Genomic DNA, 144179 nt, shown 5'->3' on the forward strand with positions numbered 1-144179 from the left:
GTACAAGGTGTTCGTAGTTAGAATGGAAGATCAATAACGAAGAGTTCGGATTAAGAACGGTGTATGACAGAGATGTAGCCTTTCGCCTCAAAAATCCATACTTCGAAGAAACAATTACAGAAATCAAAGAAAGGTTCAAGACTGGGATTAAAATTGAAAAAAAAAATGGCTCTGAGCACTATGGGACTCAACTGCTTTGGTCATAAGTCCCCTAGAACTTAGAACTACTTAAACCTAACTAACCTAAGGACAGCACACAACACCCAGCCATCACGAGGCAGAGAAAATCCCTGACCCCGCCGGGAATCGAACCCAGGAACCCGGGCGTGAGAAGCGAGAACGCTACCGAACATCCACGAGATGCGGGCATTTAAAATTGGAGATGAAACGACATTCTCAGTGAAAGAAAAGAAGACTTACTGGACGTGTTGAGTGAAACGAACAGTGTAACGAGTAAAGAATATGGATTGAGAGTAAAGCGAAGAAAGACTACAGCCGGCCGGTGGGGCCGAGCGGTTCTGGACCCCTACGGCCTACGGTCGCAGGTTCGAATCCTGCCTCGGGCATGGATGCGTGTGATGTCCTTAGGTTAGTTAGGTTTAAGTAGTTCTAAGTTCTAGGGGACTGATGACCTCAGATGTTAAGTCCCATAGTGCTCAGAGTCATTTGAACCATTTTTTGAAAGGCTGTAGTAATAAGGAGTAGCAGAAATGAGGTTACTGGTAACCGTAACATAAAACCTGGGGACCACGAAGTAAACGACGTTAAATAATTCTGCGAATTGGAAACATAATAGTACAAGAGGGTTGAAAGTAGGAAGACGTAAAAAGCAGATTAGAGCATGCTAGGTGTGTATTCATTGCCAAGAGATGTCTGCTGCTATCAAACATCATCTTTAATCTGAGGAAGAAATTTTTGAGAATGCACGTTTGAAGCACAACATTGTATAGTGGAAAATCTGGGACTGTGGGGACATCGGAAAAGAAGAGAATCTAAGTCGTTGAAATGTTGTGCGACGGAAGAATGTTGAAAATTGGGTGGACTGATAAGGTAAGTAATGAGGGGATTTTCCTAAGAGTCAACGCAGAATGGTACGTACGACAAATAATGACAAGGAAAACGGACAAACGTTAGGACATCAGGAAATAGCTTCCATGATACTAGAGGGAGTTGTAGGGAGCAAATCTCTAGGGGAAGAAAGAGACTGGAACATATCCAATAAACAATTGAGGACGTAGAGTGCAAGTGGTATTATTTGATGAAGAGGTGGCGCGTGGTGGAGCGTTTCGAACCAATCAAATACTGAATACCTCCCTCTCCCACCCCATGCAAAAAAAAGCCTCCCTCATCCACTGCAGTTTCATATTTCCTCATTTCTTCGGTTCAGTTCAATATCTCCTGAGTTTTTGTAGGATATCTACTGGGCTTTTTGTTTTTTAATTATTGGTCCACTGCTGTCTTCACTTTTTTAATCACACGAAGCTACCCATTCGTCTTCTGTGGTATTCCGTTCCGCGGTTTCATTTAATCGTTGCCTTACACTCCCTTTGAAACTCTCAACAACCTCGGATTCTTTTAATCTCCCCAGGTCTCATTTCCTTAATTTTGTACCTTTTTGTAACTTGTACCGTTTTAATCCACAACTCATAACCAATAAATTATGGCCAGAGTCAACGTCTTCCTGTAGAAATATTCTGTACTGTAAAATCCGCTTTCGAAATACCTGTTTTATCATTATATAATCTACCTATACATACAAGTCAAGTTATGTATTCACTGATAGGAAACTATGTCAGCAAGGTGTATCTGAATTTTCATTTACGCTCATTGGTTAAACGTTGTGCAAGTAGGTGATTCCTGTGCCATGTTGTTCTTAAAGTGAATCCAGATAGTGTTAAAACTGTCACGATTCAGTATTCTCAGTTTATAAGTGGGTAATTTGGTCAGAGCAGATTTTATAGTCGTTCTTATATGTACTCAGAATTTAAAAACTAGAGGCCTTACAAATTCTGTGCAACAAGTTATGCTGCACCAGTACCTGAGAACAGGTTCCGGTTTTTTATGGATGTTGCTTTACCGGCTGTGGTCACGACTACGACACACACACAAACACACACACACACACACACACATACACACAAACACACACGGATCTTCTGTTTCTTAAACCGTGTTTCATAGAAGTAGATATTACTGGCTTATTGCGCCTCCATAGAACTGTCATTCTCTTCGTTTAGTTGGCAAATAAGCTCATAATAGACAAATTTTCAAGAGTTGTTAAGGCTTTCGTGGCCACTTGTTGACAAACTGCCTATTGGCTTCTGTCTCGGGTTCTTCGGCCGACGTTCATCTAAAGATTTTTCTGACGTTTCGCCAGCACGAGTGGCTGGCATTGTCAAAGCCTCACCCTCCATTGCCGGTGGTGAACTCCACCGGCAATGGAGGGTGAAGCTTTGACAATGCCAGCCACTCGTGCTGGCGAAACGTCAGAAAAATCTTTAGATGAACGTCGGCCGAAGAACCCGAGACAGAAGCCAATAGGCAGTTTGTCAGTTTTCAAGAGCTAATTTGCGTTTTTCAGTTTGAACAAGGTAACAGCTCCTCGAGGGTGATTCTGAAATTCAAACACGAGCGTAAACTCTGACCATTTTATTTTATTAATTTGCTCCCAGATATTTTAATTTGCATTCGATGTAATCACTATTGCGGAAAGGGTTACATTGTTCTATTCAGTGTATTCCGCCCATTCGTTGTTCGACATACAGACGGTAGAGCCCTGTTAAATTATCTGGAGTAAGGCTGTGCAATGATTAAAGTAATAATTCTGTAAGGAAAGAACCACAGAAGTGTACGATCATCAGTAGAAATACGACACTATCTGAGTCTGTGATTGTAGTTTAACTGTGACGTACGATATTGAAGCACTACTCAAACAGCGTTCCGTGCCTACAGCACTTCCAAACCGGTGTCTGGTGGCGATGACGATTGCAGTGGTGCCAACGGAGGGAGTAGTATCTCAAATACGTACTTGGTGATGTATTCAAAATAGCTTTTGGTAGACAATATAATGGTAGCTGTTGTTACTAAGGACTCATAACGCTTTCAGTTGTCCAGATGATAGATATGATTATTCTGAGAGAGCTGGCATTGTCTCCAAAGTCGATCTTAGTAAACATTGTAGACGGTGGCGCTACGGACGGCGATGCTTCGTCGGTCCTGGAGTGAACCCTCCAGATCAGCGGTCAGTGGCGATACCGAGGCTGTGCATCTCGGCTGCATCAGGTAGGTACGCAGACCGCGACATCTGGCCGGACCGACGCAGGCTCCTGAAGTGCTTCTTTATCAGATCGATCAACTCCCTCAGAGACATTTTTAGCATCTTCTCATAAGTCTTCTCCGCCATTTCCTGGAACCATACATATTATCATAATTAGTACGAACACTTTGTTATTCACTACACTCAGGTGCAGATCCAGGGTTCGGTTCCGGGGGAACGACCACAATTTGTTACTGTCTCCCCCAATAACCGCCTCCCCCATGCACCCCCACTCCCTGCAAATATTACTTGGGGTAAGACACAATTTTAATGTCCCACAGATGGATATATTAGTAATAACAATAAAACATACAAAATATTTTAATATAGCGATAATAATAGTAGTAACTGTTTACCTCTGTATTTCGTATATTGCTTTAGAGTAAAACTCGAGAAACTGCTTTCCGAGAAATGTTGTATTTGAAAAGCATTTATTCAGAATTTAAGAACATAGTTTTTGCAGTTAATTTGAGGACTACACTGCTCTACAAAACTTAAGGACAAGTTAGATAAAGTAACACAACATAATAACTACTTGGAGAAAATGAATGAAATTGTGGGAGAATGTGGCCAAGGGTCTCTCAGTCGTGCACAGAACGTTGTGCGCCAAATGGCGTGATATCAGCGTCTCTGTAGCTCCAAATGGGGCTGACCACACAACACTAGACAGTTGAGTACACGGAAAAAGGCAACTTGTGTGAATCAAGGAGCAGTTGCGTACACTGCAGTGATGTTTTTTCATTACAACATGGCCTGCAGACAACGTTTAGATGACTTTCCTGCAGACAACGTTTGGGTGACTTCACGCAGGGAAGAAACATCGGGAAAACGGAAGAAGGATGGAGTGTGACGAGTGTAGCCGAGGATTTCAGCGTTCTTCACAGCACTGTTTCATGTGCATGGGGAGCCTTCTGAACCACAGGCATTGCTGCACGAAGAAGAGGAGGTGATCGACCACGGTCAATTACAGATACATTGTGCAAGAGGTGAGAAGGGACGCCCTCAAACAGCTGATGTAATTGCAACCAAGTGTAACAGGTCAACAAGACACACAATATGACGGTCCATAGTTGCTCGGCGACTGTTTGGTAAGGGTCTCTTTGCCCAACTGGGAACATGTAGCCCACCCAGACACATTGTCGAATATGATCGTTTTTTAGTCCAGACGTTATGCTGTGGGGTGGCATGAAGTTACATGGGTGTACTGACCTGCAAATATTTGAACATGGTACACTGACCACTCTGTGTCACTATGACACTGTACTCCTTTCGCTGATGAATGTTTTCAGGGGCACATTCAGCCAGTACTTCCTTTTCATGGATGAAAGTGTGTGGCCGCCTCAAACATCGCAGGTGGAAGATATTAATCGAATACACTGGTCTGCCAATTCACACAGCTTACATCCCAATGAGCATGCGTGGGATGCGTTGGGTAGACGTACTACAGCATGTATGCACTGGCAACAGTTGAACAGTTGTCAGTCGTGCTGGTGGAGACATGGAATGCTCTACCACAAGAACTCTTTACCACATTGTGGCCAGCATTGGAGCACATTGCAGACCATGCCCTGCTGTCTGTGGTGATCACACGCAATATTAAAAACCAGGACTCGTCTTTCGAAACGTTGAGAGGACCATCAGATGTCACAGTGGCTTCAGTGTAATTATTGTCTTCGAATAACAGTCTCATTTCTGTTCATCTCATGGGTGTTTGCTTGTATTACCTTCTGCACTATTCTGTAGCAGTCCATTCTACGTAAAGTGCAGGTTTCATCGAGCTCTGTCACTTCACAGTGACACATCAGACGAAAGTTAGTACCGTCCTTAAGTTCTGGACACCAGTGTATAATAGTAACAAGCACTAACAACTTTGATGTTATAATATACACAACATAAAATCGAAACGCAGTTTCATTAGTATGATCACTACACCTTGCGCTATAAGTCCAAATACGTGGCTCTATGCCTGGAGACAATAGCTGTACGAGTGTGTAAATAAATCGAATCCTGTTTTCTACCGCCTAATATTGGGAGGACATGAAAGAGAAGCAGTGGTTGGGAAGGGAGTGAGACAGGGTTGTAGCCTATCCCCGATGTTATTCAATCTGTATACTGAGCAAGCAGTAAAGGAAACAAATGAAAAAATCGGAGTAGGTATTAAAATCCATGGAGAAGAAATAAAAACTTGAAGGTTCGCCGATGAGATTGTAATTCTGTCAGAGACAGCAAAGCACTTGGAAGAGCAGTTGAACGGAATGGACAGTGTCTTGAAAGGAGGATATAAGATGAACATCAACAAAAGCAAAACGAGGATAATGGAATGTAGTCGAGTTAACTCGGGCGATGCTGAGGGAATTAGATTAGGAAATGAGACACTTAAAGTAGTAAAGGAGTTTTGTTATTTGGGGAGCCAAATAACTGATGATGGTCGAAGTAGAGAGGATATAAAATGTAGCCTGGCAATGGAAAGGAAAGCGTTTCTGAAGAAGAGACATTTGTTAACATCGAGTATAGATTTAAGTGTCAGGAAGTATTGTATGGAGTGTAGCCATGTATGAAAGTGAAACAAAGACGATAAATAGTTTGGACAAGAAGAGAATAGCTTTTGAAATGTGGTGCTACAGAAGAATGCTGAAGATTAGATGGGTAGGTCACATAATTAATGAGGAGGTATTGAATAGAATTAGGGAGAAGAGGAGTTTGTAGCACAACTTGACTAGAAGAAGGGATCGTTTGGTAGGACATGTTCTGAGGCATCAAGGGATCACCAGTTTAGTATTGGAGTGCAGCATGGAGGGTAAAAATCGTAGAGGGAGACCAAGAGATGAATACACTAAGAAGATTCAGAAGTACATACTGGGAGGTGAAGCAGCTTGTACAGGACAGAGTAGCACGGAGAGCTGCATCAGACCAGTCTCAGGACTGAAGACCACATCAACAACAATATTGGGAAAGTAATCTTCCAGTTTTTTTCATTTGCCCTGGTGTAAAATTTGTTTCTCTCATGCCTCCTTTAATCTGCACATTCACATGCTGACCAGTCTACCAACACCCTTCCAATGAGAGGGTTGCCGACTCATCTTACTTTGTGTGGGCATATTGTGACTTCAAGTTGGACACTGTTTGTGCCCAGTCATGTGGCAGCTTTCACCATGCCAAAACAGATAGGAAAAGGATGTAGTGTGGGGTGGCAGGTAATGGTTGGGACTAGCAGGTAGCAGTGCATCAGAGGACAGACACACCTAGACCATGGACCCAACTGCTATAAAATTGTGCAGACAAAAGCCACCCATTCACAGGCTGGTCAGTCCAGTAGTACCCCCCTCCAATGAGCAGATCTACCAAGACATGTTTGTCTTTGTGTGGGAAATTTTATAGTGGCTAGGTCCATGATCTGAGTGCATTGGTTCCACTGGTGCACCTTTTACCCTTCTATTTTGACATGGTAAAAGCTGCATGCCACACTACTGGGCGCAGGTAAGGTCCACTGCGCAATTGCAGTGTGCCCATACACAGTCAGAGGAAGAAGGGGGGTGGGGGAGGGGGAAGGCTGTTGACAGACTGATCAGCCTGTGAGTGGGCAGCTAAAGGCAAACATGTTGTGGCATACTGCATGAGGTGACTGGTTGGCCAGTGTGAATGGGCAGCTTAAACTCAGCTCCCTGTGATTTATCAGTACTACCTGGGGGTTTACACACTGTGTCAGACTGGTTGTTAATAACAGATGTGGTCAGCCTGGTAATATGCATGTTTAACTGGGTAGGATGTTACCTGTCAGGGTGTAAACCCATGCACATGAACAACCTCTCAGACTAACATTTGAAATGTGTGTTAAACAAAGGATGGAATTTTTTTCTATTTCTGAAGTTCAAAGCTTCCATGCTGCTTTACTCTCCAAAAGCTGGTTGAAAAATTTAGCAAATCATATACAGAAAAAATGTAAGTGCTTGTTCTGCAATGTGTTTCGGGATCCCTCCCTCTCCTTCTTGGCTCCATGCCCGATAATGCTAGTGGCTATATACTTCTCACACTTAAAGAAAAAGATGCAACTTATTAATGTTTAGTATGAATCCATATTTATAAATTAATTATTGTGAATATTAAATGACTCGTTCCACATCATTACGATTTACTGTGTAAATTATCCAAGGAACTTGAAAGTAACTAACAAGTTTGCAGTAAATGCTATGATTCAATGCACCATTTTCTCTCAATGCCGCTAATTTTTATAAGCGTATCACTAGTGATTTTTTTAGCCCCCCTAAGGCCTATCACATTAAAAATTAAAGAAAGAAAGAGGAAGTACAAGTTACGCAAGTAAAACTGTTTTACATTTATTATGCTGTCGTCCGACAAACGAGGTCCCATGTCAAAATTGGTACCTCATGACAGTACCAAAAGTAAGAACATTCGCTGCCAGATGCAGCAATGAATGAGACACACCACACGCTGCCACTGCTGAAAGAGTACATACTTAAGTCAAAGTGCAGTGCCACATAGCCCAGTCTGCAGACAGTGCTTATGACGACAGCGTCGACTTAGTTGGAACCAACAACGGAAGTTGTTTTATAAAGCACAAGTCTATATCGAACTATATAGTCAAGTGTACTTGGCTTCAGCCTTTCCCATATAGTGAGTATTGTTGCCATATAGTGATTATTGTTCGAATTTGGAGGACAGGCGACTGCGCATAGTAGAACTGTCGAAGGAACAATTCCTGTCTCGAGGTACGTTATGTTAGGGAAATTACAATTCTATGATGTAAATGGAACAGCCTATGAGTGGTTAAAGTCATATCTACAGAACAGGAAGCAAAACGTCTCTTCATATGCTTCAAGTGATTCAAAGGAGTTTGCCACTTCATCTAACTTAGATGAAATTATGTTAGGTGTTCCACAAGGTTCGATCATGGATCCCCTCCTGTTCTTAATATATGTGAATGACCTCCCTTCCTATGTGAAACAAGATGCTGAAATGACACTGTTTGCTGATGATACAAGCATAATTATCAATCCAGTAAAAGAAGGTCCGATAGAAAATGATGCAAATAAGATCTTTGGAAAAGTTATTAATTGGTTTTCTACGAATGGGCTTGCTCTGAACCTTGAAAAACATAGTACATCCAATTTTCTGCTACAAAAAGTATAATTCCTTCAATAAACATATCACATCAAAAGAAGCCAGTAGCCGCGGTAGAGCATACTAAGTTTTTGGGTGTACGTATAGATGAGAATCTTAATTGGAAAAGTCATATTTTGGATCTCCTAAGACGACTGGGTTCAGCAACTTTTGCAATCTGAATAATTGCCAATTTTTAGGATGTAGAAAATAGTAAGCTAACATACTTTGCATACTTCCACTCTCTGAGTGGAATAATATTCTGGGGCAAGTTAACACTTAGGCAAATGGTATTCACTGCTGAAAAGAAAGAAGTTAGAAAAATGTGTGGGGTTCACAGAAGCACATCTTGTAGGCATCTGTTTAAAAGGTTACTACTTCACAGTACATTTACTCAGTAATGAAATTTTTTCTCAACAACATGGACCAGTTTAAAATCAACAGTGACATTCATGATTACAATACTAGAAAAAAGAAAGACCTTCACGATACTTTACTTAACCTATCTTTGGCACAGAAAGGGGTAAATATGCTGTTATAAAACTTTTTGATAAATTACCAGATGAAATAAAATGTTTGACAGACAGCAGTAATAGATTCGAAAGCATATTGAAATCATACCTCCATGACAACTCCTTCAATACGATAGATGAATTCTTGAATATAAATAAATGTGGAGATATAATATATGCATTTTGTGCCATTTAAGGGACTGGGATAGATAATAGCAATATTTAGGTATAACACTATAATGTAAAAAAATGAAAACTTGTTTCCTGTGCGCATTTCTTGTGAATTTGACACGTTCCACATCATAACGGTTTTTCCGTGCTATTGATCAATGGACCACGTAACCAACTAACTAACTCTTATCAGTGAGGGTAGGTTTCAGATCAGTGATAGTTCTGCACAGTTCTCTGAGAGCATCATCGCGTTGCTTGGCGTGTGCAGATTTGTACCAGACGGAAGACAGATATCCACAAGTGTAACAGAGAACTGTCTATACCATTATTGAAGAATTAATTAAATGTTTGGTGTATGTTCTTTCGGACATATAATTACGACAAGTATCGCCAATGGTCACTTCAGTGCAGATGCACACCACACTCGAAATCTTAGGGGAATAGGCGAAATACCACGAGTAGTGAGGGTGGTGGGCAAGACGCACAACGTCAGTAGTGTGTGGATAAGCTGAGAGTTTGGGTCTGACAGGACGCATGCTAGGGCCGTCCGTGCAGTTGCGGTGATCACTCCGTCTGGATGGCGCAATGATCAACGCATCTGCTGAGTAAGCAGGAGGCCTGGATTTGAATCCCGGCCTGGCACAAATTTCAAACTTTCCTTATTGATTTAAATAAATGCCCACTATCAGCTAATGTCATTAATTCCTTTGTGGCTTAGTTTATAGTGGCTGTATGATGAATGTGGTGTGCGTTCTTTCATATTCAATTTCTCAATTTAACATCAGCACCTTCTGTGCTCGCGATGGCCTATGCCATTTAATTTACAGAGAAACGCTACACTTTGTGCGTGGGGCTGGGTAGAATGGCTGCTGCACCCTGGAAAAGTTCGGAGCGCGAATTGTGAATTTTTAAAGTTGTATTCCCACTACGGCTGCCAGGCAGTAGAGGCTAGCCCCGTCGATGTGCTAATCGAGTAAGCCACTGGACGGTAATGTCGACATGACAAAACACTCCGGGGAGACGGGAGTTTGCGACACTGGTCAATGGTTAAGCGAATGGAACAGCTAACACAGCGTGACCAAGAGTGAAGTAATATTTTGTAACTCGAGCATTTCTGTGCTCCTGCTACATGTTGCAAATTTAGCTGGTCCTAGCAACCAGTGCTCGGGGGTAGAGCGTGCTATTTAAAGCAGAGAGAACAAGTAAAAGGAAAAAAACATCCTCGTCCCCATCCAGTAGGACTGCACAGAAGTATAGTCACAAGGATATAAATAAACGAGCTTAGGGTTCAAGGCATTCAGTCGAGTAGCTATTCAGTCTGCATCTAAAACTGGAGAGAATGAAGGGCCTTTGAGTCTCCCAGAAACCACGACCCACCATTGGTGATGAAGATTGACTGACTACCTGCCCACTGCTTCTCTCATCGAGCTCCGACGATGTGTGCCTATCTGTGACGACTTGAAAAACTGGAATGCTCCCAGCATCCGCCCTCTGGGGGACTTTCACAGACGGACTGCAAGCTGTCTACAGTCTGGCTGGGGGAGGCGTGCCCTCGCATCCTACTAACCACATAGGCGTCATTGGCCGTTAGTCCTAGTCGACTACTGGCTGGCTGCGGGGACGGGTGGTGGCAGAGGGGGTGACCAGGGAAAATGCTGCTGGGCAACGGACAACTGTTGTCGGCTACTGCATCCAAGCACACGACATGTGGACAACGAGTACGCAGAGGGGAGCCTAGCTGGCAAGACTTCGGAGGACCTGGCCGGGCCACGCTCGTCCTACACAGCTGGCGACAAGCATGGCGCCGCGCCTGTTTTTGGGCTGCTCGGCGTCGCGGTAGCTGCCGCCCGTGACCCAGGGCAACGGACGTCAGTGCGTTCCACAAGTGGGTGAGCTTGCGAACGCATAATACGGCCCTGTGGACAGCCGGAGTACTATATAAGGCTGCTTGAATAAACACATGTCAATATTACCACTAACTGTACGCCAGGGCATAAATCTGCCCTTTCCCTCACCACTTCTCACCCAACGTGAAATATAGCAGCCCGGAATAGCCCGGATCGTCACATAGCGTAAACAAACTTCGTGTGACCCAGATCAGTCATTCCTCACATTTGATCTATTACCTTATCGGGGATAAAATGAAATTCTTTGAGTTGTAAAAGCAGGATTGGTACTATCATGGTGCTCTGTGTAAATAAAGTTAATTCCAAACTCTTCTCTCTCATCACAGTTTAATCCAATTGTAGTCTAAAATTTTCACGTACAAGCACTGACGACTATAATAATGCCACAAAAACCAGATCTTGTATTGATTACCAAACTCATACATATTGTGGCTCTATATTGAGAAATAAATAAGCTTAATCTCGGCTTGCAATGAGTAAGGCCTAATATTTTAAAAGAACAAGGTAATTATTCCAGTTTTCTTCACAAATTACAGGACACAACCGCAGGGGTGAAGTTCAGGATGTTTCTATGTTACTAGGACCGAAGTAGCATCCCTACATGTAGACTTCACAGCCCATGGCCGAGGCTTTAAGCAAGCAATTAAGATTCTCATTCACAGACGAACCGGTCTGCAGTTACAACATCAATATTAAACTATATTAGCAACTCATTTCACAATTTGTACAATTGACAAGTAAATGCCTGGGCTCTAAGACTATGGTTCAAATGGCTCTGAGCACTATGGGACTTAACTGCTGAGCTCATCAGTCCCCTAGAACTTAGAACTACTTAAAACTAACTAACCTAAGGACATCACACACATCCATGCCCGAGGCAGGATTCGAACTGCGACCGTAGCGGTCGCGCGGTTCCAGACTGTAGCCCCTAGAGCCGCTCGGCCACGCCGGCCCGCTGGGCTCTAAGACTGTTTTTCAGTGAATGAAGAAATTATCTTCAGACTGTAAAAATCAGCCAACGCACTGGGAACGCGTTTTAACACAAAAAAGTCGCAGCTTGGGTACTTGAGCAGTCAAACTGTTGCTTCGTAAAGGCACTTCTCACCATTAATCTCTGCCTTGCTGAAATCTGTCTTTATTTCATCCCCTAGCAGTCAAGACACCGTCCTGTGTAGCCTCTTTCACCACCGATCACTGCCCCGCGGGACTCAACCTCAATTTGCATCGAGCAGCTAAGCCGACGTCAGGTGCAGCCTCAGCTCGCCACAGACTACTGCCTTGCGGGACTCGGCATTCATAAACAGTAATTCCCCAGATGGCCTTTCTCTCAGAACGAACATTCCAGTATTTAACGTCACTGAGTAACTTTCAGCCTAAATTACAGTTTCAGTGATATATTAGCAGTCTTCTGATAACATCTTGGATATTCGGGAATCCAGCCGGATGTTCGCGTCGTTCTCGCACGATATTTCAACAGCGTGCCTCACTGTCTTCTTCAGGAGCTACCTGAGACTGGTCCTTGGGTCGATCGAGTCCAGTATTTATGCCTGGGAGGAGCTGGGCGTTCCCTAATCGGTCCGCGCCGGGTCGAGTGTTCCATCTGAGGTCCGCGCCCGCCAGACTCGGCTTCAACGCACCCCTCCAGTCGCAGATGTTCCGCCTGCCGTCGGCGCCCGTTGTGGCCGTCCTCAACGGATGTGGTTATCATCTGAGGTGTGTCAGACCCGGTCTGAGATGTTGGGTACTCTATCTCCTGACTGTTACTATGATTTCCACTTCTGTTTCGTGCTGGGCGTTCCCTAATCGGTCCGCGCCGCGTCGTGTGTTCCGTTTGAGGTCCGCGCCCGCCAGACGCGGTTACATTGTCCCTCTCTGATCGCTGGTGTTCCCTCCGCCGTTCGCGCCCGGCCTGGCCGTCTTCTGAAGTCGAGTTCATGATCTGGGGTGTGTCACATCTGGTCCCCAATGTCAGACACCTTGTCTCACGGCTGTTCTCTCGGTCTCCACTTCTATTTCTTGTAGAATCCCGGAGTGTCCTGCGTTGAGTTTTCACAAGCTCAAGCGCTGGATTCGAGGCAGTGCTGATTTGGTATCCCGAGTCACGGTTGATTAGATTGTCTGTAACCTTAAACTCAATGGCTTCTTTAGTGACACTGTCTCAAAATCTTGAGGTCTGTGTCACAATCTTGGTGTCATTGTAAACCATTGAATGACCAAGTGCCAGACAATGCTCTGCTATGGCTGATTTAGTTGCCTGCTTGAGTCTGGTATGTCTCTGGTGTTCTTTACACCTGATGTTCACAGTTCTGGTGGTCTGGCCAATGTATGACATCCCACACTGGCATGGTATGTTGTAAATACCTGGCTTGCGTAGCCCCAGGTCATCTTTTACATTCCCCAGCATAGCCCCAATTTTGGTGGGTGGGCAAAATATGCTCTTGATGTCATATTTATGGAGAATCCTGCTGATCTTGGCAGAGATAGGCCCGGCATATGGCAGGTATGCCATCTTCTTTGCCTCTTCTGGTTCTTCTTCTGGATCCTTTGGCCAGTTAGCAGGTTGAAGTGCCTTCTGGATATCTCTAGAGGAGTACCGATTGCTGCTGAACACTGATTGTAAGTGTTCTATTTCTGTGGCCAGACTATCAGGACCTGACAGAGTTTGTGCTCTGTGGACCAGTGTTTTGAGCACTCCATTCTTCTGTGCCGGATGGTGGCAACTGCTGGCTTGTACGTATAAGTCAGTTTGCGGTACACACTGTGTCCAAATGTGCCGATGCCTTTCTCTTCACCAGAACATCCAAGAACGGAAGTAGTCCATCCTTCTCCATTTCCATTGTGAACTGAATGTTCGCATGGCAAGAGTTCAGATGTAGCAGGAACTCATCTAACTTCTCTCTACCATGGGGCCATATGACAAAGGTATCATCCACATAGCGAAAAAAACACTTGGGCTGATATGTGGCTGAAGAGAGTGCCTCCACTTCAAACCTTTCCATAAATAGGTTGGCCATCACTGGTGATAGAGGGCTGCCCATAGCCACCCCTTCTGTTTGTTCGTAAAATTGACCCCCATATAGGAAGTACATCGAGGTGAGTACGTGCCTGAATAGGTCAAGGAGAGCCCCATCGAACTTGACCTATTCAGGCACGTACTCACCTCGACGTACTTCCTATATGGGGATCAATTTTACGAACAAACAGAAGGGGTGGCTATGGGCAGCCCTCTATCACCAGTGATGGCCAACCTATTTATGGAAAGGTTTGAAGTGGAGGCACTCTCTTCAGCCACATATCAGCCCAAGTGTTTTTTTCGCTATGTGGATGATACCTTTGTCATATGGCCCCATGGTAGAGAGAAGTTAGATGAGTTCCTGCTACATCTGAACTCTTGCCATGCGAACATTCAGTTCACAATGGAAATGGAGAAGGATGGACTACTTCCGTTCTTGGATGTTCTGGTGAAGAGAAAGGCATCGGCACATTTGGACACAGTGTGTACCGCAAACTGACTTATACGTACAAGCCAGCAGTTGCCACCATCCGGCACAGAAGAATGGAGTGCTCAAAACACTGGTCCACAGAGCACAAACTCTGTCAGGTCCTGATAGTCTGGCCACAGAAATAGAACACTTACAATCAGTGTTCAGCAGCAATCGGTACTCCTCTAGAGATATCCAGAAGGCACTTCAACCTGCTAACTGGCCAAAGGATCCAGAAGAAGAACCAGAAGAGGCAAAGAAGATGGCATACCTGCCATATGCCGGGCCTATCTCTGCCAAGATCAGCAGGATTCTCCATAAATATGACATCAAGAGCATATTTTGCCCACCCACCAAAATTGGGGCTATGCTGGGGAATGTAAAAGATGACCTGGGGCTACGCAAGCCAGGTATTTACAACATACCATGCCAGTGTGGGATGTCATACATTGGCCAGACCACCAGAACTGTGAACATCAGGTGTAAAGAACACCAGAGACATACCAGACTCAAGCAGGCAACTAAATCAGCCATAGCAGAGCATTGTCTGGCACTTGGTCATTCAATGGTTTACAATGACACCAAGATTGTGACACAGACCTCAAGATTTTGAGACAGTGTCACTAAAGAAGCCATTGAGTTTAAGGTTACAGACAATCTAATCAACCGTGACTCGGGATACCAAATCAGCACTGCCTCGAATCCAGCGCTTGAGCTTGTGAAAACTCAACGCAGGACACTCCGGGATTCTACAAGAAATAGAAGTGGAGACCGAGAGAACAGCCGTGAGACAAGGTGTCTGACATTGGGGACCAGATGTGACACACCCCAGATCATGAACTCGACTTCAGAAGACGGCCAGGCCGGGCGCGAACGGCGAAGGGAACACCAGCGATCAGAGAGGGACAATGTAACCGCGTCTGGCGGGCGCGGACCTCAAACGGAACACACGACGCGGCGCGGACCGATTAGGGAACGCCCAGCACGAAACAGAAGTGGAAATCATAGTAACAGTCAGGAGATAGAGTACCCAACATCTCAGACCGGGTCTGACACACCTCAGATGATAACCACATCCGTTGAGGACGGCCACAACGGGCGCCGACGGCAGGCGGAACATCTGCGACTGGAGGGGTGCGTTGAAGCCGAGTCTGGCGGGCGCAGACCACAGATGGAACACTCGACCCGGCGCGGACCGATTAGGGAACGCCCAGCTCCTCCCAGGCAAAAATACTGGACTCGATCGACCCAAGGACCAGTCTCAGGTAGCACCTGAAGAAGACAGCGAGGTACGCTGTTGAAATATCGTGAGAGAACGACGCGAACATCCGGCTGGATTCCCGAATATCCAAGATGTCAACAGATCGCCGGGAAAGCATGAAGAATTACAGTCTGATACTTAATGCAAGTGATATTGTTCTTTGCTATCTGGGCATATCAATTAAACTGTGCTGCTCCCTATGGTTACAACACATAATAATGACTCGGACTGAATCAGAAGGGTCGTCGCAGCGACTGGAATGTCAACACTTTTGGTATTTCGTGTTTGCCGACTGTAACTCTCCCACACCAATACACTGCTTGGAACTGTTTCTAATCTTTAGTGTGTTTATCACTACATTAGTGTGTTATAATTGTCCTCTATCTCATTTCATCATGGCGCTGCAGGAATTGGACAGCTCAGTATAGATAATACTTTAGAAACGAAAATTCGACAATTACAGCTTCTTTGGAAAACGTTGTCCAACCTGGATAATGCCGTTACCCCATGCTGCCTCCACTGTTGTCAGGCTTCAATGAGGAACTGAAACCAACGTTAGCCTACCTCACAAGGATGGAATAGCAGTTTGTGACCTCCAACATTCACGGTCAGACTCAACGTGAAGATCTCCTACTTGCATACTCTGGTGCTAAAGTGTATCAACCTCACCAGCTGTGTAGACCAGGTGTGGATCCTAGTAAATTAACATAAGACGGGTGTTCAATAAGTAACGCAACACATTTTTTTCTCGGACAGTTTCGGTTGAAAAAGTGCAGAATTTTCTGTGGGAATTCATGTAATACTTCAGCTTCAGCTCTTATAGTTTCGTGCCGTTCCGATTGGTGGCGGCGCTACTTACAGCCGTGTGTAACGGAAGTGTGTTCCAGGCAGAGAGCTGACATTGAGTTTATTTTGGCTGAAAACCAGAGCAGCGCTATGCAGGATGTCTACGAAGACTTGGCAGTGAACAAAAGCACGGCGAGTCGTTGGGCGAGGCGTTTGTCATCATCGTAGCAAGTTCGCGCAAACCTGACGGATCTCCCTCGTGCCTGCCGGCAGCACAAATTTGTGACTCCTGCAGTGTTGGAACGTGTGACATTCTCACTCAACGTGATTAAAGAATCACAATCAAACAGCCCGCTGTACAGCTGGACGTCTCTGTTGGTTATACAGAAACACTGGTCCACAAGTTGAAGTACTCAAATGTGTGTGCCCGCTAGGTTCTTCACCACATATCAGAAGACCATAAGGAGCAATGAAGAACCATTTATGCGTAATCACTTGCGCGTTACGAGGCTGATCGTAACATTTTTTTCTGGAATATCGTCACAGGCGCTGAGACATGGGTCCATCATCTCGAACCGTAAACAAAACGGCAATCCATGGAGTGGCGCCTCCTCCCCTGCTCAGAAGGAGTTCGAAGTCGCCCCCTCACTCAGCCGGTAACGTCAAGGCGACACTGTTCTCGGACTATGAAGGGATTATTCTGTTTTATGTTCTCTCTCATAGTGCAATGATCAACTCTGAAGTGAACTGTGCTACCTCCAGGAGACTGAAGAGACGATTGCAGCGTGTTCATCGCCACAAAAGTGAAAACGAAGTTCATCTTCTTCACGACAACCCAAGACCCCACACAAGTCTGAGAACTCGAGGGGAGCTCACAAAACGTCATTGGACTCTTCCTCCTCATCCATACTACAGCCCCGATCTCGCATCTTCCGACTTCCATCTGTTTGGCACAATGAAGGATGCACTCCGTGGGAAGCAGTCGTGGATGATGGGGAGATTATCGATGCAGCAAGACGTTGGCTCTAACGTCGACCAGTAGAGTGGTAGAATGTAGGCATACTGGTCCTCGCAGTTAGGTGACGTAAAGCCATCGCATAGAACGGAGACTATGTTGAAAGATAGGGTGCACTCGAATCCTGAACAAAACCAGCTTGCTTTCAGAAAGAAATTGTTGCTTTGCTTATGGAAATCACATCGTACATTCAGTTGAAGAACCAGCTAAACGTCTACTGTGCTACACTTCATGTCATCAGTGCAACTACATACTTTAAACAATTCTTGACGTCATTCACTACATTGCAGACGCTCTGCCAGTCCTTCAGACTTGTAAAAGAAATAGAGCCTGCACCACTTCCATCGCCACAAGGCTATTATCCACCATATAGGCACAACCACTCTAAAGATTCCCAATTGCATACGCATTTCTTGTCGATAATATTACGTTTCCATTGTGGCATCAGTTCAGGAAACCAATTCCTTACAGAAAGCATTATCTGACAATTGTAATGATTAATTTTCTGTACCAGTTAACAATTTGCGTGCAGTAACATTTGGAATACAAGATGATTTCTTACCTGATGCACACAGAGGCTCCGTGGAATCTTCCAATCCGCTAAATGTCAGTATCGCTCCATTATCTGAAGGGTTAGCTAACTGTTTGTCACACATCAGTGAACTTGTACCCCAAGAGTTTTCGACTGCAGAAATAACACCATTAGTAGTGCCGTTGTTTCCATCTCTGGGTGACGTTCTGCCCACATCTCCGATTGAGGTATCCCAATCAGCAGTCTGTTTGGACTTTTCATTTCGGGAAGTGGACCAGTCAACATCCAAGTGTTGCACATTGGACTCTCTTAGGTGCAAAAACTGAAGAGCGTCGAAGTGTTGGACATTCCTCAGAACTATTCTGTATTACCAATGGTGAAGACACTACGTTCACAGACAGGACCAGTGGCGCAGATTCAAGTCGTGATACAATAATGCGCTATGTCATTCAGGGACCAGAGTAGGCGATTCATTGTATTCTTGTATCTTGTATACCCGTGGTCTAGGGGTAGCGTCTTTGATTCATAATCAAAACGTCTTCCGTCCTGTGTTCGAACCCGCCACTGCTTAAATGTTGATTAATAATCAGCATTGGCGACCGAAGACTTCCGGCATAAGAAGTCAGCCTCATTCTGCCAACGGCCTTGTCAAAGAGGGCGGAGGAGCGGATAGAGGTTCAGGGCACTCTCTTGTCCTAGGGGTGGGAAATTGCCCCTAAAGGCGGAAGAATCAGCAATGATCAACGACATGAGGATGCAGAAGACAATGGAAACCACTGCATTAAAGACACGTAACGTGTATCCACAGGACATGTGGCCTGTAATTGAAGAAGTGTCATGATGATCTCTCCATTGGCAAAAGATTCCGGAATAGTCCCCCATCCGGATCTCCGGGAGGGGACTGCCAAGGGGGAGGTTACCATGAGAAAAAGATTGAATAATCGGCGAAAGGATAACGTTCTACGAGTCGGGGCGTGGAATGTCAGAAGCCTGAACGTGGTAGGGAAACTAGAAAATCTGAAAAGGGAAATGCAAAGGCTCAGTCTAGATATAGTCGGGGTCAGTGAAGTGAAGTGGAAGGAAGACAAGGATTTCTGGTCAGATGAGTATCGGGTAATATCAACAGCAGCAGAAAATGGTATAACAGGTGTAGGATTCGTTATGAATAGGAAGATAGGGCAGAGGGTGTGTTACTGTGAACAGTTCAGTGACCGGGTTGTTCTAATCAGAATCGACAGCAGACCAACACTGACAACGATAGTTCAGGTATACATGCCGACGTCGCAAGCTGAAGATGAACAGATAGAGAAAGTGTATGAGGATATTGAAAGGGTAATGCAGTATGTAAAGGGGGACGAAAATCTAATAGTCATGGGCGACTGGAATGCAGTTGTAGGGGAAGGAGTAGAAGAAAAGGTTACAGGAGAATATGGGCTTGGGACAAGGAATGAAAGAGGAGAAAGACTAATTGAGTTCTGTAACAAGTTTCATCTGGTAACAGCGCATACCCTGTTCAAGAATCGCAAGAGGAGGGGGTATACTAGGAAAAGGCCGGGAGATACGGGAAGACTTCAATTAGATTACATCATGGTCAGACAGAGATTCCGAAATCAGATACTAGATTGTAAGGCGTACCCAGGAGCAGATATAGACTCAGATCACAATATAGTAATGATGAAGAGTAGGCTGAAGTTCAAGACATTAGTCAGGAAGAATAAATACGCAAAGAAGTGGGATAGGGAAGTACTAAGGAATGACGAGATACGTTTGAAGTTCTCTAACGCTATAGATACAGCAATAAGGAATAGCACAGTAGGCAGTACAGTTGAAGACGAATGGAAATCCCTAAAAATGGCCATTACAGAACTTGGGAAGGAAAACATAGGTACAAAGAAGGTAGCTGCGAAGAAACCATAGGTAACAGAAGAAATACTTCAGTTGATTGATGAAAGGAGGAAGTACAAACATGTTCCGGGAAAATCAGGAATACAGAAATACAAGGCGCTGAGGAATAAAATAAATAGGAAGTGCAGGGAAGCTAAGACGAAATGGCTGCAGGAAAAATGTGAAGACATCGAAAAAGACATGATTGTCGGAAGGACAGACTCAGCATACAGGAAAGTCAAAACAACCTTTGGTGACATTAAAAGCGACGGTGGTAACATTAAGAGTGCAACGGGAATTCAACTGTTAAATGCAGAGGAGAGAGCAGATAGATGGAAAGAATACATTAAAAGCCTCTATGAGGGTGAAGATTTGTCTGATGTGATAGAAGAAGAAACAGTAGTCGATTTAGAAGAGATAGGGGATCCAGTATTAGAATTGGAATTTAAAAGAGCTTTGGAGGACTTACGGTCCAATAAGGCAGAAGGGATAGATAACATTCCATCAGAATTTCTAAAATCATTGGGTGAAGTGGCAACAAAACGGCTATTCACGTTGGTGTGTAGAATATATGAGTCTGGCGATATACCATCTGACTTTCGGAAAAGTATCATCCACACAATTCCAAAGACGGCAAGAGCTGACAATGAAGTTAAGGAATTCTGCTACCTAGGCAGTAAAATAACCAATGACGGACGGAGCAATGAGGACATCGAAAGCAGACTCGCTATGGCAAAAAAGGCATTTCTGGCCAAGAGAAGTCTACTAATATCAAATACCGGCCTTAATTTGAGGAAGAAATTTCTCAGGATGTACGTCTGGAGTACAGCATTGTATGGTAGTGAAACAAGGACTGTGGGAAAACCGGAACAGAAGAGAATCGAAGCATTTGAGATGTGGTGCTATAGACGAATGTTGAAAATTAGGTGGACTGATAAGGTAAGGAATGAGGAGGTTCTACGGAGAACCGGAGAGGAAAGGAATATGTGGAAAACACTGATAAGGAGAAGGGACAGGATGGTAGGACATCTGCTAAGACAAGAGGGAATGACTTCCATGGTACTAGAGGGAGCTGTAGAGGGCCAAAACTGTAGAGGAAGACAGAGATTGGAATACGTCAAGCAAATAATTGAGGACGTAGGTTGCAAGTGCTACTCTGAGATGAAGAGGTTAGAACAGGAAAGGAATTCGTGGCGGGCCGCATCAAACCAATCAGTAGACCGATGAAAAAAAAAAAAAAAAAAAGACCTCTGTGGACGCTACTTCTTCTATAATGGTTCCCAGCCATCCTGAAACATGATTAAGACGGGACCACCCACCGGCATCGCAACACTGGCTGGCGTACGTCGCTTGTAAGCTAATACAGTGGTCAGTGTACACACACCGACAGGACAAATCGCTTAAATGTAACCTGGGATCGCTCCACGGAACTCGCAGCACTAGCATCACCGCTCACGGCGTCTGTATCGTCGCCAGAGGCACTACAATGGCGGAACTAGCTACTTCTGCAGGCATCTGCTGTCTTTCGTCCTTACCAAATGCACCTAACTCCATTGTTGCAAACGCGCTATTTTGAACAAGCTCTGCAGTCTGTGCTGCTAACTGTGAGCAATTACCTGCTCCATACCAAATGGTTCATATGGCTCTGAGCACTATGGTACTTAACATCTGAGGTCATCAGTCCCCTAGAACTTAGAACTAATTAATCCTAACCAACCTAAGGGCATTACACACATCGTTGCCCGAGGCAGGATTTGAACCTGCGACCGTAGCGGTCGCGCGGTTCCGGACTGAAGCGCCTACAACCGTTCGGCCACATCGACTGGCTGCACCATATCCAAACGACTTGCTTGTCCAAGGCGGTTTCAATAATTCTCCAGTGGCACCCTTACCAACGGCTAGACTCATCACAGTAGCTGCCGTCGACCTTTGACAGATCGGAGGCCACTGCAGTCCGTAGTCAATATTCTCCTATTGTTGAGTTGGGTCAGCCAGATCACGACTATGTCACTCTGATATGCACACCCTTCCATCCAAGGCAATTTCAAGACGTTTCACAAACTTCTGCAACTCTTCTTGTTGCCAAAATCATTAATCCCAAGGACTCTGACACGCAACTTGGTCTGACGTCTTTGAATGGTGTCCCTTGCTGCCACAATTACACATCCTACGGACATGCAATGTTTTCAGGGAGCAGTATCTGCACAAAGCAAGACTCCACCCCGCAGCACACGTAACGATCGGCCTCTCAAGACTCCTCGGGTTCATAACACCACGGCCACCAACAGGGACCGCTGCATACCGGCACGAACTCCATGGCCTACTGACACGACTTTCCCGGTTCTTCACTTGCTCCGTCTTGAAAATTCAAAGGAAACGACTCCCTCACCAATGCCATTGTTTAGCATTGGCCTTCAATGACACATATTCTGCAGTTGTTCTCTTTTCAGTTCTGCTCTGAACAGTCCCCATCGACACTAGACCCAGCATTCGTGGCTCGTGGACAGCTGCAGCGAACCAACGGGCTCTAGGCGACCTTGAGACCACGACCAGAGGGACAGATACACAGCCCCTGAGGGCACCTACACTGATGCTTTCAACTGAATTGGCTCCAGAGCAACACATCCATTGGAAACTCCCCAGTGACACCAGTCTCTACATCAGTGGGACGGCTATTGCATCGCATTACAATCAATGCGGAACAGATTCCATACTGAGAGGCATCCACCGCCTGCATCGCAACACTACATGGTGTACGTCGCTTGTAAATAAATACAGTAGTAAGTGTATACACGCAAAAATGACGTTTCGTAATAAGTGGTACAGAATTTTATATGTTGAAGTATTTAATTTGTGAGTTCATTGTGCGTGAGAAATGTGGTACAAAAATGAAACTAAGAATGGTCACAAGTGTTGCTTGGCCTATAAATTGTATGTGAGTGTTGCTGGCGTATTTTAGATGTGGAAATACTGCAGCGTACATCATAAATTTTTTAGTTAAATCTTTTTGAACATGACACAAAAATTCAGATATTTTCGATAGTTCTGATGACAGCCAAAATAATTGCTATTAGTATACTAAGATGGTGTCTGTTCTTTCGAACATGTCCGAAAGAACAGATACCATCTTAGTATAGATACAGTTAAGGCTCACCAGCCACTTGACCATCTTCTTCTTCTGTGCGAATGCACAAACAGTGCCCGAAGTCTTACGGGAATCGGCAACGCGCCGCGAGTAATGAGTATAATGGGCGGGGGCACTACGAATGTAGTGCGGGACAATATGTTGAGAATGTGGGTTTCGCGGGAGGCGTGTCAGAGATAAATCCCTGCAGTCGCGCTATCCTATGTGTCCTCGGTGGCTCAGATGGATCGCCGGCACGGCAGCTCAGCGTGTTTGGTCAGAGAGCTGGTTGGCCTCTGTAATAAAAAAAAAACTGAGTGAAACGATCAACAAACGAACTTCACCGGATGTCATGTGATGTCCGAAACGAACAAACACAACGATCAACAACGAACAAAATGAAAAAAAGGATGGATAGAGCGTCTGCCATGTAAGCAGGAGATCCCGGGTTCGAGTCCCGGCCGGGGCACACAGTTTTGTCTGTCCCCGTTGACGTATGTCAACGCCTGTAAGCAGCTAACGGTGTTCATTTCATTGTAATTGCTATGGGGTTACATTGCGACTGGCTGTTTCATTTTAATGGCTGCTAAAATACTAAACTGTAGTTGCAGAACGGGGGAGGATATGGACAGGGACCGGGAATGCGAGGAAGAGAGCGTGGCTTGACACGTGATGATGATGATATTGATGGGAGTCATGATGTCATTTGTAAAGGTGATGACTCCACTGTTAAGAGGACAGGGCTTGTGATGTCACAATTGTAAGCAAAGTGAGTTAGATCCGGCAAAGTTACACTACTACCGTACAGATATTTTCAGGAGTGTCCGCGACAGAATCGTAAAGATCTGATGTAATACAATCAAGTGGTTTCAATTCCGTCACTAACTCAGCTTGAAGGTAGCTTGTAAAGTTACCAGCCAAAATTTTGGAACAAGAAATATTGCTGTGCCGGATGCACACACGATAGGTGATGGAATAAGTACACTACTGGCCATTGAAATTGCTACACTACGAAGATGACTAGCTGCAGACGCGAAATTTAACCGACAGGAAGAAGATGCTGTGATATGCAAATGATTAGTTTTTAAGAGCATTCGCACCAGGCTGGCGCCGGTGGCGACACCTAGAACGTGCAGACATTAGGAAACTCTCCAACCGATATCGCATACACAAACAAGAGTTGACCGGCGTTGCCTGGTGAAACGTTGTTGTGATGCCTCGTGTAAGGGGGAGAAATGCGTACCAACACGTTTCCGATTTTGATAAAGGTCGCATACTAGCCTATCGCGATTGTGGTTTATCGTATCGCGACATTGCTGCTCACGTTCGACGAGATCCAATGACTGTTAGCAGAATATGGAATCGGTGGGTTCAGGAGGGTAATACGGAACGCCGTGCTGGATCCCAACGGCCTCGTATCACTAGCAGTCGAGATGACAGGCATCTTATCCTCATGGCTGTAACGGATCGTGTAGCCACGTATCGATCCCTGAGTCAACAGATGGGGACGTTTTCAAGACAACAACCATCTGCACGGACAGTTGATCGACGTTTGCAGCAGCATGGACTATCAGCTCGGAGACCATGGCTGCGGTTACCCTTGACGCTGCATCACAGGCACAACGACGAATCTGGCTGCACGAATGGCAAAACGTCATTTTTTCGAATGAGTCCAGGTTCTGTTTACAGCATCATGATGGTCGCATCCGTGTTTGGCGACATCGCACTGAACGCACATTGGAAGCATGTATTCGTCATCGCCATACTGGCGTATCACCCGGCGTGATGGTATGGGGTGCCATTGGTTACATGTCTCGGTCACCTCTTGCTCGCATTGACGGCACTTTGAACAGTGGACGTTACATGTCAGATGTGTTACGACCCGTGGCTCTACCCTTCATTCGATCCCTACGAAACCCTACATTTCAGCAGGATAATGCACGACCGCATGTTGCAGGTCCTGTACGGGCCTTTCTGGATACAAAAAATGTTCGACTGCTGCCCTGGCCAGCACATTCTCCAGATCTCTCACCAATTAAAAACGTCTGGTCAATGGTGGCCGAGCAACTGGCTCGTCCCAATACACCAGTCACTACTCTTGATGAACTGTGGTATCGTGTTGAAGTTTTATTGGCAGCTGTACCTGTACATGCCATCCAAGCTCTGTTTGACTCAATGCCCAGGCGTATCAAGGCCGTTATTACGGCCAGAGGTGGTTGTTCTGGGTACTGATTTCTCAGGATCTATGCACCCAAATTGCGTGTAAATGTAATCAAATGTCAGTTCTAGTATAATGTATTTGTCCAATAAATACCCGTTTATCATCTGCGTTTCTTCTTGGTGTAGCAGTTTTAATGGTCAGTAGTGTAGTAACCTTACAACCTAATCACGAATCAAACGTGGTGAAGCACTTGCAAGAAATGGACAGCGATTGTAGTAGCCAGAAACGCTCTCCCGGAACCAATACTGGAATCTTTACTTGATGAACCAAAAGCGGAATTAGGAAATCTGTCTGCTGACAAGGGAACCTCCCCATCGCACCCCCCTCAGATTTAGTTATAATTTGGCACAGTGGATAGGCCTTGAAAAACTGTACACAGATCAGTCGAGAAAACAGGAAGAAGTTGTGTGGATCTATGAAAAAATAAGCAAAATATACAAACTGAGTAGTCCACTGGCAACATATGCAACATCAAGGCATATCTGGGCACAGGAACGCCGTGGTCCCGTGGTTAGCGTGAGCATCTGCGGAGTGAAAGGTCCTTGGTTCAAGTCAACCCTGGAGCGAAAAGTTGACGTACTTTGTTTTTGCAAGTAATGATCTGTCCGTTCGTTCATTGACGTCTCTATTCACTGTAATAAGTTTAGGGCCTGTGTTTTGCGACCGCGCCGCAAAACCGTGCGATTAGTAGACGAAAGGACGTGCCTCTCCAATGGGAACCGAAAACATTTTATCCAGGAAAACACGTCTGATATATTCTATACAGCACTGGCGACGGCATGTGCGTCACATGACAGGAATATATTGTCGATCCACCTAACTTGCACACTTGGCGAATGGGTAAAAAGATTCTTCTACCTTGCCCGATTTAGGTTTTTCTTGTGGATGTGATAATCACTCCCAAAAAAGTGATGAAAACATAAGAGTAAGTTACATAAACTGCAACAAATGAATGCAACAGTTTCACAGTCGCACAGTTTTCTCTGTGCTCTGTCAAAACATATGTTTTTAACGTTTGCAATTTTTTACCTGTGTAGACCGTCAAATCCTGCATATGTCCAAGCAAATGTGAACACGTCCTGGAATTTTGGAGAGCGAAATTGATTATATGTGAGTGCCTGAACTCTGATAATTGTCTGAAAATAAAAATTAAAACTTTTTACTGAAGGGAAGACTTGAACCAAAGACCTCTCTTTCCGCAGCTGCTTACGCTAACCACGGGACCACGGCGCTCCTACGGTGATACTATCCTTGTTGTTGCTTATCCTGCGCATGGACTACTCAGTTTGTATATTTTGATTATTTTTTCATAGTGCCACACAACTTCTTCCTGTTTTCTCGATTGATCTGTGTTCAGTTTTTCAAGGCCTAACCACTGTGCCAACTTATAATTAAATCTGAGGGGGGTGCGATGGGAAGGTTCCCTTGTGAGAACCGCATCTAGGAGTGCAGTGTAAACGTAGCAGCTGTGAGGCAGTCCCACCTTCCCCGCAGTCCTCAGCCAGGTGGCGAGCAGCCTTTTCCTCAGGCCGCGACCGGTGGCAGGGTCGGAGGAGGGCTGCGCCGCCGCGGCGCTGGTCCCCAGCGCCACGTCCACCACGGCGTTCACCATCTGCGACACAGCGCCCCTCCGCGCCGTCCTGGCTGGCGGAAAAGACTCCGTCCCGTCCGCTGCAACACCGCGGGAGACAGCGTGTACAAAAATGGAACTGCCGCCGCACAGGGAGGTAGGTTAAGGGGAGCTGGAACGCCCTATCCCTACAATGCCGAATTTAGTGCCTTGGCTTCCCTGTATTTCAAGAACCACTGTAGCCATTGACATGAAAATTTTACAGGACATTAACTGTATATTCTGAATATACTGAACAACAGTAATTGCATGTCAGCCAGTGCTTTCGCAAATGCAATTTTTTAACTACACAGTTAAAATATTGTGTACTTTTTTGTACATTACCCTAAATAATTTTTATTATACATAACATAATGTTCATATGTATGTTATTACTCCCTGAAAATTTGAATACTCCACTCGAAGTCGTTTCTGAGATTTAGGGAGTAATGCAACAGAAAATGTAAATTTTCAGAATGGCTTCTAAAGTTTCAAAAGACTGTAACTCACTTAATATTCGCTAAATTTCTTATTTTTAGTCACTCAGAAGCACCTTGCTCCGTACTGTATATCATCGTCTTCATCTTTTTCGAAGTTTTTTCTTCTTTTCTTCTTCCTGGACTCCTTAGTGGCCACTGCATACTCTGCTTTACCAATGTGAATATTTTCCATCCGTTCAAGTTCTCTGATGCAGTTTGCGTCAGGATTAATTCGCATATGCTGTAGCACTTTAACTCACCAGTGTTGCCATCATTGAAAGGAATAACAGCATCACTGACCCCTCATTTTAGTGTCTTCATTCCAACAAAACCTTTTTTGGTAAGTGAGTCCATATAAGATTACTGAACGACTCATTTTGAGTCTGACCATGCAGACACTTCTTCAGTAAATCAGGATTTGCCAGGTCTCCATAAACAGGTTTTATGACATCCATGACTGCTGCTGGGATGGAATGTTTATGGCCGTATGAACTGTTTGAGTACTGGGCATTGCGGTAATTGCACCTTGAATCATGTCCAGGAGGGCAAAGTTGGTTATTGGTTTTTCATCAGTTGACAGTCTGTGGAAGAAGGTAGCCCATACTGCCTGCTTCATTTGCAACATCCTCACTATTATTTCTAATGGTCATTCCATAATACTGCTGTAGTTCATCAATCATTTTGTCTGTCAGCCTACCTTTTATGGTTTTACCATCAGAAAGTTTCTTGTCTCTCAAATTTTGTTTCAACTTCCCCAACCTGGTGCCCATTCTCTTCTAGACATGACCTTTATAGCACAGCAATCCACAGACTTCTATATAAAAAATTACCGATTTTATTAGATCTGGAAAGAATGCACGTAAAAATTTTATCACATTTTAAAAAAAATTACCCACGTGAGTTTATAAGTGATATATATACCATTGTATTCGGAAAACTGCGAATTTCATAACGAGATAAAAATGCGCAATAAAAATGGATGTGTGTGATGTCCTTAGGTTAGTTAGTTTTAAGTAGTTCTAAGTTCTAGGGGACTGATGACCTAATATATTAAGTCCCATAGTGCTCAGAGCCATTTGAACAATTTTTTGACACAGCAAGCAGTATTGTTCCGAGTTTAGAAGTGAACAGTGCTTGAAACATTCATTCTAGGGTACAACAACGCCCCCCTGATGAGAACATACTCCTGATGGACAGCTGTGTGGGTATATGCGAAGCTTGATGGATGTATGAATGTATTGCTGTACATGTGGGATAGAATGTATCGGTGGGGTGTCGCTCCTTTCAGCAGTGGTCTGTGGAACATTCCCATACCCCCAGACCTGGTTCTGGTCATCTGCATAATACAGATGCACGTCAGCATCGACATGATATACGAGCAGTAGTGCCCAACGGAACATCATCCATGGAAGAAATCTGGACACTTGCTGCAGCTGATGTATCTCTAATAACAACTTAGAACCGCCCGCTTATAGTAGGACTAAGATCACGTCTGCCATTTGTCAGGCTACCAATGACAGCACAAGACCCCCGAGCAAGGCTATTCTGATGTCACGAAAGAATCGACTGAGGAGTGGAAATTTTCTCTGTTGTCTTCATTGATGAGAGTTGGTTCTGTCTGTATGTGAGCGATAGACGGACATGTGTGCGGCATAGACCTGATGAATGGCCTATTCTGGAGTGCATTTGCCCACAACACACCCATGTCCAATCCCAGGCTTAATGGTCTGGGCAGCTGTCAGTTACAACTTGCGATCACATTTGGAGTTTCTGTATGCTCAAGCAACCAGTGCCAATTACAATGCACAATTTCTTATCGCCGTGATACTGCCTTCAGCAAAAGGGTGATGTACTTTTACAGGAGAACAGTACACATCCACATATAGCTGCTGTGATGCAACGTGCTCTCCGAGGTGTACAACAACTGCCCTGACCAGCATGATCACCATCTCTCGCCAATTGAACAGATGTGGAAAGTAATGAAGTGGGAACTTATTCATTCTCCATTGCCAAAATGTGACAAAAGGTACAAGACGCTTGGGACAATGTATCGAGGGTGCCATTTGGCATCTTTATGATTATTTACACGCGAGAGTACACGCCTGCGTTGCAGCCAGAGAGCGGTACACTATGTACTGATGTGATTGTTTGGGCATCCTATACTGTGACACAGCCGGCCGCTGTGGGCGAGCGGTTCTAGGCGCTTCAGTCCGGAACCGCTCTGCTGTTACCGTCGCAGGTTCGAATCCTGCCTCGGGCATGGATGTGTGTGATGTCCTTAGGTTAGATAGGTTTAAGTGGTTCTAAGTCTATGGGACTGATGACCTCGGATATTAAGTCCCATAGTGCTTAGAGCCATTTGAACCATTTTACTGTGACATATATACTTCATTTGGTCGGAATTTGTTGTCATATACTCCTACGATGATGAACTACCTATCAGATCACCTGCCAATAAAATGACCCTCTCCTTGAAGGTGCTGCATTGTTCTTTCCGGCCTTATAGTTTGAGATTGATTCTGTTTACATCACCTTCACTGGTATGTAGTCTTGCTTCTGGTGATCATTGTTTGTTATTTTCTCTCCACCCACCTCCGCAATTTAATAAGTTTCTGTCGTTCTGCTTTTATCATACCGTAAATGCTTAGGATCATAATGACAGTAACAATAAAATACTCTGCCTTACCAAAAGGATAAACAACCCAGAAGACATGGCAGGATGTCAATGTAGCTTGATAAATGTGCATTTCATCAGTGATTACTTTCCTGATTGGAGTTTCATCTCTATGTAACAATCGTGCTGCTCATTTTTAGAGATGTTGCCAGGCCTGGCGGAGGTTGTAAGGGATGTAAAAAGCGGTGCTGTGAAAGACACGGAGAACCTGCATATTCGTGTGAGACAGCGCTATCGGCAACTTATTTTAAAAAGAGTCTCATTGTGGATCTCGGTTTGGCCGGCTGATCGAATCGTACAGTATCCAGATTTGTGGGGCATTTGTCTGTGACAGTGGCCAGATGTTGGGCTGCGTGCAGAGGTGAGCGCAGGCATATTCGCCATCAAGGTTCCAGTCGATCACGCCTGACCACCACAAACGAGGATGACAATGCTGTACAGCAAGAACGTCGTAGCCCTTCCATACTGCACCTGTTACCAGAGAACAACTAATGGACTCCCGGCAACGCTCTGTGCCGTCGCAGAATGGCAACAGACGGTGATATACTGTCCCCTGAGAAGGCTGGTGTTAGCACTTCAATATAAACGGCTGCATTTGGAATGGTGTTGTGACTGGAAAGCAAGGACTGACGATGATTGCCATTTCATTGTGTTCAGCAGCGAATCATGGTTCCACACTAACCAGGACGGCCATCGGGGGGACTATGGCGGCGATCTGGGGAGAGGGCCCATCTTCCAATGTGTGGAGAGACACAGCAATGTTACTCGTTCCTTAATGATGTGGGGTGCCATTTTTCAACAGGTAATTACTCGTACATATATAGCATGTTTATCTATGATGTGTTTGCTTGATGTTGAGGCTACTACTAACAGCACGATCCCGTGATCTGGCCCCAACAGAACAGGTATGGGTCCCAACATGTCTGCATCTAGCTCGGACCTCAACACTGTCTCAAGGCCAATATCCAGGATATGAAGGACCAGACACAATGGGCCGGCCGAAGTGGCCGTGCGGTTCTAGGCGCTGCAGCCTGGAACCGCGAGACCGCTACGGTCGCAGGTTCGAATCCTGCCTCGGGCATGGATGTGTGTGATGTCCTTAGGTTAGTTAGGTTTAACTAGTTCTAAGTTCTAGGGGACTAATGACCTCAGAAGTTGAGTCCCATAGTCCTCAGAGCCATTTGAACCATTTTTTTGAACCAGACACAATGTCTTGCCATATTACCTTCTTGACATCGTAGTCACAGAAATTATATATCTTCTCAATCCGTGATGTTCCATTTCGTTCCCTCCATTCCTTCTGGATGTTTATTTTTTTGAACTGTGTATGTAAATTATTCGAGTATAATAATAGTAAAGATAATTTATTTCCATTCGAGGTTAGGACATACCTATAGTACAACTTGCAACAAACTGCTGTTCATAAAAAAAAATCAAGTTTATGTGCCATGCAACTGATTTAAGAACTGTAATAACAACGAACTATCATAACCTTGTCATCATAATTTACACTTATAAAATAGCACTGTACAGTCACTTTTACTAGTATTCTGCTTATCTTTACAACTGCGAGCACAGGCCCAACAAAACGTGTTTATCTCTCTCAGTCGTTTCTCTTTGCGAGAGCTAGTATTTTCTTTGTAGAGGATCAGTCTCTTTCTGTCTTCTGTACTCAACTCCCTGAAATGAACGGGGCCAGCCTATAGATAGCTGTGCCGGATTTATTTTTACAGCAGGAATGATCTGGTACTGATAGTCTGCAAATGGGTGCCTTTTTCTGACTGGAATGATTTTTACAGCCCCCCCCCCCCCCAACCCCCAAATGATGCTGGTAGTACATTCACTTTAGTAAGCAGGAACTATCATAGATTAAAACCGGCTCGCAATTTTATCAAACGCCTTGCGATTTTCATGACAATTTTCATTCTTCAAACGTTACCTGAGAAAATTGGAAATTGAGTAATATATTAAACAATTTTAGGAGAGTGACCTGCACTGGTGAGGAGAGGGGGAAGGGAGGTGGGAGGGTATGCAGAGGCATACTGCCGTTGCTGTCGACGTGGTGCTAAGCGTGAGAAATGCAAATGAGAAGAGCGCCCATCGTTTTTCAGATATATTTACACAGGAGAGATCCACGTTTAACTATGGTAGCCCACTGTCTGTTGAAGCATTGAAGATTCTGGAACTGAAGTGAGAGAAAATTTCACCTATGTAAGCATTGATAGTGGTGTCGTCCGCTGCGTGCTTCAAGGCGAATATTTGTGCATGCAACTGCATCTGCGATCGAAAACTACTTCTGAACCTTCAGACGTTCCAAAGTAGATGCAGAGTGCAGCACTGCGTCACTCAAACGTAAGTGTTCTGTCTCAGGAATCTACACCGTCTGCGCCTACCTCTATACTGTCTCTATTCCTTTGAACGGCAGAAAAAATGCTGTCAGGTCAAGCTTAAGAATAGCACGATAAAAGTACCATATTTAGAAGCTGACTGCTGCTGAAGATAGTATTACGGGTTGTAGATATCTCCTTTGATGTATAAAATGCCTTTAAACCGCTCTAGATAATGTCTAGTACACATCATCGAAGTGGAGAATGAAATCCCTATACCCAGAATGAGATAGGACAAGGAAAGCATGGAAGGGCGAACCCAGAATAGCAGTGTCATTTGTCGTTTGGTTGGTTACATTTATTTAACCACCACATAATAGATTGAATAAATAAACACAATAATCAAAAATATATATGAGCGACAATGTAAGGCTAATTAGTTGCTTGCAGCAATAATCGGCTTTAGCAAATGATTTTGCCTTATCAAGCCTCAAAACACACTGCCAGAACAAATATAAAACAACAGTTTTTTAACTTCTTTCCTTATGATACAGAAGCTGCTCAAAGGGCAACGGCAATAATATCTTTCAAACAATTTAAGAAAATATTACTTAATGCTTTCAAAGGATTTTCGGAAAACTAACTAATTTTTTTAAAAATCAAACAGGCCCTTTATACACAAAAGGACAAACACACTGCTAAAATCAACATAAAATCTTCCGAAAATATCATAAATTACCAAAACGGATTAAGGTTGTCCACACGTGAGGCACGTACAATCCCAACTTAGGCACAACTCAGTAATTATGGTTAAATGATTTTGAAGTATTCGCGAAAATAATAATCGAGACAATACCTTGCGCTTAAGCAAGTTTAGAAAAAACTTAGCTACACGAAAACCGTAATAGGCAATACAAGCATATCCCGAAGGACATCTATAACTTAAAGAAAAACTTTAAATAAGGTTCCATAGATCATAACATTAAGTAATAAAGCCACTACTTTACTTAAAATTCATTAGCAGGCATCGCAAATCAGAGCGCTAAGATAATCGCGGATGCGCCCCAGAGGCGGCCAATGGACACCAAAGCGATGAGTAAAAGCAACAAGCCCCAGTGGCCACCAGCAGCTGAAAAACCGGCTGCGAAGCTCACCTCTTATGTGAAACAAAGGCCAAATACATAAGTTCAGCAAATACGGATGGCCACCTTCTCGAAAAATGGCTAGTGTAACGCCTGCAGAATGAGACTTTCACTCTGCAGTGGAGTGCAGATTAAAACTGTGTGCCGGACCGTGACTCGAACTCGGGACCTGGGAGAATTGAAGCTGAGAGGACGGGTCCTGAATAGTGCTTGGGTAGCTCAGATAGTAGAGCACTTGCCCGCGAAAGGTAAAGATCCCGGGTTCGCGTCATGGTCTGGCACGCAGTTTTAATCTACCAGGAAGTTTTAGTATAAGGCTTCTTAGTATGCCACCATATTTCAAAAATTTATCTTTGACCAAATTTATAAAATATCAAGAATGAATAATAATGGAGAAGGAAAGTCTCTTAAACCATTTAGCTGAATAAAACTTGATACAAGAAAATTTAATAAACGCCCAGAGTGTAAGATCTGACAGTAATTAGGCAACCAACACGGAAGGAATCTTGAGTGAACCAAACAGTTACGTAAGGAAACCGACAAGTTTACCTTTACGAGGCGGTACTTAATAGTTAGATCTTACAAGCAGTGCTTTTCTCCGTGGTATATAGACCTGCAAATCTACAACACAATTTTAACACATATATTAAATACAGGAAATTTCTGCTAAAGCAAAAAAAATATGAATTTAACCTGCAAACTTTTGCCACAGCTTATTGCCATAACACTCTCCAAGGATACTACAGCACAAAAAAGCTGACGGCCGTGTCAGCTGGAAAATCTAACATTAAGGTTAACCAATGAATTTAGTCGTTCACGCTGAGTATAGCCAACCAAATATACTACAGTGAAGCTCTCAGTGGTAAACAGAAATCTCCAATACAGGCGTATGCAGCCAAACATTCGACTCATCAGAAATATAAATAATCTGAAACAACAGAGTCTTAACCCAGATAATTGCGCTCAAAGAAATATTTCAGTTATCCACCGAGCGCAGGCAATATAAGTTGGCGTATCGTAGCGTCAAAAATACAGACCATAAACGTACAGTGTCGCAGATATTTGATAATCCTCGAAATATCCAGTGTGACACCCAGTCCCACAGAGCATGGAGTATCGAAGGCGGAGAAATCAGCGGGCGTGGACAGAAGGACGCCTTAATCAGCTCAGTGTTGTGCTCGTAGTTCCGTTTCACCAGTTACACCGACCCATGACATAAACAGAACTCAGCCATCTGTCGCTGCTGCCTGGTTCTTACTGCCCCACCAACGCTGCTCAACGCCTACTTGAGGAATCGCTCTGCCAGAGATAATCTGCGACAAGCTACAATCGATTCGCGCTGCCAATAGTAACGCCAGTGAACTATGGCCGAAATCAAGGCACACGAAATCGATTGCGAGGCCCCAAGGCTCAGGGAGAAAGGGAGGAGAAAATTCTCACTAATATGTCAAAGCGGTAGGTGGATCAAAACAAAATGTCCAGACACTCTGTGACCAAAATGGTACTGAAACAGAGGATGACACACTAAAAGCCGAAATACTAAATGTCTTTTTCCAAAGCTGTTTCACAGAGGAAAACTGCACTTTGGTTCCTTCTCTAGATTGTCGCACAGATGACAAAATGGTAGATATCGAAATAGACGACAGAGGGATAGAGAAACAATTAAAATCGCTCAAAAGAGGAGAGGCCGCTGGACCTGATGGGATACCAGTTCGATTTTACACAGAGTACGCGAAGGAACTTGCCCCCCTTCTTTCAGCGGTGTACCGTAGGTTTCTAGAAGAGCGTAGCGTTCCAAAGGATTGGAAAAGGGCACAGGTCATCCCCGTTTTCAAGAAGGGACGTCGAACAGATGTGCACAACTAAAGGTCTATATCTCTAACGTCGGTTAGTTGTAGAATTTTGGACACGTATTGTGTTCGAGTATAATGACTTTTCTGGAGACTAGATCTCTACTCTGTAGGAATCAGCATGGGTTTCGAAAAAGACGGTCGTGTGAAACCCAGCTCGCGCTATTCGTCCACGAGACTCAGATGGCCATAGACACGGGTTCACAGATAGATGCCGTGTTTCTTGACTTCCGCAAGGCGTTCGATACAGTTCCCCACAGTCGTTTAATGAACAAAGTAAGAGCATATGGACTGTCAGACCAATTGTGTGACTGGATTGAGGAGTTCCTAGATAACAGAACGCAGCATGTCATTCTCAATGGAGAGAAGTCTTCCGAAGTGAGAGTGATTTCAGGTGTGCCGCAGGGGAGTGTCATAGGACCGTTGCTATTCACAATATACATAAATGACCTGGTGGATGACATCGGAAGTTCACTGAGGCTTTTTGCAGATGATGCTGTGGTGTATCGAGAGGTTGTAACAATGTAAAATTGTACTGAAATGCAGGAGGATCTGCAGCGAATTGACGCATGGTGCAGGGAATGGCAATTCAATCTCAATGTAGACAAGTGTAATGTGCTGCGAATACCTAGAAAGATAGATCCCTTATCATTTAGCTACAAAATAGCAGGTCAGCAACTGGAAGCAGTTAATTCCATAAATTATCTGGGAGTACGCATTAGGAGTGATTTAAAATGGAATGACCATATAAAATTGATCGTCGGTAAAGCAGATGCCAAACTGAGATTCATTGGAAGAATCCTAAGGAAATGCAATCCGAAAACAAAGGAAGTAGGTTACAGTACGCTTGTTCGCCGACTGCATGAATACTGCTCAGCAGTGTGGGATCCGTACCATATAGGGTTGATAGAAGAGATAGAGAAGATCCAACGGAGAGCAGCGTGCTTCGTTACAGGATCATTTAGTAATCGCGAAAGCGTTACGGAGATAGATAAACTCCAGTGGAAGACTCTGCAGGAGTGACGCTCAGTAGCTCGGTGCGGGCTTTTGTTGAAGTTTCGAGAACATACCTTCACCGAAGAGTCAACCAGTATATTGCTCCCTCCTACGTATATCTCCTACGTATATCTCACAAAGAGACCATGAAGATAAAATCAGAGAGATTAGAGCCCACACAGAGGCATACCGACAATCCTTCTTTCCACGAACAATACGAGACTGGAATAGAAGGGAGATCCGATAGAGGTACTCAGGGTACCCTCCGCCACACACCGTCAGGTGGCTTGCGGAGTATGGATGTAGATGTAGATGTAGATGTAAATGATTCCCATTGCACAGTAAACCGTAAGTGGGTAACGAATTCACGCAGAGGAGTTGAAACGTATAGTGCAAGAAAAACCATTGGGACTGTAATTGCAGTAAAGACTTCATTTCCTCTTCAGTCTGGAACCGCGCGACCGCTACGATCGCAGGTTCGAATCCTGCCTCGGTCATGGATGTGTTTGATGTCCTTAGGTTAGTTAGGTTTAAGTAGTTCTAAGTTGTCCGCCCCGGTAGCTGAGTGGTCAGCGTGACGGATTGCCGTCCTCCGGGCCCGGGTTCGATTCCCGGCTGGGTCGGAGATTTTCTCCGCTCAGGGACTGGGTGTTGTGTTGTGTTCATCATCATTTCATCCCCATCCGGCGTGCAGGTCGCCCAATGTGGCGCCGAATGTAATAAGACCTGCGCCAAGGCGGCCGGACCTGCCCCGCGAGGGGCCTCCCGGCCAATGACGCCAAACGCTCATTTCCAGTTCTAAGTTCTAGGGGACTGATGACCTCAGATGTTAAGTCCCATAGTGCTCTGAGCCATTTGAACGCTTTTTCATTTCCTCCTCTTCAGTTGCATTGGAACTAAAATAATGCGTCTCGTCGATATTCACTAGCAGATGTATCACACCTCAGCATACTACCAGCTTAGGTGAACAATCTCATGCGCCCTGTGTATTTCACCCGTTTAGAGAACGAAACTCAGTGTCGGAGATACATACATCTCTATGTCATTTCACACCTATTGCGTACGTGAAGCATGGTCGCAAGAACATAGAAATTTCAATTAATAACACTTGGAAATGAATTTTACAGAATTATTCATAAAAGTGGTTCAAATGGCACTAAGCACTATGGGACTTAACATCTGAGGTCATCAGTCCCCTACACTTAGAACTATTAAACCTAACTGACCTAATGACATCACACACATCCATGCCCGAGGCAGGATTTTAACCTACGACAGTAGCAGCAGCGCGGTTCCGGACTGAAGCGGCTAGAACCGCTTGGTCATAGCTGCCAGCACACAGAATTATTAAAATGTCATATACATAGAACAGAGCAGATACAATTTAATTACAATGTTGCGACAAAATTCATAGGATACCTCGTAATATCGTGTCGGACTTCATTTCGCCCGGCATACAGCAGTAACTCGACGTCGCATGGACTGAACAAGTCTGAACTCCCCTGCAGAAATATTGCGCCATGATGCCTCTGTAAATGTCCATAATTGCGGAAGTGTTGCCAATGCAGGATTTTGTGCACGAAATGACCTCTCGATTATGTGCCATAATTGTCGGATGGAATTCATGCCGGGCGATGTGGGTGGCAAAATCATTCTCTCAAACTGTCCGCAATGTTCTTTAAACCAATCGTGAACAGCTGTTGCCCTGCGACATGGCGCATTGTCATCCATAAAATTTCCGTCATTGTTTGGGAACTGGTAGCAGAACACAATCAGTTTCAGTAAATGATCAGTTCATTTGGTGAAGAGGACCCTGTCCATTCCATGTAAATACAGCCCGAACCATTACGCAGCCAACACCAGCTTCCACAGTGCCTTGTTGACAACTTGAGCCCATGGCTTCGTAGGGTTTGCACCACACTCGAAGCCTATCGTCAATTCTTAGCAACTGAAATCAGAACTGATCTGACCACGCCACGTCACCTAACGTGCAACCCGTACAGTCACGGTCCCAGAAGAGGCGCTGCAAGCGATGTCGTGCTGCAAGCAAAGGCATTCGCGTCGGTTGTCTGCTGCCATAGCAGCCCATTAACACCAAAGTTCGCCGACTCTGTCCCAACGGATACGTTAGCTGTACGTCCCACATTGATTTCTGCAATTATTTCACAGAGTGTTGTTTGTCTGTTAGCACTGAAAACTCTACGCAAACATTGCTTCTCTGGGTCATTAAGTGAAGGCCGTCGGCCACTGCGTTGTCCGTGGTGAGAAGTAATGCCTGAAATTTTGTATTCTCAGCACATTGTTGACCCTATGGATAGAATTCATTAACGATTTCCGAACTGGAATGTCCCATGCGTCTAGCTCCAACACCTATTCCGCGTTCGAACTTTGTTTATTTCCATTGTGCGGCCATAACCACGCCGGAAAGCTTTTCGCATGAATCACCCGAGTATAAATGACAGCTCTGCCAATGCACTGCCTTTTATACCTTGTGTATGCCATACCACTGCCATCTGTAATGAGCATAACGCTATCTCATGACTGCTGTCACCTAAGTGTATACTAACATAAATTTAATTTCCAATTTATTCTTGACTTACTTGTGATACACTTACCGACTAACATGCTACCAAAAGCCACGTACGTGTGGTTAACTAATACATTTACGTAACACAGCTGGTTAGCATCACCACCTAGAGTGCGACCGAAATTTTTAAGTATTTTAATTGCGTTATACCCGAAGAAAGACGCAACAGAATTAGAAACGTATTTCGTGGTAGAAATGATGAATGCTCCTCAGTATCCTACGAAACTTTCCCTTTGAATTCACTTTGATGAAATCAGGCAAACAACAGCTCGCGCTTCTGTCATTCTTACCACGCTCCACTCGTAAATGCAACGGTAAGAAACCTTAATAGATGGTAAAAGAAAATGCACCCTCCACAGCGATTCGCAGAGAGCAGCTGTTGATCAAGGATCAAGAGCGACGGTGTCACAGTGCCAGTCTGCTACTTGCTAGCAGTTACAATGAAACAAGATTGTTCACGTATTCTACAGCCGCTACTGCAGTACATAATCTTATCAAATAACTCAGCTGCAGAAAGTCTTCCAGTGTGTATGTAAAATTTAGTTTATCTTGTTTTGTAATTTAGTTGCAAAGTTAGGGAAGGCTGCTAGTAGCTGTTGCGCACCTCATCTCTCAATATTACTCTAATCCTCTTCAGAAGTTTTATCTTACTGGAAATAAAAGGGATAAGTGAAATTCGACACGAACTGACGTGAGTGTCACTGTATCAACGCAGGCCACCGATGCAGGAACTTGAAAAAGCAAATAAGCAAATAAATGCTTGGATCCTTAAAAGTAATACTTTGAGTTTCAATTATACTGTTTATCTCAAAGAAGAAATGCTTACCACCTTCCAGCAAATATTAAAACCTACCTAATGGCCATCGAGGGAAGGTGTGGTTATTAATAAAACCTAATATCTACCAGAAAAATTCCACACATCATGTGCAACAATGTGAGGGAGAAGAAGCGCGAAAACGTCTGAGTACTGCATTAATGAAAAATCCGCTAAGAAATGTAAAGCACTTCAGAGATGGTCTGATACTTGGTTCTATTGATAGCGAAGCTGCGATCCTGACTGCTCTGCTTCTGGCAAATATGGTAGAAAATTAGAGGAAAAAGAATGTATCTAATGTCGTTATGACTTACGTGTATCTGACAAGAAAGACCGTATGAAAAGTCTAGTCAATGGAGCTTGACTTAATTTCAGGATTGAATTCAGAGTAAGGAAAAAGACACTACGAAATTCCCTGTAGGCAAAATGTGAAGTGTGTGGAGGTCGCTTATTAGAATTAAACCTTTCATTTAAATACTTGTAACGTGTCAAAATGTTAGGTCCTCAATTTTTATTTAATTAAATGCATTTTCAGTCTTAATTTTATGATAATTGATTTGTGGCACCGGGACGTAGAACGCTATATTTTCGTTGCTTATTCTATGTTTTTCTCATTCATAGTTTATCCAAGGTTGTCCATTCCTGGATACTTGAAAGTAGTCTAATCCAGTATCTTTTGGTGATGGTGTGATCATCATGACAGGTATTCAGCAACAGCCACATGTTCTGCGGGTACCCGTGACGAGTTTCAACACAGCGGTTTCGATTGCTTTATGTATGCTGATGCCGTTGATCATTGCTGATTCTTCCGCCTTTCAGATGTAGATTCCCACCCAAAGGGCAAAACTTCTCCGTGAAACTTCTCCGCTCTCTTTTAATAAAATTTTTTGCAGAACGAGAGTGACTCTTTACCTCGGAAGACTTGATGACTTTCATTGAGAATTTAGGTAGTGACTGGATTCGAACCCTGGACATAGAACGTTAAAATTACCTCTCTAAAGCGCTGCCACTAGACCACGGGTGAACCTGAGAAAGTCAAATTATGCTACAGGCCCTCGGGCACCCACTTTCACAGAGTTTTCTGTTTCACTACTAAATACAGGGTATATCAAAAAAATCATCCGATTTCCCACGTCTATATTTCTGAAACGAATAAACATATACAATGAATTTCGTTTTTTTTAAGAACGGGAGACTCAAAAAAAAATTTTTCTTTGTTTTTTATTGGCGTTCAATATGCCCCCCCCCCCCCCCCCCCCGCTCCTGAATTGCACGGCATATGTCGCTGCGATATTCAATTTGTTCCCAAAGTGCAGCGAGCATATCTTGAGTTACAGCTTCCACAGCTGCTGTTATGCAATGCCTCAGCTCATTCATCTCATTCATTATTGTTCGTATCGGAGGCACATAAACAGAGGTTTTTATAACACCCCCCCCCCCACCCCCGCGTCCGCAGCTCGTGGTCGTGCGGTAGCGTTCTCGCTTCCCGCACCCGGGTTGCCGGGTTCGATTCCCGGCGGGGTCAGGACTTTCTCTGCCTCGTGATGACTGGGTGTTGTGTGCTGTCCTTACGTTAGTTAGGTTTAAGTAGTTCTAAGATCTAGGGGACTGATGACGATAGATGTTAAGTCCCATAGTGCTCAGAGCCATTTGAATCATTTTATTAACCCCCCCCCCCCCAAGAAATAATTACATACAGTTAGGTCTAGTGACCTTGGAGTCAGTAACGTTAAGGCTGAACCATTTGGTCCATTGGGCCGGTCCATCGTTCAGTAATCCTTTGATTTGAAAATTCCCACACTTCCAGATGCCAGTGTGGCGGTGTCCCATCCTGTTGGTAAATGAAGTTGTTCAGTTTTCAGCTGTGAGAAAAGAAAGTTCTCGAGCATATCGAGAAATGTGCTTCCTATGACAGGGTTATCAGCAAAGAAAACTGGACCATACATATTTTCCTGTGAAACTGCACAATACACATTAAATTTTGGAAAGTCCCTCTCATGTTGTACAACTTCATGTTGTTGTTCCGTATCCCATATGCTCACATTTTGACGGTTCATCTAACCATTTAAAAGGAATGTTACCTCGTCACGAAGCATCAAGTTTGGAAGAAAACTGTCATCCTCCATCTTGCCAAGAACGAAATTACAGAACTCCACACGTTGTTGTTTGTCACCTTCACGAAGAGCTTCCAGTAGCTGAATTTTGTCTGGTTTCATGTGTAAACGTCGACGTAACACACACTACACGGACATCGGGGGCATGTTGAGCAGTCGAGCTGCAAGGCGATCGGATTTCTGCGGACTCCTTGTGAAACTATGGCGGATGCGTTCGACGTCTGTGTCAGACACTCGGGTACGGCGCAGAGATTTGCCTTTACACAAACAATCTGTTTCTCGGAATTGCACATGCCATCGCCTAGTGCTCTGTGCTGTAGTAGGATCCGCACCATACCTAGCACGAAGTCACGCTGTACAGTTATTACTGACCCGCACTGCTCAAAAACGTAGAACGCAAAACGGTTTCTGTTATCCCGACACCATTTTTACTAGAACTGAAGTGGGTGCACATTGCTGCTACCTAGCGGGAACCATGTGAAACTCGAGAGTTTGCTCCTTCCAACAGTACGTTGTTCATGCACATCTCTCAAATAACATAACAGTTATGATTTTCTTTAAAAATCGGTTGATTCTTTTTGACACACCCTGTGGTACGACCTACATTTCAGATGAAAATTCCTTCGTAATCCATGCTGTTTCCCTCTACAGCACTCATTGCCTTCAGAAAAGCATAACCATAAAATATATTCTACACTTTCTGAATAAAAGGACATAGTTACAAGCATACTTAATTAAAGACATATGCAGTTTAATCTAAAAGCTCGCAATGGCTTGTGTTTGTAATCTGCAGTGACAGCGAGTTTAAAATACGTGAAGCGGATGCTGATCCCAAGTAAAATGCATCGAAAGCTCATGGGTTACTTAAAGGAAGAAGTGAAAGTGCTGATATGCACTGAATATCCCCAGTGTGTTGATCTCTTATCCGGTGTAAAGCTCACATATAAGCTACTTAAGAGCCTGAACCGACGATAAAAACAGAAGGAGTAAAGACTTAATCAGCGGCATTTAGCATGCGGTCACTCGAGAACCCTAACAGCCTGTAGGGACACGGACTTGTAATTTTGTTGCTGTTAATCTGCGTATGAATAAAGATTACCTGTTTCAACGAACGCAAAAACAGGATGGAGCTGTGCGTAGCTGTGCATATTAACGACGCCGAGAGGTGCGGCCTGTAAAATTCTGCTGCTGCTTAGGCAAATGAACTGGAGTACGTGGATTTGCATAGTAATTAATTCAAAGTGTGTCCCTTTCCAGGTGGCGCCTAAGCCGACGCAACGGACACAGGTACGTATTTTGCGGTTGGATGGATCTTTCGTGTTCACTAAAAGTCGATTGTGACATCAGTCATAACATTACACATCATACCGTTTCACTTTGTTATGTTCCAGCACATATTGTGAATGAACTATGTAACTGAAGACAGGTAGCTACCAGGTATTTATTCCTGTTTTACTTCTTTGAAATTCATGTACAATTACTGCTACATTCTACTATATCTACATCTGTACTGCGCAAGTGACTTTACGGTCTGTGACGGCACAACTATCTTTTCCCGCTTCCCTGTTCTGTTCGCAAATGGAACGTGGGAAGAATGATTATTGGTAGACCTCCGTATCAGCTAATTTATTAAGTTTTCTCGTTCTACTCAATAAGCAAGACGCGGTTGTAATTTTTTGTCCGACTCTTCTGGAACATACTATTGGAATTTCAGTATTAAACGTACAAGATGTGGCAAATAGAAGGTTCCCAGACGAGTGGATACAATTGGATGTGAATTTGTGGCAGCATTAACGCAGAAGGAAAAGACCTTCGGTTCCTCCGAACAGGATGGAGCAACTGTCTATACGGCTAGCCGAACCTTGGATCGCTGGCCAGTGTGGCCAAGCGGTTCTAGGCGCTTCAGTCTGGAACCGCGCGACCGCTACGGTCGCAGGTTCGAATCCTGCATCGGGCATGGATGTGTGTGATGTCCTTAGGTTAGTTAGGTTTAAGTAGTTCTAAGTTCTAGGGGACTTATGACCTCAGATGTTAAGTCCCATAGTGCTCAGAGCCATTTGAACTATTTTTTGAACCTTGGATCACATTTACACAATGTTAGCAGAGATTAGTCTGATCGCGGCTCTGACTGGCCACTCAAGTTACCTGATCTGTCAGTGTTGCGATTACTTTGTGTGGGGAGCCCTGAAATCTACTGTGTATCGCAACAGTCCTCATAGTCTTCAAGAAGTGCAGAAGAACATCTCGGATGAGATTGCAGCAATTCCAGCAGTCTAGCTTCGATTCGCCTTCAGTAAATAGGTGACCAGGGCAAAAATGTGTAAAGAAAAGGAAGGTGGTCACTTTCAACATCTGCTACAGTCACGTTAGTACTGTATTTTCTTTCCTCTGCTGTGTTACTTTGTACCACGGAACTCTGTTTTCCGGGCGACTTTTGTATTCCACATCCTCTATCTGTGACGCACAGTGCTTCTTTCGAAGCGCCTGCAACGTAACGTTCTCACGTTGATTCAGCGATCCCGTGACGAAACGCTACGCTCTCTTTTGTTAACCCAACATGGTAACCGTTCCAAACACGACAAATGTTATAAAAGGCACTTCTTTCGTGAATGAATTACATTTCGATGAGATACTTGCACTGTATTTCGTAATGGCTTTTGCTTTACTTACAACTTTTATGTAGGCGTTCCACTTCAAGTCGTTCCGAATCGCTGCTCCTAGGTATTTTGCGGTAATTACTTTTTCCAGCGATTTGTCGCTAATAGTGTAATCGAACAGTAGTGTCTACCTTCGCCTTTTACTGCGCGACACTTTGCACTGACGTACGTTCAGGTTCAACTACCGACCACTGCGGTGGTCATCGATTGTCCGCAGGTTTCCCTCCAACTCACTGCCTCCTTATAGATAAGTGCATCTTCTACGAACAGACCCGCGTAATTTCCGACGTTATCCACTAGATTCTTTAAATATATTGTGAAGATCCTATTGCATTTCTTTTGGGTACTTCTCAATTACACATACGCTTGTCGATTTTTTTCTGTTCGTAGGCAACGCCCTGAATTTCACCTGTAACAAGTCCTGAACCCAATCACAATTATGGTTCCAAACCCGGTATGCACATACATCGCACACGAAAAGACAGCGAAGAACTGTATTAAATGCATTCTTGAAGTAAAGGGAGATGGTGTTAGCCTGTAACCTGATGTCTACGGCGACTGTGGATCCCATGGACAGAACAGAGTGAGCTCGGTTTCGCTAGATCTCTTGTTTGTGGAACACGTGTTGATTTTTGTAGAGGTGACTTGGTTGTCAGAGAACGTAATGATATGTGATCATAAAAGAAGTCTGATAATTCTACAATATCTTGACGTCAGTAATAAAGGCCTACAATTATGTGCACCTCCTATACGTCCTTTCTTGAAAACAAGAATGATCAGTATTTTTTTACAGTGATTAGGTATTCATTGTTGTTTCAGAGTCCTATGATAACTACCAGAAGAGAATCAAGTTAGTAGGAAGCAAATGGGCATTAGAAAACGAATTTACATTTAAATGACTTTGAAAAGTGCAAAAGGACTAGAAAATCCGTAACTTTGCAACTCATGTTGTCACATGCCACGTCCCCTTATGGATGAGATTGCCACCATCATCTGACAAGCCACACCTCGCTTACCTATGACGTCATTCGTATTCTAAGAAACTACTCATCATTTCTTGGAATAGTGGTGGTCGTTAAAACGTAACAGCCAGTTACAGTGCAACGTACTTAGTGACTATTAAGACGAAACAGGCAGTCTAATATACTCCCAGAGCAGCCCACTTGCCTATAATCAAAGTACCCGACCGATCGGAATTTTTTGCACCATTTTTACAAGTATTTATCCAAAAATGACTTCGGTCTCCGTGCCATACTTGTTGTAAGGCACAATGGAAATTCAGATTAAATATTTTTCACATCAAAATTGTTCTATGATGCTTGTCCATTTTGTCAATGTTAACTAACAGTCAAAAACTTATATAAAAATACTACGACAACACAATGATTGTGTAAATATATCATTTCCATGTCTTGTAAAAAAAAAAATCAGCAACACACATACACACAAGTTTACGAGTGTGTCAAGTGTGGCATCTCCGTGTCTGTAACACATTAAGGCTTTGGCTACTTTATCTGAGACTGTTATTAGTGGCTCTTACATCAAACTGACATCACCTGACAAATTTTCAGCTTTTTTAACAAGCAGAAATTTACAATGGAAGAAGGTAATGTATGATATTCTACACTATAATCACATAATCGATGATACTGATTGATATAGCTTTTTATTACAAACTAGCTGAGGTACTCGGGTTCACTCAGGGAGTTGATACGAGATTGTGTAGTAGCTGGAACAAAAGGATAAACTTTAAAGTATAAGAGGCAAAAAATTTTTCTTGAAAACATATTCTAACTACTTATAATACTTGTAAAAGTATAAGAGGTAAAATGTTTTTATTGAAAACATATTATACTTGTCTACACTTTTCTATAAACAACGTTTTTCATTTTGTTATCCGGGCTACATATGTACAAATTTTTCGAATTTCCTACTCAACAGCAAGCTGTGCACAGCTTATCTTGAGAGAAGCAGGGATCTTTGAGGTTGATGCTGTCCCTGCGCTTTGTCAGTTGCAAAACTGAAGGCTAATTTGATTGGAAATTGCAGTCTTTAAATTGGCATGGCAGTTCAATAGAGATCAGTGGCATTCTGTGGACAAATAGTGTGTCCTTCGTGCTTTTCAGTCATAATTTCCGCTTCGATAATGATATTCGATAGGTATTTGATGATCATCACTGTTCTATTACTTAGTTTTGGTGAGTTGAGATTTCTGAGATCGGAGATCCAGTTTTAAGTCGAAAGCAGTGTAATTGCATTCCTGGTACTCGCAGAGAATTTAGAAATTCTGTAGGCAATTCATATATTCTCACTTCACCGGGCATTTTCTTTAGAATATTAAAGTTCATATCGTCGACATTATTATTTTTAGTTGCCAAAATTGCCATTTCAAATATCCGATCAGGATTGGTACGATTGTGAACAATGTTTGGACAAATTTGGGTGATGATTTCGTTTTCAGCAGTGGCTATGTTGCAGAAATCACTGTCGAGTTGAATTAACCTAATCGTCTGGTTAGAAGGTTATCTGCATTCGCCTGTTTGTAAAAGTTGTTGAGCAAAATATGCTGTTGTTTCAGCTTTCGGTAGTTCTACTCTCATAAGTCTTCGTTTGTCACAGTATTTGTGTGTGTGGCCAGAGATGTGATTTTTAAAGCATGCATTTATCTCGTCTGCTGGTGTTGACTTGTGGATAACTGGAAGTGTTTGTCGAAATCTCCTAAGTGTATGAGTAGAGCTCCTCCCATTACTTCAGACCGTCCTCGCAAGTCTTGTATTGTTATGTCAATGGCTTCGCGTGATTTTTCGTGTGCCACTGTGCATCAGTCCCAGACAATAATTTTAGCTTGCTTTAGAAGTTCATCCGACCCAGACGTTCTTGAAATTTTACATAATGGGAATTGTTCTTTGGCTATATTCAACGGTGGTTGTAGGGCGGAATGGGCAGTTCGTCCTCCTTCCATAAGTAGGGCTGCAACGCCAAATGATGTCAGTGTAAGTGCGATGTGTTGTTCAGCATGTATTTACGCCAGCAAAAGATGTATTAGAAACGCTTTCCCGGTGTGTCCGTGTAAATAATTCCGCCAATGTTGTTCTCAGTCCGGTCCGTGATAACGTTGTAAATTGTCTTTTGATTGTCACTGATGAGTGGTTTGTTGAGAGCAATGTATTGAAGTAGTTGTTGATGTTGCAGCTTTTTTCCTTTGTAATTTCAAAGTTTAGGACACTGATAGCATCTTTCCGTGGTACTTGCATACAAAGTTGTACTAAGGTCTGGATGTTCATTGTTAAACAATTGTCCTCTAGTGAATAAGCGTTTCATTGAAGATGTCACCGTTGCATTCGATGGTCAATTCAGGATGAGCTTGTCGGGTTTGGTGCAGTATGTCATCACTCATACTCTCTTTGAAGGAGTCCCGTAGCTGTCTTGCATTCGATGGGTTGGGTTACATGTTCTTAGAATTATGGCAAATTCAGTCTTATACAAAGCATCCGTTCCGCTTTTACTCTTACATACAACCAGGAATTGACGGAATAAACAGTGAGTGTTGAGAATGTGATCGTATGTTTCATTGTCTCTGATCACTAAGAAGTAAGCATAGAACTCCTTGGAAGTGAGTTTATTTGTTTGTTTCTACCCCTGTTTCACATCAAAATGATATCCGACCTCTCTGTGCAGAAATTTTGATGGATGTCGGAGGGCATCATAGGGATGGTGTGCTTCTGCAATGCATTGTAGTATTCGCTGACAGTTATGTAACGAATTGCGTTTTCATTGCCCCAGATTACGATAGCAACTTAGTCTATCTGGGTCCATTAAATCGCCGTTACTGTTCTCCATGTGGTCTTCTGTCGACTCGAATTATAAAGTCATGGTCACCAGAAATTATTCGATCTAGTGCTGTTTTGAATATGAGAACCAGTTGATTGTATTCGTGTAGGGTCCTCTGTACATCTCATACTACTTCTCGTCTCAGTCCACTGATATTTGTCCATCGTTGATCAATTTCTGCTTCTTCATTTTCGATGAAATGTACCTATAAAAATGTATGGTATTCGTTGGGTAGTGATAGTAATGATCCCATGTTGAGACAAATTTGTCCTTGGATAGAAAAAATATAATCGAAATGACACCGAAAGAAGTCATTTGGAATCAGGCTTCGTACGCTTCTGTATTTTGGACAAAATGTTTTGACTCTGGAGTTTGCCTGGTTAAGTATGGTCAAAATTCCCTTGTAGGTGCATGTTGCAATTCTTGAGGTTTTAACCGGTTCATTTAGTTGTTCTTCTGTTTCTCGGCTTCTCACAGTGTTCACTCTCGTTCGTTGGGAAGTGAAGCTTGCTTCGCGCTCTTCATCTGTTTAGTTTCTTCGCTATTGTTTAGAACTGGCGATATTGCTTCCTCTTTTACAATGGACACTGCCTAAAATGTAAATCAAATCAACTTTTTATTAACAAATACAATAAGTACACTTTATTCATCTTTCACACTTTTTTTTAGATTTATATTCAGTCACTGTATCACTTTGAGTACTAACACTTTTTATTCGCTCGCCGCTCTACTTTATCGGTTCCTCCCTCCGTCACTGAAAAGAAACTGATGTTCGAACACACGACGGGTTTTGTTTTATATTCCCCTATCAATTGATTGCCCGACCAGTGGCGAATTCCAGATCGTACCAGAACGGCTTCGAATGGTCCACTATGTTCCAGAACATTCCACAACTTTCGAGAGCATTCTGGAACATTCCACAATGATCTTGGATGTTACAGACTGTTCTTGAATGTTCTGGGACGTTCTAGAAATTTCTAGAGGACGAAACTTCATATCTTCAAAAGTACTACCTTCAAGTAAAAACGGGAACCTTCTTCAAGGATGGGGGATAGACAGCTATCACAATATAAGACGGTCATTCAGTAATTAAAGGGACAAATTGGTCTGGCGAAGAACTGTTAGTAGGGAAACTTTGGTATTTTTATGGCACAGCTATGGCATTCTTTTCTGGGGAACAAATGCTCAAAATATGAACACAATTTTCAAACTCCAACTAAGACTTTTCTAACTTAAAAAAAACCTTGGTGCATCTATTCACCCACAGGGACAGCTGAATAGGAACAGCTGTGTTAATCTCATTTTTTTCTGTTTATTAAACTTGGGAGTAAATAGGGATATTTCAAAATCTGGTTCCGCTCTGGGAGATAGGATTTTGAAGCTTTCAACTACTGTAAAACAGGGTGAATAGAAACTGTCTTCAGAAATTTGTCTAGCCCAAATACCTTATGCAATACAAAAACTAAAAATATTGCAAAAATTGTGGGTTTTTACATTGTTTGGAAATAAAAATCGTTGTATCTATAATTGTTTTATTTTAGCATTGAATTGATTAACACTGTTTGTTTGTTAATATATTAAGTCACTGAGATAAGTTTAAAAATAATATATCTGAATGCAGAAGTAGTACCCCAGAAGTAAGAAAGAGTTTTTGAACAACATTTCCTTGACTGAACAATGACTAGTCACGTATTAAAATAAACTTGGGTATTATTAGCCTTGTTGTTTAAAAAGATGTATACATTACCTTTGATCATAAATGATACGTTTTACATACAAACATTCTTCAGGACTGCTTACTTTTTCCATGTACTTTCATCACAGCATACGTCTGGGTTGAGAACAGTGCCAGGCGGTTCTTCATTTCCGTCAAATTCTTGGTCTTCTTCCCAAGAAACAATCAATATTATTGTTTCCATAGTTCCCATAAATTCCTCAGGCGCAGGCCGACATTTTCAGTGTGCCGAAACACAAGTCACATCGAAGTATATCTTAAAACTCAACTTTAGGTTAATGAAGCGGAATTGCAAATTTGCTTACTATATATTTAAATTACAGTACAATTTGGATTGATACTTACAAACAAAGCTTGAGATGAGGAAATATAAATATGTGGTGTGAGATGAGAACACATAAAGCACCCAAGAACATCAATGAACGTTATCGTTTGTGTGGTCCCGGTGTTATGGGATGGGACAGCACAAAGTTGCATAGGTGTACAGAACTTGAAATATTTGAACACCATACATAATATCCTTATAATAACATTCTCTGCCTTTCTGGTGTGTGTAAATTCTAAAAGTTTAGCCATATTAATTTTATTAGTTATTTGAATTTACATTAATAAAAATTGTGTAATGTTTTAAATGTTTTAAATCTGTATAAATAAAAGATCATCTGATATAGGTGTTTGTGACAATACTAATTGGTGATTGTAGGAGCAAAGCAATGAAACATTTAAATGATTATGGTTACTTAAATGTTCAGGTTGATACATAACTTACTAAAAAAAATTGTATTTAGATGAGCATTAACGAATTTCAGGACATACGCAAGCTTGAAATAAATGTTGAGTTAAGAGAAGGAAACTTCAATTTTTATAAATAGATGTAGATGTGGTGTAAGAGATATAAATACTCTCTATAGAACAAGTGTTAGAAATGGAATAAGAAAAACATAAAATGGCGTTATAAAGGCGCAACTAAAAATATATTTCAAGTACAAAGTTTGCATTACATTTCTGGCATAAATATATTGACATTGAGTTTCATCAAAATAAAAATAATCCTGTTATTTTCATTAGAAATAAAAGTATATCATTGTGAAATATATGGTCACGACAGTCCAAAGGATCTAGATGAAAATGATAATGTGTAATGTCATGCATTTTTTTCAACTGTGAATAATGATCCAGTGGAAATACATATTTGGATGGGATTCGGTTAATGTAAAATTTAAGGTTTATTTCCCCAAAACAATTAATTAATTGTAATAAATTACACTGTGGCTTACAAATTACAGTGACACAAACAAATCAAGCTGCTTACAATATGAGGTAATAAAAATGTTATATGCCACAGGTGAACAGAAAAACTTATTTGTATCATTTGAATCACTGCCAAAGAAAACTATTTACCATTTGATACATTAAGAAATAATCATTGTTCATTAAACTACATACTTTCACCTAATACAGTAAAATTTTATAATGTGAAGCACAATTGTATAATAATTAAATTTTCTGTCGAAGTTACTCCTTTCTCAACCTTCTTTAAAAGAGTGATAAAATTTCCAAAATGTATATCAATTAAAAATGCCCTAAAACCCTTAACAATACAACATGTACATGAATAGCTCAAATAATAGATATATGTATGGCAAACCCCAACATTTGCCTCCTTACAGAAAGTTTTCTGATTTCAACAGCGCACACTACATTCAAACTCTAGCCAACATGGGGCGCTTGCTGGTCAAAACATGTTATGACTGCGGCAGCAGGGAAACTTACATAGGTAATAAAAGAACACAGGCCACGTAGCAATCTTACAAAAATCAGTTTACACGAAGGAAGAAGAGGGGGGGGGGGGGACATAATAAATACCATATGTAAGTGTACTTGCCAAACCTAATACTAAAAATACAGCATAAAAGGATCTCAATTAATGACAAAATCCGGGATAGGCCTGGTAATATTGCACCTGAGCGCTAGTAGCCAAAATAAGGTTGACAGATACCAAGGTCTGACATCATCTTAGGGCTAACTGGCACAACAAATAAATAAGAGTAAAAGAACAAGCAAATAGCAATGCCCAAGAATTTCAATAGGATTAAGTACACACGAGGCTAAAATCAATTGCTAGCACCTTGGACATCATCTTAGGCTTAATTGACACTACAAATAAATAAAGGTAAAAGAACAGGCAAATGACAATTTAAATAAAAATTACTAAGCACAAGGCTAAAAGCAATTGCTAGTAACTTAACAAGCACACATAAAAATATCAGACTGCTGCCACATCACAAAACTGAACAGGTGCGCGTGCAGTCCCCAGCAAGCCAGAAAACCAATAACACACACTCCAGCAACTGAGCCAGCCTGACCACAGTAATTTCAACTCAGAATCAGGGCGCGTGAGGACACCGGGTCCACGCAAAACACACACTGTCAAATAATTCCCACCACTAGATACGGCTGCCCCCTGGGCGGGAAAACGGGGGCGGCGACCGGGTGCACACCAGCATAAAACTCGACCCCTAGACTCGGGCCAAAACGGAATCACGCAGAAAATATAAACAACAGCTGAAGTAAGGTGAAACGAACCCCACCACGCAGAGCGGACAGGGCAAACACACAGAAAGCCTGCCCTGCAGTCCTTACAACTCCTGGGTGTGGAAACCCAAGCGATATCGTGGCACCCTTTCAGAGGCGGAGAAACTCGAGCGATCACGTGAGGGGATCCATCAGTTGTCCACTACAGCACATCACCAACACGCCACACCGCCCAACGGCCAAGTCAACGAGGCCCGCCAACAACGAGAACACACCTCCGTGCCGGGGCAAAATACCACCAGCTCGGTGAGAAGTCAACTGCAGAGCCGACAGTGCGCAGCCCCCCCGCGAAAAACGCTCCAGAGCGCAGCAGCCGCCTCAGCGCCTGCACAGGCCGAACCAGACGGAAACAGAAATGCAAGTCGCTATCGACAGTGCTGGATACGCAATCCGCCAGAGAAATGGCACACTTGGAGGCTGCTGGGAATTCGCAATAAGATAAAAAAAACATATTTGAAGTTTTGGTTCATGAAGTTGGACATGCATTAGGTTCAGAACACAAAGATGCCGATGAAGCATTAATGTATCCAAACTACAATGATTCACATTTAGAATTATCTCAAGATGGTATCGATGCTATTCAAAGTTTGTGTGGTAGAAACTGTTGACAACAACACAGCTATCCAGACCAAGCAGAATTCCAGTTGTTTCATCTGGACAAGCTGAACTTTATATCAAATTAAGAAGTTCGATCACTTATTATTTTTGAATGGAATTTTTATACACTTTATACAAAGTTGGTATGGATAGCTACTGATATCAAATCAAAGCTAACAGTTAGTTTGTTATCATTTTTACACAAGATTTAAAGAAATATATGGAATATATCAAAGATCAGATAGTGAAATTGTTTTATTTGTTAACAACATGTCGTATATGATAAAGCTGTGTACATTACAATTAATACTAGGATGCAATAAGCCAACATCTAGTATGGGATTACATCAAGATTTTAAATTGAATTCTAAAGTAAACTAGTACACAGAAAAACATTTTTAGTCAGTAATGAACTTTTATATGTGGAGATGAATACTATTTTAAATGTCGTAGAAATAGAATTTCCAGGAGTGAATACTGGAATAAATTCTGCATTTAGATATGACAGTGGATTCATATTTTTTTTCATGCATAGCACATTCTATGAATTTAATGAATCCACAAAAATAGCTAGATCAGGTACAACTGATTTATCTTTATTTATTATTGATTGCAATAAATCATCAGCATTATCTCCTGAGGTCATGTGTACCAAAAGATACACTGGAAAAAAATGGAATTGTTTTACTTTTTTCCAATAAAATTTTTTCTATATAAATGGAACACTTACAATCTAAACTGAGATGTGAATTGATAATTTTACATCACAGAAATTCACAAAAAATGGTTGTAGGACAACGTGTAGACAATGTATAAATGAATATCACATATGATTATAGAACAGTAAACGAATTTCTTGTGTGTGTAGAATAAAAATATCTATATGTTCTTATAAAAATCATTTACAATGAATACCAGTGAAGAACATTCGAGGACATAGTTGTTGATGAAAAATGATGAATAGACTGAGAGCAATAACACACATAAAAATGTTGATTGTCAGAAGACTACATAAATAGAATGTTTTTATCCAGATCTGTTGGGTAAAGACAATCATATAAGTAGATGTAAGAAATTTACTCGCGAATATATCAAATATAAAAATTCTGGCTGAAGTTGATTTAAAATCCCTTGATAAAAATTTTCATATTAACTAAGGAACTAAAATAGAGCGTCACGATTTCCCAACTTTCTGATTATTATAGAAGAAATAATATAACTGATTACAACATATTAAGAAAAGAGGCTACAGTAAGTTTAAAAAATCAGAATTAATTATTTTAATTTTTTGTAAGATTTTTCATTTCATTAAGAATTTTCCAAAACATTAAAACAAGGCCAAAATGTGTACATAATGTAAACTATTTTTACAGGCTGAGAAAAAGACCACCAAGACAAGAAAAAATAATAAGACCCACTAATAAATAAACCATTTGGGAAAGAAATAGAGAAAGAACTGTCGAAAAAATATTTATTTGAGACTAAACTAAAAGAATCAAAATGAAACGAAAAAATTGAATCTTGGTCTGTTGACCAAGACTTTATCTCTAATTGTGTTAATATTAGTAAACACAATACTGTTAGTGAGGAAACGACTATATAATGAAACCACCTAATTCTATGGTAGAGGTAGATAAAAGGAGAAATAACTCTAAGAAAGGAGGTAAGTTCAATACAAAAACAGTAAATCAAAAATGTTTTTTCCCCAATTCCTACAGAATACAAAGCATCAAATAATACTAAATAATCTGTTCAAGTTTTATGCAATAAAAGCAGAGATATATTAAGGGGACCTGACCCTGGCTCAGGTCGAAAAAATCGATTTTCGGTTTTCATCATATTTCGTTAGATTATGGTTTTATTTAAGTACTCTGAAAAGGATTTTGCTGCAAAAACTTTTTATGAGAATTTCAAGAGCATTTTCCTACCATGTGTGTTTATGTGCCATGCCCACTTTTTTGTCACCCACTTTTCTGTATATTTTTTGATTTTTATATGCCCTACATTGCACGTTATTGTTTTTTTTTTTTTACTCCTGATTGTGTTGGCTATCCTTGGTATGTAACGTTCAGTACTCATTTTGTTTCTGCTGTTTGTAAACAACAAGTGGTAAGTTTTGTTCAAGTGTGATTGCGAGTAGCTATTATACTTACGACTGCAGTGCTCGTTTACATGTGTTTTGTTGTGTTTATTGAAGTGGACGAAACGTAAAGGCATTTTGAAAAAACGACCATTTGGAGAAAACGAGTTTAGAAAGCTTTCTGTACAAGACGTTATGTCAGCTGGCAACGATGTTTCTAATTGTAATTCTTCAACAAGTGCATCATTGAAGAAGCTCTCACCATTTCATAAGAGTTACAACGAATTTTCTGTAAGTGACAAGGGGTGCAGTAACATTTTTATAAATTTCAGAATATTATCAGCTGTAAATTCTAAATTTGTACAATGTAGACAGTGTGGTGAGTCACAGGGTGTGAAAATTTGTGGGAGTGCCAGTAGGAGAAAAGGCCTAGCAATTGCTTTGGATTTAATTTTCACTAAATGCTCAGATGTGATTTCATTTATGAGTTCTTCAAAACCAGATTCAAGTGGCCCTTATAAAATCAACACTAGACTAGTTTATGTCTTATGATCCATTGGCAAGGGCATGGCTGCAGGGAGAACGTTTTGTTCAGTAAAGAAATTACATCAACCACCAAATAAATTTGAAAAACTCACTGTAATATTAGAGAAAGCTGTATGTGAGGTCAGTGAGAAAAGCATGAAACTGGCTGCTAGTGAAGCAGTGGAAGAAAATGATGGACGTAAAGATATCGCAGTTGCACTTGATGGAAGTTGGCAGGAAAGAGGACATACTTCACTGAATGGAGTAGTGACTGCCATGAGTGTAGACACCGGTAATGTGCTAGATGTGGAAATAATGTCTAAATATTGGAAATGTTGTAAAGTCAATGAATTTAAAGAACACAACTGTGTGGCTAATTTTAGAGGGAACAAGTGGTAGTGTGGAAGTTCATGGAGTACAACAAATATTTCATCGCTCCATAGAAAGAAGAGGTATATGGTACACCAAATATTTCGGCGATGGTGACAGTAAGACATGCACCAATGTGGCGAACTCTAAGCCATTGGAGATGCCATTATTAGCAAAATAGAACAAGGGAACAAGGCTGAGAAAACTAACTGTTGATATGAGAGGAAAAACTTAGAAGATGGAAACTTGTCGACTGGACAGGGTCAGTTAGCTAAAACTGAAATAGAAAACTTGCAGGTATAGTATGGGCAGGCAATTAGGAGAAAGAAAGAAAATCTGGAGGCAAGGAAGAGAGACCTTTGGGCCATATTCTTCGGTAAGTCCTCTACTGATGATAAGCCATGTCATGGATTGTGTCTATTGGGAGAAAATTCGTGGTGCAAATACAATAGAGCTCAAGCAACTGGAGAATCTTATTCCCACCAGCATTCTCTTCCTGCTGCTGTCATTACAGCAATTAAACCTATTTCATAGACTTAGCTCATCCTTACTTTCTAAGGAAATGTCTGCATGGGCAGACACAGAAACCAAATGAATTTTTCAACAGCATAATTTGAAACCGCCTTCCTAAAACTGTATTTGTAGGCATGCATAGAATGAAACTAGGTGTTCAAGATGCTGTTAGTACATTCAGTTGTGGTAATATTGGAAAGTGTTGGGTGAAAAATCTGGGAATTAATCCTGCAACATTGTAATAAAATGTGGATAGCTGATGCAGACAGGTCTGCATCTAATATGGCCAAGAAAGCAAGACAAATATCCAGGAAGGTGAAAAAGAAGCTAGAAGACCTGCTAGAGGCCAAAGAAGGGCCATCATATGCAGCAGGACAGTATTAATTAACTGTAAGTAACAAATTTCAAAAGTTTTTTCCTTGAAGTCAATTTCCCACAAACTAATTTTCAGTACATATGCCACATTACCTCAGAAACTATCATAGCTAAATGAATGAAATTTTTAGACTCTGCAAAGCATAAAAAGCCACCTCTGGTACTACATTCACTAATATTCCCCCATTAGGAAGTTCACAAATAATAGTTTCTGCCAAAAAACCTTAATATTTTTGTGAATAAGTTTTAAAAAAATAATTCTTAAAAACTATAAATTGAATAAAGTAGATTTTAGTACAGTTGACTCTATTAGCATCATGTAACATACAGCAAAAATATTAAGTTCCTGTATCAAATAGTTTTTTACACAAATGGGTCCAATACTTGCTTAAATTAACATCGGTTAGATAGGCAGGGTTTGGTCCCATTAACATCTGATGAGTCTATTGATATTGCAAATACTACATTTAATATTCAAAGGTTAGCAATTCCAAGAAGTAGCGAAGGTAATAAAGTCATAAATTTAGCTGATGATGAACAGACTAAAAGATAATTATTAGAATAAATAATAGTGGTAACCTGTGTTGCCCTAGAGTAATAATGGTAACATTAATATATCACCCAAATTTAATCTTAGACAGAGAACTAATTACTGGCAAAATCAAGAAAATTACAGAAGGAGATAATACAGATTACAAAAAGAGTAAACCAGAATATTATTTAAGCAATTAGGCAAATACAGCGAAGAAGGATTTGCTCTAGATGATATTACAAATGTTGAGCAACTATTATATACTGTGAAAATACTAATTCAGTCATCTATTGTGGTCCTGAGAAAGCAATGAGAGTATATCTGCATAAAAATCGCAACCATTCTCATGTGATTAACACTATATCAGCATTCTAATAATCATCATATTTTTGTGATAAATGTAGCAAAACAATTAACAAGAACGAACATAAATGCAAGATAGAAGGAAAATATGTTTATTACGCAATGCTGCAGCGCACAACACTGAGGAAAATAGGATATTTTGTGAAAAATATCATACATGCTGTGATAATGAAGAATTTTTAAACAATTACCAAGAAGTTTGTGATACAGCTTATAAACGTGAAGAATGTAAAAGGATTTGTTTGAGATCTAAAGTACATAACTGTGACTGTTAAAGATGTAGAAACTGTGGTTTAGAAGTCGAAATTTAAAATCAAAAAATGTTACATGCAATAGAAAATAAAAAGAGATGGTGAATTAAAAGAAGTTAGTGAAGAATATATAGTCAAAGTCTGTCAAAAATCTAGTAAAAATGGTTGTATGGTAATGGCAAACTAAAAAATTATTATATTTTTGAATGTTCAAGGTACAACAATATAGTCACAGGAAAAGAAGAGGGTTGTAAAAACCGATCTCCAAAGAGAAGGTATTGTACCTATACTGAAAAATACAAATGGTCTGATTATGAAACTCAACAAGAAACAACAATACACATTCCAAATATCATAATATTTCACAGTTTATATTGTGACACTGTTTATTAATTTAAGTCAAATGATGAATTCTGTAGGTGGATGATATGTAATGAAACATTATACTTTTATAGCTCACTCTGAAAAAAGGATATGATTCACAATTTATTCTGAAGTATTGTTCTGAAAATACAATAATGCCATATACTATCTACACAGGAATTAAATTAATGTTTTTGGAGATAAAACAGTTGGGTTTAAAGAACGATAGATGGTAGCAGGTTTGTACAAAAACCACTTAGTACTTTTCCAAAATCATTTAGAGCTTAAGAAAAGGATACTCCCATATTTGTTCAGCAGAAACGAAAACGAAAATTATGTAGAGGCAGTTGCTGATATTGAATATTATTGTGCTGATACTATAAAACCGAAGCAGGAAATATTTCTCAAATGATGTAGTCAAAAACTTAAAGAAAATTATATGTTCAGCATGAAGAAAGAAATTACTGAATACTGCAATTCTCATGTAGGTATGTTACAGACATGTTGTTTAGAACTAAGCAAACAGGTCCTAGACATAACTAATATAGATCCATTCGATTATTTAACAATTTCTGGAGTTTGTATGGCTGTATACAGATCTAAATATTTACCTAATAGAAGAATTCTTGTATAGGATAGAGAACAAAACGAAAATTATAGTAATGAATCTGTAGCTTGGTTAAATAGGTTAGACAATAAAGATATTGAAGATGCTCTAGATAGTGATGAAATAAATATGCCTTTGATAGGGAAACAAATACTGCTATCAACACCATGGATGTTTTTGGCATGGTTGTAAAAAGCGTTTTAAAACTGAAATAATTAACAGCAAAAATCTAGAAACAATGGCTGATTAATATAAAGAGACACTAACAAAAAGTACAGAAATACGAAATTCAGGATACAATTCAGTAGAGATGTGGAAATGTAATTGTATTTACTCAGCAGTGTATAAAACATTTAATAAATGAAAACAGATATATGAAGTAGTCAAACTACTGAATCCAAGAGATGCTTGTTTATGGTGGTCATAAAAATACAATGAAAAGAAGAGCTAAAGCAGATAGTGTTAACACAAAAATAAGGTATACTGACATGTGCAGTCTCCAGCCAACTGCACAGTATCTTGATTATTATCATATAGGTCATCCAACATAAATATTTAATGCAAGATGTTGTTCTAAACATTTTTATGGGCTTATAAAACATAAAATAGATGCACCTAGAGGATTGCATCATCCTGTTTAACCTGTACAAGTCAAGCTTGAAAAAAAACTAAAAACTGTTGTTTCCTTTATGTGTAGAATATGCAGAAGACAGAAAAATGTAATCACAATGACGATGAAAGAAGTTTTATTGGAATTTGGAAAACTGACGACTTAAATAAGCTATAGAAAAAGGATTTAAGATTTTAGATATCTATGAGGTGTGCAATTTTAGAAATAAAAGCAACATGTTTTTCAAAAATTATGTGAAAACTTTATGACAATGATATTAGAAACCAGCCGCCATAAGTTTGAAACAAACGAGATGTATATCAAAAAAGTGAAAGACAAAATGGATATTGACTTAGATCTTGAGAAGGTAAAAGAAAATCCAGAAATAGAGCTAAGATATATCCAACAATGGAATATCCAGGATGGAGTGCAACAATATTATGAGAAGAAAGGTTGCTACTCACCATATAGCAGAGATGCTGAGTCGCAGGAAGGCACAACAAAAAGACTCTCACAATTAAATCTTATGGGCATTGGCCTTCATCAACAATAGATACACGTAGGCACACACACGGACTCACTCACACAAATGCAAGTTACACACATGACTGCAGTCTCAGGCAACTGAAACCACACTGCCACACTCACACAAACGCAACTCACACACACGACTGCAGTCTCAGGCAACTGAAACCACACTGGCAGTGTGGTTGCAGTTGCCTGAGACTGCAGTCATCTGTGTGAGTTGCGTTTGTGTGAGTGAGTGAGTGAGTGTGTGTGTGTGTGTGTGTGTGTGTGTGTGTGTGTGTGTGTGTATGTGTGTGTGTGTGTGTCTGTTGCTGATAATGCCCAATATCCAAAAGCTTTAATTGTGAGTCTTTTTGTTGTGACTATCTGCGACTCAGCATCTCTGCTATATGGTGAGTAGCAACTTTTCTTCTCATAATATTGTAAGATAAATCTAAATTCGTTATGGGGAGAATTTGAACAACAACAAATATGAGATGCTATTTATGATCGATTACATAACACAAATACAAATTTTATTAATGACAATATGGTTCAGATGAAATACAATTTCAAGGAACTATTATGTGAAAAATAACACAGCTACAAAATTTAATATTTTTCCAGCAGCATTCACTACATGCAATGCAAGACCCAGATTATATGATACGTTTCATAAATTAGGAAAAGCTGTTCTACAGTTTGATAAGACAGTATTGTATACATTGATTGTGGTGCAAATTTTGTGGAAACAGGTTGTACCCTAAGTGATTGGACTGATAAATTAAAAAGTATCTGGGTTATGGGTTGGGCTTCAACTGGACCTAAGAGTTATTATTTTGAGAAAAAATTATAAAAATATTGATATGAAAATGAAGCGATTCACTTTAAACTTTAAGAATATTCAAAAGCTGAATGGTGAATATCTGTGATAAGGTTAACTGAAGAAGAAGAGAAAGAAAAAAGTATAATTAGAGTACAACCAAATTACTAGAGATGTAAACACTAAAAATTTAATCAAGAAGCAAGTTAAGAGAGAATTCTCATTTCATTGTGATAAAAGGATAGCTTTAGAAAATTATGATACAGTTCTCAAGACTGGAGTTCATGTATAATCTTAAAATGACAGTTCATTTGCTGCATAACGAAATATGACGTGACGTCACAAATGGCACTGAAATTCGCAGTATAATAGAAAAGAAACTGGCAATAAATAACACCGAAATTGATAAAAAAATGGTACTGAAAGAAAAGAAACTCCGAAACTGGAGAAAAATAAAAACAAAATTCGAGGAAAATAGCACGGAAAAGGAAAAAAGCACGGAAGAAGACAAAATAAAGTAAAAGAGAATTGGGCAACATAATGGCGCTTTGTGTGAAAGAAACTGCACCGAAGTCGGCCAAAAATGAGAGTGCATTTGGTAAAAAAAATAACGCCGAATTTGGCAAAAAATGGCCATAAAGTGAAACGAATTTTTTTCCTGTCCCTACGTATTTATGACTGTTGTATCGAATTTGGTGACTATTGGTGCTTAGGTGGAACAGATTAGGTGTCACTTGTTGGGACTGAAGACAATTTCCAAATACAGCATCTCTTTCGTAGTACTTGACACAGAAATACTTGTTTTTTCTTCTATTGTTCATGTTTACAGCTACACAAGGAAGGTCTGAGTTTGTACATGGCGGGTGCACCAGACACTGTCCAACGAGTCGGTAGGTGTACCATCTGAAAATCAGCAGACTACTGAGCTACGGAGCTTTACGAACCACTGGAAAGGCCATTAAATTGGGCGCAAGAACTGCGCACAAAAGACAGTTAAGATTTACAGAGCCATCGCCGCGACTATGAAAATCCTATTCAACAACAGGTGGAATAGTAGTTATTATTTTAAAAGTAATAACTAGAACTTTGTATCCAAGCGAGAGATTCCAAGTACTTCCTTCGTAAGTCACTGCAGACGCAAAGGAGCAAAAGAAAGATAAAAACATTATCGCCGTTTCCAATAGGAAGGTATGAACGCGGGACGATAAACGGCTCGATTCGCAGTATGCAGCATTCAGAATGGCTATGCAGATGTGGTGGGACGCCCTTGGAAGCGTATGGGCGTGTGAGTGGCCGGCCACTTGCAAAGTCATTGCCGTCATCTGTCTAGCACACTGACAATTTATCAATATTTTATGTGGTATTGTTTCTCCATGTCTGTTCCTCTCATTTTCGTTAATAAATCGTGAATAGGATATCTCTCCGTCGGCCAGAGGAAAGCTCTGTTTTGATGGAATACGTCGAGAAGAAGAAACGACTTTTTAATTCAGCAGTCATAAATTTTCCTGTCGCCAGATCACATCGTGAGGTAATGGCTCACCGTTACACGGAGACAGGATAAAAGGAGGAAAAAGCAGCCAAGCATCTCTCTGGCGTAGACGTCGAGTACGTTGGCCAGTAAGGAGTCGTACCTCCTGTATTAATACAGGAAAGGTGCCTAAACGAGGTGAGCAGCCGGCATGGTACTCTTAATTGTAAGAGTACATGGAGAAATTAATATTATTTTGCCTTAGTCTTGTAAGTTTCATGACATGAGAAGCAAACTTACATTTAAGCCAATGCTGGTCACAAACGCAGATGACGTGAAATGTAGCAATCAGTGAAAACTAACAACAAGAATTAGAGTACAACTTAATGGGAGATCGTGTTCCTGGGTCAAAAATGTACTTATTTTCTGCGTTGTCTCCTCTTTCAAAGGAAGTACATCTGGAAGACTGGGTAAAACTGAATAAAAATTACTTTCTGAATTTCGTATTTAAAAAGTTTTACCATCGGTCAAGGTCGTGTACGTGTACGACTCTACATTTGCGTACACTACATGTTTGAAGGTTAATACACTCCTGGAAATTGAAATAAGAACACCGTGAATTCATTGTCCCAGGAAGGGGAAACTTTATTGACACATTCCTGGGGTCAGATACATCACATGATCACACTGACAGAACCACAGGCACATAGACACAGGCAACAGAGCATGCACAATGTCGGCACTAGTACAGTGTATATCCACCTTTCGCAGCAATGCAGGCTGCTATTCTCCCATGGAGACGATCGTAGAGATGCTGGATGTAGTCCTGTGGAACGGCTTGAAATGCCATTTCCACCTGGCGCCTCAGTTGGACCAGCGTTCGTGCTGGACGTGCAGACCGCGTGAGACGACGCTTCATCCAGTCCCAAACATGCTCAATGGGGGACAGATCCGGAGATCTTGCTGGCCAGGGTAGTTGACTTACACCTTCTAGAGCACGTTGGGTGGCACGGGATACATGCGGACGTGCATTGTCCTGTTGGAACAGCAAGTTCCCTTGCCGGTCCAGGAATGGTAGAACGATGGGTTCGATGACGGTTTGGATGTACCGTGCACTATTCAGTGTCCCCTCGACGATCACCAGTGGTGTACGGCCAGTGTAGGAGATCGCTCCCCACACCATGATGCCGGGTGTTGGCCCTGTGTGCCTCGGTCGTATGCAGTCCTGATTGTGGCGCTCACCTGCACGGCGCCAAACACGCATACGACCATCATTGGCACCAAGGCAGAAGCGACTCTCATCGCTGAAGACGACACGTCTCCATTCGTCCCTCCATTCACGCCTGTCGCGACACCACTGGAGGCGGGCTGCACGATGTTGGGGCGTGAGCGGAAGACGGCCTAACGGTGTGCGGGACCGTAGCCCAGCTTCATGGAGACGGTTGCGAATGGTCCTCGCCGATACCCCAGGAGCAACAGTGTCCCTAATTTGCTGGGAAGTGGCGGTGCGGTCCCCTACGGCACTGCGTAGGATCCTACGGTCTTGGCGTGCATCGGTGCATCGCTGCGGTCCGGTCCCAAGTCGCCGGGCACGTGCACCTTCCGCCGACCACTGGCGACAACATCGATGTACTGTGGAGACCTCACGCCCCACGTGTTGAGCAATTCGGCGGTACGTCCACCCGGCCTCCCGCATGCCCACTATACGCCCTCGCTCAAAGTCCGTCAACTGCACATACGGTTCACGTCCACGCTGTCGCGGCATGCTACCAGTGTTAAAGACTGCGATGGAGCTCCGTATGCCACGGCAAACTGGCTGACACTGACGGCGGCGGTGCACAAATGCTGCGCAGCTAGCGCCATTCGACGGCCAGCACCGCGGTTCCTGGTGTGTCCGCTGTGCCGTGCGTGTGATCATTGCTTGTACAGCCCTCTCGCAGTGTCCGGAGCAAGTATGGTGGGTCTGACACACCGGTGTCAATGTGTTCTTTTTTCCATTTCCAGGAGTGTAGATGAGCCGTAGTAGGTCATACGGTACAGTCATTGACTCTCATGTCACGGGGCTTAGAATCTAATCCGAGCGAAGGCAAATTCCCCCCCCCCCATCCACATTTCCACATTAAACCATGAACCTCGCTGTTGGTCGGAAGGCATGCGTGCCTCAGCGATACAGATAGCCGTACCGTAGTGCAATCACAACAGAAGGGTACCTGTTGAAAGACCAGACAAAAGTGTGGTTCCTGAAGAGGGCAGCAGCCTTTTCAGTAGTTGCAGAGGCAACAGTCTGGATGATTGACTGATCTGGCCTTGTACATAAACCGAAACGGCCTTGCTGGGATTGGTAATGCGAACGGCTGAAAGCAAGGGGAAACTACAGCCACAATTTTTCCCGAGGGCATGCAGCTTTACTGTATGGTTAAATGATGATGGCGTCCTCTTCGGTAAAATATTCCGGAGGTAAAATAGTCCCCCATTCGGATCTCCGGGCGGGGACTACTCAAGAGGACGTTGTTATCAGAAGAAACAAAACTGGCCGTCTACAGATCGGAGCGTGGAATGTCAGATCCTTTAATCGAGCAGGTAGGTTATAAAATTTGAAAAGGGAAATGGATAGATTAAAGTTAGATATAGTGGGAATTAATGATGTTCAGTGGCAGGAGGAACATGGCTTCTGGTCGGGTGAACACAGAGTTATAGATACAAAATCAAATAACGGTAATGCAGGAGTAGGGTTAATAATGAATTTAAAAAAATGGGATCGTGGGTAAGCAACAACGAACAGCATAGTGAACGCATTATTGTAGTCAAGATAGACACGAAGCTGACGTCTACCACAGTAGTACAAGTGTATATGCCAACTAGCTTCCGCATATTACGAAGAGATTGAAGAAATGTATGATGAGATAAAGGAAATTATCCAGATAGTGAAGGGAGACGAAAATTTAATAGTCATGGTGGTCTGGAATTCGACAGTAGGAAAAGGAAGGGAAGAAAAAGTAGTAGGTGAATAAGGAATGGGGACAAGGAATGAAAGAGGAAGCCACCAGGTAGATTTTTGCACACAGCATAACTTAATCATAGCTAACACTTCATTTAAGAATCATGAAACAAGGTTGTATACTTGGTAGACCTCGAAACACTGGAAGGTTTCAGATAGATTATACAGGGTGTTACAAAAAGGTACTGCCGAACATTCAGGAAACATTCCTCACACACAAATAAAGAAAAGATGTTATATGGACATGTGTCCGGAAACGCTTAATTTCCATGTTAGAGCTCATTTTAGTTTCGTCAGGATGTACAGTACTTCCTCGATTCACCGCCAGTTGGCCCAATTGAAGGAAGGTAATGTTGACTTCGGTGCTTGTGTTGACATGCGACTCATTGCTCTACAGTACTAGCATCAAACACAGCAGTACGTAGCATCAACAGGTTAGTGTTCATCACGAACGTGGATTTGCAGTTAGTGCAATGTTTACAAATGCGGAGTTGGCAGATGCCCATTTGATGTATGGATTAGCACGGGGCAATAGCCGTGGCGCGGTACGTTTGTATCGAGACAGATTTCCAGAACTAAGGTGTCCCGACAGGAAGACGTTCGAAGCAATTGATCGGCGTCTTAGGGAGCACGGAACATTCCAGCCTATGACTCGCGACTGGGGAAGACCTAGAACGACGAGAACACCTGCAATGGACGAGGCAATTCTTCGTGCAGTTGACGATAACCCTAATGTCAGCGTCAGAGAAGTTGCTGTTGTACAAGGTAACGTTGACCACGTCACTGTATGGAGAGTGCTACGGGAGAACCAGTTGTTTCCGTACCATGTACAGCGTGTGCAGGCACTATGAGCAGCTGATTGGCCTCCACGGGTACACTTCTGCGAATGATTCATCCAACAATGTGTCAATCCTCATTTCAGTGCAAATGTTCTCTTTACGGATGAGGCTTCATTACAACGTGATCAAATTGTAAATTTTCACAATCAACATGTGTGGGCGGACGAGAATCCGCACGCAATTGTGCAATCACGTCATCAACCTAGATTTTCTGTGAACGTTTGGGCAAGCATTGTTGGTGATGTCTTGATTGGGCCCCATGTTCTTCCACCTACGCTCAATGGAGCACGTTATCATGATTTCATATGGGATACTCTACCTGTGCTGCTAGAACATGTGCCTTTACAAGTACGACACAACATGTGGTTCATGCACGATGGAGCTCCTGCACATTTCAGTCGAAGTGTTTGTACGCTTCTCAACAACAGATTCGGTGACCGATGGATTGGTAGAGGCGGACCAATTCCATGGCCTCCACGCTCTCCTGACCTCAACCCTCTTGACTTTCATTTATGGGGGCATTTGAAAGCTCTTGTCTACGCAACCCCGGTACCAAATGTAGAGACTCTTCGTGCTCGTATTGTGGACGGCTGTGATGCAATACGCCATTCTCCAGGGCTGCATCAGCGCATCAGGGATTCCATGCGACGGAGGGTGGATGCATGTATCCTCGCTAACGGAGGACATTTTGAACGTTTCATGTAACAAAGTGTTTGAAGTCACGCTGTTACGTTCTGTTGCTGTGTGTTTCCATTCCATGATTAATGTGATTTGAAGAGAAGTAATAAAATGAGTTCTAACATGAAAGTAAGCGTTTCCGGACACATGTCCACATAACATATTTTATTTCTTTGTGTGAGAGGAATGTTTCCTGAAAGTTTGGCCGTACCTTTCTGTAACACCCTGTATAATGGGAAAACAGAGATTTAGGAACCAGGATTTAAATTGTAAGATTTCCAGGGGCATATTTGACTCTGACCACAACCTATTGGTTATGAACTGTAGATTAAAACTGAAGAAACTGCAAAAAGATGGGAATTTAAGGAGGTGGGAACTAGGTAAACTGAAAGAACCACAAATTGTAGAGAGTTTCAGAGAGAGCATTAGGGAACAATTGATATAAACGGGGGAAAGAAATATAGTAGATGAAGAATGGGTAACTTTGTGAAATGAAATAGTGAAGGCAACAGAGGATCAAGTAGGTAAAAAGATGAAGGCTAGTAGAAATCCTTGGGTAACAGAAGAGATATTGAATTTAATTGATGAAAGGAGAAAACATACAAATACAGTAAATGAAGCAGGCAAAAAGGAATACAAACGTCTCAAAAATGAGATCGACTGGAAGTGCAAAATAGCTAAGGAGGGATAGCTAAAGAACAAATGTAAGGATGTGGAGGCATATATCACTAGGGGTAAGATAATGCTCCCTACAGGAAAATTAAAGAGTGCTTTGGAGAAAAGAGAACCACGTGTATGAATATCAACAGCTCAGATGGAAAATCAGTTCTAAGCAAAGAAGGGAAGGCAGATAAGTGGAAGGAGTATGTAGAGGGTCTATACAAGGGCGATTTACTTGAGGGCAATATTATGGAGATGGAAAAGGACGTAGATGAAGATGATATGGGAGCTATGATACTCCGTGAAGAGTTTGACAGAGCACTGAAGGACCTAAGTCGAAACATGGCCACAGGAGCAGACAACATTCCATTGGAACTACTGATAGTCTTGGGAGAGCTAGCCGTAACAAAACTCTACCGTTTGGTGAGCTAGATGTATGAGACAGGCGAAATACCCCTCAGACTTCAAGATGAATATAATAATTCCAATCCCAAAGAAAGTAGGTGTTGACAGCTGTGAAAATTACCAAACTATCAGTTCACACGGCAGCAAAATACTAACACGAATTCTTTAAAGACGAAAAACTGATAGAAGCCGACCTCGGGGTAGATCAGTTTGGATTCTGTAGAAATGTTGGAACACGTGAGGCAATAGTGAGCCTCCGACTTATCCTAGAAGATAGATTAAGGAAAGGCAAACCTAAGTTTCTAGCATTTGTAGACTTAGAAAAAGCTTTTGACTATGTTGAATGGAATACACTCTTTCAAATTCTAAAGGTGGCAGGGGTCAAATACATGGAGCGAAAGGCTATTTACAATTTGTACAGAAACCAGACGGCAGTTATAAGAGTCGAGGTGCGTGATAGGGAAGCAGTGGTTGGGAAGGGAGTGAGACAGTGTTGTAGCCTATCCCCGATGTTATTCAATCTATATACTGAGCAAGCAGTAAAGGAAACGAAAGAAAAATTTGGAGTAGGAATTAAAATCCATTGAGAAGAAATAAAATTTTTAAGGTTTGCCGGTGACATTCTAATTCTTTCAGAGTCAGCAAAGGACATGGAAGAGCAGCTGAACGGAGAATATTAGATGAACATCAACAAAAGCAAAACGAGGATAATGGAATGTAGTCGAATTAAATCAGGTGATGCTGAAGGAATTAGGTTAGGAAATGAGACTCTTAAAGTAGTAGACGAGTTCTGCTATTTGTGGTTTAAAATAACTGATGATGGTCGAAGTAGAGAGGATATCAAATGTAGACTGGCAATGGCAAGGAAAGCTTCTCTGAAGAAGAGAAGTTTGTTAACATCGAGTATAGATTTGTCAGGAAGTCGTTTCTGAAAGTACTTGTACGGAGTGTAACCATGTATGGAAGTGAAACATGGACGATAAATAGTTTACACGAGAAGAGAATAGAAGCTTTCGAACTGTGGTGCTACAGAAGAATGTTGGGTATTAGATGGGTAGATCACGTAACTAATGAGGAGATACATAATAGAATTGGGAAGAAGAGAGATTTCTGGCACAACTTGACTAGAAGAAGGGATAAGTTTGTAGGACACGTTCTGAGGCATCAAGGGATCACCAATTTAGTATTGGGGCGCAGCGCGGGGGGTAAAAATGGTGGAGGGAGGCCAAGAGATGTATAAAGTAAGCAGATTCAAAAGGATGTAAGTTGCAGTAGGTACTTGGAGATGAATAAAATTGCACAGGATGGAGAAGCATGGAGAGCCGCATCAAACCAGTCTCTGGACTGAAGACCACAACAATAACAGATGTAAACACTGCAGAAGCACGAAGAATTGAAGAATCAATATCATTAAAAGATAGTGATGTAACAGGTAATAATCCCCAGCGTATTCACAAGTGTCATAAATAAGCTGAGAGGTTAAATGTTTCTTTGAGACAATATATGTTAACATAGGTTGTTCTAACAGTGTTATACTTCCGAAAGTATAAGGTGGTGTGTCGTACGTTCTGTCATTGTCCATTATCGAAGTATAGAATTTCAATAAAGTGATTAAAAGGCGGCGGTATGAAATACCTCACGGAAAATATCTACATACTGCGCTCACTGTGGTTTTTGGTATGGTACTACTGCAATGCAAAACCCAGAAAATGGTGTAGCGAGTTCAGATGTTGACCTTGTCAAACGTTACTCTGTAAATATTATATATATTAACATACATTGTTTCAAATAGTGGAAAGTTCAGGCTGGATTATCAACAACAGTTTGAAAAGGTTAAATTGCTGCTCACCGCAAAGATGACGCCTTAAATTGCAGACAGGCACAACGAAAAGACTGTTACACAATGAGCCTTCGGCCTAAGCCTTCCTCAGAGGAGAAACACACACACATTTCCACAAGCAAGCACACCTCACGCAGCTCACTGTGCAACAGTCTTTTCGCTGTACATGTCTGCAGCTCAATGTGTCATCTTTATGGGGAGTAGCAATTTATCCATTTCATAATAGTGTCCATATAATGTCTGAAAAATATTTAGCTTTCTGCCAAACAATACCTCATCTTTTGAATTTGCTAGTCATAGTCGTCTGAGATGTGGTGAATTTCTTGTGTTACGTTTCTTTAGTTTTAAGAGACTTTATTCTTCGACCTTCGACAGTAGACAGATGCTGAGTTTTACAGCAAATGAACCTCGATGACTCGTAGAACATCGTCAGCCCCATATTTTAAAACAGTTTTAATGCGGTTTTAGGCATTCGAGCTGTTTGCAGTGAGTAGACTCAAACCGTCAGTTGCGATCCGAAAAATTTGGAAAATACTTATTTGTCGCGAAACGAAGCCGTTTGAACATGGGAGGGAGACCTGTGACCTTTGTATAGGATTAGATTACAAAAATCAAAGTCTTGGCCATATGCAACATTACTAAAATTGCTAACAGTATTCGGCTTTGCAACCATCATCAGATCTAGTGGTAACAGCAGTGACAAATAAGCACATAGTCAGTAAAAGTGAACTGACTACGTGCCTGCATGTCGCTGCTGTAGTCATTAGATCTGATGATGGCTGCAAAGCCGAAACTGGTAACAAAGTTTAATAATAGAGCATGTGACCAAGGTATTGGTTTTTTATAACCTAATCTGTAGGTGCCATAACCACGTCGTTGGACTCAAAATGTTTCCAAGGCACAATTATCTGTTGACATTGGAACAGCGGAGGAAAAGAGACTGCCAAATCTGGTGAATAGTATGGATGTTTAAAACTTGTGCTTAAAATAACCATAAATTTTCTCACCTAAAAAGCATATCAAGGGCCAAGTACTAGTACATTGTCGTGATGAAAAATTACATTTTGCTCAAGGCTTTTCTTATATGCCCAACTGTTTCACATGACAAGAGTAGTATTCACAGTGATTTCTTACCTTACAGACGCTGGGGCAAAGAGAGGCGTATCTTCAGCGTCAATGTCGAGATTCCACACTGTCACTGTGTTAACAGTGAACCTAAAACTTTCTTTAGTTTCAGTGGAATAGGTTGTCGGAGATCTTAAATGCAGAGTCTGACATTGACTTGTTCGTTTTTGGCAACTACGTTGCTGACAGTTAAGGTTGCAGCACTACGAAGGATAACAAATGAGCGCATATACAGTACTGTGGGAAGAATACATGATTAAATTCACAGGGGTTTTTTCGGGGGGGGGGGGGGAGGGCAAATAGGAGGGGGGCGGTACAAAGAACGAAGTTTAGTACACAGAGCTACCACCTTTGCTAGTTACAACAGCTTTAATTCGAATGGGTATCAAGTAGAATAGAGCTTGGATGATAGACACGGATACAACGTTCCATGCTGATTTAACGCTGTGGCAGAGGTCATCAACCGTAATGCTTGCGAGTAGTGACGCTCCAGTCTGGACAATGCATGGTCAGATATTTTCAATGGACGACAGATGCAGAGAACATTCAGCCCAGGGCTACAGTCGAACACACTTTGGATTTACATAGACAAGGACAGGATGGAAAACATGCATTCTTGCATTATTATCTTGAAAATGACGTCACGGAGCCGGCCGGTGTGGCCGAGCGGTTCTAGGCGCTTCAGTCTGGAACTGCGCGACCACTACGGTCGCAGGTTCGAATCCTGCCTCGGGCATGGAGGTGTGTGATGTACTTAGGTTAGTTAGGTTTAAGTAGTTCTAAGTTCTAGGGGACTGATGACCTCAGATGTTAAGTCCCATAGTGCTCAGAGTCATTTGAACCAATTGACGTCACGGACAGTTCGAAGATAGGGCACAGCTACCAGCTATAAGACTTCAGAATTGTTATTGCTGCTACACAAATTACTTGCTACGCAAACCAGAGGAGATCGTGTTGTGTATGCAATGGCAATGCATATCGTCAACCTAGGTACTGGTCCGTATGGCAATGACAAATGCTATCTGGCAATCTTACTTCGCAGCTTCCGCGCACGTATACGTCCATAGCAGTGCTGTTGACAGAACCAGCTCTCATCTGAAAAGACGATGTCCTGCCACTCCCGTGTCCTGTGTATTGTCATTGGGCGCACCACTGGAAGACATCAAAGCAGTTCAGAGGTGGGCTGATAGATTCGTTGCAGGTAGGTTCGAACAATACGTAAGTGTTATAGAAAAGCTTCGGGAAGGCGACGTTCTTTTCGAGAAACGCTACTGAGAAAATGTAGAGAACCGACATTTGAAGCTGGCTCCCGAACGATTCTACTGCCGCTAACATTCACTGCGAGTAAGGACCACGAAGATAAGGTACGAGCAAGTAGGGCTTATGCGGTGACATATAGGCAGTCGTTTTTCCCTCGCTCTATCTGCGAGTGGAACAGGAAAGAAGTAGTGATACATTGTACCCTCCGCCACGCACCTACTGTGGCTTGCGGGGTATCTGTATAGATGTAGACACGGCTCTCTCCACTGTCGCGTCAACGGAAGACGAGCGGTGGTCGCCGTAGTGACAATCCATGGTGCTCCAGATATCGCCGCATACTTGTGTTGCTATAAAAAAAAAAGCCCATTTCCTGACTCAAGGCACGTGGAGAGACTGTACGACCCCGTGTGGTGAAGTTAACTACCCAGGTCGATCAAAAAGTTTCCGTTCGAAGGCCGTACAGTCTACAATCGGATTGCTGCACAGACAAAATCACTGTGAGAACTGAGCCAATGATCCCACCGATGCACCACATTAAAGCTACCTGTTTGGTAAAACACCGTGATCTGCTCCGTGAGGAAATTCGTAGTTGACTACCGCACATCCTCATCCGGCAAGAATCGTCGACCCTTCAGGGCCTGTTTTAAGGGACCGAAGGCGTAATGACTGCATGGGGAGAGATCAGGGGTGCTCGAGCGTCTCTCACTTGAGTTGCAGCTAACTTCTACGTTTCGACGTCTGCGATATGGGGGCGTACATTATCATGAAGCAACTGCACCATTTGTCGTATTTCTCCCGGACAACGGCGGTTTTCGACATACATGCTGCACCATAAACAGTTTCCATTGTCCGATGCCTGTCTACTGATGTTTGTCCTTCGCATCCAAAAAAGGAATAACAGCACGTTGGTACTCTTTGATTGCATTTGATAATAATGTCGTCATAATTCACGTTTCACATTTACCATACTCACGTCGGAAGGACACGAATGCCACACTAACCCCTTGCCAACATGTCATTGCTTATACAGCTAAGGCTCCTATAAGTACGAGCTGGCGCATCTGCCATTTTGTTTCCCAGAGCTCTGAAGTGTAAACGTTCTGCGGTGTTATAGGATTTTCGTCACGGCACTTTAGCACGAAATTAGGGTGGTTTTGCTGCCATAAACAGTTCTAACCAATCTAGAAGTGGGTTTAGATGGTTCGTTTCCCAGAAGATTCGGAGAGAAGAAAGAAACAGACTGTCGTCGCGAAAACTGGTAACCTGGACGAAGCGCACAGTTATGTATTGTAAGAAAATAATATTTATTATGACCTGAAGCAATATTTAATAGTAAAAATCGCATGTGATATTCGAATGTAGGTTTTTGTTTAGCTGGTTTGAAAGTACTACCTCTTAACAGAGATTCTGCCTGTAGGGAGTTAGCAGCCCCAAAATATCATAACACTGCAAAACATTCCAGAACATAAAGTATTTAGAGTACAATATGTGTGTCTTATAGTATATTGACAGTCATTAATCAAATAAAAGCCACGATCGCTTAAAACTTTTATTCAGATGGCCGTTTACGGCAGAACTAGGCTTAAACTGCTGTCATCGGATCTGTATCACAATAGTAATCATAACACTTCAGAAGTATTTGCTATTTTTAAAGATGAGAGAGCTCGCCAGTTCCACTATCGCCACTTCACAATAGGAACACATAACGTAAAGCATTAAGCTCCTGGGTTGATAGGGCCTAGGTCATGTCAAAAACTATACTCAGTTTAATTCTGCCGAAACCTGTCGTGTAAGTAAAAGTTGTAAGCGATTTTTGCTTGTATTTCAATAATGTAATTGATATCAGATCACACCCAGAAGTCACAATGCCGAACTTTGATACTGACAGTGCCTCTGCAGTAATGTGTAGGGTTAGTAGGCCTTTAGTACGTAGGGCTTTACCTTGAGATAGGAATTTGGTATTGTCCGAAATAGGTATGTCATGTCATACAAGAAAAGCTAATATACAAAAACATATTCAATTATATATCAACATAAGAGGAAATATATATAAGCTCAAAAAACACTCAACTCTATGGTATTGAGCTGATCCTATAACCATGTATGTACCAGAACTTGACTAGATTGGAAGTTTAGCAGAATCACCAGGTCAAAATCTTTATTTATATAGTTCATTTATAGTTCTTGTAAATGCTCACTTACAAAAATCATTCACACCCACGCATACACTCACTCACCACTCTCTCTCTCTCTCTCTCTCTCTCACACACACACACACACACACACACCCTTTTGAAATGTCTGAAACAGTGTAGATTGTTGAGGCCTCAAATTAACTGAGATAGTTGATGGAGCTCGGAGTAGTATATTCAGATATATAATTTGCATGTTTGACAAAAGGATGCCAATCAAATTTTCAGACAGAAAGTGGGGAACTCACTATTTAAATAAAGTTTGAGAGTATTGATAAATGTCAAACTTGTGTTTTGATTTTCATGTGAAGGTGTTCCTTAGCATGCTTCCACATTGTCTTGTGTTAATTATGTATATGTAAGCAATCTTTAGTGCAGTGTTTAATTTCCGTGATTAGCTTAAGTCTTTTAGTTAACCTCACTCTAAGAGTTTTTAATCATGATTAAAACAACAGTAAGATTTTATTTGTAGTTCTCAGTTACTTACAAGAATTAAAGAAAAATCCAACAAACAAGAAATTACACACACACTTTGTAGACTCTCTGGTTGAGCCTCACAGACAAAATGGCTGGAAGAGATTAAAATTAACAGCAGTCCCAACTGTTTTTGATGTGCCTAATCCTCTGCAAAATCTGTCCAATAAGTGTAATAAAGGAACTGACTTATCAAAACCAGGTACACTTTTGCACACAACTTCAACAGCATGAAAATCTGAAGTAAGTCAAGTTGTATTGTGCATGTTTTCTTTTTATCATTATTCAGGGTACAGTAAAAACTCGATTAACCGTCACTCTTTAAACCGTCAGTTTCTGTTAACCGTCACTGCTGTAACAGCATAATAATACTGTAATAACAGAATGCTCTAAAGTGCAGTGACGCGTTCGCTTTGTTTATTTACTCTATTCTAGTGGGAAGTGAATGTACCCGCCCGCCGTAGAATGGTACATAAAATATGACCTTCAGTGGACGTGCTAACACATCTCCCACTTTTCTTCTCTTTGTCTCACTTGTGAGTCAACAGTCACCACTGGGTCGGTTTCAAGTTGTGGTGAGAAGACTGTAATTGTCGCAGTGTATCTTGGGGGCTGTGCTGTGTTACGTGTTTTTCACTTGAATAAGCTTTATTGACTAGTATTTTACACTACCGTATTTAGTGCAGCTGTGTGTGATACAGTGACTTGATAAAATGTCTGAAAAACGTAAACATGTTGTTTTAGGACTTAATCAAAAACTTGAAATTATAAAACGCTTAAGAATTTGAATGCTCTCCCTGCACAATACTACGCCCAGTAGAGTGCTTGGATGGATCAATCAATTTCTTCTAACTGGTTTCATAAACAATGTGTACCTCAAGTTAGAGCACATTTGGCTGAAAAAAAGTTGCCATAGAAAGCGCTATTGCTATTAGACAATGCCCCAACACACTCTACTTGTGAAATGAAAAGTGATGACGGCAACATAACATGTCTCTTCCTTCCAGCAAACACAACTTCACTTATACAGCCCATGGATCAGGGAATCATCGAAAACATGAAACATCGTTATAGAAAAATATTTATCGAAAGTTTGCTCTCATCTGATGAATCAACATCTGTAAAACAATTTTGGAGGTCTTACAGTGTTAAAGATTCCATTTTCAATGTTGCCAGCGCATGGAGTAATTTGTCAGTGTCAAATCTCAAGAACGGCTGGAATAAACCTTGGCCTCAACCTAGAGGTGAAGAATCGGAGGAACCTGAGTGTGTGACAGTTGACGAGATGGTCAATTTGTGCAATAATTTACAAATCAGCACAAATTTGATGTCAGAAGAAGTATCAGCGTGGTTAGAGTGTAACAAAATGGGCGGGGGTTTTCAAATTTTGAGTGATGACGAAATTGTTGCCAGCGTAAGTGCCACCAATGAAGAAGAATAAGGGGCTGATGAAGACGAGTCTTCAAACCATGAAGAAAAACAAACTATTAGCCATTCAGAGGCCGAAACAGTGCTGTCCAAGTGTATAGAATGGTTTGAAAGTCAAGAAGAGGCTAATGCAATGCAGGCATTACTGCTCCGAAAAATACGAAATATTGCCATGGTGAAAGCCAAACATCAAAAAGGCAGAAGAAATTGACTGACTGTTTCCAAGTTAGATAAACTATTTCACCTGTAAGTTTATAGTACAGTACAGTACTGTACATTACGTATTTTGCAACTTTTGTAGCTACTGTACAGATGTTTTTATCATGTAAGAAATAGTTTTATTTGCTATTACAATCGTGTTTAATTTGTTTTCGCTCCGAAATATTGTTATATTACTATGAGAGTGATATGTGTCTATACATAAAATAATTGATTGATGTTATGTTTTGGAGGAATACTGTGTTTCTGTTATCCGTCTATTCGCTCAACCATCACGACCACGGTCCCGAAGATGACGGTTAATCGAGTTTCCACTGTATTTAATTTTTCTGTTTTTAAGTAGTGGGAGGAAATAATTTAAAGTATTTTTCCATATCCAACTCCATTCAAATATGACCCTAATCCCATCATTCATTTAAACTTCATTCTTACAGATACTCGTAATTTTTCTTATTTTGGTAAATGTATTTTGTTGTTGTTGTGGTTTTCAGAGACTGGTTTGATGCAGTTCTTCACGCTACTCTATCCTGTGCAAGCCTCTTCATCTCTGAATAACTACTGGAACCTACAGTCTTTTGAACCTGCTTACTGTATTCATCTCTTGGTCTCCCTCTACAGTTTTCACCCCCCTCCCCCACACACACACTTACGTCCAATACTAAATTGGTGATCCCTTGATGTTTCAAAGTGTGTCCTATCAACCAATCGCTCCTTTTGGTCAAGATAAATGTCTAAGTAGTTAAACATTTTGAAACACAAAATCTGACTATTATACCTATTGCATATGCTTATTATCATTTTTATTATTATACCTAAAGTTAAACAGCACAGATAACACCTGTCCATTATATTCACACAGGTTGCTTTCATTCAGAATTTAAATTTTGATTATTGGCTGTTTCATGTCTTCTGTTTTAACTGTTGTTGCACATTTATTCATCATATTTATCTCTAGTTATACGTTTGTCTAGGGATAGAAAGTGATCTAATATGATGAATAAATACGCAACAACAGCTAAAACCGAAGACATGAAACAGTCAATAATCAAAATTTAAATTCTGAATGAAGGCAACCTGTGTGAATATAATGAACAGGAGTTATTTATGCCCTTTAACATTAGGTATAATAATGATAATAAGCAGGTGCAATAGGCATAATAGTCAGACTTCATGGACTAAAGTGTGATATTGGACACCTCTAAAACCTTAGTTGCGGTAACTGACTGACCTGTAGTGCAGAATGAGGTTTAGCTTGGATTTAGAGGCAACAGTTTGGAAGTGAGATGGCGAAGCCAGCAAATGTGAAAGCCAAATAAAGGCAGTGGTAACAGAAATGGCTGGTTTACAAGCACAATATTTACATCTGCACCATTCTGAAAAATGCAAGAGCAGTCCAATACGTAACATAATATTTACTGATTTTGTGTTGGAAAATGTTTAACAAAATATTCTTAGTACCAAAATTACATAGGTACAGAGGAAGATCAACACAATGTATTTAAATGTGTATGGTTGGGGTAAGAGGATAAATTCAGTTTCTTTTGTGTGTGTTCCAAAAAGGATATTTTTTTTCATTTTTAGCACCCATCCTTTCAAAATTCATGATGGTACTACCCGCTTCCACAAGATAACTTAATACATTTTCTACTTACTGTTCTTCTTACAAATAAAATAAATCTAATTCATTAATATATTCATCAATATTCTGGTTTTGTGGGCGTGTTTGTGGAGATGGGAATTGTTGTGCAATTGTTGAATGTAAAAAATAACATTTATGCAAGAAAGACTTTCTAGAAGCATTTTTCTTACAAAGACTTTCTAAAATGCCTTCATGATAATCTACTTTTAAAAAACAAAACGAAGTAATGTTTTTTCTTTATAAGTCACTGCTTTTTTTCGACATGTTAGCATACCCATGACAATGAGTCCCATTTCTCCTAACCAATATGTAGAATACCGAACATAGGAATGGGAGTTTTCTGCTAAGCACAACGAGAAGTTGTTGAGCTATGACAGGCACTATTCACATGCTATCTTTTTGCGGAGTTGGAGCAGGAGATTAGTGTTTAATGTCCCATCGACAATGAGGTCATTAGAGAAAGAGCATAAGCTTGGATTAGCGAAGGATGGGGAAGGAAACAAGTTGTACCCTTTTAAAGAAACCATTCTGGTATTTGCCCGAAAAGATTTAGAGAAATCACAGAAAACCTAAATCCGGATCTCCAGAGATGGGTTTGAAACGCCATCCTCCCAAATGCGAGTCCAGTGTGCTAACCACTGTGCCACCTCGCTCGGTAGCTTTCGGCCATAGACCTTTTTCCAGCATAGAAAACACACACACACACATACACATATTCACCCACCTCACACTCACGACTGCTATCTCCAGCTGTGGAGGCCAGACTTGAGTTAGCAGTCATGTGTGTGAGCTGGGTGAATGTGTGTAATCGTGTTTCCTACAGCAGACAGACGCCTTATGGTCAAAAGCTAGTATCTGGATAATCTTTTGTATGCTCCTGTCGCAGCTCAAGAGCTCCTGTTTGTGGTGAGTAGCAAACTCTGATTCCTATATTGTAGTCATTCCATCTTGCATTTTCCATTGTTAAATATGTAGTGTATGTTCATATACATTACATTTTTTTCAGGAATTTCCAAGCTACAGCCATACCCAGAATATTCCAGATGTTTTTAGTGTGAAGCAATCTATTACCATGACTGCAATATTGCCTTCAAATGAAAAAACAGCTCTAAGTTCTTGTCTCATCTTCACAACTGAAATAAATTGATATATACATTCCATTTTACTATAATTTGCCCCTTAGTGCCCACATATAGCAAATTTGAAAAGAAAAAATGCAAAATAGTGATGTAACAGATTAAGATGTTAAAAAAACTTATAACGCAATATTAATCCACACGTGTAATTATAGCCAAAATTGATTGGATGTGAATGAATTATGTTGTAGACAAAATTTATTTTTATTGAAGTGTCATGTTATTAGTAACATTCTTGTATATTTAAACATAATTTGTTTACTATTTCAGTACAACATGTTTAATAGTATAAGTGATGTTTCCTTTGATATTGTAATGCAATTTTTTTGTACATATGCATTTTCTTTTATATTTCTACCCTGCAGAAACAGAATCAGTGGCTGCATTAAGGTGAAGAATAGAAGAATTGGAGGCAGAAAATCAAAAGTTAAATAAAGAAGTGGAAGAAGACAAGGAAAGTTTCTCATTTCTCTCAGAGAAACAAATTTCCAATGCAAGAAAAAATCTAAATGCTATTACACAGTGGTCTGAGGCAGGTATTATAAAGTGACTCAAATTAGGTTTTCTATTGAGGAAGACAGGATATAGTTATTTGAGAGGTACTAAACATACATCACCATCGTACAGCACTCTGAACTGGCGAATGCAGGGGTTATAAAAGTAGACTTTGATGTTATTAATTCACTGATGACTCTTCTTCAAACCAAGGTTGAAACAATGGATGAAAATGATAGAATGTGCTGTATGAGCATTGATGAGATGGAAATTAGTGGTACAAAGGATTTTGATAACATAGGCAAGAAGTTTGTAGCAAATGTTAAATTAGGTCCTAAAGAAGGTTTAGAAATGCCATGGAAGCAGTTTGTGGCTCATGAAATAAATGGTCCATCTACTAATGGGTCAGAAATGAAGACACTTGTATTGTCCACTGTCAGGCTGCTACAGCTATAGGGTTAAAAGCTAAAGCTCAGATATGGGGAGCAGCAATAAGACTTTGTGGAATCTTTCAGGTGTGAACGTTACTAGAAGTGACAGAAATACTTCGTTCACAGTACACGATAAGGAAACAGTAGATGTTCTTGCTGATCCACCACATTTATTTAAGAATATTCGTTCTGATTTCTTATCTCATGTTTACAAGAAGATATTTGGATTAAGGTCTCTGCATTACTTACATAAGGAGCATCCGTTTCCTTCACATTTTGCTAAAATGAATGTTGAAACTGCAGTTCAGTTGTTTTCTGTAAAAACTGCTGCAGCTTTGGAAAAAGCAGTATGGCTCTGACAAATACACAAGGATGAACTAACCGCTGCATGGTGGATATGAGTAATCCATTACAATAAAAGATGCAATATTCAAAGGAATAAAGAGAGGAAGTTTGAGTTCCTTGAAAGTGTTGTGAATATCTTCCAGAACATAGAATTCGACAAAGGTTGGAAGCCTGTGTAAACAGGTGTCATATTATGAACAATTAGTGTTATGAATCTTGCAAAGGAACTCTTAAGTATGAAATATGAATTCCTTATGCCTGGTCGATTTACCCAGGATGCCTTAGAAAATGTGTTTTCACAGATAAACAAAAAGGCTGGAATGAAACCATCTGCTTTACAAGTGAGGAGAGTAATAAAGATGATTTGTGTGTCACAATTTGTTTCTGATGTGCAAAACACAAATTATGGTTCTGACAGTGATATTTATTTACTGGATTATTTTAGCCTCAATAAGTGTACTAAATATGGTGAAGGCAGACAAAATGATCTCATAATGTCTGGCAATAAAGAAGAGAATGATACAGAAGATATAGAAGCTGTAACAGTTACATGCGACTTGTCACTTCCAGCTGAAAACGATATGTATTATATTGCTGGAGCTACTGAGAATGCTATTTTGAAGTGTAAAATATGTGAATCTTGCATGGATGCTACTAATTTTGTCAAAGATCTAGAAATGCCTAAAATAAAAGAAAATATCACATATCTCACAAAATACTCAGATTTAGGAAGACTTAAGGAGCCATCAACTGGTATTTATAGGTTGTGTAAAGAAACTGAAATTCTTTTGCAACACTCTAAGGAATCCCTTTTAGCAGGAGAATTATGTGTAAATGAACACTTTGTTGAAAAAGTTCACGTTATTTGAGTGTAAGATGTAGAGGCATTTCAAAACATCTGTGAGTCTTTTGGATCTGCGTTAGTATATAAGAAGCAGAAAATGGCATGAGTTGTATATTTCATAATTACTGTTCATATGCAGATGCATTTAAAATTAAGAGTTTTATTGTGTGTTACATATACTGTGTATCATGTTTAATTTTGAGAAGGAAAGTTATTATGAAATCTGCAATATTGTACACTTTTTCCATGAAAATAACTTTTTAATCACACGTGACAGCTTTATAATTTATCTTATGCTACCATAGTTCAAGATTTGTACCTCTAACTATTATCAAATAAAATTTAAAGAATTGTTAAGTATAATAACTGTCTTTTGAATACATTTTTATTCATGTCTGTAATTAACATATGTAGTATTTTTAAGTTATTATCAACGTAATGCACACTGCTGTAAGCAATAATTTTGTGATAAATGAACGAAACCAGTAGCTATTAGCCCAATAAATAAACTGCTTTCGGTTCAACAACATGAAGTGTCATGGAAAAGAAGGATTGTTATGGCTCCAACATGACCTTAGCAGTTGACAGGGGCCTAAAGCAGGAAAAAAGAAAATAAGGTGGAATGTCAGCATGATGACAGCAACTGCATGAATAGCATGAAAGGCTAAAGTTTACACTGGGCTGTCAGTGCTCTAAGATGTCAGAACAGCTGTTTTGTGAATCAATGTTTCATATGATTTGTGTATTTTAATTAAATCATGGGACTGGAGAGGTGGATGGGAGAAGATAAGTGATCTTTCTTAGACAAAGATCAGTACCCACATTTTCAACATTGAGGAAAATTAAGCTTAATGAGAAGCTCAGACAGGCAGGTGCTACAGATGTCAAAAATCACGAGATTCTCATAAAAGTAACGTGAAAAACAGTGTCAGTGTATTATACAACAATATCAGGGGATTAAAAAACAAGGTAGGTGAGCTTCTTGTTTGTATAGAAGATTTAGAAACTGAGGGTGGAATAGATGTATATTTCTGTCTGGACATCATATAGTGACAGATATGCAAGAAGCAGATGTAAGTGGATATATTGTTTCTAAACTTGTAAGTAGAGACACTATGGAGGGAGAAGGAGTTGCCATATATGCTACAATTTGTCATAGTGTGATAAAATGTAGAAACTGAAAAATTTTGTGTACACCAAGATACAGCAGCATGTGCCTGTGAGCTTAAACTAAATAATGGTATATAGATTGTTTGTTGTGCTATCTGTCAGATAGAGGGAGGCAAATAAGCAAATTGTTTGTAGGGATTTCAATGCAGATTTTCTGAAAGAGTCTGATATAAAGATTGAACATGAAGTATTACTTGGTTCTTTCAATTTGACATCAGTTGTTGATTTTCCTACTAGCTAGTACAGGAAAGCATCACACTGAGAGATAATGTTTTCATAGGCCAAGATAAATTTAATCAAATAAAAATTTTTACTTTCAAGAATGGTCTTTTCTGATCATGATGCACAGCTAGTTACAGTATATTACATAGCTCCATACAGTAATGCAAAACAGTCCTCTGAAACAGTGCATTCAATTAATGATTTAATAGTCGCAAATTTTGGGGAAAGCTTGCAACAGACTGCAATGAGGTGTACAGGGAACGTAATGCTAATTTAAAATTTAACCTGATTCATGATACCTTTGTGCATATATTTGATAACAGTTTCCCTAAGAAAACAGCGAAACATAATTATAAGAAACCATATAAAAAGCCTTGGCTTACTAAATGAATAATAATATCTTGTAAACAGAAAAGGAAAACTTATATTTTTGCTATGGGGAGTAATGATTCAGAAACAATGCAACATTGTAAAAACTACTACACTCTATTAAGAAAATTTATAAAAAAAATACAGAAGTATGTGCATTATTCTGAGATTAGCGCTTCTTATAATAAAATTAAAACCATCTGGTATATTGTTAAAACTGAAATAGGACAATCGAGAGCCCAGGAAGACTGTATTTCTGTCAAACTCAATGAAAGATTTGTTAACAAAAAGTCAGAGGCATAAAAATGTTAATAATAATTTTTAACCGTTGTAGAGAAAATAGGATCCAATGCAAGGCTGTATTTGGATGAGGCAGTACCTATGCAATTTGATAAAACTGAATTTCTACCCATCACGCCTACTGATATTAGGAAAATAATAAACCCAATCAAAAGTAAAGGCTCACATGGAATTGATGGCATTTCCAACAGAGTATTAAAAGCTTGTTCCCAAGTGATAAGTAGGATTCTCAAACACGTACACACACCAAAAAAAGTTTTGCATCACGTCGGTTCCGAGAGTTATGGAACCTGTACAGAAAATTGGAATAGAGATCAACATAAATACCATTTGCGCCCTTTTTATTACTCATGAAAACCACAGATTGCATGTTGTACCACCATATAGCGAGACCTTCCGAGGTAGTGGTACATATTTCTGTACACAACGGTACCTCTAATACCTAGTAGCACTTCCTCTTGCATTGATGCATGCCTGTATTATTCGTGGCATACGATTTATTAGTTCATCAAGGCACTGTTGGTCCAGATTGTCCCACTCCTCAACGGCGATTCGGCGTGGATCCCTCAGAGTATTTGGTAGGTCACGTCGTCCATAAACAGCCCTTTTGAATCCATCCCAGGCATGTTCGATAGGGTTTATGTCTGGAGAACATGCTGGCCACTTAAGTCGAGTGATGTCGTTATCCTGAACGAAGTCATTCACAAGAAGTGCACGATGGGGGCACGAATTGTCATCTATCAAGACGAATGCCTTGCCAATAGGCTGCCGATATGGTTGCACTATCGGTCGGAGGATGGCATTCACGTATCGTACAGCCATTACGGCACCGTCCATAAGCACCAGCGGCATACATCGGCCCCACATAATGCCACCCCAAAACAGCAGGGAGTCTTCACCTTGCTGCATTCACTGGACAGTGTGCCTAAGGCGTTCAGCTTGACCAGTTTGCCTCCAAACACATCTCCGACGGTTGTCTGGTTGAAGGCGTATGCGACACTCATTGTTGAAGAGAACGTGATGCCAATCCTGAGCGGTCCATTCGGCATATTGTTGGGCCCATCAGTACCGCACTGCATAGAGTAGTGGTTGCCAAGATGGACCTCACATTGCGCATCATGCAGCCCATTGCGCACGGTTTGAGTCATAACACTAAAAGCATTATTCAACATGGTGGCGTTGCTGTCAGGGTTTCTCCGAGCCATAATTCGTAGGTAGCGGTGATCCCCATCGGTAGCAGCCCTTGGGCAGTCTGAACGAGGCATGTCATCGACAGTTCCTGTGTCTCTGTATCTCCTTCATGTCTGAACAACATCGCTTTGGTTCACTCCGAGACGCCTGTTCACTTCCCCTTTTTGAGACCTTCCAGGCACAAAGTAACAATGCGGACTCGATCTAACCGCAGTGTTGACCGTCTAGGCATGGTTGAACCACAAACACACGAGGCGTGTTCCACCTTCCTGGTGGAACGACTGGAACTGATGGACTATCGGGATACCTCCGTCTAGTAGACGCTGGACACACATGGTTGCTTACATCTTTGGGCGGGTTTAGTGAAATCTCTGAACAGTCAAGGGAACTGTGTATTTGATACAATACCTACAGTCAACATGTTGGACCATCTCTGCCCCTTACGGTAACAGCTATTCAGCTTGGCACTGTGTGACAGAGTTTTTGGGTGTCCTGCAAAGAGTTATCCTGCAAAATTCTATCCAATTGGCGAGTTAGACTATCAAAGTCCCGAGCTGGTTGGATGGCCCTGCCCATAATGCTCGAAACATTTTCAACTGGGGCAGATCCGGCGAACTTGGTGGTCAAGGAAGAGTTTGGCAACCATCAAGGCAAGCAAAAGAAACTCTCTCTGTGTGCGGTCGGGCATTATCTCGCTGAAACGTAAGCCAAAGATGGCTTTCCATCAAGGGTAAGAACAAAGAGCGTAGAATATCATCGACGTACCTCTGTGCTATAACAGTACCGCGAGTGGCAACCAAATTGGTCCTGCTATGAAAAGAAATGGCACCCCAGATCATCACTACATGGTGGGCGATAGTAAGGTTGGTATCCCATCACTGTCCAGGTCATCTCCAGATACGTCTTCGGTCTGTAGAAGTAGCATATATATAGGGAGGGGCAAATAAAAGTGCGAAGGACGAGTGGATACAACAGGACGTGAATTTGTGGCAGCATTAACAGGAAAATACCTACAGTTACTTCCAACAGAATGGAGCAACTGCCCATAGAGCTGGCCATACCTTGGTGCATATTAAAATAGTCTACACGCCTGACAGAGTTGTTAGCAGAGGTGAGTCTGGTCACGACCCTAGCTGGCCATCCAGCTCACCTGATCTGTCAGTGTGGGATTACTTTGTCTGAGAAGCCTTTAAGTCTAAGGTGCATCACAACAACCTTCGTAGTCTTCAAGAACTGCAGGAGGTCATTTCGGATGAGACTGAAGCAATTCCAGTTTCCAGCTTCGATCTGGCTTCGGCAACTTGCTGAGCAGGGCCCAAAAGTGCCAAGAGGAGAATTGCGGTCACTTTCAACATCTGCTATGGTCAGGTTAGTACTGTATTTACTTTCCTCTGCGGTGTTTCTATGTATCCCGGAACTCTGTTCTCTGGGCCACTTTTATTTGGATCGCCCTGTATAACGTTTTTCGTAGCTTTTTACTTAAATAGCATCCAGTCGGTCACTGTCGGATAGCAACCAAACAGTGAATATATACAGTGGTTCGACATTGTTTAATAAATGAATAATTTTACGCTACTGACCATTAAAATTGCTGCACCAAGAAGAAATGCAGATGATAAACGGGCATTCATTGGACAAATATATATACTAGAACTGACGTGTGATTACATTTTCACGCAGCTGCATACATCCTGAAACATCAGTACCCAGAACAACCACCTCTGGTCGTAATAACGGCCTTGATACGCCTGGGCATTGAGTCAAACAGAGCTCGGATGGCGTGTACAGGTACAGCTGCCAATGCAGCTTCAACACGATACCACAGTTCATCAAGAGTAGCGACTGGCGTATTGTGACGAGCCAGTTGCTCGGCCACCATTGACCAGACGTTTTCAATTGGTGGCAGATCTGGAGAATGTGTTAGCCAGAGCAGCAGTCGAACATTTTCTGTATCCAGAAAGGCCCTTACAGGACCTGCAACATGCGGCCGTGTATTATCCTTTTGAAATGTAGGGTTTCGCAAGTATCGAATGAAGGGTAGAGCCAAGGGTCTTAACACATCTGAAATGTAGCGTCCACTGTTCAAAGTGCCGTCAATGGGAACAACAGGTGACCGAGACGTGTAACGAATGGCGCCCCATACCATCACGCCGGGTGATATGCCAGTATGGCGATGACGAATACACGCTTGGAATGTGCGTTCACCGCGATGTCGCCAAACACGGATGCGACCATCATGATGCTGTAAACAGAACCTGGATTCATCCTAAACAATGACGTTTTGCCATTCGTGCACCCAAGTTCGTCGTCGAGTACACCATCGCAGGCGCTCCTGTCTGTGATGCAGCGTCAGGGCAACCGCAGCCACGGTCTCCGAGCTGATAGTCCATGCTGCTGCAAACGCCGTCGAACTGTTCGTGCAGATCGTTGTTGTATTACAAATGTCCCCATCTGTTGACTCAGATGTCGAGACGTGCCTGCACGATCCGTTACAGTCATGCAGATAAAATGCCTGTCATCTCGACTGCTAGTAATACGAGGGCGTTGGGATCCAGCACGGTGTTCCGTATTACCCTCCTGAACCCACCGATTCCATATTCTGCTAACAGTCATTGGATCTAGACCAACGCGAGCAGCAATGTCGCGATGCGATAAACCGCAATCGCGATATTCTACAATCCGACCTTTATCAAAGTCGAAAACGTTATGATACGCATTTCCCCTCCTTACATGGGGCATCACAACAACGTTTCAGCAAGCAACGCCGGTCAACTGCTGTTTGTGTATGAGAAATCGATTGGAAGCTTTCCTCATGTCAGCACGTTGTAGGTGTCGTCACCGGCGCCAACCTTGTGTGAATGCTCTGAAAAGCTAATCATTTGCATATCTTAGCATCTTCTTCCTGTCGGTTAAATTTCGCGTCTGTAGCAGGTCAGACGGCTGGTGTGGCCGAGCGGTTCTAGGCGCTACAGTGTGGAACCGCGTGATCGCTACGGTCGCAGGTTCGAATCCTGCCTCGCACATGGATGAGTGTGATGTCCTTAGGTTGGTTAGGTTTAAGTAGTTCTAAGTTCTAGGGGACTGATGACCACAGATGTTTAGTCCCATAGTGCTCCGAGCCATTTTGTAGCACGTCATCTTCGTGGTGTAGCAATTTTAATGGCCAGTAGTGTATTAAAAGTCGAGAGTGACCTCTATCAAAAATGATATATGATAGGGAACCCCAACGCAGTACACACTAGCCGAAAGCTACTGATCCGCTTCGGGTTTCATCCCCCATCCCCTCACCTTTTCATTTTGCTATAGTACTAATCTACAAGACAAAACAAGTTTTGTACCGCAGAAAGCGCTCAGCACTGCCAGCGCTCGACAGTAGTTGTCGAACCAGACGGCGTGACCGAAGTGAGTGAGGCAGTGTGTGTAGTACTTACGGAGAGCGTGGCCGGCGTGTAGGCAGCAGAGCACGACCACACAGCAGGCCGCGACCACCGGCATGGCTTGACGTCGCGTCGCGTTGCCCTGCCCGCTGCGCCGCCACTGACTGGTGGCTCTGCGCGGCGGCGGCGGCGGCGGCCGCGGAGTAGCGTGGGCGGGCATTCTGCAGGCAGCCACTGGCCGCTCGCGACACAGCAGCTGTCCCGCGCTGCCCTCGCGGCTCAGTGCCTCTGTCCGCCACGTCCACTGTGCGAACACTCTCACACCTGTGCTCCGACAGTATGCTATTATTGATCGACTGTGTCGCCGACTAAACCTAATAATGGACGCCACGAGGACTGAAAGCCTTAACTTTCACTCTCCTCGCTGTGATGTGGCTGCACCAAGGTTTCTTCTCCATAGGTCTCTTTTTACAGTCCGCTATGAACTAGCCTCTTCAGGTTCTTGCGTCGTCAATTATTTTAGAAATTTTTTGCTGAAAATAATCGGAAAGAAGTAAGGAAGTTTCATGCGTAACGTCCCGAAAACGGAACACAAAGTCGAATATGGGTAGGAAAGGGTTCGAAATCGAGCGAGCCCCTTCGAGGAAACTATCCCGGCAGTCTAGGGATATCACGGAAAATCTTTATCTCGTGACGTGAATCTCAACCGTTTTCCTCCTTGTGATGGAACTTGTCAGTGACACACTTTTATTTTTAGTATACACTACGACACCTGCAATGAAGTCACCTTCCATTCCAATGAAACTTTTCACACAATATTGATTTTTTATTTTCATTTACGTTAAAACAAATGGCAAAAAATTTGTTCACATTCAAATGTAAAAATACGTAATGAACAATAGTTTCAGACGGGAGATTGTAATAGGAAAGCCTGTTGTAACTAAAGGCCGATTGAAACACGTGATATATTTTCGTCGGTAATTCAGTCTAGTGATTGATTTTAGAATCTCACGAAGAAATATGCACTAGATACGGCAGTTTTTGTTATTGATAGGCGTGAGATTGTGTTTTATGTGCTACTTAACGTATAAAGCTATTTAGAAGACATTGTTAATTCTTCCGATACAGAATTATATGGTGAGTAAAATGCTGTATCTTTTTAGAACTACTGTATTTATATAACATTCTGATGATTAAGCCATACTTTGCCGATCTTGCGCCATCTTACACCTATAAACAGAAGACAGTCTTTTACCTTGGAACGTGCAATACTTGCGAATGAACTGAGTTTCTTCAAAGTCTTCATAATTTTCCAATCTTTGAAACGGAAGCTGGTTTTAGTTCCCTGTAGCTTACATTTCCAATTTATATTTAAATCGTAACTGGTTTTTGATCGTATTTCTGCTTAATTTGATTTCGCTTACTGATTATTGATGTGTAGCAGAGTAATAACGCAACAGAGAGACGATTATTTAGAATATTAACCAGACTTTGTCCATTGCATTTTTCAATAGAATACTTGTTCCTAGGTACATGATCATTTTCTACATCGGAACATATTTCAATTTAGAAAAACCTTAATTACCTGCTGTATTTTTTCTAATTTCAAAAAAAGGCAGCAGACATAAAAATTTAATGTCATCATTTAAAAATGGAATAAGCTAATATGTTGAACTTGTATTATGGGCCTGGCTTGAGATGAAAGTTATAATACAACACTCTCTCCTATTAAAAAGAAAGCTAAACTTATTTTATTATTGAAGAACACCCATAAGGACTATTCTACTAATATTGTTTTATGATCATTTATAACGTTTAACGTGTCAATTATCAAAACTATAAATTAGGCATAAAATTTTCTTTCCTTTTATGGGTAGGTTTCAAATGACATGATTGTGTAGGTAAATACATTCCTGACCTCTTTGCCTTTTTGGCGCCTTTTCAGTTGTTGTTAGACGAATTTTGTTGTTAAGAAGTATATGATGTGAGCTAATCTAGCGTTAGGGGCGGACATGCTTCTTGAAAAGTGTTTGTATTTGAAGATGTTGTGTGACATGATGTGTTCTTCAAAACGAACAGTTAAAAGATATAAATAATTACGAGAAAAAGTTTCGCTATTAATCATTTCTAAAGTCAGTGCATATCTGCAGTCATGACCCTGCGAATAAACTTAATTAGTAGGAAGACAGTAGGTGTCACATTACTGAAATGACCGTAGGGATCAGATTCCCGAATCCAGTACTGTTGTTCAGGGCTAGGTAATGTTGGAGGGCTTGCAGTTCACGTGTTAAGTATCGTGTGTGTTCCCCTTTTTTGTGGTTGAGAGGGATGAGAGCTTGAACAGAGCAGTGTTGTGTTTGTGTTTTCAGCAAACGGAAGGAAGTGACAGACGGAATCCCTGTACCGGCACACAGCCCACTCCTCTCCAATAGCGCCAGCCGGGCTGCCCAATTTAAAGAGTCCCTAGCAGATGAAAAGATCACCCATCGACAGTCCCACATGGCCTAACTCCATAACTGCCGGCAGTTTTCAGTTATTTCCCAGGACACCAGCCAAACAACAATTTACAATCATAGTGTGACAACGAAAATTTCTGCCGGCACCAGGATGCGAAGTTGTCACATCCCAAACGGGCATCACCGTACAAGAATGCACTTACAGCTTGAAATGTGCAAGAGCGGTATCACTGAAACCATACAGCTGATTTTACTTCTAGAACCATTCCTTATGGAGAGTACTTCAGTCTCCGCACGAGGCCGCGCCAAGTTTTTCAGGCACGAGAGACTGTTTCAGCACATTAATTTTCGATCTCACATTTACCTTAACAACTCTCAGTCGTAGATGTAATTTTATCTGTCACTCCTGGTTTATTTCATTTCGAGCAGTCTTTTGTACATATGGAAACTGGCAAGCTGCAGGCTCGGTAAGTCAGCTCAAGATTCGGAGGAAGGGAATCGGATCAGAGATATTCAAGCAGTGTAGTGTGTTCAATCTATCTTTGTGTCCAGGACACTCTTAATTACTTTCCTTAAACCGATTCAGAGGAGAGAAAATAATTGTAAACAGAACATGCGCGTAATAGTCGAAAAACGGACATCGAAGTAACTCCCAGTTTTGGAAAGTGAGTTCCCAAATATCGTTACTGCGTCAGCCAAATGGTCGGAACTGCGAAAAAGACGGGTCACATGTCTGCTCAACAGCCAATGTTATTATTTTTTTATCTTTTCTGAAATTGTTGCTCATATATTATGTGACGTAACACGCTGTGTCGAACGTGGCGGAGTGGGCGTCAGTAGTCTTATACTGACCGTCACGCTGTGTGCATTTCAGGGAACGGAAGGATCTGGGGAACTACGAAACTGGCCGAGAGGAACAGGTAAACAGGTGCCCATATGGTGCGTGGGAGAATTAGACGAGAGGTTTAGTGACAATAAAAAATATATTACAGGGAAATAATAGCATAATTTAGGACGCGAAAAGAGATTAAAGAAAATTTTGAAGTGGTGGAGAAGACATTACAGCGTATTAGACTACATGAAGAACGAGAAAGAGACATGTTTAGTTGTTGGAGCCTGAAGTACTTTTCCTTTTATCAGTCTTCTGCCTGTTTTGATACAGCCTGCCATGAAATTCTTTCCTGTACCAACCTCTTCACTTGCACATAATTTCCTCTGTTATATGTTGAATATATACCAGTCTCTGCCTTACCCTACCGTCTGTACCCTCTACGGCTTCCTCCGGTACCACGGAAATTATTTCTTGATGTCTTAACGCCTAGCCTATCATCCTGTCCATTCTTCTCGTCATTGTTTCCTATATATTCTTCTCCTCGTTGATTCTACAGAGAATCTCCTAATTTCTTATCAGTCCACCTAATTTTCTGCAACCATCTGTAGCACACTCAAACGCTTCGATACTCTTCTTTCCAGTTTCTCTACAGTCCATGATTCACTCCCGTACAATTCTTTGCGCAAAGCGTACAGTTTTCCTGTAGTTGACGCCTTTGTTTATGGTTAGGATTGCCCTATTGGCTAGGATTACCCTATTTGACTGTGACAGATTGCTTTTTGTCTTTTTGTTTGGGCTGTCAAGTATTATTTTGCTTCTACAGAAACAGAATTCATTCATTTGGTCGACTTCGTGGTCCTCAGTTTTGATATTACTTCTTATTACTTTCGTCTTCCTTCCGTTCACTGACATTCGTAGAGTCTGCTAATTAGGCTGTAAATTTCGCCCAACAGATCCTGCACTTGTTTCTTATTCTAAGGATAACAGAGTCATTAGCGATTCTTATCATTGACATCCTTTCACTCTGCCTTTTAATCCTACTCCTGGATATTCCTTTTATTTCCATCATGTTTCTTCGAAGCACAGATTGAACATCAGAGGCGAAAGACTACATCCCTGTCTTGTAGACCTTCCAACCCAACCTCTCAGTTGTTGGTCTTTCCTTCATATTTTTCCCTTTTGGCTTTGTACATGTTGTATATTACCCGTCTTTGTCTATAGTTCGCATGTAATTTCCTGAGAATTTCGAACATTTTGCACCATTATACTGTGTCGACAGATCCTATGAGAGTTTCTTGATTTTTCTTTATTTTTTCTTCTCATATCAAGCAAAACACCTAAAACGTTGTTATGTAACAGATACTAAATTCTCTTTTTTAGTCTCCTGTGTATTCTTCATGTTAGCAATTTGGTTGCACGAACCGTTAATCTGATTGTGCAGTAGTTCTCGCACTTACCTTCCCTTCCCATCTTCGCGATTGTGTGGATCATATTTTTCTGGAAGTCTACATTCTACAAACCAGTTTGAGTAGCCAACAATTAAAAAAAAAATGTCCTTACGAATATTTTCTTTGCCTTACGTCTTATTTTCTCGTAAATTTTCCAAAGATCGGTTAAGCTCTGACTGTAATTATGAGTGCCCTATGTCTTCCATATCGACTCACATTTCTTCTTCTTTTTGGATAAGATTAGATCAGGTTATATCTTTATTGATCCAGGTAATCATATGGTACACAAATGGTACATTCTCCTGAGTAAGTCATTGTATAACATAACACAATATTAAATGATTTAAATTTACATTAATTGCACCATTTTACATTAATTGTACATTAAAGTGCAATGTATACAGTATATTATACATTTGTAAGGAAAACATACTGTAAAAGCAGTAAGAGCACAAGCTGTACAGGTAGATAGATGTATGTATTAAAGTATCATCACAAAGGTACTAAAGGGCTTAACATTTATATAATACATCACTTTGATACACACACAAGTGTTTAGTGTACTTCCTGAAGAAACTCGTGGAACCAATTATGAGTCATATATGCTTTACCAGCTGACCTGAACTTCGACTACACATTTATTGATTAATTTTTTCCCATAATGCCAGTGTTCCTTTTTTATTTAGGTTTGTGTTCACTGGTTCTATATGAAAGTATTCTATTTGGCTAGAGCTATGGAGGTAAATCCCCCCCATCAACCATGGACCTTGCCGTTGGTTGGGAGGCTTGCGTGCCTCAGCAATACAGATAGCCGTACCGTAGGTGCAACCACAACGGAGGGGTATCTGTTGAGAGACCAGACAAACGTGTGGTTCCTGAAGAGGGGCAGCAGCCTTTTCAGTAGTTGCAAGGGCAACAGTCTGGATGATTGACTGATCTGGCCTTGTAACAATAACCAAAACGGCCTTGCTGTGCTGGTACTGCGAACGGCTGAAAGCAAGGGGAAACTACAGCCGTAATTTTTCCCGAGGGCATGCAGCTTTACTGTATGATTAAATGATGATGGCGTCCACTTGGGTAAAATATTCCGGAGGTAAAATAGTCCCCCATTCGGATCTCCGGGCGGGGTCTACTCAAGAGGATGTCGCTATCAGGAGAAAGAAAACTGGCGTTCTACGGATCGGAGCGTGGAATGTCAGATCCCTTAATCGGGCAGGCAGGTTATAAAATTTAAAAAGGGAAATGGATAGGTTAAAGTTAGATATAGTGGGAATTAGTGAAGTTCGGTGGCAGGAGGAACAAGACTTCTGGTCAGGTGACTACAGGGTTATAAACACAAAATCAAATAGGGGTAAAGCAGGAGTAGGTTTAATAACGAATAGGAAAATAGGAATGCGGGTAAGCTACTACAAACAGCATAGTGAACGCATTATTGTGGCCAAGATAGATACGAAGCCCACACCTACTACAGTAGTACAAGTTTATATGCCAACTAGCTCTGCAGATGACGAAGAAATTGAAGAAATGTATGATGAAATAAAAGAAATTATTCAGATAGTGAAGGGAGACGAAAATTTAATAGTCATGGGTGACTGGAATTCGAGTGTAGGAAAAGGGAGAGAGGGAAACGTAGTAGGTGAATATGGATTGGGGCTAAGAAATGAAAGAGGAAGCCGCCTGGTAGAACTTTGCACAGAGCACAACATAATCATAGCTAACATTTGGTTTAGGAATCATGAAAGAAGGTTGTATACATGGAAGAACCCTGGAGATACTAAAAGGTATCAGATAGATTATATAATGGTAAGACAGAGATTTAGGAACCAGGTTTTAAATTGTAAGACATTTCCAGGGGCAGATGTGGACTCTGACCACAATCTATTGGTTATGACCTGTAGATTAAAATCTGAAGAAACTGCAAAAAGGTGGGAATTTAAGGAGATGGGACCTGGATAAACTGAAAGAACCAGAGGTTGTACAGAGTTTCAGGGAGAGCATAAGGGAACAATTGACAGGAATGGGGGAAAGAAATACAGTGGAAGAAGAATGGGTAGCTTTGAGGGATGAAGTAGTGAAGGCAGCAAAGGATCAAGTAGGTAAAAAGACGAGGGCTAGTAGAAATCCTTGGGTAACAGAAGAAATATTGAGGATCAAGTAGGTAAAAAGACGAGGGCTAGTAGAAATCCTTGGGTAACAGAAGAAATATTGAATTTAATTGACGAAAGGAGAAAATATAAAAATGCAGTAAATGAAGCAGGCAAAAAGGAATACAAACGTCTCAAAAATGAAATCGACAGGAAGTGCAAAATGGCTAAGCAGGGATGGCTAGAGGACAAATGTAAGGATGTAGAGGCTTATCTCACTAGGAGTAAGATAGATACTGCCTACAGGAAAATTAAAGAGACTTTTGGAGATAAGAGAACGACTTGTATGAATATCAAGAGCTCAGATGGAAACCCAGTTCTAAGCAAAGAAGGGAAAGCAGAAAGGTGGAAGGAGTATATAGAGGGTCTATACAAGGGCGATGTACTTGAGGACAATATTATCGAAATGGAAGAGGATGTAGATGAAGATGGAATGGGAGATACGATACTGCGTGAAGAGTTTGACAGAGCACTGAAAGACCTGAGTCGAAACAAGGCCCCAGGAGTAGACAACATTCCATTGGAACTACTGACGGCCTCGGGAGAGCCAGTCCTGACAAAACTCTGCCATCTGGTGAGCAAGATGTATGAAACAGGCGAAATACCCTCAGACTTCAAGAAGAATATAATAATTACAATCCCAAAGAAAGCAGGTGTTGACAGATGTGAAAATTACCGAACTATCAGTTTAATAAGTCACAGCTGCAAAATACTAACACGAATTCTTTACAGACGAATGGAAAAACTAGTAGAAGCCAACCTCAGGGAAGATCAGTTTGGATTCCGTAGAAACACTGGAATACGTGAGGCAATACTGACCTTACGACTTATCTTAGAAGAAAGATTAAGGAAAGGCAAACCTACGTTTCTAGCATTTGTAGACTTAGAGAAAGCTTTTGACAATGTTTACTGGAATACTCTCTTTCAAATTCTAAAGGTGGCAGGGGTAAAATACATGGAGCGAAAGGCTATTTACAATTTGTACAGAAACCAGATGGCAGTTATAAGAGTCGAGGGACATGAAAGGGAAGCAGTGGTTGGGAAGGGAGTAAGACAGGGTTGTAGCCTCTCCCCGATGTTGTTCAATCTGTATATTGAGCAAGCAGTAAAGGAAACAAAAGAAAAATTCGGAGTAGGTATTAAAATCCATGGAGAAGAAATAAAAACTTTGAGGTTCGCCGATGACATTGTAATTCTGTCAGAGACAGCAAAGGACTTGGAAGAGCAGTTGAATGGAATGGACAGTGTCTTGAAAGGAGGATATAAGATGAACATCAACAAAAGCAAAACGAGGATAATGGAATGTAGTCGAATGAAGTCGGGTGATGCTGAGGGAATTAGATTAGGAAATGAGACACTTAAAGTAGTAAAGGAGTTTTGCTATTTGGGGAGCAAAATAACTGATGATGGTCGAAGTAGAGAGGATATAAAATGTAGGCTGGCAATGGCAAGGAAAGCGTTTCTGAAGAAGAGAAATTTGTTAACATTGAGTATAGATTTAAGTGTCAGGCAGTTATTTCTGAAAGTATTTGTATGGAGTGTAGCCATGTATGGAAGTGAAACGTGGACGATAAATAGTTTGGACAAGAAGAGAATAGAAGCTTTCGAAATGTGGTGCTACAGAATAATGCTGAAGATTAGATGGGTAGATCACATAACTAATGAGGAAGTATTGAACAGGATTGGGGAGAAGAGAAGTTTGTGGCACAACTTGACCAGAAGACGGGATCGGTTGGTAGGATATGTTCTGAGGCATCAAGGGATCACCAATTTAGTATTGGAGGGCAGCGTGGAGGGTAAAAATCGTAGAGGGAGACCAAGAGATGAATACACTAAGCAGATTCAGAAGGATGTAGATTGCAGTAGGTACTGGAAGATGAAGAATCTTGCACAGGATACAGTAGTATGGAGAGCTGCATCAAACCAGTCTCAGGACTGAAGACCACAACAACAACAACATGGAGGTAAATATTTTCATTTTTTGCTTTGAGAGAGCAAATTTTCCACTGCATATTTTTTCACAAAAAGTTTTATCTCACATGCATAGATAAATAGAATAGGGAGGGTTTCGAGCTTGAGCTTTTGAAAGAGTGGCCTGCAGTTTTTTTCCCTTTTTATATCTTGCCTTATTCTTATAATAATTGTAGCCCAATGAGCTTTTGGCTAAGAGAAAAGTTCACAAGAAAATAAGTCCATATATCAGTTTTGGTCTATGTAGGATAGTAGACAGTTTTCAAATAACATTTTTTGCGGCATACTTCTAATTTTCTCATTACGTAGCATGCAATGCTCAATTTCTTATAGACTTTGTCAGCATTTCCATTTCTTTTACCAGTAACTAGCACACTAGTACAGTCAGCATACTGAATGATGTCCTCACAGAATTTTTTAAGGTTATTCACTTAAAATAAAACGGGAAGGTGTCCTATTACTAAACCTTGTGGCACTCCATGTTTAATGTTTTCATAGTCTGAATAATGTTGAATTAATTTGTTGAAGTTTTAGTGTAGCACTTCAAGCACTTTATTTCATCTGCTTGGGTCTGATTTTACCTCTTTCTTGAATGTTCCTGTAGTTGAAATATTATTAAGCTTAAGCAATAGTTCAGTGTAACCTATGATACAAAAAGCTTAAGAGGAATCTATACATAATACAATGACATTTTCACCATTATCTAGTTTTTTAAGTACTTCACATGAAAGTTCAGAATTTGATGTATCACTGAACAGGCCTTTCCTGAAGCCAGTAAATAGTGTTTTGTACTTTTCCAGAAGATATGCTACTCTTCTACTTAAGAAGAATCTGTTATTTTAGGGAATACAGATAGTGGAGCAATGGGCAGGAAGTTACCCACTTCGCTCTGTTTACCTTTTTTGAACAGTGATTTGAGTTTGATACTTTTTAGGCATCACTGAAAAATTCCGGTTAGAAATGAACTGTTACAAAGGCGAGGTTATGGTTCAGTAATGAGATCCCCACATTTTTGTAGTGGTTCATTTTTAATTTTCTGATGAATGACAGGACTTCTTCCTGGGTTTCTGGAAACTGATAGAGTAAACTAGGATTTAAGTTTGTATTTTCAGATGATACCATAATGTTTTTAATGTGAAGTTTGATTTCTGTAACTGCTCGCTTACATTGCTAAAATGAGTGTTCAACACATTTGCTATTTTTTCAGGATCAGTAATTTCTTTACCATTGTTGTTCTATTTAATACTGGAATTTTATGGAGAATCATTATCAGTTTGCTTTTTCACTATATTATAAACAGTTTTCATTTTGTTATTGGAACTATTTTACAGCAGTCATATGCCATTACTTTGGCTTTTTGATCGCTTTTAAGTGTCATTTTACAATTGTTGGAATATGAGTTGTATTCGTTAGATATTCTGGAAGATTTGGTGGTCTCATATAATCCTCCCTTTTCAGCACAAGACATTTTTACACTAACTGTCAACTAGTGTTTTTATGTTAAGCCCACAAGATGCGATCTTCTGTCTTTTAACTGGAAATGACAAACTAAGGTAATGTAGGAAAACGTCGGTAAATACAGGGCGCGACAACGTTCATAGCGTAATTTTACTTGCGTAGTATAATGACGTACTGCAGGAATGCGCGCCAGCTCGAGCCGCATTCGTGTACCAACGAGCTGCCGTTTCGAGTGTGACAGTGATATGGAGCTGTGGAGTGCACAGCATCGTGCCTTTGCTGTTGAAAGCTATTTCAAGAATAACGACTCTGCTATTGCTACCCAGCGCCTATTTCGGCAACATTTCAACTTGGGACGTCATGGGAAGGTTCCAGATGGACGGACCATTGTGAGGTTGGTACGTGCATTTCGAACAACAGAACTGAAAGAACTGTGCGGACACCAGAAGCCGTGGAAAATGTTCGTGCTGCACTATTGCGTAGCCCAAAAACATCTGCTCGTGTCATGTGCAAACTGTGCATATGTCCAATCGCTCATTCAGGAGAATATTGCACGAAGATATCCATTTTCACATATATAAGCTGCAGATTGTTCAGGAAATTAGGCCTCGCGATTGGGTTTCACGTGAAAAATTCTGCTTAACCGTGCGTGGTCTCCTTCGCCACAATCCACAAATGTTGCACACCACCCTCATGTCAGATGAAGCTCATTTCGAGTTATGTGGTTCAGTGAATAAACAGAATATACGTTAGTGGAGTGATGGAAACCCGCATGAACTGCACATCAAGCCCTTGCACAGTTCTCGAGTCACAGTGTGGTGTGGAGTTGCTTCCTTTGGGATTATTGGCCCTTTCTTCTTTGAGGATGACAGCGGTGTGGCTGTGTCGTATGGTCGCTGTGGATGTGGAACAATCAAGGTTTCAATAAGACGGAGCAACATCGCTTACAGCCAGAATTTGCATGGATTTATTGCGACAGATATTTCCCGGTAAAGTAATATCCCGTTTTGGTGACATTTCCTGGCCGCCTCGCTCACCTGACCTTTCATGTGCAGACTTCAACCTTTGGAGCTACCTGAAGCAAGAAGTGTTTCGAACACATTGCGCCACCATTCCTGAGCTGAAGGATCGCATCAGAACTGCCGTCGGCAATGTCCATGGGAATACGTTACGCCGAGTTATGGAAAGCTTCCAACGCCGCCTCGATGAATGTGTTATACAAAGGGGGCATCATTTGACAGTAGTCATATTCAAAAAGTAATCCAGGCAATGGGCAATGACTTACACATTAGTAAATGGCATACCTTTAACTATTAATTGACATAAGAGGTAATAAATAAATTACAGTTACTGCCTGATGGTGTGTTTTCAAAAACCTACTATGATCGCTGCCGCACCCTGTATATTATACTTCTCATTTGTGTTTCACCTCTGTACACTCAATCCATATTTCCTTCCTCTAAAGTGCTTAATGCTATGATTTCTGAAGTTTCTTCCTGCTTTAACTGTTTCTGTTCGCACAGTTAAGCTCAATATTGGCGGTATTTCAAAAAGCTGTGCATAGTGTTCATTGAAATCTGTTGATATTCCTAGCTGTATGTTCATGACTTTCCTTGTGTATTAGTGTGTAGTAGTGCTGGATACACTTCTGACTCTGGTGGGGGAATATATAAGGGAGCAAATTGTATACTGCATTTCTATATCTTTCGAACGTTCATTGAAGTCAATGTAAAAATCTCGATGTAGTACAACTGTTTTGACCAGGTCCCTGACACTGACAAGACTTACTTCAAGTTTGTTAAAGAATAGTTTTATGTTCGAGTCTGGATTTCTGTACAGGCCATTTATGTTTGATAGAGTTAAGTTGAACACCAGAAATTTGAAAATCATCTTCTTTTCTTAACTAAGTAGTGATCTCAGTCTATATTTCGTCTAGAGTAGTCCTTACAATCCACTATCTGATATCTAGGTCTCCGTCTCACCACCCAGATGATATTTTCCCATATTTTCGGACCTTTCCCGAGTATACCTCCTCCTCCTGTGATTTTCGAAAAATATAGTCACTATTACTAGCTGAAATTAATCGCGGAACTCAATTAGACATTCACCTATCCCATTCTTGCTACCAACTTGATATTGTCAGACTTTCATCCTACTTTACATACTGAGCTACCCACTCATTATATTCATATACTTTATCTCTTCATCATCTGATTTTGACGTTGGCACGTATAATTGGAGTATTGTTGTTACTCTTGGTCCGTTATCTGTTGTGACAATTATAATCCCATCACTTAACTGTTGCTAACCATCCACCCTGCCTTCACATTCATGACAAATACTACTCCAGTTACAGCATTTCGTGCTGCTGTTGATAGTACTCTATAGTTGTCTGATGAGAAATCGTTATCCTCTTTCCATTTCACATCACTCAGTCCCGCTATATCTAGTTTGAACTTTTGCGTTTCCTTCTCAGACTTTCTAGCTTCCCTACCACGATCAGACTTCTGACATTACACACTATTATTCATAGACTGTAACGATTGAAGAGGATAATATTGAAACTGGTCTCTGATTACCTGCTAAAACAAATACGATCTGAGAATGTAGGAGAAAGAATCAAATTAGTGAATAAAATTAGTGAAATTCGTGATAAATATTGGGTTGGGACATACGTTCGTAGCGTTTTTGTTTTGTACATTGGTATTCCGGTTGCAACGGGTTTGTTTATAGATGTTATTTTTTATTTTTAGTTCACTGGTGCTATCTGAGCTTACATATGGTCATTTTGTCATTTGCAGATAGTGAGTGTAACTTTGGAGGCTAGGAAATGGAGTGGCAAGTGGGGAAATCGGAACATTGCCGACATCTTCTTCGGTCTGAGTTCAGTAGAAGGATGACAGCAGCGGAGGCACCCACAAACATTTGCGCCGTGTATGTGCATAATGCCATTGGACAGAGCACCGCAAGAAAATGGTTTCCTCGTTTTAGGTAGGGTTGTTTTCGCATTAGGAACTCTCGATGTTAGGGTTTGATGAGGATCCATAATGACCCACGTCTGTGCACTAGAAAACTGGTAGATGTGTAAACTGTGAACATTCCACCATCGTGCGACATTTTCATGTAGTGGGGGAGGTTCAAAAATCGGATGTATGGGTACCGCATAATCTAAGCCAAAATCACAAAAATCAGTGGCTGGCTGTATGCACATCTCTGCTTGCTCGTTATGAATCGGCTCGTGAATAACACTGACCTTTCCTATCCTGTATAGTTACTAGAGACGAGAAACGATATCTTCACCCTAACATAAGGAAAAGAAAGGAGTGGTTGAGCCTTAACAAAGCAGCGACTCTCCGTACAAAGACGTGCCCGCATCCACGGAACATAATGTTATTCAGCTGGTGGAACGGCAACGATGTACTGTGTTAGGAATTGCCTACCCGAGGTGTAAACACGACTGCTGACATTTCTTGTCAACAACTGAGAGGTCCTGCAGTCGCAATCCAAGAACAACGACCAGGAAGACTGCGTGAAGTGATGCTACTCCACATTAGCGCACGCCCGTGTTCTGGTAGACTTACAAAAAACACTGTACAGGAGCAGGGTTGGGAAGTCATTATGCGTCCACCTTAGTCGCTTGATCCTGTACCCTCAGATTTTTGCCTTTTTCGTTCTCTATCAGATAACTTTCAGGGAACTTCCCGGATGAAAACGGGCTCCGAGCATGGCTCGACGCGTTCTTCAAATCAAAACCGTTGTGGTTTCTACAGACGCAAAGGTACTCCAGAGTGGGAAGACTGTTGTAAATAGTGAAGGAGGACACATGTTACTGATGACTAAAGGCTGTGTCATGTGGATCTGTTCTGTTTATTAAACGTATGGAAAAACACTACGAGCTTATGTACCGTCCGAATAATTTTGTCTTTTGGCAGGTCTGTGTCCCATTGCTGAAACCGCTTCTAAGTGAAGGTACATACCATGTTCTTAACCTTTAGGACGTATTTAAGGATAATTGTATTACACGAATGAATGAAGGTATTAAAATAACACCTATGGCCAAAGAATTGCAACCCTCGCGACTAACTCTCGCGAGGACAGCGACTGCTAGGAATATATACTGTATGCCGGTATCGTACCTTGAATCAGGAAATGTGCTTATCTGCAGGAAGATATGGATCCGTATCCACATGGTCAGAACGACGTTGTACGGAGCACATCGACTGTTAACACTATGACCATTGTCACGACTTCCCGTGCCACCTCAGCGGGGACAGTGGTGCGACCAACGACAACACTGGACACAAGAGTGGCAGACGAGTCTCGATAATGCGTACAGCATCATGACGGACATGTATCCACGTGTGGGGGTTCCGAGGAGGATGGACACTGCCACATCGCATTCGTCCTTGCCCTGTGTACCCAGTATCTGGTGTGATGTAATAATGTGTAACTGGGTACTCTATGTAACAATCTCTGGTACGCATAGCTGGTAATTCGGACACCAGGGGCTGCACCACTGACGTACTTCAGCCAATAGCTGTGCTCTATCTTCAACGTCCGTGAGATGTTACCTTTCATTAAGAGCGCATGGTGCCCGTAACGCTCTGATCGTTCTCGATACAAGAGCAGTGTGATCAGCTGAACTTCCATACATGGAAATCCTGTCAATGGGTTGCCGAGACACTGACGCCCCACTTCTCGGTAGCGGTTACCACTGATAAACACCGGTTGAAGCTGCTTGGAATGACGTCCCGTACATCCAAAGTCAGTTCAACTTCATGGTCAGCCTGATTGGAGCCGTTGTTACTGCTAGAGTTGCTCGCCCTGTGTACTACCTCTACACTTTGTATTTCGCCAAAACGTAAAATTTCGTTATTTGGTGTCCTTTTTGGTGCTGATATTTTAATAGCCCAAATCATATCATCATTCGGTGACAAAAAAAAAAAAAAAAAAAAAAAACTTGGAAGCCTTACAGCTCTAAATTGAAAAAGTGGAGTAACGCAACTGAAAAACAACATTATCCAGCTCAACTGTATATCGTTTAGATGAATATTTACTTTATTTGCTTGTGCGGAAACACTTGATATGCTTTGTGTCATTCCGAGAAGCCGTAGGAAAAATAATTATCATCTTCAGGGGCTAAGGCGCATTAGCCCGCTGAGGTAAACGACCAAACTTATTCGAAAACCACTGTAGTCAATACCACGACACGACAATGAATTCGTACACATCTGTTACAATCTTTCCATGATGAGCTATTAATCCATTTACTGTCAGAATTTTGCTCAATAGAAGCTATATTTTCAGTCATAGTGTACGTGGTTTTCAGCCACTTAGCTGGTAAATGTACATCATTTTCGGAACAGGGGTATAGTTCACCCAGTCTAAGTGATTTATCCTGTTTTTCTATACTTCTGGATACATTTGCTTCTTTTTCGTAGCTGTAGTTTCACCATTATGCACTGAGATGACAAAAGTTATGGAATAGCGATGTTGTTGTTGTGGTCTTCAGTCCTGAGACTGGTTTGATGCAGCTCTCCATGCTACTCTATCCTGTGCAAGCTTCTTCATCTCCCAGTATCTACTGCAACCTACATCCTTCTGAATCTGCTTAGTGTATTCATCTCTTGGTCTCCCTCTACGATTTTTACCCTCCACACTGCCCTCCAATGCTAAATTTGTGATCCCTTGATGCCTCAAAACATGTCCTACCAACCGATCCCTTCTTCTAGTCAAGTTGTGCCACAAACTTCTCTTCTCCCCAATCCTATTCAATACCTCCTCATTAGTTACGTGATCTACCCACCTTATCTTCAGCATTCTTCTGTAGCACCACATTTTGAAAGCTTCTATTCTCTTCTTGTCCAAACTAGTTATCGTCCACGTTTCACTTCCATACATGGCTACACTCCATACAAATACTTTCAGAAACGACTTCCTGACACTTAAATCTATACTCGATGTTAACAAATTCCTCTTCTTGAGGAACGCTTTCCTTGCCATTGCCAGTCTACATTTTATATCCTCTCTACTTCGACTATCATCGGTTATTTTACTCCCCAAATAGCAAAACTCCTTTACTACTTTAAGTGTCTCATTTCCTAATCTAATTCCCTCAGCATCACCCGACTTAATTTGACTACATTCCATTATCCTCGTTTTGCTTTTGTTGATGTTCATCTTATATCCTCCTTTCAAGACACTGTCCATTCCGTTCAACTGCTCTTCCAAGTCCTTTGCTGTCTCTGACAGAATTACAATGTCATCGGCGAACCTCAAAGTTTTTACTTCTTCTCCATGAATTTTAATACCTACTCCGAATTTTTCTTTTGTTTCCTTTACTGCTTGCTCAATATACAGATTGAATAACATCGGGGAGAGGCTACAACCCTGTCTTACTCCTTTCCCAACCACTGCTTCCCTTTCATGCCCCTCGACTCTTATAACTGCCATCTGGTTTCTGTACAAACTGTAAATAGCCTTTCGCTCCCTGTATTTTACCCCTGCCACCTTCAGAATTTGAAAGAGAGTATTCCTGTTAACATTGTCAAAAGCTTTCTCTAAGTCTACAAATGCTAGAAACGTAGGTTTGCCTTTTCTTAATCTTTCTTCTAAGATAAGTCGTAAGGTCAGTATTGCCTCACGTGTTCCAACATTTCTACGGAATCCAAACTGATCTTCCCCGAGGTCGGCTTCTACCAGTTTTTCCATTCGTCTGTAAAGAATTCGCGTTAGTATTTTGCAGCTGTGACTTATTAAACTGATAGTTCGGTAATTTTCACATCTGTCAACACCTGCTTTCTTTGGGATTGGAATTATTATATTCTTCTTGAAGTCTGAGGGTATTTCGCCTGTCTCATACATCGTGCTCACCAGATGGTAGAGTTTTGTCATGACTGGCTCTCCCGAGGCCATCAGTAGTTCAAATGGAATGTTGTCTACTCCCGGGGCCTTGTTTCGACTCAGGTCTTTCAGTGCTCTGTCAAACTCTTCACGCAGTATCTTATCTCCCATTTCGTCTTCATCTACATCCTCTTCCATTTCCATAATATTGTCCTCACGTACATCGCCCTTGTATAAACCCTCTATATACTCCTTCCACCTTTCTGCCTTCCCTTCTTTGCTTAGAACTGGGTTGCCATCTGAGCTCTTGATATTCAGGTATAGCGATATACATATATATATACAGATGGCGGTAGTATAGCGTACACAACATATAGAAGGACGGAGCTGTCATGCGTACTATGGTGATCCATGTGAACAGGTTTCCGAAGTGATTTTGCCAGCACAACGGGTATTAACAGACTTCTTTCGTAAATCTTTAGGTAATTTAGTATTCCCAGACCCATAGTGTCAAGACTGTGGTGAGAATACTAATCATTGGCCGAAAATGGTAATGTTCCGCAACTTGGAGACCTTTTGCAGCCATTCAACGAAGAAATTCTTATGGATGACAAGGCGTCGTTCATTTGGCCACAACTATTGTCAGTCAGTTTGAAGAACATACTGGACAATTCGAATGAATGATATGGACACCCAGATCGCACGACACGAATTTCATCGAGCATTAATGAGACATAATGGAGATGTTAGTTCACGCAGAAAATCCTGCACCGGCAACACTATCACGATCATGGACGGATATGAAGACAACGTGCGTCATTATTTCTGCTGGTTACTTCCAACGACTTGTTCAGTCCACGGCACGTCGAGTAGTTGCACTACGCTGGGCAAAAGGAAGTCCCACAGGATTCGAGGAGGTGTCCAACGACAATTCTCACCTCAGTACAAATTCTCTCTCCCTTACTACGTGAGTAACCTGTCGTTCCAGAAATTCTCAGTCTTGCCGTACGGAGATTGTTTTTTAAAACATTTGCCATACGTAGAGTACAGACAACCACGGCCTTAAACAATTTAACCATACTCGCTATTTACTCTTTTATTTCTGTATAATGCACCATTGAGACATGAAATCTCTTTTCTTTTTTGTTACAGACTTCCTCACATTTCGTGACAGTGTAATTGAGTTGCACCAAAATTGTTCAGCGTCAGTCAAATACTAGAAGTACTGTGAGGTGCCGGGGTGGAGTAGAGTTTGTACCTCTTTAATTCAGACGAACTTTGCATGAGAACGAGACATGCACTCGACCCCCTCCTTATCTATCAGCTAATTAATTATGAACACAACGGTAACGGAAGGAAAGGATTGTGGACCCTGCTAGTTGGTAAAATAAGGAGTGCACACTCAAATAATTTAATAAAAATTGTAATCTACTCAAAAAAAGAGAACTTTATCATAAGAAACAACAGGAAATGGGGTTCTGCCTATATCTACGAAATGATATGTCGATTAAATATTACAGTGGGATTTATTATACATCAGGACACAAATGCACATGACTGTCGACACACACAGTAAGTTAAAGGATAGGGTATACCGAAATATTACGAGAATAAGAGTTGGCTTGAGAACAAGGGGCTCCTACTCTCTGTGATGCAATAGATTGGCGATAATGACTGGAGGTCCTAATGAATCAAATATTACTATATAGCAGTATCGCAATTAGTAGTGAGAGCTCAAATGGGATCACATGGAGAAACAAGCAAGGTGGACTTGTAGCAAAGCGAGCGCGCGTGCTGCAGAGGGATTCAGTATAAAACTGATAAGGTCCTACAATGCCGGAGCCGCAAAATACTGTACCAGTATTGAAATCTGCAGCACGTTGTCGGTAGGCAGCGTCCTGATGATGTAGGCGCCGACTTCTCCCATGCAGCGACTCTGTATCGACCCCTGGCCGCGAAGGCTGTGCGAGAATTCTAAGTTCTTCCGAAAACGAGCGACCAAGTCGCAAGACCGTCCGACTCCGAGGAAGATCAGATCCCGAATCTCTTGCCCGCGCAACGCAAGAGCCAAGCCAACTTTGCTCTACTCCCTACTCTCCTCGAATACCGCGAATCAGCATTCAGTTCTGATTCCAAAATTCCCCCATACTGTCTCAGAACATCATTCGCGCCAAAAGCCACTGTTCCCTCCAATTTCGATCAGGGCTTTATGACATCAACTAGCCTCAGTGTAAGTTGACCAATCATGCCTCTGCTATTCAGCTAAGGGCACTGAACTTACCATTTGACCGGCTATGAGAACAACCTGTTTAGACCACCGGCCATCCGGCGCCAGACAGTCACACCGAGCTGGGCACGGTCCACAAGTATTCTCAGAATCAGGAGGACAATGCAGTCAGTCGGTGCCAGGAGTCTTCGTTCCGGACGCGCCGGAACGGTAAACACATAAGCTGCGGCGACACTCAAATGTCTCGCAGGTCGTTTTAACCTGCGTACAATAGGCGAAACTCGACCGAAGTCAGTCGTTCCACCAGGCGCTTAAGCCCATTGTACGAACCCTCAGAATTCGGGGAAGTGCAGCCCCCAACCGGAAATGCAGTATGCAGCGTCCTCCGATGCTCGCCTCGCGCAGGCCACACAGGGAAGTAACGCAACATGTTTAGGAATCAATTGAAAAGTAGTTTTTGAGCTCTCAGTACAAATACCCTCATTAAAAAACCTTATTCGGTCTGTTACTACCGTACTATGACCTAGAACATTAATAAAATTGATGAAAATGAGAGGTGACATGCAAAAGAGGGCATGGAACCTCTCAGTAAGAATTTTGGTATTTCTCGATTTATTACTATCAAGTTTCCTTGTACTAATGCGAAAGATCAGAACAAATGTTAAAGCAGTCTAGCCTGACGCTTCTGCACCTACAAAGCCAGGAAAACAATAGTTTCTACAATTTTTCGTAGTGGGAAGGAGAAGTTCTACTCCTCCAAGCAGCACTGTGCAATCTACAAACCGGGTAATTCGACCATGTCATGTGGGAATTTAGTACTAAGAAAACAGCGTACAGCTACATACTCTTAAACTACCAAAAGTGGGGATTACTGTTTCAAATATAACCCTGTAAGACAAAAAATAAAAGCATAATGCTCAAAAACAGAGACTGGTATCCATACGAACTATGAAGAAACTTTTTAATGATATTTGCCTAGTCTAGTAACTTTTGTTGCTTTTTTTCAGTTAAATGACATTACCTGGGAAACTTCATTTCTAGCGCTTTCGTGTATATTATATTTCACATACTATTTTAATTAATGTTTCTTGCATGTGATAGTAACAAAAGGGATCAGAATTGCTCTGGAAGAAACTGGACTACAAGAAAATCTTTCAAACATCAGCAAGAACATTCTGTTGTAGCCCGAAAAGTTAGAGTACTTAGGTTCAAATGGCTCTGAGCACTATGGGACTAAACATCTTAGGTCATAAGTCCCCTAGAACTTAGAACTATTTAAACCTAACTAACCTAAGGACATCACACACACCCATGCCCGAGGCAGGATTCGAACCTGCGACCGTAGCAGTCCCGCGGTTCCGGACTGCAGCGCCAGAGTACTTAGGTTGCTTGATGATTCTCTACATTCACTTTCTGAACAAACATTTATTTTTCCCCGAAAATTAGAAGAATGTGAATGAAGAATAAAAAGAGAAATTTTATCAGTCCACTAGGGTTAAGGGTAACGATACCAGGGCCTTAGGAATACCAATAAGATGTGAGTACAATGCTGGTCACTTCCCCGAGATGACACTATGACCAAGTAGCTAATACCATGTTTGTCCACATCTGGAATGTTATACAACAGCGATCCTGCCTGGCATAAATCCGACAGGTCCGTGGTTGATTTCCAAAGGTATGTGGCACCAGGTGTTTATGCACAGGCCACACAATTGTCATAAATTATGGGCCGGTGGTTTATAGACGGGGAGCTGGTACCCAACAGCATCCCAGATATGTTCCGTCTGTGTACTGTGTGTATTGAACCGGGGACCTAGAAACGATGGAGAGGCTTCGTCCACTGGAGTCCTCTGTGGTTCACAACCCGACAACAGACTACAGCAGTAAATCCACCCCACTGCCGCCCCACACTCGGTCCCCAGTGGATCTCCCTCCCCCCTCCCCCGGGAACGTTTCATACCAGACGAGTGTAGCCCCATATGATTGCTTGGTAGAGTCTGTGGACGGTTTTTAAGACGGTTTTCCATCTGCCTTGGCGAATGCGGGCTGGTTCCCCTTATTCCACTTCAGTTACACTACGTTGGCGATTGCTGAGCAAACACTTTCTCCACTTACACCATAATAACTCTACCACACAGACAATGGGGTTACAGCCATCTGGTGTGAGACGTTCCTGAGAGGGGGGGGGGGGGGGGTTCGCTGGGGACGACACCGCACGGTAACCCTGTGTTTGGTGTGGGGTGGCGGTGGGGTGAGTGGCCTGCTGTAGCCTGTTGCGGGGTTGTGAACCATTGAGGGCTATGATGGTGACAAAGCCTCTCTGTCTTTTCTAGGTCCCCAGTTCCATACAATACAATACAAGCAGAACCAGCCCGCATTCGCCAGGGTAGATGGAAAACCACCTTAAAAACCATCCACAGGCTGGGTGGCACCCTGGACCTCGACACTAATCCTCCAGGTGCGTTCGTGCCAAGAACTGGCACGCCGTCAAGGCGTGGCTAGCTGGGTGGGCATGTGCCATCCGGTTCACCTCTTGCGTATTTGGTGGTCAAGACATCAATGTCAGCTCACTACCACACTCCTAAAACCATTGTAGCACGATTTTGGCCTTGTGCCGTGGGAGGTTATCCTGCTGGAAGATGCCATCGCAGTTGGGGAAGATGTCAAGATGAAGGGATGCAGGTAGTGTACAATAATAGTCACGTGGTCTACAGCTGTCTTGGTGCCTTCGATTGCTGACACAGATCCCATGGAAGCGCCGGTGAATGTCCCCCTTAACATAGTAGTGCCCCAGCAGCCTACAACCACATTGCATAGGTGCTCACGACACCAGAACACAAACAGCTGACCTGCTTTGCCGTTTCCGAGATGCTCGTTCCCAAGTGCGCGCCATAACTATCTGCTCTTTGTCAGTGTCGCTTATGACATTGAATTTCCACATTTTCGGCTCGTATCGACACTAGAAACGGTTTCTCATTCGAATCTCCCGGTCGTCAGTGGTCATGATGTTTTTTGCTCACCAGTGTATATGACAACAAATTCAGACTTAATGAAACACACATACCACTGTAAAGGGTACCAAACAGTCGCATGGATACACAATATACTATGTACGCTTCCTCCCCCTATTGGCGGAAACGCAGACTTGTATTCTCGTGTACAAGCGATCAGTAACGTGTGGAATTGCATGGTGTCATAGACTATAACGAGCATCTTATGCTTTCTCTTGCCATGCGGCAAAGGTTCTTGTGACCTTGGAGAACGAATAAGTTTCCGCTGCACCGCTTCATCGTGTCCCATACGTGTTCAGTTGGCGAGGCAACTTGTGATATTGCTGACAAGGGCAGTTGCTGTACATCAAGAAGAGCACGTTGCGCCGCAGTAGCAACATGCGGACGTGCATTTTCCTGCTGAAAAAAGACATCACCTTCCTGTGGCAGTAGCACGAAGATACACTCCTGGAAATGGAAAAAAGAACACATTGACACCGGTGTGTCAGACCCACCATACTTGCTCCGGACACTGCGAGAGGGCTGTACAAGCAATGATCACACGCACGGCACAGCGGACACACCAGGAACCGCGGTGTTGGCCGTCGAATGGCGCTAGCTGCGCAGCATTTGTGCACCGCCGCCGTCAGTGTCAGCCAGTTTGCCGTGGCATACGGAGCTCCACCGCAGTCTTTAACACTGGTAGCATGCCGCGACAGCGTGGACGTGAACCGTATGTGCAGTTGACGGACTTTGAGCGAGGGCGTATAGTGGGCATGCGGGAGGCCGGGTGGACGTACCGCCGAATTGCTCAACACGTGGTGCGTGAGGTCTCCACAGTACATCGATGTTGTCGCCAGTGGTCGGCGGAAGGTGCACGTGCCCGTCGACCTGGGACCGGACCGCAGCGACGCACGGATGCACGCCAAGACCGTAGGATCCTACGCAGTGCCGTAGGGGACCGCACCGCCACTTCCCAGCAAATTAGGGACACTGTTGCTCCTGGAGTATCGGCGAGGACCATTCGCAACCGTCTCCATGAAGCGGGGCTGCGGTCCCGCACACCGTTAGGCCGTCTTCCGCTCACGCCCCAACATCGTGCAGCCCGCCTCCAGTGGTGTCGCGACAGGCGTGAATGGAGGGACTAATGGAGACGTGTCGTCTTCAGCGATGAGAGTCGCTTCTGCCTTGGTGCCAATGATGGTTGTATGCGTGTTTGGCGCCGTGCCGGTGAGCGCCACAATCAGGACTGCATACGACCGAGGCACACAGGGCCAACACCCGGCATCATGGTGTGGGGAGCGATCTCCTACACTGGCCGTACACCACTGGTGATCGTCGAGGGGACACTGAATAGTGCACGGTACATCCAAACCGTCATCGAACCCATCGTTCTACCATTCCTAGACCGGCAAGGGAACTTGCTGTTCCAACAGGACAATGCACGTCCGCATGTATCCCGTGCCACCCAACGTGCTCTAGAAGGTGTAAGTCAACTACCCTGGCCAGCAAGATCTCCGGATCTGTCCCCCATTGAGCATGTTTGGGACTGGATCAAGCGTCGTCTCACGCGGTCTGCACGTCCAGCACGAACGCTGGTCCAACTGAGGCGCCAGGTGGAAATGGCATGGCAAGCCGTTCCACAGGACTACATCCAGCATCTCTACGATCGTCTCCGTGGGAGAATAGCAGCCTGCATTGCTGCGAAAGGTGGATATACACTGTACTAGTGCCGACATTGTGCATGCTCTGTTGCCTGTGTCTATGTGCCTGTGGTTCTGTCAGTGTGATCATGTGATGTATCTGACCCCAGGAATGTGTCAATAAAGTTTCCCCTTCCTGGGACAATGAATTCACGGTGTTCTTATTTCAATTTCCAGGAGTGTAACAGCCTTTGCAGTGTAGCGCTCACAGGTTACTTTGCCCTATGGCTACACGAAATGTGACGGCGAATTGGAACGATGGCCCCCCACACTATGAAGCCTCGAATGGAATCTGTGCGTGGCAGGCGAATGCACTCTGGAATAGGCACCTCGCCAGGTCTATGACCATCACTCGCATACAGACCGAACCTATTCTCTCCACTGAAGACAACTCTCCAGTCAACTCTTGCACAACATCGGGGCAGCCGTGCTTGGTGATGAGGGGGTGCTAGTGGTAGGCAGGTCAGAGGTATATGTTGTTGTGGGTTGGCAGGAGAGCCAACACCGGTATGAGAGGAAGCCGAAAGGCACGCGTTTTAGCTCACGCAGGCTGGCGTGAGGTCCGGAACAGGACAAGGAAATTAGACTGTAGAAAAAACTGACGTAGCTGGTGGAATACTTAACTTTAATCCATAAATGGTGGACGTCGCTCTTGACGGTACATGTTTTACAACATGAATAGTAACTGGTAATGGCGCCTTGCTAGGTCGTAGCAAATGACGTAGCTGAAGGTTATGCTAACTATCGTCTCGGCAAATGAGAGCGTATTTTGTCAGTGAACCATCGCTAGCAAAGTCGGTTGTACCACTGGGGCGAGTGCTAGGAAGTCTCTCTAGACCTGCCGTGTGGCGGCGCTCGGTCTGCAATCACTGATAGTGGCGACACGCGGGTCCGACGTACACTAACGGACCGCGGCCGATTTAAAGGCTACCACCCAGCAAGTGTGGTGTCTGGCGGTGACACCACACATGTGATCTTAATTTTGCTGCAAACAATCGTTTCCCAATTGTCCCTAATGACACGGCAGGCGAAACGTGTACCTGGATTTCGTCCCTGGATGACAAGTGGTCGATCATCGCTTCTCACATGATGGTACGATCTTGACGTGTGTCAGTACTACGCAGGGCCCTAGAATCTGATCTAAATGTAAGGAAAAGTTTCACAAAGCAACGACACACCACCTATACACTATCCCAACTTGTGCAGCGATCCCTCGATGCATTCAACCATCTTCCCGGAGGTCTACAGTGCAACCCTGTTTAAATGGCTGACGCAGTTCAGCAGGAGTACTTACTCGTCGGTGAGGACATCGTTTTACCCTAGAACATATGTGTCACCTCTAAACGAACCACTGCTACTGCCTGCAGACTCAAGGGAGAGGGACCACAAACAGGCCTCCTGAGCTCCATGTGATCGCCGATGATCGCGACGAATGAATCCCTAACGCCACAACCCCTGAGTATGCGCGTACTATTTGCTGGTGCTACTGAACAAACTCCTCGAATGTGTCCCATTTTCATCCGGCAGTGTACATACTGATCATACAATGCCGGCTTTCACGACCAGTATATGCGTCAAAAGCGATTAGTAACCTACCGTCCTCAGGTTGTGTCCCAAGCACGTTTCTGCGCCTAAAGTCTCCATCAGGCATGCATCAGTGCAAAAGAACGTGCTACTGGGTGTTAGAGGTACCGGTGTGTGCAGAAATTTGGACCACCACCTCTCAAGGTCTCGCTGTATGGTGGTACAACATGCAATGTGTGGTTCTCATGAGCAAAATAAAGGGGCGGAAATGATGTTTATGTTGATATCTATTCCAGTGTTCTGTACAGGTTCTGGAACTGTCGGAACCGAGGTGATGCGAAACTTTTTTGATGTCTGTATTATTGGCCTTGACATGAAGTTAGATGGGCAAGCATGGTTGTTGTTATTACATATCACTAATAATCTTTTGGTATCCCGACACTTCTGTACTTTCATTGTACAGGTATCACATACGCTCCTTGTAAGATGTATGTCAGTTATTCATAACATGCTCACGTCGCAGCGTTGCCGACAACTTCATTTCTGCTGAGATGTAAGCTATTGTTTTGTAGGTCAACTGTGTAACTCCACACGTAGAGAGCTCAAACAACACCGACAACATGTGAACAGCTATGCGCATCATACAGGTGACCACCAAAGATACTCTACTGACAACTTTCACAAATATACTATACTTACCGTGAAACGCATCTTCTATCGTTCTGTATGCAGTTCTTTAAAAATATTTGCCAATATTTTCTTAAGGAATATCATATTTTTGTAATATTGCATTGTTTGTATCTCATTAAGTGGGTGAATAGCGTATCGTACCATTATGTTGTGCATTTGTTCTAAAGCTTTCCTTCCTTGCTGAAGTTCTCCTGTGTTGTGCGTCTCCAGTAGAGGCTGTTAGTTTCTTTGAGGACCTTAAGATCAGTTTTAGTATCATCTGGGTAGCAGTTTTCTTCTATGAGCTGATAAACAAGAGAGGTCGCTGCACTGTCGCTGTTTAAGTCTCCGAACTGTTCAAAGTATCTAGCTTCAAAATTCCTGCTTGTTTGACCTACGTAAAAGGATTGATATAAGCTTCTCGTTAACTGTAGTAGCCAGCTTGTCTAAATTTATCTGCAGAGGTGTCGTTAGTTAAAGATATTCACCATGTTCCTCACTCTGTTGACTTTGTCTGTTGCTGGTGGTAGTTTATTCTTGATTTTTGTGGCTCTCATTTGCCTTCTGTGTACAAGTGAGTTTATCTAATGGGGTTCTGTTAAGTCTGTGTAGCACCTATCTAAAAGTTGAGTGTTTTTGTTTCCGTGGGTGACTGGACTGGTTGTGAATGGATACATTTCCGGTTGTGAGTTTCTTGTATATTACAAAATTAATATTTGTTGTTCATTCTGTGTTTTTTTAGTTTCACATCCACGTTTGTCTCAATATCGAATCTAAATTTTGTTCGGACCGCGCCAATACAACTATGTAGTTCTTCTATCCAGTTGCCTGTTTCATCTACTAAGTAAATAATGATACCTACATAGCGATCGCAGTGTATAACTTTGTACTGCTTTACAAATACAATTTCAGTGAATATTCTCTTTTCCATACATCTCAGTGCGAAAGATGATAGCGCAGATCGGCTTGAGGCCGGATGCAAGGGGGCAGTGTTCCCGAGTAGGCGGCGCGTTGGAAGTCACCTGGTTTGAGCGGGCGGTCATTGATTCACTGCTACTGGAGAAATTCACCGACTACGAAGCAAACTGCACTTGTGAGATTGGCGGGAGGTGAACCGAACGGTTAGACACTGGACTCGCATTCGGGAGGACGACGGTCCAATCCCGCGTCCGGCCATCCTGATTTAGGTTTTCCGTGATTTCCCTAAATCACTCCAGGCAAATGCCGGGATGGTTCCTCTGAAAGGGCACGGCCGACTTCCCTCCCTAATCCGATGAGACCGATGACCTCGCTGTCTTGTCTCCTTCCCCAAAAAAACAACAACAACAACTGAACCGAACGGTTCCTGTGTGTGGAATTCCCGGGGCAAACGGATGTTTAGAAGGCCGTTCATGATGTAAGGGGCTATTACGGTGGGAAGCAGAACTGGTGGTGATGTACGAATAAAATCACAACTAATAAAATTACGAAATAATGAATAGTATTGATGAAAGAGAAAAATACGGCGAGGAATGTCGTTTAACGGCGTTCTCCGTAAGTGAACTAGAATATTAGCTGTAGACGATGAATGAAGTATAAATTTTTTTTCTTGAGGGAAAGATAATAATTTCGAAATGCTTTAGCGGATCCTAACGAACAAGGCATCCTTTGACAGCGGGTGACCAAAGCTATCGAAAGGCAGTATCAAAATTTTATGCAGTATCAAAATTTTATTAAATAAGGGAATTTGAATAATATACTGGGATTTTGAGTCTGACGATTAACAAAGCAATTCAGGTATAGAAAATTTGAAAAACAGGAAGGGATAATCAGCACGGTAATACTCAGTTCTTCTTAGGTGTAAATGCGCAATACCAAAAAATAATTAATGTAGAGTAACGAAATACAGGGAATACATTCGTCTAGGTAACATATTTAAATGATTAACGTAGCAAATCACAGGTTAAAGTAAGTTGCAGATATGCCATTTCAAATGTGATATATGGGTACGTTAATAACTGGTGCAGCAGCTAGAATGTTTAATTCAAGCATGCAAAAGTGCATGAATCGGGTTGTACAGGTACCAGATGTCAGTTTGTGGGATGGAGTTCCATGCGTGTTGCACTTGGTCGGTCAGTACAGGGGCGGTTAATGCTGGTTGTGGATGATGCTGGAGTTGTCCGATGATGTCCCATATGTATTCGAGTGGAGGCAGGTCTGGTAGTCGAGCAGGTCAAGGTAACGCGTCGACACTCTGTAGCACATGATGGGTTACAACAGCGTTATCGTGTTGGAAATTACTCCCTGAAATGCTGTTCAAGAATTGCACTACAGCAGATCCGAAAGGCCGACTGACATTCAAATATGCAGCCGGAGTGCGTGAGGTAACCACGAGAGTGCTCCTACTGTCATGCGAAATCGCATCCTAGACCATAGCTCCAGGTGTGTTTAGCACGCACACAGGTTGGCCTTCAACTGGCCTCTTTCTAACACACGGCCATCGCTGTCACTGAGGCAGAACCGGTTTCCCTCAGAAACGCAACATACCTCCACCCTGGCATCTAGTGAGCTCTCGCTTGACACCACTGAAGTCGCAATTAGCAGTGGTTTGGGGTTCGTGGAACGCACGCTACAGGGCGCCTGGCTCGGAGCTTTCCTTGAAGTAACTGACTGGTAACATCACTTAACACTTCCGGGCTGATATACCGTGGTCCATAATAAGACTCTCCCCTGACGTTTCGCCTTCCATTGCGGAAGGCATCCTCCGAGGACAATCGGCGAACTGCAACGACAGCGCGATTTTTTTTTTCTTTATTGTTATTTTGAAACCTGTATTTACAGGCAGGCCATGCAGCAGCAGACGACGCCGCTCTTTAGCCGCAGAGAACACAAATATACAAATGAAGACATTTAAAGAAAGAACATGGTGGACATATAAACGGAGACAAACACTTTTTAAAACACAAGGTGCCGTTCACGGGCGTAGAGTCCAAGATAAAATTGTTCAGACACTTCGACACAGACAGAGACGAAAATTGTCACACGTGAACGTAGGGGCACAAAACGAATAACACTGAATCACTTAAGCACATAACGACGGCACACACAGAACACGAGGCATTGATCTCCGGCGCGCGAATGTTCACTATCCATGTACGAGTCCGGGGACCTGCCAAGAGAGGAGGAGGGGTGGGTGGGAGAGGGAGAGGGCAGAGCAGACGCCATGGGCAGGGGAGATAGGGGGAGGGAGGAAGGGGGAGGGGAAGTCCGATGGAAGAGGGAAGGAGGGAGGGGATGGGGAGAAAGCAAAGAGAAGGGAGGGAGGGTGCCTAATGGAAAGGACACAGGATGTGGGGGGGGGGAGGATCAAAGTTGATAGGAGGGGTAAATGGAGGGGAGGAGGACCTCATCAGGGAAGGGGAGCTGGCGGAAGCCACCTTGGGAGAGGGGGAGGAGGGTGGAGAGATGGAGACCGGGTGGGACGTGGGAATACAGGTGCGGCAGCGGGCGGGGGTGGGAGAGGATGGGTGAGACAAGCGGATGAGGAGGATCTAGTTTGCGGGAGGTGTACAGGATCCGTATCCTTTCAAGGAAAAGGAGGTGGTGGGGGAAGGGGATGAGATGATACAGGAACCGCGCGGGGGAGGGGAGACGGATGCGATAGGTGAGGCGGAGAGCATGGTGTTCAAGGATTTGGAGGGATTTATAAAAGGTAGGGGGGGGGCGGAGATCCAGGCCGGATGGGCGTAACAAAGGATAGGGGGGATGAGGGATTTATAGGTGTGGAGGAGTGTGGAGGGGTCCAGACCCCACGTACGGCCGGAAAGGAGCTTGAGAAGATGGCGTCGGGAGCGTGCCTTGGCTTGGATTGTCCGGAGATGGGGAGTCCAGGAGAGGCGACTGTCGAGGGTGACGCCAAGGTACTTAAGGGTGGGAGTGAGGGCGATAGGACGGCCATAGATGGTGAGATAAAAATCAAGGAGGCGGAAGGAAGGGGTGGTTTTGCCTACAATGATCGCCTGGGTTTTGGGATAGCGCGAGTGAGCGTCGTATATATAAGCCATCCAGAGGGTGCCATTGTCAATCACGTGACGTCGGGTGTACTATGATCTCTGATATCGCCAACTTTATCAATTGAAATTAATCGATTGTCACGCTGTTGCTGCAAAGTTGACATCCATATCTTATCCAGCTTAATGCCTTCATCTTTTCTATTAAAATTATTCCAATGTTTGGCAATATCAATGGCCTCTCTGTAAATTTGCGCATAATAATGCGACGTCTTTGCTATGACGGTCTTATCCGGCTTATGTGCGTATGTACAGAGAGGTCGTTGAGATTACCAAACACTGGAATAATATTAATAGAAAAGATGAAGGCATTAAGCTGGATAAGATATGGATGTCAACATTGCAGCAACAGCGTGACAATCAATTAATTTCAATTGAGAAAGGTGGCAACATCAGAGATCATAGCACAACCGACGTCACGTGATTGACAGCGGCGCCCTATGGATGACATACACTCCTGGAAATGGAAAAAAGAACACATTGACACCGGTGTGTCAGACCCACCATACTTGCTCCGGACACTGCGAGAGGGCTGTACAAGCAATGATCACACGCACGGCACAGCGGACACACCAGGAACCGCGGTGTTGGCCGTCGAATGGCGCTAGCTGCGCAGCATTTGTGCACCGCCGCCGTCAGTGTCAGCCAGTTTGCCGTGGCATACGGAGCTCCACCGCAGTCTTTAACACTGGTAGCATGCCGCGACAGCGTGGACGTGAACCGTATGTGCAGTTGACGGACTTTGAGCGAGGGCGTATAGTGGGCATGCGGGAGGCCGGGTGGACGTACCGCCGAATTGCTCAACACGTGGTGCGTGAGGTCTCCACAGTACATCGATGTTGTCGCCAGTGGTCGGCGGAAGGTGCACGTGCCCGTCGACCTGGGACCGGACCGCAGCGACGCACGGATGCACGCCAAGACCGTAGGATCCTACGCAGTGCCGTAGGGGACCGCAACGCCACTTCCCAGCAAATTAGGGACACTGTTGTTCCTGGAGTATCGGCGAGGACCATTCGCAACCGTCTCCATGAAGCGGGGCTACGGTCCCGCACACCGTTAGGCCGTCTTCCGCTCACGCCCCAACATCGTGCAGCCCGCCTCCAGTGGTGTCGCGACAGGCGTGAATGGAGGGACTAATGGAGACGTGTCGTCTTCAGCGATGAGAGTCGCTTCTGCCTTGGTGCCAATGATGGTTGTATGCGTGTTTGGCGCCGTGCCGGTGAGCGCCACAATCAGGACTGCATACGACCGAGGCACACAGGGCCAACACCCGGCATCATGGTGTGGGGAGCGATCTCCTACACTGGCCGTACACCACTGGTGATCGTCGAGGGGTCACTGAATAGTGCACGGTACATCCAAACCGTCATCGAACCCATCGTTCTACCATTCCTAGACCGGCAAGGGAACTTGCTGTTCCAACAGGACAATGCACGTCCGCATGTATCCCGTGCCACCCAACGTGCTCTAGAAGGTGTAAGTCAACTACCCTGGCCAGCAAGATCTCCGGATCTGTCCCCCATTGAGCATGTTTGGGACTGGATCAAGCGTCGTCTCACGCGGTCTGCACGTCCAGCACGAACGCTGGTCCAACTGAGGCGCCAGGTGGAAATGGCATGGCAAGCCGTTCCACAGGACTACATCCAGCATCTCTACGATCGTCTCCGTGGGAGAATAGCAGCCTGCATTGCTGCGAAAGGTGGATATACACTGTACTAGTGCCGACATTGTGCATGCTCTGTTGCCTGTGTCTATGTGCCTGTGGTTCTGTCAGTGTGATCATGTGATGTATCTGACCCCAGGAATGTGTCAATAAAGTTTCCCCTTCCTGGGACAATGAATTCACGGTGTTCTTATTTCAATTTCCAGGAGTGTATATACGGCGCTCTCGTTGCAGTCCGCTGATTGTCCTCGGAGGATGCCTTCCGCAGTCGAATGCGAAACGTCAGGGGAGAGTCTTATGTATGGACCACGGTATCTCAGCCCGGAAGTGTTAAGTGATGAGCCGGCCGGTGTGGCCGTGCGGTTCTAGGCGCTTCAGTCTGGAACCGCATGACGGCTACGGTCGCAGGTTCGAATCCTGCCTCGGGCATGGATGTGTGTGATGTCCTTAGGTTAGTTAGGTTTAAGTAGTTCTAAGTTCTAGGGGACTGATGACCACAGATGTTAAGTCCCATAGTGCTCAGAGCCATTTGTTAAGTGATGACAATACCTGCCGTGGATGCCTTCATTCTACGACTGGTAACAGTTCTTTGTGTCATTGTGGTGCCAAATGCTGCTCAAATTGCAGATACAGTACGATGCGCCAGAGCCACATGACGAATACGATGGTCTTCCTTTTCGGTAGTGCCACATGGCCGCCCAGTGTCCAGTCTTCTTGTGACCGTATATTCTCATGACCACCGTCACTAGAAGTCATGTACTGAGGCTACATTCCTGCAAAGTCTTTCTGCAGCATCGCAGAAGAAACATCCAGCTTCTCGTAGCGATTACACAACCTCATTCACACTCAGTGAGGTGTTCATAACGGCCTCTTTGTCGCCTTCTTGGCTAACATAAACTCACCACGCCCAGTCTCAAAGGTAACTGAAGCACACGACCGTAATAGCGTGTATTCAGAGCATACCTGATTTGGCTCCTCATAATGGGGCTACTAGCACCATTCTTATGCCATTTTTCGTATGTAGAAACACGCCTATCAATTTTCATTTATGTCCCAAAACTTCTCCTTAGTGCCATGATTTCCTTTCGTCAGTGTTGTTAGGAGGTAGCAGTAATTTGGACTCATACAGTAAGTCCCAAATGAAGTGCTCGACAAGAAAGAACACATCACAACACCTCTAGACATTGTAGTCCTGAATAATGTTAACATTTGTTGTAATGATAAGTTTTATTATAGTTTTTATTCATTTGAAAGTTCACGCGGGACAGGCGAGAAATAACATGGAATGTTTACCTGTCAATCACAATGAAATTGACAAATTGTGAAATGGTAGAGAAAGCTTCGCATATGCAAAAGTTGTGTAATGTAGTTAGATATGTATTGTAGCTAGTCATCAATAGCCTGTACTTCCTATCGGAAGATTCTACTGACATCACCGCTTTCGGTGGTGACTCAAGAGTCCAATGGAAGAGCCCACTTGACATTCACAAGTGAGGCAGGAGCATAAGAACCTGGAAGCAGGATTCGTGGGAGGCGCTCGTCTACCCGCTCGTTTCGCACGAACCTGTCGTGGAACTTGCTGCCATTCTTCACGAATTTCTTGCAGCTGCTGCGGTTTTCTGCGAGCTCCTCCCACTTATCACAGTCACTATTAAATGCGTTCATGTCACACTTTGTAAGTATGCTGTTTAGGTTTTTATATTGGTAACGCCACGTAGCGCTCTGTATGAACATCACTGGCTGTGCTGTGTGCAGTCTGTGGCTGGTTTGCATTGTTGTTGGCTATTGCAGTGTTGGGCTGATGGCTGTTAACAGCGCGTAGCGTTGCGCAGTTGGAGGTGAGCCGCCAGCAGTGGTGGATGTGGGGAAGTGAGATGGCGTATTTTTGAGAGCGGATGATCTGGACGTGTGTCCATCAGAAACAGTACATTTGTAAGAATGGATGTCACGAAATGCTGTATATATATTATCATTTTTGAACACTATTAAAGTAAATACATTGTTTGTTCTCTATCAAAATCTTTCATTTGCTAACTATGCCTATCAGTAGTTAGTGCCTTCAGTAGTTTGAATCTTTTATTTAGCTGGCAGTAGTGGCGCTCGCTGTATTGCAGTAGTTCAAGTAACGAAGATTTTTGTGAGGCAAGTGATTATTGAAAGGTATAGGTTAATGTTAGTCAGCGCCATTCTTTTGTAGGGATTACTGAAAGTCAAAATGCGTTGCGCCAAAAAATATTGTGTGTCAGTTTAAGCACAGTCTTGTACAATTTTTCTAACGGGACGTTTCATATGGCGACCCTTAGCCGAGGATACCTCACTGGAGTCTTCTGATTTTTTCTTGTAGTTTGTGTAATTAGTGTAGCTGTTGTTTATTGCTAGCGCGTAATTATAGAGAGAATTTCCTTTGTAGTTGTAGTTTTTCATTGTTGTACAGTAAAACACTTGTGGCATGCATGTAGATTTGCACCAAGTATTTCGCAGCTGCGCTTGCAATTAACTAGATATTATTTTCAGTGCTATGTTAATGTGTTTTCTTATTTTGCTCTTCAAATCGTGCTTTTCTGTGTTGTCGTGTGAAATATTGTGACAATAATGGCGTGTGAAAAACGTAATACTAGGCTCCAAAGTAAACTGAGAAATGACAGTGAAGACGAAAGCAGTGTGTTAGCACCACTGTGTAATGAATTAACTAATGTTCAAACTAGTAATTTGGTAATTGTGCATAGGGAAATGGAGTGGGCGGCAAATAATGGTGTAGACAGTGAAACAAGTAGTGAACAGGGAAGCATTATCGATCGATCGGTCGGCAACAGCTCGCCTCAGGAATCCGAAATGACAGAACACAATATTGCAAATACTGTAGACTCAAGTTTTGGATCCTCACCGTTTTCTCAAATAAGTCAAGACACATTTTCTGCTCGTCAAAATGTGAATGTTGCCGGTGCAAACGCACTGCCGAAAATCGTAGAGGAACAGATTCCAGACACTAATACATTATTAATGCAATTAATGCAGCAAATGAAACAAAATCAGAGACAAACACAGCAATAGTTAGACACAATGGAACAAAATCTTCAAAAGTTAGACACAATGGAACAAAATCAGAGACTAACACAGCAAAAGCTTCAAAAGTTAGACACAATGGAACAAAATCTTCGGAAGTTAGACACCACGCTTGAACAAACACGTTAAGATTTAACTACTGAGTTACATAAAATAGAAGCGAAATGTCAAAAAGTCTGTAATGACGTAAAAACACAAATTTGTGAGCATTTCCAACCTATTTTTTCGCGCCATGAAAATGCATTACAGAATCACGAAGCAGCCATAAACGAACTGCAAACTATTGTTCATGAAAATCACGACACCTTGCAAGCTAAAACTGACTCAGTTGCATCTACCGATTCGGTCACGCAACTTGCAAAAACTCAGGAAAACTTAAAGGATGCAGTAGATACTCTGAAAATTGGTTCAGAAAGACACATGGAGGAAATTAGTTCATTATCAGAGAAAGTAGTTGAATTTTCGGATCAGCTAAATAATTTATCTACGAAGGTAGATGATAATCTGAATGACACAAAACCGGTAGTCTTTAATGACACAGAAGTGTGCGAACAAATTAGGAAGTTCAAATAAAATCAGAATCTAATTAATACGCAACACCAAAAAGAAATCCAGGAAGTACAAGATCAGTTGACACAGGTAATACAAGAAGTACGTATTTTAGAGGTCACTCGCGCTCCAGTACGGGAAGAGGGACATAGAAATACGGAACAGCCATTAAATAATAACACAGTGCATTTCGGAAATTATGAAAGAAATTGGCTAGGTGCACCGAATTTTGAAATGGAACCGCCGACACGACGTAACGATGACCGATATGCTACTCGCCGACACGATGATTTTGACTATAAGCTGTTCATTGCTACACGTAAATTCAAAACATTTAAGAATTCTGGCAACGACATTCATCCACAAGCGTGGCTCCATCAATTCTCTCATTCTGGTCATTAGAGCACAGATTAGAATTTATGTGTGGCTACTTAGAGAATGAACCAGCTGAAAGAATGCGATCAGTCTTTCACGATTGTCACAGTGAAGGAGAATTTTATCATGCCTTCCTCTCAGCATATTGGTCGCAAGCTACACAAGACCGAGTAAAACATAGCATCTTAATGATGAAACATTTCGAACAATCTGAATTTTCCAGTCTTGTGAAATATTTTGAAGACATGTTGCACAAGAATCAGTACCTGTCAAACCCATACAGGCCCTCAGAACTCATCCGCATTTGCTTAATCAAATAATTACCTGAACATTTACAACATATTATTTTGGCAGGACATTGCAAAGACGACATTGAAGCTTTTCAGGGATTCTTACAAGAATTAGAAATTGACACTGACAATCCCAGAACGCGAAAACAGGGACACAACAATTACATGTCACATCCGTCGCAATACCGCGATGAAAGAAATAATAACTGGACACGACAAGGCTATTCTCACAACACAAATTGTGTCCAAAACAGACACCACCCGTATGACAACCATTGGCAGAGTAGTAATAATTACAGGGAAAGGTCACCTCTCCGTGGTAGTGACTATCACATAGACAATCAAAGAAACTGACAGTATGGAAACCAAAATAATTATTATCACGGGAGGCAGAATAACTTCAGATGCAACGGTCCAGTGCGCAGTTACGATTCAGGGAGAAATTCTCTACCATGTGACTGACAAGAAAGAAACTATGGAACCTACCGACATGATGACAGAAGATATAATCATTACGACAGACCTGAATTTCACCAGAACTGGCGGGATTCAAACTGGGCTGGGCCCTCTCAGCAAGGTGAATTTGTAGAAGTTAGGTATCCAAATCCCAATAACGACACACGCCAACAAAGAGATAGATAATGACTCGCTCCACTGGCAGCCACGTGCGCCGGCTGGCTCAGAGAAAAATAACATAGTTGCTAACCTTGAGAAAAATTCCAGTATTCTTTACCGATGTATACCACATGATAATTGCGTTCAAGTTGAAACTCTGAGTACTATAAAGAGTAAAGGATTGCACCACATCTCACATGTAAAACTTTTTATTGAAAGATAATCTGTTTTTTAACTTAGTCTTTGCCATAAAACTTTTCACTTAACGCTGCTAGTACAATTTGTCACACTGAGAAACTGTTAACATGCAGCAATGTTTTGAAGTTAACTATCCAGTCTAGAACCTAGGGAACATTTTTAAACAGAAATTACGAATGCATTGTTGTAGTGAACAGACGACACAGTGTTATTGTGTGTTTACATTCTTGCTTGTTAATTGCACGATTACGTAACGACTATAAGGCTTACATACTTAGAACATATACAGGTACTGCTAATGAGATTTTAATGCAACATTTTGGTTTACTTGAAAAGACATTCTTTATTTGAGGTACATTCTGTGAGATTAAAGATGATTTAGCATTTGGTTTCTTTGACAGCTAGACGATTATATCATGACGCTACTAATGTGTGACACAATTTACATTGTTGCTTTTGTGCTATATCTACTTTATATTGGCACAGTTTTTTCTGAACTCTGCTGGAAAGTAAAACACGTTTTTGTAGTAACTTTCGTGGTATAGCTACAACGAGACACCCTTTTTTGTAGCACAACAATACGTTACAGTGTAGTGCTTTTTTGATCAAGGAATTGTACGTAATAACTACGATATCTACACACATAGCATTTCGCTTTTGTTTATTATGAGGTAAGTACATTGACTTCTGCTGAACTTGGCTTTCGGAGGACGATAACTACGACACTTCCACAGAGATTATGTTACAGCAAGACACACATTTAGCGTCAAAGGAAACGTATTTGAGTGATTAATTTTGTACTTAAAACATTTATTTTTAAAGATTTTTGAATTACAATGATACAAAAGTTTTCTGTGATACATTTCATTCCATTGCTGTAATCTGTAACACCTGAGGGTATAATTACATTAATCCTCAGGTGGGTACACGCTTACTTTGTGTACCATGTGTGTGACAAGCACAAGGAGCCCTAGCTAATATGGTATTTGCTTATACAACTTTACACATCGGTACCATATTTCTCCGACACAGAATTACACAGCTGCCTGATTATTTAACAGAGAAACAAACATTTTTTTACTACATCAGTGACAGATGTTTACGTAATTACACAGTTGGATAACTTCACACTTATGAAATTGTATTTTGTCTGTAGTTTGTGAACTGTTCATATTTTTTCGGAACCATTGTGATAATATGAGAGCTTAGAATGATGTATTTGGTAAGGGATCATGATTTTTGAAGTATGTTTGAGGTAGGTGACTTTATTGAAGGTCTCGAAATTATTGAAAGAAGCTGCGACGATTCTGAGATGTGATTGATCTGTTATGATGTTATTATTGCGAAGACGATGTGTATTATGCTGTTGAGGTATGTTTATGATCAATAAGCTTAGAATCGTACTTGAAGAGTTATGAAATGTGTGTACATGCGTGAATGTACCACAATGTCGCCGAAAATTTTTTGGACTCTGTTATATTGATAGGATTTTGTTTCTACATATTTGTAACGCAAATTCTCGACCTGTGAAATTTTTATATGAGACTGTCACTGCTGTCGTAAATATTTTGGTAAGAAAGTTAAGTGACCACCTTCACGTAATGCGTCGTGGGCACCCAGCTGCGCGACAGTCGCCTGGAAAAAAGCCATTAGTGTGTGCCTTTCAGAGGCACAGGTGGAGAAAAAAAAAAGAGCCATTATCCTTGCTATTGACATTTCTTTGTAGAAAGCATCTCAAATACGACATGCTCAAACTTGGAAACATATGATTATACTATGGAGCACGTGCTTTGTGCTACTTACTGAAATGCTAATGAACTGATGGGAAATATTCTTACATCTGCACACCTGATTATGACAAGTGCCTTTCTACGAGAGTTGAGAGAATTTCTACTAACTTATGAAATGCCACATGACTATTGAATTATATTTTTATGCTTCGCTTTAGATAGTTGCTTATTTCATTTGATATCTGGTTTCCAGCTGTGTTACAGCATTGGTTTTATGAAATAAAATTAAATGCATTTGCTAATGTGAAAACTTTCTGTCAACAGATCTATTAAATAATAATTTTAAGATCCACATTCTTCAAAAAAGGAGCACTTGGAATGGAAAGAACAATAAGAAGAGATTAATAACAGTAACTGCATACATAATTTTCTTTTCAACTACTCGGAAATTTTTTATAGATAAGTTTTTGTGGTGCACCACTTTAATTATATAGACAAAAATGGTTCAAATGGCTCTGAGCACTATGGGACTCACCATCTGAGATCATCAGTCACCTAGAACTGAGAACTACCTAAACCTTACTAACCTAAGAACATCACACACATCCATGCCCGAGGCAGGATTCGAACCTGCGACCGTAGCGGTTGCGCGGTTCCAGACTGAAGTGCCTAGAACTGTACAGCCACACTGGCTGGCAATTATATAGACATTAAGATGTGAATATACAATTCCCTTAACTGCATTGTTTTCTTTAGTATACTATTTTTTCTGCTTGTGGGTTTGTCATGTTTAGAGATAAGTTATTACATTTACTGCTGCTTGCTTTGTCAATTTGCATTTCTTTGTCATTGCTGTTTTTGTTAATTGTTTTGTGCTGCTGCACTGCCTCGCCCCTTAGTTTAGCATCTGAGCTCAGTAGATTTAAGTTAGCTTAAGATGGGGTAGGCTATATATGAGAACGAGTTGTGATGAATTGGATGAAATGCATTGAGAACCTATAAGAAAATGGTTTGGCCAAAAAAAGTATTTTGAAAAAGGATATGAACAAAAAAGTAGGGTTTAGGGACAACAGGTTTAGGTAGGATTTTCTTGGAAATAAATGATGAGGTAAGATAATGGAAAATAAATAATGAGGTAAGAAATATGTGAACAGAGAAATACAGAACGCATGCTTGGATAGGATTTTTTTGGTGAAAACAAATGTTGAAATAAGAGGAAAGATCTATGGAATGAAGTTTTGGATTGGACTGCAGTACCAAATGTTACACTGAAAACGAACCCTGTCTGTCCTTTTGTATTATTCTGCTATGTGTTTATGTACCATTGTGTATTTGTCTTTAACCTGTCTTTATGTGTTTAGCTAATAAGATTTATGTTGTAGAATTTTTCAAATAATATGTTATTTACTTTGTAAAGATGTTAGACATTATTAATTCTGTTCTGTTTCAATGCTCATATGTGAAATTAATGTTTCAAAACCTATTATCATTATTTTATTTATTTACTTATGTCATAATTCCTGTAACACTGATGTACATGTTTACTTCTATTCTTTTGTAAAGCCTGTATTACTACAAATGTTATCTGTATTATTATGTTTTTAATTAAGTATTCTGTATTTCTTAATTGTATTCTCATGTTATAAAATTGTAATTGACACCAGTTTGTCACATTAAGTAACAAGTAAGCATTCATTTCACTGCACACATTTCTGTTGGGCATAGTATGTGCACAATATGTGAAAAAAAAGAGGACTGTTAGTGCTCCCATGTGTGTTGATAATTCAGCAAGGGACTGGTTAACAGCATTGCTGCTTCTAAGGATAATTCCAAAAACTTTGTGAGTGCACAAGTGGTGGTTTATGGACTTGCTACATTCTCTGCAAGACTCTTTGATGGTGATTGTGCACCTGCACAGTCGCAACAGATGGCTGCTGGCTGTCTCTACAAGGACTACAGTGGGTCTGCACCTTTGATGACCCACCAATACCATTATTTCTACAAGGACTGCAGTGGGTCTGCACCTTTGATGACCCACCAATACCATTACTTCTACAAGGACTGCAGGACTGCAGGACTACTGCAGGACTACCAGGACTACAGTGGGTCTGCTCTGTAATGACCTACCTACCAATATTCTTGAACTTGGACTGACTCTGCTGTGGGTTTGCTCTGTTGTAGCCCATTACCTGTCTGCATGTCAAGAGTCAGCACTGTCTTTCCGTTGGAAGGACAACACTACCTGTTCAAGACTGCATGAAAATCCACTACTTCCTTGTGCATTTTCTTTTACTGGTCAGACTTTGAAAAAAAAATACTGCAATCTTACTGTGACGAATGATCAGTACTGTTTATGGTCTGTGAGAAAATTTTAGCTTTTGACCAACATTATATCAACAAGTGTGTGCATTTGATTTCTTTGTTATTGTAATTATGATTATAAAAAAAAAATTTCAAATCTGTATTGGCCACTGCCCAAAACAATTTGTAATTTTTTTTTGTGGGGAGCATGGGGGCTGTGTAAGTAGGCTATTTTGGTTTTTATGTTGGTAACGCCACGTAGCGCTCTATATGAAAATCAGTGGCTGTGCTGTGTGCAGTCTGTGGCTGGTTTGCATTGTTGTTGGCTATTGTAGTGTTGGGCTGTTGGCTGTTAACAGCGCGTAGCGTTGCGCAGTTGGAGGTGAGCCGCCAGCAGTGGTGGATGTGGGGAAGTGAGATGGCGCATTTTTGAGAGCGGATGATATGGACGTGTGTCCATCAGAAACAGTACATTTGTAAGAACTGCTGTATATATATATTATCATTTTTGAACACTATTAAGGTAAATACATTGTTTGTTCTCTATCAAAATCTTTCATTTGCTAACTATGCCCATCAGTAGTTAGTGCCTTCAGTAGTTTGAATCTTTTATTTAGCTGGCAGTAGTGGTGCTCGCTGTATTGCGGTAGCTTGAGTAACGAAGATTTTTGTGAGGTAAGTGATTTGTGAAAGGTATAGGTTAATGTTAGTCAGGGCAATTCTTTTGTAGGGATTTTTTGAAAGTCAGATTGCGTTGCGCTAAAAATATTGTGTGTCAGTTTCAGCACAGTCGTGTACAATTTTCAAAAGAGGACGTTTCATATGTCGACCCTTAGCCGAGGATACCTCACTGGAATCTTCTGATTTTTTCTTGTAGTTTGTGTAATTAGTGTAGATTTTGTTTATTGCTAGCGCGTAATTGTAGAGAGAATCTCCTTTGTAGTTGCAGCCTTTCACTGTTGTACAGTAAAACACTTGTGGCATGCATGTAGATTTGCACCATGTATTTCGCAGCTGCGCTTGCAATTAACGAGATATTATTTTCAGTGCTATGTTAATGTGTTCTCTTATTGTTGCTCTTCAAATTGTGTTTTTCTGTGTTATCGTGTGAAATATTGTGACAATAATGGCGTGTGAAAAACGTAATATTAGGCTCCAAAGTAAACTGAGAAATGACCGTGAAGACGAAAGCAGTGTGTTAGCGCCACCGAGTAATGAATTAACTAATGTTCAAAGTAGTAATTTGGTAATTGTACATAGGAAAATGGAGCGGGCTGCAAACAATGGTGTAGACAGTGAAACAATTAGTGATCAGGGAAGCATTATCGATCGATCGGTCGGCAACAGCTTGCCTCAGGAATCAGAAATGACAGGACACAATCTTGCAAATACTGTAGATTCAGGTTTTGCGTCCTCACCCTTTTCTCAAATAAGTCAAGACACATTTTCTGCTTTTCAAACCGCGAATATTGCCGGTTCAAATGCATTGCCGAATAGCACTGAGTAACATGTTTCAGACACCAGTGCATTGTTATTACAATTAATGCAACAAATGGGACAAAAGCTTCAAAAGTTAGACACAATGGAACAAAATCAGAGAGAAACACAGCAAAAGCTTCAAAAGTTAGACACAATGGAACAAAATCTTCAAAAGTTAGACACAATGGAACAAAATCAGAGACAAACACAGCAGCAGTTAGACACAATGGAACAAAATCTTCAAAAGTTAGACACACTGGAACAAAATCTTCAAAGGTTAGACACCACGCTTGAACAAACACGTGAAGATTTAACTACTGAGTTACATAACATCGAATCGAAATGTCAAAAAGTCTGTAATGACGTAAAAACACAAATTTGTGAGCATTTCCAACCTATTTTTTCGCGTCATGAAAATGCATTACAGAATCATGAAGCAGCCATAAAGGAACTGCAAACTATTGTTCATCAAAATCATGAGATCCTGCAGTCTAAAATTGACTCAGTTGCATCTACCGATTCGGTTATGCAACTTGCAAAAACTCAAGAAAACTTAAAAGACACAGTAGATACTGTGAAAATTGGTTCAGAAAGACACATGGAGGAAATTAGTTCATTATCAGAGAAAGTAGTTGAACTTTCGGATCAGCTAAATAATTTATCTACGAAGGTAGATGATGATCTGAATGACACAAAACCGGTAGTCTTTAATGACACAGAAGAGTGCGAACAAATTAGGAAACTGAAACAAAATCTGAATCAAATTAATACGCAACACCAAAGAGAAATCCGGGAAGTACAAGATCAGCTGACACAGGTAATACAAGAATTACGTATTTCAGAGGACACTCGCGCTCCAATACGGGAAGAGGGCATAGAAACACGGAACAGCCACAAAATAATAACAGAGGGCACTTCGGAAATTATGAAAGAAATTGGCAAGGTACACCGAATTTTGAGATGGAACCGCCGAAACGATGTAACAATGACCGACATGCGACTCGCCGACATGATGATTTTGACTATAAGCTGTTCATTACTACACGTAAATTCAAAACGTTTAAGAATTCTGCCAACGACATTCATCCACAAGCGTGGCTCCATCAATTCTCTCATTGTTTTCCTCCCAACTGGTCATTAGAACACAGATTAGAATTTATGTGTGGCTACTTAGAGAATGAACCAGCTGTAAGAATGCGATCGGTCATTCACGATTGCCACAGTGAAGGAGAATTTTACCATGCCTTCCTCTCAGCATATTGGTCTCAAGCCACACAAGACCGAGTAAAATATGGCATCATAATGATGAAACATTTCGAACAATCTGAATTTTCCAGTCTTGTGAAATATTTTGAAGACATGTTGCACAAGAATCAGTACCTGTCAAACCCATACAGCCCCACAGAACTCATCCGCATTTGCTTAATCAAATTGCCTGAACATTTACGGCATATTATTTTGGCAGGATGTTGCAAAGACGACATTGAAGCTTTTCAGGGGCTCTTACAAGAACTGGAATTTGACACTGACAATCGCGGAACGCGAAAACAGGAGCACAACAATTACAGGTCACATCCGTCACAATTCCGTGATGACAGAAATAATAAATGGACGCGACAAGGCTATTCTCACAACACAAATCGTGACCAAAACAGACACCACCCGTATGACAACCGTTGGCAGAGTAGTAATAATTACAGGGAAATATCATCTCTCCGTATCACAGAGACAATCAGAGAAACAGACAATATGGGAACCAAAACAATTATTATTATGGGAGACAGAATAACTTTAGACGCAACGGTCCAGTGCGCAGTTACAATTCAGGGAGAAATTCTCCATCACTTAACCGACAAGAAAGAAACCACAGGAACTATCGACATGACGACAGACGATATGATCGTAACGACAGACCTGAATTGCATCAGAACTGGCGGGATTTAAACAGGGCTGGGCCCTCTGGGCAAGGTGAATTTGTAGAAGTTAGACCTCCAAATCCCAATAACGATGCGCGCCAACAAGGGAACAGACAATGACTCGCACCGCAGGCAGCCACGTGTGCTGGCTGGCTCAGGGAAAAATTACATAGACGCTAACCTTGAAAAAAATTTTAGCATTCTTTACCGATGTACCATATACCACATGATAATTCCACTGAAGCTGAAACTCTGTGTACTAGGAAGAGTAAAGGTTTACACCACATTTCACATGTAAAACCGTTTATTGAAAGATAATCTGCTTTTTAACTTTGTCTTTGCCATAAAACGTTTCACTTTACATTACTAGTATGCATTGTCAGACTTAGAAACTGTTACCATGCAACAATGTTTGAAATTAAACATCCAGTCAAGAACGTAACAACTATAAGGTTCATATACTTAGAACATATACAGGTACTGCTAATGAGATTTTAATGCAACATTTTGGTTTACTTGAAAATACATTCTGGATTTAAAGTACTTTCTGTGAGATACCAGATGACACAGTGGTTAGTTTATGTGACAGCTACACGATTTTATCATGACGCTACTAATGAGTGACAATTTACAATGTTGCTTTTGCGGTGTTTCTGTTTTACATCTGCACAGTTTTTCTGAATTATTCTGGAAAGTAAAACATGTTTTAGTAGTAATTTTTGTGGTATAGCTACAATGAGACAGCCTCTTTCGTAGCACAACAATACGTTACATTATAATACTTTCTTGATCACGGTAAGGTACGTAATAACTCGATATCTATATGCAAAGCATTTCACTTTCGTTTATCATGAGGTAAGTACATGGACTTCTGCAGAACTTAGCTTTTGGAGGACAATAATTACGACACTTCCACAGAGATTATCTTACAGCAAGACAAACAGTTTAGCGTTACAGTACACGTATTTGAGTGATTAATTTTGTACTTAAAACATTTATTTTTAAAGGTATTTGAAGTACAATGATACAAAGGTTTTCCGTAATACATTTCATTCCATTGTTGTAATCTGTAACACCTGAGGGTATAATTACATTAATCCTCAGGGGGGTACGCGCTTACTTTGTGTACCATGTGTGTGACAAACACAAGGAGCCCTAGCTAATATGGTATTTGCTTATACAACTTTACACATCGGTACCATATTTCTCTAACACATAAATTATACAGCTATCTGATCATTTAACTGAGAGAGGCATACATTTATTTTACTACATCAGTGACAGATGTTTACGTAATTACGCAGTTGGATAACTTCACACTTATGAAATTGTATTTTGTCCGTACTTTGTGAACTGTTCATTTTTTTTTCGGAACCATTGTGGTATTATGAGAGCTTTGAATGATATATTTGGTATGGGATCACGATTTTTAAAGTACGTTTGAGGCTGATGACACTTTTGACATGAGCAGAGAATTTTTTTTAATTATTGGAGGAAGCTACGACGATTTTGAGAGTTGACTGAGGTGTTATGATGTTATTATTACGATGACTATGTGTATTATGCTGTTGCAGTATGTTTATGATCAATAAGCTGATGCTATATGAATTATTTGATTATGCTACGTATCTGTTATGATGAAATATTGAAGAAGTGCTGACAAATAAGGTAAGGAATAATGAGTAGTGTTTAGGGACTCTGGTTTGTGAAAAAGGTTGTTGGAAACCAAGAATCGTACTTTAAGAGTTATGAAAGGTATGTAAATGCATGAATGTATTACAATGCCGACGAAAATTTTTTGGACACTGTTATATCAATAGCATTTTGTTTCTACACATTTGCAACATAAATTCTTGACCTGTGAAATATTTTTATATGAGACTGTCACTGTAGCGGAAACTGCTGTCATAAATATTTCCGTAAGAAAGTTAAGTGACCACCTGCACGTAATGCATCTTGGGCACCCAGCTGTGTCAGACGGCTGGAGAAAAAGCCATTAGTGTGTGCCTTTTCAGAGGCACAGGTAGAAAAGAAAGGGAGGCCATTAACCTCACTATTGACATTCCTTTATAGAAAGCACCGCAAATACAACACGCTTATTACTTGGAAACATTCTTACATCTGCACACCTGATTATGACAAGTATCTTTCTACGAGAGTTGAGAGATTTTTTTACTACCTTATGAAATGCCATATGGCTAATGAATGATGTTTCATGCCTTCCTTTGTACATATTTGCTGATTTTGTTTAATATCTAGTTCCTAGCTGCACTGCAGCATTGGTTAAAATAAAATTTTTTAGATGTACTGATATAAATATTTTATGCCTACAGATCCAGTAAAAAAAAATAACTGTATGATGTACTTAAAAAAAAACGAAGGAGCACAAAAACATTTCACAGGAATTGCATACAGAATTTTCTTTTCAAGTACTTGGTAATTTCTTTTGTAGAATAATTTGTGGTGCACCACTTAATTTACATAGACATTAAGATGTGAATATACATTTCCCTTGTCTGCATTACTGTCTTTAGTGTAATGTTTTTTTTTCTGCTTGAGTTATGTCATGTTTAGATATAAGTTATTTCATTTGCTGCTGCTGTTTGCCAGGCATAGTGCTACTAAATTTCACTTTGTATTACTCTGTTAAGCTAGTTTTACTACTGATTTATTTTTCTTGTCGCTGCACATTGGCTCATATTAGTTGCTGCTGCATTGCTTCGTCCCTTAGTTTAACATCTGAGCTCAGTAGATTTAAGTTAGCTTAAGAGGGGGTAGCCGATAAGAGAATGAGTTGCGATGAATTTGAAGAAATGCCCTGAGAGGCTATACGAGAAAAGTACAGAAAGCAGGTATAGATAGGACTTTTGGAAATAATGAAGAACGAATGGAGATCTCCGAGAAGTAAAGAAAGTTTTGTTTGCAAAATACTGCAGTAACACAGACCCTGTCCTTTCCTTGTATTATTCCGCTATATGTTTGTGTACCCTTGTGTATTTATGTTTTTCCTGTATTTATATGTTTATATGATAAGACTTATGTTGTAGAATTTTTCTAATACTCAGCTACATGAACTATGATGAGGAATACTGTTATCCTCAAATATAATTTGCATTAATATTATGTTATTTTCTTTGTAAAGATGTTTAGACATTATTTATTCAGTTCTGTTTTAATGCTCATGTGTGAAGTTGATGTTTCAATAATTATTCTGATCTTTTATGTATTTACTTATCTCATAATTCCTGTAACATTGATGTATATGTTTATTTCTATTCTGTTGTAAAGCCTGTACTACAAATGTTATCTGTATTGTTATGTTCTTTAATGATGTATTTTGTACCTTTGTAATTGTATTCTTATGTTATAAAACTGTAATTTACCCCAGTTCATCATATTGTTAACTTGTAAGTTACATTTCACTGCACACGTTTCTGTTGGTCATAGTATATGGACAATATGTGAGAAGTAGGGAGTCTTAGTGTTTGCACGTGTGTTATTAATTCAGCAAGGGACTGGATAATAGCATTGCTGGTTCTAAGGACAATTCCAAAAACTTTGTGAGTGCACAAGTGGTGGTTATGGACTTGCTTTATTATCCGCAAGACTCTTCGATGGTGTTTGTGCACCTGCACAGTCGCAACAGATGGCTGCTAGCTATCTCTACAAGGACTACAGTGGGTCTGCATCTTTGATGACCCACCAATACCATTATTTCTACAAGGACTACAGTGGGTCTACACCTTTGCTGACTCACCAGTACCATTATTTCTACAAGGACTGCAGTGGGAGTGGGTCTGCACCTCTGGTGGCCCACTAATACCACAATCTCTACTAGGACTACACTGTCTTTCCGTTGGAAGGACAACACTACTTCTTCAAGACTGCATGGAAATCCACTACTTCATGTGCATTTTCTTTTACTGCTCAGACTTTGAGAAAAACACTGCTATTTTACTGTGATGAACGATCAGGACTGTCTTTATGGACTGTGAGAAAATTTTAGCTTTTGATCAACATTGTATCAACAAGTGTGTGCATTTAATTTCTTTGTTATTGTAATTATGAAAAATGTTTTCAAATATGTATTGGCCAGTGCCCAAAACAATCTGTAAAATTTTTTGTGGGGAGCATGGGGGCTATGTAAGTAGGCTGTTTATGTTTTCTTATTGGCAACGTTATGTAGCACTCTGTATGAAAATCACTGGCTGTCTTTGTAAGTAGGCTGTTTTGGTTTCTTATTGGCAACGTTACGTATCGCTCTGTATGAAAATCACTGGCTGTGCTGTGTGCAGTCTGTGGCTAGTTTGCATTGTTGTCTGCCATTGTAGTGTGGGGCAGCTGGATGTGAACAGCGCGTAGCGTTGCGCAGTTGGAGGTGAGCCGCCAGCAGTGGTGGATGTGGGGCGAGAGATGGCGGAGTTTTGAAATTTGTAATACTGGATATCATGAACTGCTATATACATTATGACTTTTGAACACTATTGAGGTAAATACATTGTTTGTTCTCTATTAAAATCTTTCATTTGCTAACTATGCCCATCAGTAGTTAGTGCCTTCCATAGTTTGAATCTGTTACTTAGCTGGCAGATGTGGCGCTCGCTGTATTGCGGTAGCTTGAGTAACGAAGATTTTTGTGAGGTAAGTGATTTGTGAAAGGTATAGGTTAATGTTAGTCAGGGCCATTCTTTTGTAGGGATTTTTGAAAGTCAGATTGCGTTGCGCTAAAAATATTGTGTGTCAGTTTAAGCACAGTCGTGTACAACTTTTCAAAAGGGGACGTTTCATACACGTTTTAGAAATCGTAAAATGATAATGAGAATTGGCACGTGCAGAAGAGATGGTAGCAGCCATCAGAAATCTCACAGGTTTATGTGTGTAGGTCTCAGAAATCCCTCCAATCCGACGAGAAGATTTAAAATTACCGGGAAAGAAGAGTGGCTAAAGTAAAGTTCAATTATCACTGCCACTACCCCCTCCCCCTCCCTCCAACCACACCATCACCTCCAATATCTCTCTCTCTCTCTCTCTCTCTCTCTCTCTCTCTCTCTCTCTCTCTCTCTTCTCTCCCCCTCTGTCTCTCTCCCTGTCTCTCAGGCATATTTAAGCAATTTTACCATTCAAGTAGTAATGTTATAAAGTAACTGTTTTCTGAAATTATTTGCAAATTAAATACAGTGTCGTAAGATGAATAATGGACCAGGATATGGATCGATACATCCATAGCTAGTGAAGTTTGGTCCACTGATATTGTAGGAGATGCTAAGGAGGCTGTTTGAAAGAGTATTAGATGGGGAAGTTGTGAGGGGTCCACTTGTACGTGGAGTCCGATTTTGTAATATATTTCAAGCAAAATGACATGAAATGGTTATCTCATGTAGAAGAGATTGTATCTTTGACACCACTGAACCAACGATGTTGCCTGAGGGGCAGAAACGATTGGGAGAGCTCGTAGCGTAGTAGCAGTTACCGTCGCACTCTGTTTAAGGTAGAATGTAAGACTTTAAGCTGGTGACTAGCTGGGAGAATTCAGCTGTTGGCCTATGGACGCAGCATAATACAGTTCTGTAAGGTAATGAAATTTTGTATATTTAGTTTTAAGTATGGCTTTTGCTAATTTTACAGTACTGACCCTTGAATGCAGGAACCAAGTATTTTCCATCAGATTTAATGTATAGGTTGATTAGGCATACCCGATTTGTAATATTTTGTGCGTTTTGTAATCCTGATACAGACAATGTTACTTAAAATCCGTCTTGATTGCAAACATTTTTTATTATTCATTTGACCGGTTTCGGTTCATTCAGAACCATCTTCAGATCTGTAAAAATAATTATACTAATTTACTATTTCACGGAAGCAGATGTTTTTCATCCTATCTAATCAATATCAAATGTACCAGAACGTACCTGATATTTCAGTTACAGGAGTAACCCGTCCAAATCCAGCAACTTTCACATGCTACGTCACATGAAATTGGTTGGCAGAGTGCCGCGGCACAACACCAAAATGGCGGGAACCACGGAAGCAGACCGTAGAGGAAAACAAGTTCACACCAGCACCATAGATATATAAATCGCCCTATGCTTTTAGATCGTATAAAAATGATAATTTTACTGTTTTTTAATCCTGAAAAGTACAGATTTTAACTTTGACATCTACATATTTTAACCAAATATTTTTAATATAAAAAAATCTACTGAATACAGTATGTACAAATGAATGTAACAAATGTACCAGACGCCACCTGTCGGTAATAGTGTTATAATTAATATAAATGACGTGCACTCTGCCAACCAATTTTATGTGACGTAGCATGTGAAAGTTGCTGGATTTGGACGGGTTACTCCTGTAACTGAAATATCAGGTACGTTCTGGTACATTTGATGTTGATTAGATAGGATGAAAAACATTTGCTTCCGTGAAATAGTAAATTAGTATAATTATTTTTACAGATCTGAAGATGGTTCTGAATGAACCGAAACCGGTCATATGAATAATAAAAAAATTTTTGCAATCAAGACGGATTTTAAGTAACATTATAAAATCACTGATTGCTGTTATCCCATAAGACATTATGTCTGTTTTTGCAAAAAAAACCTGATACAGACAAGTTAGATTCTGGAACCTGTTTTGTCAAACGATGTCAGCCTTTCGTCATGTAACAATCCAAGTATTGGTAACTACGTCAGTAAGTAAGAATTGTAGAACAGTTGAGAAGTTCACTGATTTTGAAGTTAACGTAAAATGTTCCATATCCGATTTTGTGAAGGAGAGACTTTATTTTGAACACAAGTTTCAAATTTAAGCATTCGGTCTTAGCATATCCTCTTATCAGTACCTCATCCTCTTCCATATCGTGATTTTTTTTAATCCAGTGGGTATTTTTTGAAAGAAATCATTTTTCAATCAGAGTCAGAAAAAATTGAATGTGCAAGAATCAGAAGAGTATTAATGTTTGTAACAGCTTAATTGCGGGCAGCAATGCACAGTGCTGAGCCAATATCTAACATTATCACTGAACATTTGCAAGGTTATTCATTTATCAACTACTCCACCAACACTGCACTTCGCTGAGGAAAGACTGAATATTTTGTATGCCTACTGCGCAGAGAACAAAATTCCAAGATTACATTCGTTGCCACTGAAGAGCTAAGGAAAATGTATTTCATTGTTTATTTGCATAGGGAATTTTATCAGTTAATTGCACAGGGCCATTGAGCTCGTTGCTCACGAGACTGAGTAAATTTAAGAGAGATTGATTAGTTTGTAAGCATTATGTACTGGTTTTGCAGATTAAGTTGTTTAATTTTTCTTTGGATTACAGTAAACCTGATTAAACACACCATTTGCTCAACAACAGGTCATACAGTAACTTTCAGTAAGACAAACATTACGCATTGTATATTCATAACAAACACAAGACTATCGAAAAGAAAGTTACACTAACAAACACAAGACTCTCAAAAGAAAGTTACAAAGTTGTTTCACCAGAATGGAAAACATGTTACACAACGCCGGTACAAAAGAAAGGATCACGTAATATCCAAATTATTAAAGAGGCTAGGCAGTGATGCCTTTCTTTGTAAGACTCTACTCGAAGGTACTGAAAGGTCTGGAGGTCTGGCAGAGAAAGAACCCTGTCCCAAACAGCAAGAAGAGGAAGTAGGGCTCCGAACAGGAAGGTCGCTAATGGACATTTTCACAATGAAACCAATAGGTGAAAAACGCACAAGAGTATATTGGAGACGTATGTTGCTTTGCTTGACCTAGAGAAATGGTATGGTAATGTACCACCAACAAACTGTGGTAAAAGTGGAAAGAGACAGAAGTGGATTAAAGATTGCTCAAGACTTTTATGAAATTATATGAAAATAACACAGCGAGAATAAGGACGGGGAATAGTTGGACGGAAGAATTCGAGAGGGATAAAGGTCTGCGGCAGGAAGGTGACGATATCCAACAAAAATAGCTGACACGGTTTGGCCATGTGAATTGGATGCATGAAAAAAAGGATACTAAATAGGATACTACGATGGTTACCGTCACAGAAGAAGAAAAGGGGTCACCCACGACGTAATTGGTAAAATTATGTGGAGGAGGCAGTGGAAGCAAGGTGTATGATCCATGAGGGAGGTCAATTCAGAAGAAGGCGGAGACTGGGAGCGGAGAAACGGCTCCAGCCGTAGATAATCCAGAAGAAAAGGAACAGAAATACAGAGGGTAAACATTCTGTACTTTATGCGACGAGTTGTCAGAATATTGCGGAATTCGGAAGATAGTGACGAGACACGAAACATGTTATGGCTGACACTGACCTAATCTCATTTTCCACTTACATGGAAAAGAATGGAAGGAACGTCACCAAAAATACCGGCCATTAACTTCACATACACACAAAATATTAAGTTCAGCAAATCATTAATTTACGTGATTTACACGGTCGTAAGCAAATCAGATGAAGACCTGCAGAAGGCCAGTTAACGAAATAACAGCAAGCCTACAAATAAAATAGAGGGTGAAGTGTTTCAGCATTTATTAAGAAAACTAGATGTTTGTCCTGATATTGAAATTCAGGAATCAAACACGGCAGGTGTAACAAAGATCAACACCAAAACAGAACTATAAAACAACTTGAAACTCACTACCGACGGGAAATTACTTGAAGAAGGGAATTCTGGATATATATGAATGACTTGTCTAAAAAGGAACCAACGGTAATCTTACTTGACGTTGGTTATGTTGATGATGATAATGCGTTGGTTTCGGTGCACGAGAGCAGGTTCTTTAGCACCCATCCCAAAATTTTATGAGACGAGTGTAGAAAAAGTTTTCGTGACTGTCCGATTGCCCAGCAGGATCTACAGGAATCCAGAAGCTGATTTTAATAGTGATAATTCAGGTAATGTGATGTGCTGTCCGCAGGAATCTTTGTTAACTGGGGCAGAAGCATGCTATCTACATTTATTTTTCGTATTTTGCAGACGGACGTCCAAAATTCCTTCCAAAAACTCAGTGAAAGTGGAAATATGCACATTCTAGCCAATAAGTTCACAATTAACTCTGCACTTAATAGTATGCATGTCCACAACGATCTTCTTGCAGGTGTAAATGACTAGCCGTTACCATTTTCTTTCGATGAAAGCAGACACTCCAACATTGATGCTCGGAATAAACACAGAGTAATATTTGTTGTCGACATTGCCTCCCAAGTCATGTGACAGTGAGTACGCATTATGACAGTAATTGCTCTGTTTGGATGCCATTTCATCTCTAGTGCAAGCAGAACAAGTTGAAAGTAGCGTGAATTTAGTTCACGTGTCTTTAGTAATGAAGGCAATTTGCAATAAATCTTTGGAATGAACTAGCCTTAAGGCTTTGAGGAGACAAGTGCAAGGGCATTTAACATGTTTGACAGAAGTGTCACATCTCAGATGTTGCTTTATTTTGTGTCAAGAAAAGAAGTTTTAGGCGTTGTACCGCACTTGAACGTATTGTAGAGTCTCAGTTTTATTAAATCGTGGTGCGATGCCGTTGCGAAATGACCTCTCAGTAAGCCAAAATGAAAGTGACTAAAAAAAAACTGCGTATTTAAAGCTGTGACACGCACCAAATTAGTGAATTTTGCTTGTCTACTATTTTTATGTGTTTTTTCTTCATTCATTTTTTGTCTTTGTAGTAGGTAAGGCCATAACGATATTTTACATTTTACGGCATTAACTCATGTATACAATCACCTACAGACTTCTAACTGTCATGCTGTACAGTGTTTGGGACACTTTCTAAGTCGAACTTCTTCTGCATTCATGTCCTGGTACCGTATGTTTAGTCTTCGTCCATCTGTGGGGTAACCTAAATATTAATCGCACATGCAAAGGGTAGGGATGTGTTCTGGGTAGAGAGGGGAAATCGTGTGTTGTGTGGCATCTATCGTCTCCTTGAGCTTCGATGTAAACCTCTATGTCAAATCCCGAATCATTGATAATTTTTTCTTGTTTTCAATATATATTTACAACAGGTGCTGCCAGCCATGTTTAAAATTGTTTCTTATTTTGAATGTAAGCATTGACATCGAATACGTCACTCGTTAGAGTTAGCGCCTGTACTGCCACCTCACATTGAGATCTCCCGGAAAGTAGATCTTCTACACCCCCCCCCCCCCCCCACACACACACACTTCTTTTTTTTTCGCATTGAACCGAGTCGGACGTAAAATAGTAATAGTGCTCAAATTAATTCTCAAAAAAAAAAACATTGTAAATGAGTATTAACGCAAAGTCACTTTGGACGTCACTGCACAGAACTTCATAACATCCTATTAGGCATTTTAAATGGCAGCACTCAAATAGACCTTCAACGGAATTGAACGGGATGGAACGTAAAGAGCATCTTCTACTGACATCGGAAAACCAGTGTTATCAGTAATAAATACTTACTACTTACACTTTAGGTATTTAAATAGACAGTACTGATGTTACATTGTCATCTTTTTTAATAGTTCTTTATGAACCGGCTTTCGGGTTTGTAGGCCATCCTCAGACAACTTAATACTAAACAAATCACGGAGGTATAATACCGCTGTGAAACCGATAGTCTATACAGCATCAGTGGGAGTTCACAACTGTATAAAAATTGCTTTCCGAAGACATGTGACTGTTACGAATATATACCGATACAGAAACGAAGCACTGTTAAATTCACAAAGAAAAACAAAGCATATAAATCTTATGTTTCCAGAGCTCCCTCGGGAATTTAATTATGCTTGTGTTATTGTACCGATAAATAGTCATAAAATGGCACATACATTTGGAAAACCATATTTGTACATCTATGAACTCTCGCTGATAATATATGGACTACCTGGTCAGTATTAAGTTATCTGACGATGGCATAGAAACCGGAAAGTCGCTTTATAAGGGACAAGTAAAAAATTATTGTTGTGAAGAACCAATAAAGTGTATATAATTAAGTTTTTAATATGTGTGCTTCCTCCAAGTATCGACGGAATATTCCGTAAATATTAATATATCTTTATTACTTTATTGTTATGCACAAGATTGTTGGTCATATGGCCTTTGTTAGTTTTCCAGATAACAGGCTGTCGTTGCGAACAATAAACAAATAAATAAATAAAAATGAATAAATCACTACGCTCCTTCCTCAACATCAGACTGTGAAAACTGAAATTTGCTTTACAATACCTGCACAATGAAGAAGCCAATACTTTGCACAAATAAGAACATTAGTAGACGTTGAGCAGTGTCGGCTCGTATCGATTTCTCTTCCAGGCGACTTCCTCGGCTCAGTTTCTCCTTTGATCGTCAGAT

General features: G+C 41.6%; 1 protein-coding gene across 1 annotated transcript; it reads right to left on the minus strand.

Annotated features, from left to right (window-relative positions):
* Nucleotides 1-2671: 2671 nt before the first annotated feature.
* Nucleotides 2672-88494, minus strand: LOC126147703 (uncharacterized). The gene is made up of 3 exons (XM_049915712.1): nucleotides 88414-88494; nucleotides 26813-27000; nucleotides 2672-3406 (listed from the first exon to the last, which is right to left on the minus strand). The coding sequence occupies exons 1-3, from the start codon at nucleotides 88475-88477 to the stop codon at nucleotides 3236-3238; spliced, it is 423 nt and encodes a 140-aa protein (XP_049771669.1). The 5' UTR covers nucleotides 88478-88494; the 3' UTR covers nucleotides 2672-3235.
* Between the last annotated feature and the right edge of the window lie 55685 nt (nucleotides 88495-144179).

Source organism: Schistocerca cancellata, chromosome 2 (assembly GCF_023864275.1).
Source record: "Schistocerca cancellata isolate TAMUIC-IGC-003103 chromosome 2, iqSchCanc2.1, whole genome shotgun sequence".
Classification (NCBI taxonomy): Eukaryota; Metazoa; Arthropoda; class Insecta; order Orthoptera; family Acrididae; genus Schistocerca; species Schistocerca cancellata.

Coding starts and splice junctions, on each gene's coding strand:
- LOC126147703 (XM_049915712.1), bottom strand. CDS start 88,477: ATGCCGGTGGTCGCGGCCTGCTGTGTGGTCGTGCTCTGCTGCCTACAC. Junction 27,001..88,413: donor ACACGCCGGCCACGCTCTCC/GTAAGTACTACA, acceptor GCGGTGTTGCAG/CGGACGGGACGGAGTCTTTT. Junction 3,407..26,812: donor GGCTGAGGACTGCGGGGAAG/GTGGGACTGCCT, acceptor GTATGGTTCCAG/GAAATGGCGGAGAAGACTTA.